General features: G+C 40.9%; 1 protein-coding gene, 2 long non-coding RNA genes and 1 pseudogene across 3 annotated transcripts in view, besides 3 other annotated features; 2 read left to right on the top strand and 2 right to left on the bottom strand.

The window, feature by feature from the left end:
* The window catches only part of HLMR1 (hepatic lncRNA metabolic regulator 1), a 15,862-nt gene extending 201 nt beyond the window's left edge, over positions 1–15,661 (bottom strand). Inside the window, exons 1-5 of the long non-coding RNA NR_038455.1 lie at positions 15,440–15,661; positions 9,068–9,131; positions 5,690–5,913; positions 3,683–3,861; positions 1–937 (exon numbers count right to left, since the gene is read on the bottom strand). The exon at positions 1–937 is cut by the window's left edge and continues 201 nt beyond it. This is a non-coding gene — a long non-coding RNA (hepatic lncRNA metabolic regulator 1). The remainder of the gene's footprint in view (positions 938–3,682; positions 3,862–5,689; positions 5,914–9,067; positions 9,132–15,439) is intronic.
* Positions 12,875–13,169: an enhancer, noted in NCBI's record as "tiled region #3462; K562 Activating DNase unmatched - State 12:CtcfO". NCBI's record gives its function as "activates a minimal TATA promoter and a strong SV40 promoter by Sharpr-MPRA in K562 cells {active_cell/tissue: K562}" and the evidence as "EXISTENCE:reporter gene assay evidence [ECO:0000049][PMID:27701403]".
* Positions 25,068–25,246: a silencer, noted in NCBI's record as "fragment chr3:142635932-142636110 (GRCh37/hg19 assembly coordinates)". NCBI's record gives its function as "represses an EF-1alpha promoter that drives an FKBP-Casp9 reporter gene in an ReSE screen in K562 erythroleukemia cells {active_cell/tissue: K562}" and the evidence as "EXISTENCE:reporter gene assay evidence [ECO:0000049][PMID:32094911]".
* LOC124909443 (uncharacterized) lies at positions 51,569–54,072 on the bottom strand. Its single transcript, XR_007096122.1, has 2 exons — positions 53,877–54,072; positions 51,569–52,745 (listed from the first exon to the last, which is right to left on the bottom strand). It is a non-coding gene; the product is annotated as an uncharacterized LOC124909443 (long non-coding RNA).
* On the top strand, positions 53,253–124,462 carry PCOLCE2 (procollagen C-endopeptidase enhancer 2). The gene is made up of 9 exons (NM_013363.4): positions 53,253–53,522; positions 54,559–54,667; positions 93,864–94,119; positions 99,288–99,412; positions 103,430–103,566; positions 112,490–112,644; positions 118,721–118,804; positions 121,291–121,458; positions 123,871–124,462. Exons 1-9 carry the CDS (start codon positions 53,440–53,442, stop codon positions 123,999–124,001), a joined length of 1,248 nt encoding a protein of 415 aa, NP_037495.1. The 5' UTR covers positions 53,253–53,439; the 3' UTR covers positions 124,002–124,462.
* Positions 53,261–53,310: a silencer, noted in NCBI's record as "silent region_14791". NCBI's record gives its function as "represses an Ori minimal core promoter by ATAC-STARR-seq in GM12878 lymphoblastoid cells {active_cell/tissue: GM12878}" and the evidence as "EXISTENCE:reporter gene assay evidence [ECO:0000049][PMID:35858748]".
* On the top strand, positions 114,608–115,275 carry RPL8P3 (ribosomal protein L8 pseudogene 3; annotated as a pseudogene).
* Positions 124,463–129,350: the final 4,888 nt, after the last annotated feature.

The following is a 129,350-nucleotide window of genomic DNA, read 5'->3' as shown; positions in this document are numbered from 1 at the left end:
TTAGTCTGTAGGTTAGAAGCAATGATTAGTGAGACAGATTGGTTTGTGGGATGACTCAGGATAGGATGATTATCAGTAAAAACCTTCCCAGGTAAAAATTACAAGAAAAAGAATAGAGGATAGTTGCAAAAGATTTATGGAATTAGTTTAACCACTAAGCATAAAATAGTACTGCTCTGGGTTGTGAAAAAGTATAGTAAAATGTTGCTAAAGTTATATTTCAAAGTGTAGCTCCCAGAGATGAAACCAGTTAAAGCAATTCTACAAACAAAGCTAAAAACATTTTAACAATAATGATGGGGTGTATTGGGCAAGAACTGTGACAGATCATCGAATTCCGACAGCAAAGCACATTAAAAATATTGATTTAGCTGTCTCTCTTGATAGAAGTATGACAGAAAGTTAGGCAGAGCTGTGAAGGTCACTCTGAAGGTCTGGGACCTCAGAGAGGCAGCAAGGAGCAAAGTCCATCGAAAGACAGTCAGTGTAGCACTGGGGTTGGTGGGAATGCTAACCGGTCATGTTCTGTAGCAGATTTCTCAATCAGGCAAACAGTAGGAGGAACGTTATATCCAAAAGACAAATCGATTAGGAAGTTTGGCCAGTGAACATATTATTAGGATTGGGAGGTCAATGATCAAGGCAGAAGCTCTTAGTCAGTTCACTTTGCAGCTCTCATCATAGGATTGTACAAAAGAGAAGAAAAGATCTTCCTTAACTGACTCAGGGCCAGGTACTTTGAAGATCCAAGTAGTCTGCTACTCCAGCTTCTGCTGGAATCTTGGCTGTTTGGAGGCAATTTGTTCTGTGCCTTTTGGAGAAATCCCCTGTGTTCCAAAGAACACCTGGGAATAATATCTCAACTGTAGTTCAACTTTTCCATTTTCACAAGAGAAGGGACTTGAGAGCTGGACGGTAAGAGAGTCGTTGAGTCCATCTGAAGGATGGCAGACAGAAGGGAAAGAGGAAGGACAGCATCATTTTCAAGCATCTACTATGAACTAGGCACTCTGCATATGTTACTTCATTATTTTCACATCTCCTCAATGTAATTATTATTGATTTCACTTAACATCTGGGGAAACAGGGAGCATAAGTTTCACGCTCACACTCATCCAGTCTCTGACTGAACTAGTGAACTACTGAACTACTGAATTCATGAATGTGAATGCTGAAATGTGAACGCACGTCTGTCTGGCTGCCTGGCCCCAAGTCCTTACTCCTTTCAACTTACCTGGTTGCTCCAGGCAGGCTCTCCAAGAAGACAGAGCAGCAGGAAGAAAAATATGGCATATAAATATGTTTTTCCACTTTCAAGGACCACCAAGACATTTCTTAAATTTATTGGAGTTATAAAAACAAAACTAAATACCCTTCATTAATGAATGATACTATCTCTAAGGTGGAAGGTCACATTACCTATCGCAGTCTTCCTTAAAGTGTCAAATTCGGAATGTAGGAAATGTCCTGTATTAGGTCCCTTTGAGACTTTACACAATTTACCCCAAACTCGCTGTAAAAAATGGTCTCTTTATACGTAGAGTTAAAGTTTCGCCAACTACAGGTTGCCCAGGAGAGGCAAGCAGCCCTCCTGGCCCCTAGTTTCAGCTATGACTAGTTTCTTTTTCACCACAGTCCAATTAGAAATGAGGTCATAGTTGTAAGTCTTCTCTTCCCTGAGGGTTTTTTTGTTTTGTTTTTGTTTTTTATGCAGGCCATTATAGTAACGAGTCACATGGTCTTCCCTTAGGTGATGGTCAGTGGTTAAAAACAGCCAGTAGATCTTCAAAGGAATTATTACAAGTTTAAAAAAAAATCATTTAAAGATCATATGCTACCATTTTGAGGTTCCCTAGTAAATTATTTGATCAATTTACCTTCTATTTCCTCCAAAACTGTGTACTCACATTTTTCAGAGCTTAAAATAGTCACTTTTTTATCCCTTAATCACAAACCACTCAGAAGAGGCTATAAGAAGAAAATACCATCAAGCAATGCTGCCTTAAAGAATTCTGTTTACTCTAAATTTAGTAGATTTCTTTTGCAAACCTAGGCCTAATCTCAGATTAAACAAAACAAATGGTAGCTAAATAGATGTCCTCTTCAAATCTGTTTGCTTTACCACAGACAAACAAGCCAAGGCCTTCCTAATTTGCAGTTCAGAAAGCTCTCTTCCCAATCTAGAAGAGGGAAAAAGAAGACCAAGCACCAATCTAAACAGACATTCCGTAATTATAGGATTTTAGGTTTGGAGTCACTTCACTTAATCTTTGCATGACCCAGAATTCAACTCAGAAGATTAAAAGAACAGCATTTTCAGTTCTATTCATGAAAATTAAGGACTTGACTGGAGTTAATAAAGCTGAGAAAAAAGTATAAGCTGTTAGTCAAAGTAACATAATCCTTACTGCAATGAAAAGTGGAAAAAAATGTAATTGTATGTTATTTCCACTACAATAAGTAATACATTTGTTTACATATTTGGAAAAGAGGACATAATATTCCGAAGGTGAATTATTCTATGTGAGAGAACCATATTAAGATTCCACTGTGGAGCAACCCCAGAAGCTTATCAGATCTAAATAAAAGATTGATGATGATTCTGAGTTTAAAATTTAATGTCTAAGCTACCTGCTAAATTTTACATTACAAGAATGTTGACTGTACTGTAAATCAATAAAATTAATTATGCTCTCTTATAGAATGGATGTTATAAGATAAAAATTATTTACATATTACTGTGCCTTTTCAGGGTGTGTTGTTTACTTCTTTAACTATCATTTGTCAAAATTTTCATTTTGAAGGATTTAATGGATAATATTTAATACACGGTATATTAAAAATGCTATTCTGCTAAAATACCTTTTTTCTATAAATTACACAAAGACATGACCATTTCTACCTATAAACATGGATTTACAAAAACAAAACAAGCTAATAATCTGATATACCCAAATTTAAGGAAATAATTTCCAACTTTTAATTATATTGAAACTGATCCTTTTTCTGTTGAAAGGAAATTCAAGGCAGCTATTATGTGTATGAATAAATGATCAATACAATAATCATAGTTATGAGATCTGTAAGTAAATTGTTAGAGTCTGTTTATCCAATACCTTAGTTACTGTGTAAGTCTTTTCCCAAAGCGAGGCTACCAATTCACAGGGGCTTTATCTTTGTCTAAGCCCATCTCTCAAGTGAATTAAAGGCTTGCGAGAGAAGGCAAATGACCTTTTATGGGTTTGGAATATACTGCGAGGTTAAGACTGAGAAATGCCACTCCAAGGCAAGAGTTGGCAGTGTGTGTTTTCCCCTGCACTCTGTCACCAGTGTTCCCATTAATCTCATTCCGCAGCCTCCAGCAGGGGAAAAAGCCCATCTTACTAAATAATGCAAATGTAAATATTGTACACCTATGTATCTAAATTATGTTTTCATGAAATTATGAGATCATTTAGGCAGTTCAGACACTTAGAGTTTTGCTCCTTTTGCCCAGGCTGGAGTGCAATGGCGCAGTCTCGGCTCACTGCAACCTCTGCCTCCTGGGTTCAAGCGATTCTCCTGCCTAGGCCTCCCGAGTAGCTGGCATTACAGGTGCCCACCACCACACTCGGCTAGTTTTGTATTTTTAGTAGAGACGGGGTTTCACCATATTGGACAGGCTGGTCTTAGTGATCCTTACCTCAGGTGATCCACTGGCCTCGGCCTTCCAAAGTGCCGGGATTACAGGCGTGAGCCACCACGCTTGGCCAATACTTTGTTTTCTTAATATGAATGGGGATATACTCGAATCATTCAGGAAAACCCCCTGTATCTTATTCCTAAGTCTATTGGATTAATGTCATATGTACATCAGGTTAGCTAGAAAAAAGGACATTTTAAAGGGCATTAATCATTTATATTCAAGGGTAAGATATTAAGAGCAATATAAATTATAGTTAATTTCTGAAATCAAGAATTTACTCAGAAAATATTTTCTAGTTTTTCATCAGCTAACAATTATGATTATTTTGTTCAAAATTTTTTCTAGTTTCAAATTTAAGCTCCCCCCATTGCCCCCGGGTCACTTACATCATTCTCTTCTTTATAGAATCTTATATTTGGAAAAACACAAAATATATTCAATACTCATTTAAAATTTTGAGGGATTTAAACAATTACAAAAGATACAAGCACTTGCAGGTCAAACATTGCATAGGTGACAAAGAAAAAGATTTTTTTCTTTTTTTTTGAGACGGAGTTTCACTCTTGTTGCCCAGGCTAGAGTGCAATGGCGCGATCTCAGCTCACTGCAACCTCCGCCTCCCAGGTTCAAGCGATTCTCCTGCCTCAGCCTCCCAAGTAGCTGGGATTACAGGCGCCTGCCACCGCACCCAGCTAATTTTTGTATGTTTTAATAGAGACGGGGTTTCTCCATGTTGGTCAGGCTGGTCTCGAACTCCCGACCTCAGGTGATCCGCCCACCTCCACCTTCCAAAATGCTGGGATTACAGGTGTGAGCCACCGTGCCCTGCCAGAAAAAGATATTAATGTCTCCTTCATTCCTTCCAACTCATCCTCCGCAGAAATCTAATGTTAACATTTCAGTGTACATCCTCCACCCCAAACAAATATTTACACACGCATTTATCCAAGCATAATGGATAATTGTAAAAGTTCTTTTTTATAAAGTCAGAATAAAAATCAGAATAAAAATAAAAATTCACATTATTCTATGTATTAATCAGGACTATTTTGGTTGTAAGTAATGGAAACAGAAAATAGTTTAAGTAAAAAAAGTAAGTATTATTGGTTTGTGTAACTGAGAAGGCTTCAAGAATAGCTGGATCTAGGGACTTAAATCAGCAGTTAGCCTTGGTTTGTCTTAGCTCTGTTTTTCTCTACGTTGGTTCATTCTTGGGCAAAACTTTTCTTGTAGTGGCAGGATGGGTGTTTTCGATATTGGACTTATATACAAAATACAAAATACTATGTTTAACAATTTTAGAGAAATATCAAACAACCTTGAAAATACAGGCAGGAAATGAGAAATTATCTTAAAATGTCAAAGAGATTTAAAGAACCAATTAAATGAAGAATTAAATAAGAATGAAAAATAAGAATGATGAAATTTAAAAATCAATAGAAGATTTCCATTTCTGACAATATGGCAACCAAGATATTTTGGACCATTCTCCCACTGAAAATAACAAAAAATGTGGCTAAATCAGAAAAAAAAACAACAATGGCTGGACGCAGTGGCTCACACCCATAATCCCAGCACTTTGGGAGGCCGAGGCAGGTGGATCACCTGAGGTCAGGAGTTTGAGACCAGCCTGGCCAACGTGATGAAACCCTGTCTCTACTAAAAATACAAAAATTAGCCTGGCATGGTTGTGGGCACCTGTAATCCCAGCTACTCGGGAGGCTGAGGCAAGAGAATCACTTGAACCCGGGAGGCGGAGGCTGCAGTGAGCTGAGATTGTGACACTGGCCTCCAGCCTGGGTGACAGAGCGAGACTCCATCTCAAAAAAAAAAGAAAAGAAAACAACAATATCAAAAATAAAAACAAAACTAGAGGCATCAAAGAGCTAACAAGATAGTAAGAAATAACCAAGCCAAAATCTGAGAGCAAGTAGAAACACAGAAATAAGCATAGTGATAAAGCCAGTATTATTTACTCAAGAGAATTTCTAAATGTACTCTTACCTTGTGTGGTGATTCTGCCTCATATCCTCCTGTCTTGATGACCCTATGAACAAAGCCGCAACCCCAAATGATTGTTCCTGTGCCCTGGGGATACTCAGCAAGTAAACTAGTCTGGACAAGGGCCAATTGGGAGCACACCTTCCTGAGCATCTCAGAATCAGATATGGTCCTTGCCAGTCTAGAACACAGACGGCTGGATTCGCACAAGGGTGGGTTTGTGAATCCTTAGGTGACAATGTTGAAGTAGGATTGGGTGGGGTATGGAGAGCACACAACAATTAGAAAGGGTAAGGCAATCCGTCATTCTTCCTACCTGCCTTATCCACAACAAAGAGGGAGATGGAGCAGGCATGATGCTCACCCTCAGCTCCCGGAGAAGCCAGGCTACTAAGCTTAGGTCAGCCCTGCAGTCGTCTCTGTTACTGAAGTCACCACATGCCTATTTCCTGCTACCACCTCCTTGCCAGTGGATGCACTGAGCTAAGTTCAACTTGCACACACCCTGCCCCAACAATCTTTAATCACTCAGTGCACTGAAAACACTTATTGCCCATACTCTTACATCAGTTAGGGCAGTTGTCCCAATCTTTCTGGCACCAGGGACTGGTTTCGTGGAAGACAATTTTTCCATGGACAGGATAAGGGTGGGGGATGGTTTGGGGATGATTCAAGCACATCACGTTTATTGTGCACTTTACTCTTATTATTATTACATCGTAATATATAATGAAATAGTTATACAACTCACCATAATGTAGAATCAGTGGGAACCCTGAACTTGTTTTCCTGCAACTAGACAGTCCCATCTGTGGGTGATGGGAGACAGTGACAGATCATCAGGCATTGATTCTCATAAGGAGCACACAACCTAGATCCTTCACAAGCACAGTTCACAATAGGGTTCCCACTCCTATGAGAATGTAATGCCACTGCTGATCTGAAGGAAGCAGAGCTCAGGCGGTGATGCGAGTGATGGGAAGCGGCTGTAAATACAGATGAAGCCTCCCCTGCTAGCCAGCCCACTGCTGACCTCCTGCTGTGTGGCCTGGGAGTTGAGGACCCCTGAGTTAGGGAGCTTCTGTCTTCAAGTTACAGAAAGTTCAGCTCAAATGGACTTAGACAATAAAAGCGGACATTGTGGCTAATAGTTCTACTGAGGGTTCTCAGTTTACACACTAAAAGTTGATTCTGACTGATTTAGGAAATAACAAATTTGTTGAAAGGATATTAGGTAGCCCAAAGTCTCGATAGGAAGAACCACTTCCAAAATTAGGTCCTAGTACCAGTCTGGTAAAGGCGGTGCTGCTGGTGGACCTACATTCTGTCTTTGGAGGCAGGATACCAACTGCTACTCCTGAAACTGTTGCCACAGGCACTACTGCTGCCACTACAGCTGCCCCGACCACTGAATTCTCCACTGCCTTGGTGACTTCATTTCTCCAACTTGGGATTCACAGGTCGGTCTGATGGCCAAATAGAGAAGGAATGCCCGTGCCTTAGCTGTGAAGCTGCCTGGGGCTGTGACTATATGGTCCTAGCTGTTTCTACACTGGAAGGCATCTCTGCCCCTCAGTGGTATGCATGTGGTGGGATATCCCCAAACCTAGGAAGGTGTTCAGATAAGGTCCTTGCTCATGTGGCATTTACAGTCTTACAGTGAGGGAGACAGACAATAAGCAAGTAAACCAATTAAAAAGATGATAATTTCAGGTAGTGATTAGCATTATGAAGACTATAAGGAACTCCACAAATTCCAACCCTGATGTTGCCTCAGAAGCAGGAGAGGAGTGTACTGATCTGCAAGTCGACGTAAATCTAGGTAAAAACCATAAGAAACCACTGGGCAGAGAGAAAGGGTGGCTGTGACCTGCTGTGGGTAAACCATAGGCTGAGCAGAGAAAGTCACTGTTAGGACATGGTGCAGGCAGAGTTGCAGGCTGTTTCCTCTCTCTAACCACTGTCCTTGGCAGATAATCGCCTGGCCTGGAACCACCTTGAGACAAAATATCTGCTACACGGAGGTGATGGGATAATATCAGGGCAGTGCCACAGCCTGGCCAGGGTGAGGAACAGATAATAATGGGAGCATCTGGACCCTGAGCAATTCTACCCCCTGTCAAAAGGAGGTTACTTACAAAGGAGTTGTTTATGGAATTTGGGAGCTGACTGTATCCAGAGCAGGGATGAATGCACACTACGGGATACCAAGGATCAGTTAGAAGCAATGAACCAAGTGTACCTACATATATAACAGATACAGATGGGTCTTTAGAACACACTGGTGAATACAAAACATAATAACTAGAGCAAGGTCTATTGCACAATACTATTTGTGAAACATATGATATACCAAATAATAACTTACATTTGACAATATTACATTTTTAGACAAGGATATATATGTAATGCCTTATAGTGAATGAATATGTGAAAGGAGAGGTAACGGAAATGGAAACCAGGGATGAATGGGGAAAATATCCACGAAAGAAATGTAATAATATTATACCATGAACTGAAGTATGTGATTGACTCGATACTTTTCACATGAGGCATAAAAATTAAAGAAACGATGGAGGAGTAGGAGGGAATTTATTAGCTGGTGTTTGGGCTGCAGGTGGAGTGATCAACATTAAATAAGGTGGTCAGAGAAGGCTTCTCTGAAGAGGTGACATCTAGGCTAAAGTCTGAGCAATGTGGCCAGTCATGTGATGGTTGGGGGATGCGCCCTCCAGGCAGAAGAAATAGCTTATGCTAAGACCCTGTAACAGAAACATGACACCATTGAGGAACAAGGAAAAAGACAGGTGTGGTTGGAGCACAGAGAGCACATCGAAGTTGAGGTTTAGTTTTAAAAGATGATCTGGCAAAGCCTTTCCTCATTGCTAAGTCTATACATACAGTTTGGAGTAATCAGTTTCACAGAATTGGTCATTGCTAGGGAGAAGTGAAGTCCTCTCTGGTATTAGGATGACCTGGCTTGACAGGGAAGTGAACTGTGAGCACCAGGCAATCAGACAGTGGCAGAACCAAATTTGCTCTTACAGGTGCGGAAGGAGCCGATTGTCACCACTGGGAAGACAGAAATTTTACTAGGTACAGGCCTGCCATGCTGAGTCCCCCATGCTAAAGGCTGGACAGCCCTTGTGAAGGACTGGCTTGGCAGGGCTTTTGACACTAGCTGTCTTCACTGTGGTCCTGCTTACAGCTTGTGCCCTCAACATTTCCTGGGCAACAGCTCCTAACTAGGACCACTTTCCACATCTATGCCCTCTGGTGCTTCGACTCTGGTCTCCTTCTGTCCTGTTTCCATACCTTGCCAGAAACTCGACATTTTTTGGTTTCCTCCAAAAGAGCACTTTGTGTATCAAAAATACAAACCTTAGGTTTTCACTCCGTCCTGGGGTGTTGACCTCTTATCTGCATGACAAGTGCTGAATTGCTCCTTTTGCAAAAGAAAACAAAAAAAGAACAATAATAAGCTGTTTTTCATGAACAGAAAATCCTTGAGGACAGGGACCTACTCTACCTTGACTCGCATCTAACCTTGTGCCTAGAAAAATTGTTGGGCCCAAGGTAGGTGCTCCATAAAATGGGTTGAATGAGTTCACACACACACACACACAAACACACACACACACACCACATTCTTAAAATGATGAAAAAATCACATCCTGTTTTCTGTTGCAAAAGTTCCAACTAGAATTGATCTTTCCCAAGATAACTAGCATTAATACAGCTTTGCTCAACACCAATTATTGCTCACAAAGAATTAGTTTTCCTCACTGGCACTATTATGGGTCATAATAATAATGTTTATTGAGCACTGGGGATCAGATACTAAATTATCTCATTTAAAACCTATAATAACCCTATGACTTATGTACTATCCCATCTTTATCTAAAAGAGGAGAAAAACTGAAGCCTAAAGAGACTTGGTAACTTCTACGTGATGGCTAGAGCTGGGCTTTTCATCCCAGGTCAGCCTGACTCCAGATCTCTTAACCGAACTTCTGAAACTCAAGCCAATTTTCTATAATGAAATACATTAAAGTTATATCTGAAACAACTACTACTCTTCTGAATATTACTTTTCTTTTGTAGACTAATCATTGGCATCCATATATTTAAGTATTTCTTAGGGAGCTCAATTTTTTCACAATATTGTACATTTAAAATATAATGTGTACAAGACAGCTTGCAAATAAGCAGCAGAGAAAGAATGGAAGTGAAATCTATTCTTTGCACTGAGTCTGTGTTTGCTTTAATTCTAGTTTCCGGTTTTGAAAGTACTTTTTTGTCTATTTTTTCTTCTTTTTCTTTGTACTGATAGTTTAATTACTTATTTTGTGATCATAAAACAATGAGCATTGTGACAATTTTACTGCAGTAAATATTCTTTGTCTGAGTCTAGGTTTCCTAGAAATTATAGTCTGAGGCAAAATTTACATTCTAAAGCTTCACTAGAGGGATGCAAACCCAAGGGAGCAGGAGTGAACAGGGGCAGGCCAATGAGACAGGAAGGCAGGAAAGTAAAGAGAAGATGTCTTATTATTGAGCTGGCCTTGCTTCATAGAAAGCACTATTGGTTGCTCTGTCACCTGGAAGTTTCCAGAGAGGCCCACATGGAAACATTTCTCAGAGGAATCCTTTGGGAGAGAAGAAGAGCAAGAATTTATCCATGGGTTATTGCCTATCATCTGCCTCTCAGTAGTTAAAATTTGCCTCACTGGGGCTGGGCGTGGTGGCTCACACCTGTAATCCCAGCACTTTGGGAGGCCGAGGTGGGCAGATCACTTGAGGCCAGGAGTTGGAGACCAGCCTGGCCAACACAGCGAAACCCCATCTCTACTAAAAATACAAAAATTAGCTGGGCGTGATGGTGGCGCCTGTAATCCCAGCTACTTGGGATGCTGAGGCACAAGAATCTGAACCTGGGAGGCAGAGGTTGCAGTGAGCCGAGATCCTGCCTCTGCACTCCAGCCTAGGTGACAGAGTGAGATTCTGTCTCAAAAAAACAAAAACAAAAACAAATTTTTTTTTTGTTTCACTGGGTATTAGCTTCTAGCATTGTTACCTGGCCCTTTGTATGAGTCTCAAAACACAAGGTGAGTCAGTGAGCATGCACAAGCCAGGGACATTTCCTTTCTGCCTGCAGCCTGACGTCTCGAGGCCCTATCAAGCCAGCGTGCCCCCAGTGGTCCTGTTGTGTCTTGCACCTGGTGACAAGGAGGGCCCAGGGTAGGAGGGAAGAAGCCAGCGGTGTAAGGCATGAGGTAGTGTGATCCTGAGCTGTGCCTTGGAAGACCTGGACACCTGGAGCAGCGGGCAATAGGCCCAGCTGGCTAAGCAGAAGGAACACGACAACAGCATGGTTTCTGCAGTGAGAAAGTTCCAAGAGCTTCTCCACAACAAAGACCAAAACCACCTCTCTGCACTCAAAAGAAGGTGATCTTTTTGGAGGGTCATTAGTAGCATTGAGCAGAAAACCATAGCTGAGGATCAATAACCTCAAACTGTCAGAACATTTTCATAACATGTCTCCTGGTGCACATGCAGGAGATTTTTCTTTGGTGAATATCTGTAAGTACAATCTCTATCAGTGAACACTTCTAAATAGTAGCTTTAAATGGTTGCTTGTCACTAAGTTTGGTTCTTTTCTTATAAATATGTCTAGAACTCATCTATTGATCCATACATTCATCCTGGGGGAAAGTACCATTGAGTATCCCTATCACAATTGCCTCATTGTTGAACTGGTAATAGACATCTCAGCAAACTCACAGGGAAACTAAAAGAAGAATTAAACGCTTTGAGGTATTTTAAACTTGGAGAGGCTATTTAAATCCATGTTACTTTTAAACCCAAAATTTCCCATTGTTTCCAGGAGAGGGCACAAATTCATCTTACGGTTATTCTTAGTGCTTTTCATCACCTTTCTTGACTTTACCCCACGTGTACACATGCACACACCCTCACATAAACATGCACACCCTACCTCTTATTTTATAAAATGACTGGTTATCTATTAACCAGCTTATGCAGCCATTTCAGAACCTATGCAAAGCAGCTTTGAACAGACTCTTCACTCTGCTGCAAGATCCAGAATGTCAACTGGGGCTTCATGAGGTTCCCATGTAGAGCTGGGCCTGCTAGTGTTAAATACATATGGCTTTAATTTACAGTCCAGTCCCTATATCGTTGTTTCCAATTGCCAATGGCATTGGTAAACCAACAGTAGTAATAGGAGTAGTCTCAGGCAATAAGGAGACACATTTTCTATAGAGAATTTTAAAACAATAATTAAATGGACTAAAAGCTGATTTGCTTTTACTATATTCACACATTGGCAATTCTACACAATGGTCAAATGCTCTCCCCGTCCCCGCTAAATCTTTTGTTGGTCTGCAGTCGAAAAAATTTCTGTGGTTATTATTCAATTTTGTAATACATAAAATCAGCAATGTTATTGCTTATCTCTTAAGAAACACATTTTCTCCTTTAGTAATAACTCCTGTGTGGGAGTTAACTCAGAGAAGACTTGACATAAATGGACTTATCTACACACTCTTGTTTGAGAGTTAAGTTCCAGATGGTTCAGAATCATTCATATTTGTGCTTGCTTTGGGTACACTTCATGCTCCAACCCATGTGGGACTATCTGCTTCTGCATTTAAACACTAGATCTGGAATAAGCAATGGCAGTAGAGTGATTGTGACAGAACTTGGGCTACCTCAATTCTCTCTCATTCAATTTAGTGCTCTCATGAAAACTCACTTGGAGTTTTTATTTATAATTAAAATTTAAAATAATAATGCAGCGTAAACCACAAGGTGTAATTTTTTTTGGTAACTGCAAGTTTATTTCACATGTGCAATATTTCACACCTTTGAATAATATCTTTAAAAATTGAAATTGATGTCTTTTTTATTGTTCTTTTTCTTATGTAATTACTATTGCACTGTAATGTTATTCATTTTTATGGCAGTCTAGTATGTAGGTATGTGTATTTTCTTTTTTGTTTGAAAAACATTAATGTAATTAAAAGTATTAGTCCACTACTTTCCCCTTTTTTGATACTATAAAATGTATTTTATTATTTTATTTTTCATTTTTATTGGAATGATTACATATACGAAGTTCAATAAAATAAAAATCTCTCTCAGTCCATTTTTCTTTTTATTCATTTCATTATTATTACCAAAAATAATGCTGTATGGAGTAGTGGGGTGTTAAAAAATGATCTGCTCGACAACACCAGTCACACAAGGCACGCCCTGCTTCCTTGCAGATCCTCAGGAGAGCTGCCCTGTCTGAGAACACTGCCCTCTGCTGCTCGGTGTGAATTCACCCATGAGGCTTATAAACAGAGAATTAACCCTCACTCTACCTTAAACTTACTCTTTTATTCAGAGAGGTATATCTAACTACAGTGTCAACTTTGTCTTGGTTCACACAGATCCCCAGGAACAGAGTGAGCAATCAACACATTTTTGTTGAATGAAAGAAGGAATGTGATGTTACTTTGCACATATTGGAGAGTGCATGCAAATGTGTTAATATGTCTGAGTATTGTGTGCAAGTGTGGGTGTTCACAGCACAAAATAGGCTGGTCAAGAGTGAACATCATATATTTTACTTTTCTTGCACCCACCCACCCCCCGCCCCCCACCACTTCCCAGCCGTGCCAGAGACACTACAGATGCAGACTAACAAATTGACTTAGAAGGTCAGGACTCAAAAGCCTATTCCAAAAATATTAAGAATGGCCAAGAAGTTAAAATCCAATCAAATAAAATCCCATTTTTTAATTCTTTTGTTAGCACACTAGTTTTTTGTGTGGTGGAGGAGAGGTTACTCATTAGAAAATAAAATTCTAAACTTATAACAAGATACTATAACTGATACTAATCTTTGCCAACTGTTAATAATTTCTTTCTCATTCTTGTAACTGATGCCCGAAATGCATCTAATATATAATTCCGAAACATTTTAATTACCATTATATTTAAAGTAAGAAAGGAGGGGGAAATGTAGCTTTTAAAGACTCTGAGCAGCTCACCTAAGATGGCCTTTCAAAGATAAGTGATATAAAACATTAAAGAGCCTAAAGCTTACATAGTCCAGCCTTGGTGTGTAAATAAAGGAGGCAGAGCCCAGAGAGTATAGGCTTGTTCAGAGTCTCACAGTGTGAGGGTATAGCCAGGACCAGAAGCCTGCAATCCCTACTTCCACCCCAGTCTCTCATCCTACACAGCACAGCTTCCAATGTAGAAGAAAATGGCTCTATCTTTGTTTGTTATATCAGATTGTTTAAAGTATTTAAGATATGTGCTTTAGATATCATTACACTGGCAGATAACAATATACAGAGTAATAAGAATTTGAAGATAACTTTGAGAATCACTTATTATAACACATACATTAACAAGAGAGAATGAATATTTACTAAGTATCTACCACATCCATGGCACATGGCTATTCCCTATAGAGACTACTGAATGAATAAATGATAGCATGAACTTATGTAACACTCGCCATAAGCCAGGTTGGTCTAAGTGCTTTACATTCATTAAGACGTTTAATCTTCACAACAACTCTGTGAATATCTGTTATTATCACCATCCCCAGTTTACAGATAAGGAAATTGAGGCACAGAGAACTTCACCAAGATCAGGCAGCCAGCAAACAGAACTTTACAACTTTGGTCATCTGACTCCATGGGCTATGCAAACTATGATCTACCTCCCATCTTAAGGAACAGAAACATAGGAAAAGGTGAATGGTAATGCGGATTTAAATAACAGTTAATGACAACTATAATGGACAAAAGGCAATATCCAAGAGGCAAGTGAATAGTATAAGTCAGAACTCTTTGCGTGCAAGCACCAGAAACTAAATTTAAAATCTCTTAAGTTATCTCAAAAGCTATTTATTTGCTGGCAATAGTAGAAGGCATTGTGGGCTGAATTTTGTCCCCCCACAATTCATGTGTTGAAGTCCTAACTCCCAGAACCTCCAAATATAACCATATTTGGCATAGGGCCTTTAAAGAGGTAATCAGGGTAAATTGAGGTCATTCGGATGGATCCCAATCTAATCTAACTGGTGTCCCTGTAAGAAAGTGAGATTAGGACAAAGACACACACAGAGGGAAGGCCAAGTGAAGGCACAGAGAGGAGGCCTATATGCAAGCAAGAAGAGAGTTTCCAGAGTGAAACCAACCTCCATGACACCTGGATCTCAGATTTCTAGTCTCCAAAGTCACAAGGAATTAAATTCCCATTTTTAGCCACCCAGTCTGTAATACTTTGTTAATGCAGCCTGAGCAGAATAAAATAGAAGAATACTGGGTGTTTCATAGAATTAAAGAGTTACAGGAAACAGTCGGAGCCAGGAATCTCAAGGACTAGAACAAGGACCTCAACACCTGCAGAATACACACACTATCCTCCCCACACTTCCAGCTTCAGAATTTAAAAATGCCAAGGATGGCCTCAACTGATCCAGTTGAGGTCGCATTCCCAACCCTAAGCCAATCATTTAATTCTCCTAGTTCAGTGATGCATCTCTACCATCCTTCGCCGGTCTGTGTCCCCAGATCCTCCTGTGGTTGAGTTTCCCAAGAGAGTAAACCTGGTTTCTGCCAGGACAAGAGAGAGGCTGCTGAAAGATGAGGAAGGAATCCAGAGGTCTGACTGCTTTCTCCAAGGACTTTCCATAAACCTCCTGTTTTCAGCTCCGCCTCTTACCTTTTCTTTCAGAAGAATCTGGTGCCTCCAATTCTGGGGACTTTACGGGTGCTGTGCCATGAACTAGCTTCCTTCTTAAGCTCCCCATCTGCTGGTACTGCAGTTTCAGCCCCTGTCCATGTCCATCTCCAAAAATGAGATGACATGGACTTTTCACCTATTCTTTCTGTCTTGTGGACTTGGGCCTTTTTGGCTTCTTTGCTGTCATTTTAGTAGCATTTTGAAAGAGATGAAAGAAAAACACAGGTTTTTAAACTGCAATGTTTAACCAGAAGTCTATTTTGGGAATTTTCAAATAATCCTCTGTGAAGGTGCCACAGTGGCTTACTTCTGGCTTGGGAAGGTGGCAGTAGCACAGAGGACAGACAGGAGAGCAGACTAGGAAAAGGGTAGGCAGGCTCTGGCCTCTGCCCCCGCATCAAGCAGAAAATCTTGCTTTTTATGTTTTATACATTGTCCTTCTAAGATTTCATTTGAAGAAAGAGACTTTAACTAAAAATAGAAAATCTTAAAACCACTGTGCAATACCAGCCTGCCTCCTACATATTTTAAAGAGTTTAAATTATGGTGTACATACATGTATTCTGGTTTTTTTTCATTAGATTGTGTTACAAACATGTTTCCATATTTATGTGGCTTTTTCATCATCAGTTTCTTAACCTAGTGCCTGGCACATGATAGGCTTTTAGTAAATAGTGATTGATTGAATGAATGAATTATATTTAACAGCTGCTTCTAATTTATTTGTAATTACAGAGAATAAGCTCTTCCATTCATTCATTTATTCACCCAACACATATTTATTCAATACCTATTATATGTCAGGCATTGATGGATGGTGCTGAGAATACAGGAATGAGTAAGGCAAACCGTCCTTTCCACACAGAGCCAACAGTCTAACGGGGGAATCTGACAAGTGAATTGACAATCACAATATGTATAAAAGCTATGGGAAACAAAAAGCATCTACAGGAGCACATCATAGGGGTCCCTAATGCAGACCTGAAAGTTGGGGAAGTCTCCCTGGAGGAAAAGACTTAAAGTGAATCCTAAAAAACTAACAAAACAGTTTCTGGTTCAGCATGTAAGAAATTTGGAAGTTGCCACTCTGTCCTAATGAGTAAAAAGCTGAACAAACTGAAAAACCAAATTAGCCAGGCATGGTGGTGCACACCTGTGGTCCCAGCTACTCGGGAGGCTGAGGCATGAGAATTGCTTGAGCCTGGGAGGTGGAGGTTGTAGAGAGCCGAGATTGCACCATTGCACTCCAGCCTGGGTGACAGAGCGATATTCTTGTCTCAAAAAAAAAAAAAAAAAAGCAGTGAAAAATCAACAACTCTTCTTAGCTCTATAAGAGAAGTGATGGCACAGGACAAATTGCTTCCCCCAAAATTGGGAAGACCAACAGGCAAATACAGAGAATCACAACTTCAAGAGCAGAAACCTCCATGGGAACCAGTGCTGGCACAGAAAAGTCTGAACTTGTAACTGTGAATTGCTGGAGCCAGTTCTCAGACAAGTGTGAACAAGTCTGAGAGATAAAAATCCAGGGGAACTGAATCATAGAGAGGTCCCCACACTTTTGTGGGTTTTACCTCCAGGAGCACTACCAGGTCTCACAGTGAATATTAGGGAAAAAAATCCCCTCCTGCTTCCAGCAGTGGGAGGGGAAAAGGAGCCATTTTGAAATATGCTAGAGCATTATGTTCTTAACAAGGTCTGTCCTCAGGAGAAACTATGTAACCAGAGCCTGACCTGCTGGGGTTAAATATCCAACTCAAGTCCATTCCAGCCATCCTGTCCCACCTAAGGTGAGGTGGGGGAAGGGACCTAGAGGCACATGAAGTTCACAATCCAGAGTAATGGGCTCACTGAAAGACTGAGGAGAACACTTCCTCTCCCCACAGATCTTACCACCACCTAACTAAAGGCCTGTTGACAGCAGTTCCTTTTACCCAGGACACGTATCATTCCTGCTATCCAAAAAAGAAAAACAAAAACAAAAACAAGACATACAAAAAAGAAAAAAAAACCCACAGTTTGAAGAGACAGAACAAGTATCAGAACCAGATTCAGATATGGCAAAGATGTTGAAATTATCAAACCAGAAATTTAAAACCACTATGATTAATGTGCTCAGCTTTAATGGATAAAGAGGACAGCATGCAAGAACAGATGGGCAAGGTAAGCAGAGAAATGGAAATTCTAAGAAAGAACCAAAAAGAAATGCTACAGATCAAAAACATTGCAATAGAATTGAAAAATGTAGGCTGGGCATGGTGGCTCATGCCTGTAATCCCAGCACTTTGGGAGGCCAAAGCGGGCAGATCATGAGTCCAGGAGTTCAAGACCAGTTTGGGCAACATGGCAAAACCCCATTTCTACAAAAAATACAAAAATTAGCAGGGCATGGTGGCATGCCTGTTGTCCGAGCTACTTGAGAGGCTAAGGCAGGAGGATCACTTGAAGCTGGGAGGTCGAGGTTGCAGTGAGCCATGTTTGCCCCACTGCACTCTAGCCTGGGTGACAAAGTGAGAACCTGACTCAAATAATAACAATAATAAAGAAATGAAAAATGCCTTTGATGGGCTTATTAGTAGAATGAGCATGGCTGAGAAAAGAATCTCTGAGCATAAGGATATCTCAGTAAAAACCTCCCAAACTGATAAGCACAGAGAAAAAACGACTTAAAAAAAACCCCAGAATCTCTAAGAACTCTGAAACAATTACAAATGGTATAACATATGTGTAATGGGACTATCAGAAGGAAAAGAAAGAGAGAAAGGAACAGAATAAATATTTGATATGATAAGGACTAAGAATTTCCCAAAATTAATGTCAGACACCAAACCACAAATCTAGGCATCTTAGAGAACACCAAGCATGATAAATGCCAGAAAAACTACACCTAGGTATGTCACTTTCAAAGTACAGAAACTCAACATAAAGAGAAAATTCTACAAGAAGCCAGAGAAAAAACACCCTTCCTATAGAAGAGCAAAGGTAAGAATTACATCTGACTTCTCCTCAGAAATCATGTAAGTAAGAAGAAAGTGGAATTAAATATATAAATTGTTGAAAGAAAAAAAATGCACCAACCTAGCATTCTGTACTATGCAAAATTATCCTCCAAAAATAAGGAGAAATAAACACTTTCTCAGACAAACAAACATTGAGGAAATTTGTTGCCAAAGAAGTTCTTTAGAAGGAAGGAAAATGATATAGTCAGAAACTCAAATCTACGTAAAGAAAGAAAGAACATTAAAGGAGGAATTAGTAAAGGTAAAATTAAAACTTTTATTTTCCTTATTTTTAATTGATCTAACAAATAACGGTTTACTCAAAATAATGATAGCCACACTGTATTAGACTATGTATGCTTACATATGCATATATTTTTTCATATATATTTTCTTATATATGTTTATACACAACTGAAATGAATGACAGCAATTTTACAAGGGATATGAGGGAAGAATTGGGATTATTTTGTTATAAGATATCATAGTATCTGTGCAGCAATATAGTACTGTTTGTAAGTAGACTTGCATTATTTATAAATGGATATTGCAAATTTAGGGCAACCACTAAAAGAGGTTTTTAAAAAGTACAACTAATTTGCTAAGAAGAAAAAAATGAAATCATAAAATTCTCAATTAAACCACAAGAGTCAGAATAAGAGTAGAAAACAAACATAGAAAGAAAGAACAAGGGCAACAAATAAAAAACAATAACAAACATCATAGATATTAATCTAACTATATCAACAATCTCTTTGAACATCAATGGCCTAAGAGCACCATTTAAAAGACAGAAAGGAAGGGCATAATGGCTCATGCCTGGAATCCAAGAACTTTGGGAGGCTGAGGCAGGAGGATTGCTTGAGGCCAAGAGTTTGAGATCAGCCTAAACAACATAGTGAGATCCCATCTGTACAAATTTTTTTTTTAAATTAGCCAAGCATCATGGTACATGCCTGTAGTCCTAGTTATTCAGAAGGCTGAGGCAGAAGAATAACTTGAGCTCAGGAGTTTGAGGCTACAGTGAGCTGTAATTGTGCCACTGCAACCCAGACTGAGCAACAGAATGAGGCCCTATCTCTTAACTACATACTTTAAAAAAAATTAAAAACAGACATTGTCAGAATGAACCAAAAAAACAAGAACAAACTGTATGTTATCTACAATAAACCCACTTTAAATAAAATACACATACAGGTTAAAAGTAAATAGATGGAGAATAATATATCATCTAATCAAAAGAAAGCAGAAGCAGCTATAATAATTTTAGACAAAGCAGACTTCTGAGCAAGGAAAGGTGTCAGGGATAAAGAGAGGCATTACAGACCAGGCATGGTGGCTCACACCTGTAATCCCAGCACTTTGGGAGGCTAAGGTGAGTGGATCACTTGAGCTCAGGAGTAAGAGACCAGCCTGGGCAACATGGTGAAACCCCATCTCTACTAAAAAATACAAAAAAATTAGCTGGGCATGGTGGTGTGCGCCTGTGGTCACAGTCACTCAGGAGGCTGGGGTGGGAGGATCACTTGAGCCTGAGGGGGCAGAGGTTGCAGTGAGCCGTGATCATGCCACTGCACTCCAGCCTGGGTGACAGAGCAAGACCCTGTCTCAAAAAAAAAAAAAGAGACATTACATTATGATAAAGGGGTCAATTCTCCAAGAAGATACAATAATCTTTAATGTACATGCACCTAACAACAGAGCATTAAAATCCATGAGGAAAAACTGATGGAACTGCAAGGAGTAATAGGTGAATCCACTATTATAATTGGAGACTTTAACACCCTTTTATAAGAAATGGGCAGATCCAGGAGGCAGCAAATCAGTACAGACATAATTGAACTCAACAACACTATCAATCAACTGGATATAATGAACACTTAGAGACTACTTCATCCAGCAATAGCAGAACACACAATCTTCTTAAGCTCCTATGGAACATTCACATGGATAGACCACATTCTGGGCCATAAAACACACCACAACAAATTTAAAAGAATAGAAATCATAAGGCTGGGCACGGTGGCTCACACCTGTAATTGCAACAGTTTGGGAGGCCGAGGCAAGCAGATCACTTGAGGTCAGGAGTTTGAGACCAGCCTGGCCAACATGTGAAACCCCGTCTCTACTAAAAATACAAAAGGAGCTGGGCGTGGTGGTGGGCGCCTATAGTCCCAGTTACTTGGGAGGCTGAGGCAGGAGAACCGCTTGAACTCGGGAGGTGGAGGTTGCAGTGAACCAAGATCGTGCCACTGTACTCCAGCCTGGGCGACAGAGTGAGACTCTGTCTCAAAAAAAAAAAAAGAATAGAAATCATACAATGTCTGTTCTCAGTATCACAACAGAATTAACCTGGAAAACAGAAAGATAGCTGTAAAGTCTCAAAATACTTGAGAGATTAAACAACATATTTGTAAATAACACATGGATCAAAAAAAGAAATCTTGGGCTGGGCGCCGTGGTTCATGCCTGTAATACCAGCACTTTGGGAGGCCAAGGTAGATAAATCAACTGAAGTCAGGAGTTCGAGAGCAGCATGGCCAACATGGCAAAACTCCATCTCTACTAAAAATACAAAAATTAGCCAGGCTTGGTAGTGCATGCCTGTAATCCCAACTACTTGGGAGGCTGAGGCAGGAGAACAACTTGAACCTAGGAGGCCATTGTGCCATTGCACCCCAGCCTGCGTCACAAGAGTGAAACTCTGTCTAAAAAAAAAAAAAAAAGAAAAAAAGAAAAAGAAATCTCATGGGACATTTTAAGATATTTTGAATTAAATGAAAATGAAAAATACAACTTATCAAATCAAAATTTGTGAGAAGTTGCAAAGGCAGCGCCTAAGAGAAATTTATTGCATTGGATGCTTATATTAGAAAAGAAGAAAGACTTGAAAGCAATCATCTTAGCTTCTACCTTAGGAAACTAAAAAGGGGGAATAAATAAAATCCAAAATAAGCAGAAGAAAAAGAATAATAAAAATTAGAGAAGAGCAGGGCTCAGTGGCTCACACCTGTAATCCCAGCACTTTGGGAGGCCTAGGCGTGCAGATCACAAGGTCAGGAGATTGAGACCATCCTGGCTAACATGGTGAAACCCCATCTCTACTAAAAATACAAAAAAATTGCCAGGCGTGGTGGCAGGTGCCTGTAGTCCCAGCTACTCAGGAGGCTGAGGCAGGAGAATGGCATGAACCTGGGAGGCAGAGCTTGCAGTGAGCCAAGATGCACTCCAGCCTTTGCGACAGAGCGAGACTCCATCTCAAAAAAAAAAAAAAAAAAAACCACAAATTAGAGAAGAAATCAATGAAATTGAAAGTAGGAAATCAGTAGAGAAAATCAATGAAACCAAAAGCCAGTTCTATGCAAAGATCAATAAAATTGATAAGTCTCTAGCCAGTCTAAGAGAAAGAGAAAGAGGACACAAATTACTAATATCAGGAATTAAAAGAGGGCATCACTACAGCTTCCATGGACATTAGAAGAATTTTAAAAATACTATGAACAACTCTATGTTTATAAATTTGATAACCTAGATGAGATGAACCAATTCCTTGAAAGACACAATATGCCAAAAATCACACAAGAAGAAATAGACAATCTGAATAGAACTATACCTGTTAAGAAATTAAAGCAAAAATTAGTAAACTTCCAAAACAGAAACCATCAGGCCTAGATGGGTTTACTGGTGAATTCTATCAAACACTTAAGGAACAAATCACACTAATTCTTTTAAAATTCTTTCAGGAGACAGAGCAGAGGGAATACTTCGGAACTTATTCCTTGAGGCCAACATTATCCTAATACCAAAACCAGACAAAGATATCATAAGAAATGAAAACTATAGGCCGGGCACAGTGGCTCATGCCTGTAATTCCAGCACTTTGGGAGGCTGAGGCTGGCGGATCACCTGAGGTCAGGAGTTCAAGACCAGCCTGGCCAACATGGAGAAACCCCTTCTCTACTAAAAAAACAAAAATTAGCTGGGCATCGTAGGGTGCACCTGTAATCCCAGCTACTCGGGAGGCTGAGACAGGAGAATTGCTTGAACCCGGGAGGCGGAGTTTGCAGTGAGCCGAGATCATGCCACTGCACTCCAGCCTGGGCGACAGAGCAAGACTCCATCTCAAAAAAAAAAAAAAAAAAAAAAAAAAAAAAAAAAAAAAAAGAAATGAAAACTGTAGACCAATATCTCTCATAAACACAGTTGCAAAAAATCCTCAACAAAATATTTGCAAATTGAATCCAACAAAGTATAAAAAGACTTACACACCACAACCAAGTAGAATTTATCCAGGCAGGCAAGGCTGGTTCAACATTTGAAAATCAATTAACCCATTTATACCTGAGGTTACAATTTTTTAAATTTTGCAATCAGACCTTGGAGATGACCTTGAGCAGTAAGATAAAAATAACTCCCACATGCTTAGCATTCCAATAATGGACTACTAGGCATAAATGGGATTGTAATCCATCACATCAACAGGCCAAATTTAAAAATTACAAAATCATATAAATTGATGCGTAAAAGCATTTAACAAAATCTAACACCCACTTATGGTAAAAGCTTCAGCAAACTAGGACTAGAAAGGGAATTTCCTTAACTTAATAAAGATTGTCTACAAAAAACACACAGCTAACATCATACTTAATTGTGAGGAACTTGATACATTCCTACTAAGTTCAGGAAGTAGGCAAGAATATCCCTTCTCATGTCTGTGCTTAACATCATACTGGAAGTCCTAGCTAATGCAGTAAGATAAGAATACGATATAAAATGTATACAGATTAGGAAGGAGGAAATAAAACTGTGACAGATAACATGATTGCCTGTGTAGAAAATTCAAAAGAACTGACAAAGAAAACCCTCCTAGAACTAGTAAGGGATTATAGAAAGGTTTAAGGATAAAAAGTTAATATACAAAAGTCAGTCACCTTCCTATGTAAACAATGAACAAGTAAAATTTGAAATTGAAAACACAATACCATTTACATTAGTGCCCCCAAATATGAAATACTTAGGTATAAATCTAACAAAATGAGAAAAACTACAAAACTCTGATTAAAGAAGTAAAACAATAACTAAATAAATGGAGAGATATTTCATGTTTATGAATAGAATGACTCAATATTGTCAAGATATCAGTTCTTCCCAATTTGATTTATAGATTTAATGCAATGACAATCAAAATTCTAGCAAAATATTCTGTGGATATCAACAAACTGATTCTAAAGGCAAAAGACACAAAATAGCCAACCCAGTATTAAAGGAAAAGAACAAAATTGGAGGACTGACTTTATTCAACTTTAAGACTTACTATAAAGCTACAGTAATCAAGAGAATGTGTGTTGGTGAAAGAACAGACAAATAGACCAGTGGAGTAGAATAGAGAGCCCACAAATCGACTCACATAAATATACTCAACTGATCTTTGACAAAGGAGCAAAGGCAATACAATAGAGAAAGATAGTCTTTTCAGGAAATGTTGCTGGAACAACTGGACATTGACATGCCAGAAAGTGAATTTAGACACAGAGCTTATACCCTTCATGAAAATAAACTCAAAATGGGTCACAGGCCTAAATGTAAAACACAAAGCTTTGAAACTCCTGGAATAAAATGTAAGAGAAAATTTGGATGACCTTGGGTTTAGCACTGACTTTTTAGATATGAAACAAAAGGCACCATCTATGAGAGAAACAATTGATAAGCTGGACTTCATTAAAATAAAATTTTCCTGCTCTCCAAAAGACAACGACAAGAGAATAAGACAAGTGACACACTGGAAGAAAATATTTCCAAAAGACGTCTCTGATAAAGGACTGTTATCCAAAATGTACAAAAAGCTCTTAAAACTCAACAATAAGAAAATTAAAAACCCAATTTAAAAAAATGAACCAAAGACCTTAACATATGCCTCACCAAAGAAGACATGTGGATGGCATGTTAGAATACAAAACGATACTCCACATCATATGTCATCAAGGAAATGAAAATCAAAACCATGAGACACCACCACTCACCTGTTAGAATAGCCAAAATCCAACCACTCACAACATCAAATGCTGGAAAGGATGTGAGGCAACATGAACTCTCACTCATTGCTGGTGGGAATATAATTGGAAGGCAATTTGTCAGTTTCTTACAAAACTAACCATACCCTTTGATCCAGCAATAACACTCCTTGGTTTTTACCCAAAGGAGTTGAAAACTTAGGTCCCCACGAAAACCTATACGTGAAGATTTATGGAAGCTTTATTCATAATAGGCAAAACTTGGAAGCTCCAAGAAGACCTTCAGTAAGTGAGTGGATAGGTAAACTGTGGTACTTCCAGATAACAAAACATTATTTAGTACCAAAAAGAAATGAGCAATCAAACCATGAAAATACACGAAGGAAACTTAAATGCATATTACTAAGTGATAAAAGCCAATCTGAAAAGGCTGCTCTGGCCGGGTGCGGTGGCTCACACCTGTAATCCCAGCACTTTGGAGGCTGAGGAGGGTGGATCACCTGAAGTCAGGAGTTTGAGACTAGCCTGGCCAACATGGCGAAACCCCATCTCTACTAAAACATACAAAAATTAGCTAGGCATGGTGGCAGGCGCCTGTAATCCCAGCTACTTGGGAGGCGAAGGCAGGAAAATCGCTTGAACCCAGGAGGCGGAGGTTGCGGTGACCCGAGATTGGGCCATTGCATTCCAGCCTGGGAGACAGAGCAAGATGCCATCTCAAAATAAATAAATAAATTAAATTAAATTAAATGTGTAAATAAACAGGACATATCAGTTGTAGAAGGGAAGACAAATGTCCCATACAGAGGGAGCAGAGGGGGTAGCATGTGCTTGGGCTGGGGACAGAGGAAGCTGTGTGGCACGTTCGAGGACCTGGAAGAGATTCAGGATGACTAGAGGGCAGAGTGCACATGGGTGAGAATCCAGATGTGAACTGGATAAGCATTCCAGGCAGAAGCCAGGGAATGAAAGGTCTTGTGAGCCCCTATGTTTGGCCTCCATCCTGAGGGAATAGGAAACCACTAAGCAATCTTAGGATAAAACTTCCTTGTCATTTCAGGGCTGGATCCTGTAAAGCCTGTAAGCCATCATGAGTCTGCAACTCACCCCTATGAGTAATGGGGACTACTGAAGGTTTTAAGTAAGGAGATGATATGATCATATTTGCATTTAAAAACAACAACAGTGGCTGGGTTACAGTGTAAAAATAGATGGAGAGGAAAAGGCAAGACTGCCTGTAAGGAAGACTACTTAGGGCTAGCAGAGAATATAAGACAACGACAATGAGGATGAAGAGAGGTAGATGATTTCAAGAAACAGGCACAGGCAATAAGCCTTGGTGGCTGGGAATGAAGGAGAGTAGAGGCTTGAATGACGTTTGATTTCTGGCTTAGACAATGGCTGGCAATTTATTAAGATAGAGACCACAGGATGGGGGCCCACAATGAGTTCAGTTGTACACACTGGGGTTCAGGTGCCTGGGGGACATCCAAGCAGAGGTGGAAATATGGCTCAGAAGCCCAGGAGAGAGGACAGGGCCGCAGATGAGGATCTGGGTGTCCTCAGCATGGAAGTAGTGATATAGAGCTGAAGAGGAACCACTAGATCCCTCAGGGAGAGATGAGGAAAAGGGAGGAGGAATGTGGTTAGATCCCCAAGGCATGTTGATAGTTAAGGATGGGCAGAGGAAGACAAGCCTGCCAAGGAATGAGAAAGAGCAGCCAGAGATGCTGGATGAAATAAGGAGAGAGGGTCAATGTGTCAACATGGTATGGACTGCAAAGTGGCAATAAGATCATCAATGGGCTTGATGAGCCAGATCCAAGTAGAATGATGGAATGGAAGCCAGGTTGCTGTGGATGTAGAAGCATCTGAATTTCAGAAAAAAACATTTAGGCAAGATTTTCAAGAAGTATAGCTGAAAGGAGAAGAGAAAGGTAGAAGCAGCTGCGGGGGCAGGCAGCAGGCAAAAGAGACATGAGCTCATTTGGATGCTACCAGTGGCTCCATAGCAACACGTATATAAAAACAAAGCAGACCAGGTGATGTGGTTTGGCTGTGTCCCCACCCAAATCTCATCTTGAATTGTAATCCCCATAATCCCTACGTGTTGTGGGAGGGACCTGGTGGGAGGTAATTGAATCATGGGGGTGGTTTCCCCCATGCTGGTCTTGTGATAGTGAGTGAGTTCTCATGAGATCTGATGGTTTGATAAGTGCCTGGCATTTCTCCTGCTGGCGCTCATTTTCTCTCAAGCCACCCTACGAAGAGGTGCCTTCCTCCAAGATTGTGAGTTTCTTGAGGCCTCCCCAACTATGTGTAACTGTAAGTTAATTAAACCTCTTTTCTTTATAAATTATCCAGTCTCGGGTATTTCTTCATAGCAGCGTGAGAATGGACTAATACACCAGGCATGGTGGCTCACACCTATAATATCAGCACTTTGGGAGGCCGAGGCAGGTGGATCATTTGAGCCCAGGAGTTTGAGACCAGCCTGGGCAACATGGCGAAACTGCATGTCTACAAAAAAATATGAAAAATTAGCCAGATGTAGTGGTGCCTGCCTGTAGTCCCAGCTAATCGGGAGGCTGAGGTGGAAGAATCACTTGAGACGAGGAGGTTGAGGCTGCAGTGAGCCATGATTCCACCACTGCCCTTCAGCCTGGGCAATAGAGTGAGACCTTGTCTCAAAAATAAAAATTAAAAACAAAACAAAAACACACAAAAAAACAAAAGCAAAGCCAACAAAACTCTCCAGTCTATTGCTATTCAAGGCCCTCCAAAGTTTAACTCTAACCAGCTTCATTTCTGCTATGGTCTGAATGTTTGTTGTTCCCCCAAAATTCCTATGTTGAAATCCTAATCTCCAAAATGGTGATATTAGGAGATAGGGTCTTTGGAAAGTAATTAGGTCATGAGGGTACAGCCCTCATGAATGGGATTAGTGCCCTTATAAAGGAAGTCCCTTTTGCCCCTTCTACCCGGTAAGGACACAGTGAGAAGACATCTGTGAACCAGTACGTAGGTCCTCACCAGACACTGAGCCTCCCAGCACTTTGTTGCTGAACTTCCCAGCCTCCAGAACTGGCAGAAATCAATTTCTGTTGTTTATAATCTATCCAGTCTGAAGTATTTTGTTACAGCAGTCCAAACGAACTAAGACAATTTCCTTCTATTCTCCACTCTCCTGGCCCCTTGCTTCAGCCAAACAGGTTAATCACTGTTCCCCACATAAACTACAGACTTCACTGTCTCCATTTCCGGGTTGATGCTGTTTCCTCCACCTGAAATGGCCATTGCTAAGCGCTGGTATAACCCTCCCACCTGCACTGACCTTCTCTGGCTTTAGGAACCTCACAACTCTCCATGCTGAGAATCTCTAGCACTCATTGTTTGTCCCACTCTAATGTCCCTCCTTATCTTCTGTATCTAAGTTATTTGGATCTTACTCACATGCCCTTATTTCACTTTTAGTTTCTTGGGGATGTGGGTTGTAGCTTACCTAACATTTTGTAAGCTCTTCTTATGCAGTAAGGGATCAATAAATGTGAATAAATAAGTGAATGAATAAAAGTGTCAATTTAAAAAGTCAATATTTAGGGTATAATAAAATCTATTTTTTAAAAAATTCAAATACCCAGAGATACAAGGGAGGGCTAAGGGCTGAGGGAGGAGGCAACGGGGGATTTCTATCCTTTGATATAGGTCAAAGGATAGAAAGTAGCAGATATGTAGGCTAAACAAGTCTGGGGATGTAATATGCAAGTGAGGACTATAGTTAATAATATTGTATTGTATTTAAAATTTTTGCTAAAAGAGCAAATGTAGGTGATCTTGCCACACACATAAAATATGGGTAGTTATGTGAGATGATGGATATGTTTATATTCTTGACTACAGTAACCATTTCATGATGTATATGTATAGCAAAACATCATGTTGTACACCTTAAACATATACAATAAAATTTCTAAAGTATCAATTATCATGGATCATGGGTGTGTTTCTTTATCATACACAGCTGATGCCTTAGCAAGAGGTAACCCTCACTCCAATCCTGTTCTGGGCCCCTGCATTCTTATTAAATAGTAACTCCCCCATGGAATGACACACACATACTGTGTGCCAAGTAGATAATTTGATTTACTCTTCAGTCCAATAAGGTGGCTACTTTCATTACCCCATTTTACAGATGAGGAAATTAAGGCTTGGAGAAGTTAAGTAATCTCCCCAAGGTCATGCAGCTAGTGAATGGTTGAACCAAGTCTCCAAACACAGGTATGTCGGCTATTGAAGAGTGTGATCTTATCCAGAACACCACACTGCCATGACTTTCATTGCTGACTGAAGAATGAAAAAAATAATAATCTTAGGAAATACTCTAACAGTGCTCTTAGTAATAGTCATGCAAAAGCTTATAAAATATGTTACTTTAGGAAGCTATCAGATGGGCAGAAAAATCAGTGGATTCTGTCGTTTTTCTTTCTTTACATTCAGTAATGAGTAAACAGCATAAAAAACAGGAACCTCCTAGAAATAGCCAGGTAGAATATAGTCGACGAAAACGTGAAATGTTGGAATAATAGAGAGAAGCAGCTAGATAGGGGAAATATTTACCTTTCTTGGCTTTTACTTGGCAACACTTAATATTTAATAAATTCTGAATGTTCAAGTCTCTGGCATTATTCTGAGAATCTATTTCTTACAAAAATTTTATTTATAAGTGATTTTCCTAGGGACATTCTTTCTTAGTAACACAAAATTAGGTGCCTTAGTTCTTCAAATTTATAAAAATGACTTTTTGGTTTACTTCATTCTGTTTTTCCCAGCAGAAAAATATCAAGCATTGCAACTTATCACAGCCTGGAATGAGAACTCTGCCCTCATTCCTAGGTAATGATCCAGGACTTGGACTGTATTTTCTGTTTTCATAAACAGAACGGCTTTTTCCATTTGTCTAATAACATTACTCATTCTTTCTTGACAATGATTATTTGACAACTCACTTGTTTTTCTTTGGGATACTATTTCTAATTAAGTTAAATTAAAATATAGATCAATTTCTGTTAATGGACTGTGGTGTTCTTCATATTAGAAAAAAATTATATCTGTATGGCTTTATAAAGACATTGAGTTCCAGGAATATTCCGAACAAAGTCAGAAACATCCATTAATAGTCCCTGCTTTGGCCAGATTCCCAGTAATGTCATTGTGCCTTTCCCCGACTAGTCTATTAGAACGCCGGCTTCTTGTCTTTAAAAGATGAGTAGTCCATCCTTGCTTGATACGAAAGATTTCTCTTCTGGCCTGACTCCCTTTCTTCTCTCTGACCACCTGCCTTCCATCAAAAAGTACTCCATGAAACTTCTTTTAAAATAAAAGTGAAGTCAAAATAGCACTGTTTTGAGGGTTTTTCTTCTCTTCACAGAATTCTGGGTCAGGCCTAGGGAATCTGTTTCTGTCAAGATAATTTTATAACCCTTAGTGAATCCTCTTAGATTCACTAGCATCTGAGAGTTTCATAACTGATTTACGATTTATTCCTTTTTACTTACTGAACATTTCAAAAGTTGGTTAGAATCATCTTCTTAAATACAGGATCTTAGAGAGGAAGCTAGCTTCAGAGGCAGCGGCATTTAATGCCACATTTTCAACCATGCCGCAGCTGTGCTTCATCCGTAGTTCCAGGCCCAGGGTAGAGGGTGGAGAACATCCTCACATATTGCACTGGGTGAGGCCAAAGAAGGAATGAAAAGGTGACAGTGTCCTGGAGTGAGAGCAACATGGCTTATCTCAGCTGTGTTCTAAATTACAAAAGGCACCAGTTCTGGCATCAGGTAGACCTCAGTTCAAATCCTAAAGAGCTACCTCCCAACTCTGTGGCCTTGGAGAGTTCATTAACCTACATGAGCCTTTGTTTTCTCATTCATAAAATAGAAAAACTATGTTGTATTCATCAGAGTCCAATCAGGAGACAGAAGCCACACCAGTTGTTCACTAGGTAACTGAAAAGATAATAAGAGAAACAGCTACCATTCCTGAAGATGGGGGGAGGGGGAACAAGCTGGAAGAGCAACATAGGACATTTGGGGCACCAACAGGTTTGTGTTGACATTTCTAGGGGTTGTGGTGGGGGCTGGGGGTGGTGTGCAATGAGACTGGTCCTGCAAGTGAGGGAAAAACTGCAAACTGGATCCAGAAGCTGCTGATGTGATACTCATGGGAACAGGAAGTAGCTACACGTCCATAGGGAAGAGCCAGTCCCCTTCCCTTCCTCCAGCCTCACAGACTCCCTCTGGTTTCCCTATTGACAAAGCCCGACAGGGAACAACTGGTAAAACAGCAATGGGATCTGCAGAGTCCCAGTTCACAAAGCACAGAAGGGTGGGTTTGGAGCTAAGAAACCAAAGTCTGGTAACTGGCACAAATGCCACTTATGGCACATTCACTCCATGCTGGGCACAATACCAAGTGCTTTGCATGCATTCCCTTACTGAATTATCTTAACAAAGTAATGAAGCATCCCCATATCATAGATGACGAAGTAAAGAAGCCAGGTTCATCAAGTTGATGAGAAGATGTTGTCTGAGTCTTGTCTCTGCAAACAGATCTTGTCTTCTCCTACACCTCTCCTCCTTCCTGGCTTCAACAAATTCAGTACTATTTGCAGAGCTTGGTGGTTCTTGGGGAGAGATAAGGGGAGTGGAGAGTCAGGAAAATTACAAAGGAGCAGAGGGGAGGAAGTAGACCCATTCTGTGGTTCAAAAGTATACAGAATGTGGCCTGACAACAGGCAGATGGGAAGAAAGAACAAGAGAGCTCTGAGGAAATTCACCTCACAGGTAGGCAAAGACTGAACCAATGGCCAGGGTGCCATTACTTCACTGGGGGAACACTGGTACTGGTCACTGAAGCCTTGGCCACTGGCATGGCCTGAGAGTGTTGCCGGGGGAGGGCATATAGAAGTGCCGCAAAGCAGGGGTGGAGCTCCTGAGAGAGTTCCATGGGAAAGAAGCATCATTGTTTGTGTCTTGACTTATTGCTGTGGCATAGGGCAGGGATCTGCACTGGGGCATGATGGCGAGAGCCATTCCCAGCTGCAGGGCTGAACAAGGAGTCCAGCTTTAGTGAGAACAGCAGGGTTAAGAGGTGGCATCTTCTTGAACTTCCTGGTTTCAGAGAGGACAGCATAGGTTTTCACAACACTGTATTTGGGAGCAAGCAGCTACCATGTTGCCTTAAATGGCTTCAGAGAAAGAGCCAGTCTATACAGAGTATTGTTGAGGTGGGAGCCACAAGGCTGTGTGAATAACACATTCCAACTGCCTTGGGTCAGTTTCCCTGGAAACAGACTTTGAGATGGAGACTCATGGGCAAGTGGTTCACGGAGGGGTGTAGTCAGTAATGACACCCATAAAGAAGTGAGGGAAGCAGGGCCAGGCAGAGGGAGAGGCTGAACTCCTATGCAGATGCAACAGATGCCTCTACTAATTCCATCCTCAGCTGGAACTGGGGTGGCCTTTTCAGAGTCCTCCAAAATTGGGACGTATCCTTTATCTCCAGCATAGACCAGTCATTGGGTGTTGTCCTTGGGAAAGGGTTGTAAACATGTTCTGTGGGAAATTCCTGGACAGATGCCAGCTAAGAGCCTTTAGCAGCTGAGGGAATGAGTGCCTTGGTCCTGAATGCAAGATCAGGGAGGCCCACCACAGGACCCACTCAACCTTCCATCAATTCAATAAACATTTACTGAATAACTGCTATAAGTTAGGCACTGAGGTCAGGTGCAGTGGTTCATGCCTGTAATCCCAGCACTCCGGGAGGCTGAGATGGAAGGATGGGTTGAGGCCAGGAGTTCAAGACCACCCTGGGCAACAGAGTGAGATCCTGTCTCTGTAAAATAAAGTAGAATAACATATAGAAAGTCAGGCACTGAGAGTTCCAGTGTTGAGCACTGGAAATATATCAGTGATTGACATAGACAAATATCTGACAAGGTAGGGTGACATTCACTAAACCTTTCTTTGCCTCAATGATCTCATCTCTAAACTATGGCTAATAATAGCTCCTAACTCACAATAAAGAGAGAATGAGACAATACATATATAGTCCTTAAAATTCTGCCTGCCACATAGCAAGATCTCAGTTGGTATTAGATGATGTTAGCATTTATAATGTCCATTCTTCAGTGTTTAAACACTGCCTGGAGGACCAGCAGGGTGGTCAGCTTCACTGCTACCATCCTTCCCAGGCATGTGTTTCCATGAAGAAGAAATGAGCCCCAGGGAAATACCCACCTAGGGGAGAAAGAGTTGGGACACTGGGCCTGGTCCAACGACAATAAAAGCTAGCACTGAAGGAGAGGCATGGTTCTCAGTAGTCTATCACGTTGACTCATGGCCAGCCCAGCCTCTGGAACTCACAGTGCAAGAGGGCAGCAAGAAAAAGTAGGTAACAACTCACAAGCCTGTTTTTAACTAAAATATCTGTGGCCAAGTCAATAAGCATAGCCCCTCTCGGAATTCTAGCCTACCCACCAGCAGCTCTGGGAGAGAAGCTATGTGATACTAATCAGGCAATTAACTCAAGCTCAAGTCCATCTCTCCACCTTGGTGCTCCTCAACCATCTACTCCCCTCATTCACTTCCTGTACTTGGGCTCTGAGCTGGGGTTTGAGCAGGGCACTACATCCAGGAATTGCCCTTGGCTGTACGGCTCCATACCCTTGATTTTACAATCACAAATAATGGTCTCCTAGCCCCATCTCTTGGCTTACCCATTGGCTGGGCACACAACTCCTGGCCTCCATCTATCAAGTAAGAGGGAGTGGGTGGCAGAAATGAGAGTGAGGGTACCGTCCTCAAGGCACTTGGAGAAGTGGGAAGAGACACCATTTTTTGAAGGGTTTATTCCTTTCAACAATATACACAGTGTCTCTGCTGCTTCTGGAACATTTGAGACAGTAGCAGCAGCACTGGTACTGTGAGCATCTTGGTCTTGGCAGCCACAGAAAATTCGCAGGAGACCATAGCAAAGGAAGAGAGGGGTTACAGGTGCTGAGTGTTATCCCAAAGAACTATTTTATAAGTGCACATGAAACTCCTCATTAGGAGAGCCTCTAGGAACACCCAGGACAATTTGGGAGGAAGCTGAGGGGCTGGGGTTTCCACACAGCAGGTGGGGATAAAGCCAGAAGAATTCTAGTTTGTATGCTTTTGTAAACCTGTTTGTCCCTCCCATCTGCCTCCTGCCACTACCACCCGCCTTGTGGCCTGAGGTATTAAGAGCTGCATCTGGGTAATGGGCATCTGTTGTCACTCAGCCTCCATTCGTCTACCTGGTAACTATGGCATGATTTTCCTCAGGAGGATCAGAAGCTCTACCTGTCTCAGTTCATAAAATTACGGTGCAGTTGACTCCACCCTTGACTTGATGTATGGCATGTTATACAAGCCTAGCCAATTAGAAAGAATATCTTTTCATTTGGTCACAATGATTTGTTCAGGGATGAGTACATGATTCAAACAAAGCCAATAAAACTCAATGTGGTTTTGCTGGGAATTCTAGGAAAAGGATAATTACTTCTTTGATAATAGATTCAAATGAGGTCTGCTGCTGCTGCAGGCATCTTGTAACCTTGTGGGACAGTAATGTTTGCAAATTGAGCTAGCATGGAGAACAGAGGTGAGAGAGAGAGTGGTTGGATTCCAGTGATACCATCTGAGTCTAGATCTGCCTTTAGATTTTTCAGTTATGAGAGCCAATGCATCTTGGTTTTGCTTAAGGGTGTTTGTGTTATTTTTCTCTGTCACTCTCAACGAAGAGTATCCTGACAGATGCAATCTATGAAACAAGCAGAAAAAGACTGGGAATGTGAAGGCATGCAAGCTAATTTTCATTTCCCTTTTCTCTTTTCATTTACTCCCATTATAACTATGAGATGTAAGTAGGGACGATGGTTTTATTGTCTCACTGAAGAGGTGCTAAAATTATAACCTTGTTATGTTGAATGACTTTGCCCAGTCTTCTAGCTAATAGATAATAGAGTTTGGAGTTGGCCACCTTCTAATTTGGGAAACAGGGAAAGCCAACAAGATCAGCGAGGCAGGAGAATAGGGTCTGGAGGCAGGTAACTAAGGCTGATTCACCCTGACTTCCTAGAACTAAATCGAAAGGAAAGCCCCAACTTTCCACATCTAAGTACCAAAAGGACCAGAGGCTACTCCCTTTGCAAAACCCCACCTTTCCTGGCAGCGGATGGAAAATTGAAAACGTTTGCATAGGAGTGTAACTTTTTTTTTTTTTGAGACAGAGTCTCGCTCTGTCACCCAGGCTGGAGTGCAATGGCGCCATAGCTCACTGCAACCTCCACCTCCCGGGTTCAAGTGATTCTCCTGCCTCAGCCTCCCCAGTAGCTGGGATTACAGGCATGCGCCACCACGCCTGGCCAATTTTTTTTTTGTATTTTTAGTAGAGGTGGGGTTTCTCCATGTCGGTCAGGCTGGTCTCGAACTCCCAACCTCAGATGATCTGCCCTCCTTGGCCTCCCAAAGTACTGGGATTACAGGCGTGAGCCACCGCGCCTGGCCAGGAGTGTAACTTTAGAACTTCACTTCAGCTTCTGATTGGTTACTGTCCAATCAGACTGATTGCGGGTCAAGCCTTGGTTTGCACAGAAGTGTAACTTTGTAACTTCACTTTAACCTCTGATTGGTTGCTTTCCAGACTGATTGCAGGCCACCACTTCATTTACATGGGGTGAACACCAAGTGGCCAGTGGAAAACCTCTAGGGGGTATTTGGACCCCAGAAGATTCTGTATCTGGGGCCCTTGAGCTGCTGCTCAGGCCCACTCCCACACTGTGGAGTGTACTTTCATTTGCAATAACTCTCTGCTTTCATTGCCTCATTGTTTCCTTGCTTTGCCGTGCATTTTGTCCAATTCTTTCTTCAAAATGCCAAGAACCTGGACAACTTTCAGTCAAGACCTCTTCCAGTAACATCAGTAAACGAAAACATGACAGTTAAGAAGGCCTATTTACTGCAATTGTCTTAAAGACAATTTTAGAAAATTATGTGGTGCTTCAAACATTTTCTGTTTACATGTATTAATCTAATTTTGTTCTGGCAGCGTATCCCTATCTGTACAGGTCTGCAGCAACCTCAATTCTCCTCAGAAGAAAGAATTCGACTGAGGGGCATATGGTGGAAGGAGAGACAGAGTCAAGTTTTAGAGCAGGAGTGAAAGTTTATTAAAAAGCTTTAGAGCAGGAATGAAAGGAAGAAGAGTACACTCGGAAGAGGGCCAAGCAGGCAACTTGAGAGATCAAGTGCACCGTTTGACTTCTTGATTTGGGGTTTTATATGTCGGCATACTTCCGGGGTCTTGCGTTACTTATCCCCTGAGTCTTCCCTTGGGGTGGGCAGCCTGCATGCTGCCCGCACGTGACACGCTTGGGAGGGGCCACACCCAGTATGTTTACTGGAGTTGTATGCATGCTCACTTGAGGAGCTCTCCCCTTACCAGTCTAGCATTCCTAGAAGAAGGTCATATGCCAGTTAGACTTTGCCATTTTGTCTCCTAATGAGCATGCCTGAGCCCCCTCACTCAACTCCTGAGATCTCATCGGGAAGCTGCTGATAACCAGTTTCAGGTGTTTTCTTTTAGGAGACTGCCTTCTCCTGGCACTGGCTGTGACCAATTATTATTTTAGAGAGACAGTTAACAAAACTGCCTGACTATCACCTGGTGGTCACCTGACATTCCTAGTGTGTGTGTGGGGAACCCTCTCGTGCCCTGCTCACGCCTGACCATGCTGTCTACTGAAACACTATTGGTCATATTTACAACCCTACACAGTTTCTCATATTAATGGAGAGAAAAAAATGCCTATAAGAAACAAATTCAAATGATCAAAAAGAATGTATTAAATGCTTAGAAACTGCTTCATCAGCTCCCATTTCATTTCCTCAGTTTTATGCCTCTGGTTGTCCAGAGCCAGCCACTGAGCTCCCTACCTGGGAGCAGTTCGGCAATAGTTGCTACAAAAATCAGTGCTGGGTACAGGTAGCATTTAAACAGCTCTGAACTTTCTGCTCCTAAGCATGAATCATTCTCCTGGCCTGGGAGTCCCAGTGTTGAGTGATGCCCAAGGACATTGAGACAGACCAACTGACAAGTAGATTGGTTCCTTCCATTATCCATTCCAAGTTCTTCAAGGCCTCACTGTGTTTACCTGCTGAGATGTGAATATCTTTTATTAACAAAACTTAGGGGCAGGCTCTTGCCTCATCCATTCATTCATTCATGCAACAAATACTAGTCATAAACCTACCATGTGTCAGACACTGGGCTAGACTCTGAAGACACAAAGCCCACAAATAGCCCCTACCTTCAACAGATTGATGATCTTATAGACAGAAACCCATACCCATAGAAACAAGGGGTTTCAAATAATTTAGGTGCTATGATAAAAGTGTGTACAGAGTACAATGGGGGAAAATAAAGGAGGAATCAGTGCCATGAGAGGCAGCGGGTAGGAAAGGCATACAGGTGGTCGGTGCTTAAAGTGAGTCTTGAAAGAGATGAAGGTCTTTGCCAGTAGATGGGGATGTGACCACATAGGGGAATTCCAGATAGAGGCAGTAACAGGAACTTGCCAACTTCAGCCTCATGTAACAGAAAATCCGACCCCAGTGGGTTTAAGCAAGAAGTAAACTTGTTGGGGAACTGAGTGAGAAAACAACAACAACAACAAAACGCCCAAGAGTAGACCTGTTAGGCATGGCTGGTTTCTCTCTGTCTCTTATCCATTTCCTCTGCGGTGGCCCCAGTGCTCTCAAGATGGCGACAGCAGATTTGACCCTGTATCGTCTCAAGTCTCGGCTTTAGAGGAAAGAATACTACCACATGCCACTGTTTCAGAAAATGTCTCACAGCATCCCAGTGGCTCTGGGGAGGTGGCAGTCATATGCCCCTGAAGAAATCCCTGTGGCTAGGCAGGGTGAAGCTCTGATTAACTGTGGCCTGAGTCATCGCTCCCACTTAGAGATGGGTGGAGCTGTCCTCACCAGGACAACTTGCTCTAAGAGTCCAAAAGGACAATCTGGGCACTGTTCTTACAAGAAGGGAGCGTTGACAACAAACCTTCGTCTCAGCACCAGTCTTGCTGTCACCAGGAATCTGGAGCAGCTCAACACCATAGGGCTCCAAGTGACCAGCACCAAGTCAGATTCTCCAGAAGGACCGATTTCTGTCATCTCACTTGTAAGCAGCCATCTTCTCTGGAGTCCACACTTTGGGAAAATTTTCACTTCCTTTCCACTGGAGAGCCTCAGCCTCTGAAGGAAGCCAGCAAGTGCTGCAGTCTTGAGAGGCTCCCCAACTCTCAGGGAGCCCTGGCTTACCCACAGACCCAGACATAGTCCCTGCCTCCTTCTCTCCTCTCCTGCTCTACCACCAACTCACCCCTCTGTCCCAGTGTTTACCAAGGCCAGGCCACAGGTAGGGCCACCTCAGTTATATATGTATATATATGTTTGTTTGTTGTTGGTTTTTTTTTTAAGTTGGGGATCTTGCTCTGTTGCCCAGGCTTGAGTGCAGTGGCACAATCTCAGCTCACTGCAACATCCGCCTCCTGGGTTCAAGCAATTCTCCTGCCTCAGCTTCCCAAGTAGCTAGGATGGGATTACAGGTGCAGCCACCATGCCTGGCTAATTTTTGTATTTTCTCTAGAGATGGGGTTTCACCATGTTGGCGAGGTTGGTCTCAAACTCCCAGCCTCAAGTGATCCACCAGCCTCGGCCTCCCAAAGTGCTGGGATTACAGGCATAAACCACCTAGCCCAGCCAGTATAATGTTTTCCATTGTATACATATACCACAGCTTGTTTATCTATTCTATTGATAAACACGAGGGCTATTTCAGCTTTTAGCTGTTATGAATAAAGCTACAATCAGCATTTGTGTACAAGTCTTTGTGTGGACATATGTTTTTATTTCTCTTGGGCAAATTACCTAGGAGTGGGATCTCCAAGTCAAAAGTATATGTTTAACTTTGTAAGAAAGTAGGCAGATGCATATTTACTAGAATAACAGAATATTCATGTATGTCAATACTCTGGGCCATGGCTTCCTCATTATTAAAATAGGAATATAGCCATATCTACCCTGTCTAATTCTTGCCACCTTTGTGATGATCAGAATGGATAATGTACATTAACACATCATAAGGTGCTAAATTGTGCAGTGTGAAGAAAGAGCTATAGAGATTCTGAGGGAAGAGAGATAAATGAGGGCTGAAGAAATCACAGAAGACTGACTGGAAGAGGAGCTCACCTTTGAACGTTCAATTAAATCTGCCCAACGGTGGATGAACGGACAGATGGACAAATGGAATGGATAGATGACACATCCTCAAGGAATAAAAACTTTTTAAAGAATATAAAGAATACATTAGTTCATTTATTTGTGACACGTTTTTAAAAATCACATTAACATAAAGGAGGTCCCAAACAACTCTGTGATATGTGTTGTCTTTTTGGGTGCTCAATTGAAAGACAATGTTCCCATCAAGAAAAAGGGTCCTCTTGTGTCTTCCTTCAAATTACGCTATTATCAAGCTCGATTTAGACTTTCCTACTACCCTTTTTATTTTCTACTAAACCCCAAAAATAAGAAAGGCAAGGAATGGAAAATAAAAGATAAGAAATGCACAAGCTTATCAAAGATTTTTTATTTTTGTATAACTCTAAGATAATGTTGAATTTTTTTTCCTAGAATTTTCTAGTTTCCCAGGTCCCTCTCTTATTGAGGCAGCCTTGTGCTTTGCTCAGGGTCAGGGAGGAGAGGCAGTGTCCCTTTTGCTGGTGGCTGGAGACCTTGCAAGCCTTCAGAAACTTTTTACAATCCAAGCTCTTTCTCACGGTCGACTTGAGTCTTTTTGCTTGCTGTTCCCTTCACCTGAAGGGCTCTTTTCCCTTTCTTATTCTTTTATTGTTCAGCTCTCAGTCTAAATACTACCACAGTAAGGACTCCCTGCTCACCCAGGCTTCTTTATCACACCACATTGTTTTAATTCTCTACAGAGTGTTTATCACTGAAGATATTTTTCATGTATTTGTTTGCTTCCTTATTGTTCATCTTCCCATTGGAACATATACTCCTCAAGAGCAAGAATTTTTCTTCTTTACTGCTATACCCCCACTACTATAGTTCCTGGTGCATAAGCGGAGCTCAATAAATATTTGATGAATGAATAAATGAGATCGCCCCTTGGAGAAAGAGAAGAGAAGGGAAGTGTACCAACCCAGGATATGACTGAATTGCCTGAGTTATTATCCAAAATAAACTGAGAAGAATCTGGAAATTATTCAGTTTAGAGTCATTTGGCAAGAATAGATTTTCTGCTATCTGGGGCTTGAGAGATGGTTTAGTTTCAGTTATAGAGGAATAAAGAAAGTCCCATTTCTGAGACATCTTGATCTATAACTGTAAGATTCACATATGCTGCACAATCGATAAAGTGAATGAATTTTTTTTTTTAGACGGAGTCTCTCTCTGTCGCCCAGGCTGGAGTGCAGTGGCGCGATCTCTGCTCACTGCAACCTCCGCCTTCCGGGTTGACGCCATTCTTCTGCCTCAGCCTCCCTAGTAGCTGGGACTACAGGCGCCCGCCACCACGCCCGGCTAGTTTTTTGTATTTTTAGTAGAGATGGGGTTTCACCATGTTAGCCAGTATGGTCTCGATCTCCTGACCTCGTGATCCGCCTGCCTTGGCCTCCCAAAGTGCTGGGATTACAGGCGTGAGCCACCGCACCCGGCTGTGAATGAATGTTTCTACTCACGTAAAGATTACTTGATTAAAATTAGTATCTGGTGTGATGGGTAAGATTCTATTACTATGCATCAGTGTCACTAGTAGACATGACATTTGATCATACTAAATATAAAATTATTTCTGAATCTTTAAAATGATCATATTTTTTACATATTGTAAAATTTTAGGAATATGTCTTTAGGAAAACGTAATTGATTTTTAAAATCTCCTCTGAAAATATAATTAAAGCTATTTTTCTTAACTTTCAAATATATTTTTCATGTTTTGTAGCTCTAAGGTCTTTTTTTTTTACTTGGATAAGTAAAACATAGAATTAAGATGATATGATCTTGTTTAATTCTAAAACATTGGATTTAACCTAGGTGAAAGCTCATTTCCAAGAGGAAGGGTATGGATCCCTAGCTGATTACTATTTCTTTTTTCTTTTTCTTTCTATTCTTTTCTTTTTTTTTGAGACAAATTCTCGCTCCGTTGCCCAGGCTGGAGTGCAGTGGCACATTCTTAGCTCACTACAACCTCCGCCTCCCGGGTTCAAGTGATTCTTGTGTCTCAGCCTCCCGAGTAGCTGGGATTACAGGTGCCTGCCACCATGCCCGGCTAATTTGTGTATTTTTATTAGAGACCAGGTTTCGCCGTGTTGGCCAGGCTGGTCTCGAACTCCTGGCCTCAAGCAATCCACCTGCCTCAGCCTCCCAAAGTGCTGGGACTACAGACATGAGCCAGCATGCCCGGCCACTGTCTTGAAACTCTAACTGATCTGTCTTTTCCTTTGGGCTTTAAACCCCAAATGTGAGAGGGGAAGGCTAATCCTGTTGTGAATGTTTAGGAGTTTTTTTGTTTTCTCACCAGAAAACAAAAGAATAAACCAAGAAAGGGAAGGAAGGACCAAGGGAAAAAGGAAAGGGGGAAAGGAGTTCTCATAGCAAAGAGAGAAGTTAAAAGCATTTGCTAAGGTCAAACTTATTGTTTAACCATTTATAAGTGAGAAGCTGTTTGACTCTCCAGTATACCAGCTAATTTAGCTTAGAAGTCCAATCCTTCCTCTGGATCAGCATTGTCCAGTACCTGTGGCTCTTGGGACATTTGAAATGTGACTAGCACAACTGAGGAACTAATTTTTTTAAAACCTTATTTTAATTAATGTAAGTTTAAATTGAATAGCCACTTGTAGCTAAGAAACAGTAAATTCCAACACTTAGTATAACACAGCTAATTATCTAGATGCTATAGCTACTGTATTGGACAGCATCTAGATAATTAGCTGTGTTATACTTAAGTGTTGGAATTTACTGTTTCTTAGAACAATATTAAGGTAATCATTATTATGTTTCAAAATGAACGTAATGGAGCTAGTATTTTGGATAAGTGGAGATTCAACTTCAAGAAAAAAACAATTTAGGAAGATCTGATCACTTTCTTGGCTACTTATTGTGTCTAATGTTCTCATAGTTCCTCTTTTGGAAGCCAAGAAAAAGTTTATTTTGTTACTGTAGTGCTTTTTTGCAGAGATTAAAAAAAAAAAGTCCAACTACCAGATCTTCATCTGAAATAACTACCCACTTGAACATTTAATGATTCCTTTATTTTCCTTATGCCCTGAAAAGTTCAGTTAATTGTTGGTTTTGCTATTACAAAATTTGTTTGGTAGTAATAATTTGGAAGATAGAGAGTTATTTACCTGGTATGTTTCTGGTTAAGATACTTTGAACTACTTAAGTTTTCAGATCTGCAAGAACTATCTTTGATGAGATGACAACTTGGAGGAAGGGTTCAGTCAAGTGCAGTTGGGTAATTACTCTGGAGATAATCACATGGTTTTGTAGTTTCTCTTTTTAAATTCATTTTTTCCTGCTTGGTGCTGCAGTCTGAATGTTTATGTCCCCCCAAAATTCACATGTGAAAATCCTAATCCTCAGGGTATCAGGAGGTGGGTCCTTTCGGTGATTAGGGAATGAGGGTGGAGCCCTCATGAATAGAATTCATGTCCTTATAAAAGAAGCCCCAGGCCAGGCACAGTGGCTCATGCCTGTAATTTCAGCAGTTTGGGAGGCCAAGGCAGGGGGATCACTTTAGCTCAGGAGTTTGAGACCACCCTGGGCAACATGGCAAAACCCTGTCTCTACAAAAAATACAAAAAAAAAAAAATTGCCAGGAGTAGTGGTGTGTGCCTGTATTCCTAGCTAACTACTTGTGGGGCTGTGGTGGGAGGATTGCATGGGCCTGGGAGGTTGAGGCTGCAGTGAGCAATGTTCACAACACTGTGCTCCTGGCTGGGTGACAAAGTGAGACCCTGTCTCAAAAACATAATAATAAATAGGGGCCCCAGAGAGCTGCCTTGCCTGTTCCACCATGTGAGGACTCGGTGAGAAGGGGCTGTCTGTGAGGAACAGGCCCTCACCAGGCACAGAATCTGCCAGCACCTTGATCTGGAACTTCCCAGCCTCTAGAACTGTGAGGGAGATGTGTATTGTCCCTAAGACACTCAATATATGGTATTTTTGTTATAGCAGCCCAAACAGACTAAGACACTTGATCTTTATTTTCCTCTGCTACAAGTCTTTTGTTGTTAATAATAGTGTAAGGGGTTTTGTTTTGTTTTGTTTTAAGAAAAGGAGAAATGCAGTCCAAAGATATCCCTATATTTGTGATACCAGGAAGGACCATAACATCCCACATACACTTTCAATATAGTATTGAAATAACACAATGTAGTGACCTCCCTCATAAAACCAGTAAGCACTCAAGCATAATCTTGTGTGAGTGTCACAAAGTTCAATTCTTGATAGCTGTAGTCTTTACATGCGGGCAGCCCTCCCACTCTACTTCCACCTATACCGAGAACTTGAAAATAAAGTTGCCTCTGAGAATAAAACCCTAAAATCCAACCATATGACAGCCAAGGGAGTGTACCACATAGATCTCCTCCAAGACAGAATCTGCCAAAGGACTGTCATTAGTTGGCAGCCTCCATCTGCCACACTCTTGGGATCTGCTGCATCACACATGCCAAGCCATACTCTAGCCAGGCTGCCCAGCCAATGACTGAACAAGGCAGGGGTACCAGAGCCAGGTGGCTCCTCCACAACACAGGTCTCCTCTAGCAGGCCATCTTTGCTAGAGCTCCTCATTGCCCTGGCCAATATTTTACTCAGGGCTGCACTATGATCTGAAGCACTTCCAGCCCAAACCCCCTTCTTTCCCTAACTCCTCTCACAGGTGTCAGACCTGCATTGCAGTTCCAGGCTCCACCTACTCACGGTTCTTCTTCCCTTTGTCCTCCATAGACCTTTCCCCTGATACGTCTCTTGCACATTGATCTCTTGCAGAATCAAATTCTGTACTGGTGTCTGCTTTTCAGAAGACCCAAATCAACACAATACAAAATGAATGAGACTAATTGAAGAAATAACCTTAAAGAGCATTCTCAACAGTAAGGGCAAGAACCAGGTCTCTTCTAACCAACACTGTTATCTACAGTGCCTAGTGCAGCACTTGGCATAGAGTAGGCTCTTGATAACTTGTGGAAGAAAGGGAGGGAGGGAGGAGCAGAGAGAGGGAGGGAAAAGGAATGATTTTTGGATTAGCTGGGACTTAAAAATCTAAAGAAGTCTCAGTGAATGTTAAAAAAAAAAAAAGCCATAGCATTAGAAGGAAATATGTAGGGAGAAAAGGGTGGTCAGTCTGGAATTTAGAGAAAGGAGTTTCAAAGAGTGAAAATTTGCGTGTGTCTCCAGCATTGTCTGGGAGAGGCACAGATGCACACACAGATGCATACACACATTTATACATGTATCCATATCTAATATGCATAAAAGCTAATACGTGGGAAGTAATGTGTATGTGTACATTATACATATATTTATATGCCTGTTATTTTGCTCAGAATACCCAGTACATATAAACAACACCTAAATATACCTCCAAGGTAAAAGGAAAATGAAACAAACAAAAAATTCTCTAGATACTGCCAATGGAAACATTACCAATTGAGAAAACAGAGACAACTGCCAGCTCCAGGCAGAGACAGTGCTTCTGTTGCTCCAACTTCCTATTTGTACAATTAGTCCTACACAGCGGGCCAGGATACTCCTGTCATTAGCATCTGGCAAATATGTCCCTGTTAAGAAGCATCAATTCCAGTGTCTCTGAGAAAAAGCTCTAGTCTCGATGATGAGCTATAATCCTATCAAATTCAATCAAATGGGTAAGTCTCTTGCTGTTTTTAAAAATTAATAACCATTTAATACCCAAAATAAATATACTTTGATATTCAAGCATTTTGGCTTCACTTAGAATTTACTTAGAATGATGCTTTCCCATATAGATCTTTTGCAACTATCTTAGCAGGAAAAAAAATACATATTCAGGGTTCTACTTATTTCTTAGGAAAATAAAGCTTATGTTGGGTTTATTTTAAAAGCGTTTATAGGACTTAAAATGTTTTCAGAATTTGAGGACAAGACTCAAGGCACATACATTAAACTAGTTTTATTAATATAATGGTTTTAGGACTGTGTTCATAGCCATGATCATGTGTATACATGTGTATATATACAAACATGTAAATATACACAGGTGTATGTGTATATATGTAAATTTTGCAGTTAGTTCTCTGTTACACTCAGAACTTTAAAGAATCTATAAATTACACAGTCTCATAGTTCTAAAGACTTTGTTTGCATGTAACATTTATTTGGATAATGCCTGTTAGGTAGTTAGCTTACTTTTTCAGAAGTACAACCCTTAAGCAATCTTGTAACACACAACAAACCAGTTCAGTTGTTTAGTGAGTAATGAATGTAAACCTTTTCCTTGAGGAACAAATAAACAGCAATTTGAATTGAGGTAGATTGTTATCTCTGCCTATGATTAGAATGGTATTCTCCAAATGGCACTTTAGAAGACCAATGAGTAAACAGGAAGTTATTTGTGAATGGAGCTAAGATAGAAAAAGATCCACTATCATTCCTCTCATTCTAAGCCAGTGTCTTATTACGGTAATGTTGACACTAAAATCATTATTATTGATTGTTTTAATTGGTGGCTTTTCCAAAAGCAAAGACCCAGAAGAACTTAGAACTAAAATAAACTCTTCAAATCCCTGGATAATACTTTTATCATAGAAGAGACATTGGAAAGAAAGGGGACTAAAGTGGCACTAGTACTGTCTTTGGGTGGCAAAGTTAAGGGTCATTTTCTTTTTTCTCTTTTTTAAATAGTTTCCAGATTTTATATAAGGAGCAGGTATTTCCTTTATACTTAAGGAAATTTTTACTTGAAAACAAAAAGAAGAGATGGTTTAATGATGACGGAAGACCATAGAGCAAAACTGGAGAGAGCGTCAGTTTCATTTCTTGGCGTGGGTTAGGGTTCAGGCGCTGATGCCAAGCTCTTGCCCCAAGCTTTGAGAATCAGTGAGTGAGGAGAGCACAGGGACCCCAAGGCAGTCTGGGATAAAAGGGATCTGGGCTGATATCCTCTGGTGTTTTTGATATTTCTTGCTCCAGACTCCTGGCCCCTTGTTAGGCAGCCACTCTTGGTGGCATTCTCCTCATTTTTAACATCCCAGCACTTCCCCGATGGCCCTATTTCATTGCCTGCCTTGCAGACAACTACCATCTTAGCATGACTCATGGTTATGAGTAACATTGAGTCCTGGTGAGAAAGCCAGATGAATTAGCTACAAAAGCATCCAACTGGCTAAAGGAGTCAATCTGTTGGATGAGGTTCTTTAAATATGATGAGCTGGGCATGGTGGCTCACGCCTGTAATCCCAGCGCTTTGGGAGGCCGAGGCGAGTGGATCACAAGGTCAGGAGATCAAGACCATCCTGGCTAACACGGTGAAACCCCGTCTCTACTAAAAATTCAAAAAATTAGCTGGGCGTGGTGGCAGGCACCTGTAGTCCCAGCTACTCAGGAGGCTGAGGCAGGAGAATAGTGTGAACCCGGGAGGTGGAACTTGCAGCGAGCCGAGATCGCGCCACTGCACTCCAGCCTGGGCGACAGAGAGACACTCGGTCTCAAAAAAAAAAAAAAAAAAAAAAAAAAAAAAAAGATGATTACACCTAACAAACAAAAAGATATCTATTACCTGCAGTTGATACAAATCACTTTTATAGGCAAAGGTTCATCCCCAAAAGTCAACATAATAAAACAATTCCAAGAAGTTTTGGTTTGATTTGGTATCTTTGTTAGTAGTACTTCTTCTTTTTTTTTTTTTTTTTTGATACGGAGTCTCAAGCTGGAGTGGCCCAAGCTGGAGTGCAGTGGCGCGATCTCGGCTCACTGCAACTCCGCCTCCCTGGTTCACGCCATTCTCTTGCCTCAGCCTCCCGAGTAGCTGGGACTACAGGCGCCCGCCATCATGCCCGGCTAGTTTTTTGTATCTTTTAGTAGAGATGGGGTTTCATCGTGTTAGCCAGGATGGTCTCGATTTCCTGACCTCGTGATCCACCCGCCTCGGCCTCCCAAAGTGCTGAGATTACAGGCTTGAGCCACCGCGCCCGGCCTGTTGTTAGTAGTGCTTTTACTCCATGGTCCTCATTACCATCAATGGCCCACACGTTGTTTTTTTTTTTGTTGTTTTTTTTTTTACTGTCAAGGAGATAGATAGATAGATAGATAGATATGGTCTTTCCTTCCTTCCTTCCTTTCTCTTTCTTTCTTTCCCTTTCTTTCCTTTCTTTCCTTTCTTTCTTTCCTTTCTTCTTTCCTTTCTTTCTTTCCTTTCTTTCTTTCAGACGGAGTTTCACTCTTGTTGCCCAGGCTGGAGTGCAATGGCACGATCTTGTCTCACCGCAACCTCTGCCTCCCAGGTTCAAGTGATTCTCCTGCCTCAGCCTCCCGAGTAGCTGGGATTACAGGCACGCACCGCCATGCCCGGCTAATTTTGTATTTTAGTAGACACGGAGTTTCTCCGTGTTCGGTCAGGCTGGTCTCGAACTCCTGACCTGCTGGCCTCGGCCTCCCAAAGTGCTGGATTACAGGCGTGAGCCACCGTGCCCGGCCAAGGTAATATTTTGTAGCACTTGTCCTTACAGCTCTTCTCACACCCAAGTTGTCTCTGTTTGACATGGTAGAACCCTGGGTTCTCTCAACAGTCTTTTCCAAATTCTTAAAGGCTTATTGCCATGTGGAAGTGGGGTGACCTGTTGTTCTGAAGCATTCACCTCAGGCTTGGTCCTCTTTCCCAGGAATATATTTGCTTACATGCTACTTCCAGAAGAAAGAAAAGCAAAGAACCTCTTAGGCAACATCTCCAGAGTAGTAGGGAGAGCTCGCTGATTGGACAGCCCCTGGTCACATGTCCCACTGGGGGCTGGAGAAGCAGTGAATGGAATCAGTGCTCACAGAAGCACACGGCATAGGGAAGGGTGGCTCCCCAAGGAAGGGATGCTGAGTAGATAAACAGCATATGTCTGTTCATGCCGTCTCCATGTGTACTGAGCATTCCTGAATTCCCAGAAAGGCTCTAATGGATTTTCATGCAGTACTGATGAAAACCCTGAGTTTTCCAGTTAGCCTGGGTTCAGATCCCAGCTTTTTTTTCTTTTTTCTTTTTTTGAGACAGGATCTCGCTCTGTCACTCAGGCTGAAGTGCAGTGGCAGGATTGTAACTCACTGCAGCCTCAACCTCCTGGGCTCAGGTGTTCTTCCCATCTCAGCCTCCCAAGTAGCTGGGACTGCAGGTGCACACCACCATGCCCTGCTAATTACAATTTTTTTTTTTTAGTAGAGACAGGGTGTCACTGTGTTGCCCAGGCTGGAATCCAACTCCTAGGCTCAAGTGATCCTTCCACCTCTGCCTCCCAAAGTGATGGGATAACAGGCATAAGCCACTGTGCCCAACCCCCGGCTTTTTTTTTTCCCCAGCTTTTTATTTATATATTGTAGGTCTTAGGGCCAGGCATGTTGACTCACACTTGTAATCCCAGCACTCTGAGAAGCCGAGTCAGGAGGATCAATTGAGCCCAGGAGTTCAAGACCAGCCTGGGCAAGATAGTGAGACTCTTGTCTCTACAAAAAAAAAAAAATAATAATAATAATAATAATAATAAAATTGGCCCGGGCTGGGCACCGTGGCTCACGCCCGTGATCCCAGCAGTTTGGGAGGCCAAGGCAGGTGGATCACTTGAGGTCACGAGTTTGGGACCAGCCTGGCCAACATGGTGAAACCCCATCTCTACTGAAAATTCAAAAATTAGCTGGGCGTGGTGGCAGGTGCCTGTAATCCCAGCTACTCGGGAGGCTGAGGCAGGAGAATCATTTGAACCTGGGAGGCGGAGGTTGCAGTGAGCTGAGATTGTGCCATTGCACTCCAGCCTGGGTGACAGAGTGAGACTTCCTCTCAAGAAAAAAAAAATTAGTCTGGTATGGTGGCACATGCCTGTAGTCCCAGCTACTCAGGAGGCTGAGGTGGGAGGATTGCTTGAGCCCAGGAGGTCCCAGCTGCAGCGAGCCATGATCACACCAGTGCACTCCAGCCTGGGCGATAGAGCAAGATCCTGTCTTAAAAGAAAAAAAAATTTTGGATTATAAATCTCAGAATCTTCACCTGTAAAATGATGATACTTGTTCTTACCCCGTAAGTTTGTTTAGAGAATTATACAAAATATTGTTTGTAAAGCACTTAGCACAGTTCCAGGTGTATAATAAATGCTCAGTAAAAGTCTGAGATGATGATGATAATGACGATTCATTATGGAGAGACTCCACTAAACAAAGTTTCATTCCACACCAAGAAGCAGCAGCTGATTTCCTTGTGTTCAGCTTGGCCCGCTTTCATGTGCTTGCCTTTGACTCAAACAAAATGCCTGACCCAGTCCAAGGTGGACAGGTGAGTGGAACTGGTTTCATTCAACACATCCTATTAACTCTGCAACTTCATATATCAAGACCTCCTTGGGGCTGCTTTCCTCAGCAAAGGGATGCAAGGAGACAGGCTAATTGAACTTTGTAGATCCTTATCATGGACATTAATCACACTTGTGCCTGCCCATTTTGTTTTAGTAGCCTTTTAATATTTGGAGATATTTCTATATTATGTAACCTCATCTTCTAATAGTGCTGAATTCCCAGCCTCCCTTGTGGCTGAGACACTGCAAGTCATGTGACATGGACACTACCAATCATATAGGCTTGCATGAGAGTTTGATCAAGAGATCACCGTGAGCAAAGAGGTTCTGTGATTCTCTTATTCTGTAGGAGGCAATAGGCTGTCTGGCCTTTGGGGCAGGAGTGTGGTAAGGTTGAATTTCCCAGGGCAGAAATGTATCTGAAGTGCTCACAACAGCGGTGACTGCATTAAGTTCAAGTACCTGCATTTAGTGCTTAGTCTTGGTGGCAATAATAGCAGTAGATTTCTCACTGGCCATTTCTGAGGCGAGGTTTTGGCTCTTATTCCAGGAAAATGAGCTTTGAGACTGTTTCTATGATTCTTTTGATGATAATGTGAACTTTCTGCTCTGCTTGAAATTCTGAGTGGACTCAGTTGTTTGTAGCTAAGAAACCTGACCAGTACAATTCCTAATATCTTATTCTTGGCAGAGAGGTGTGTTGAGGTGGGGCAGGGGAAAGAGGAAGGTCTACGTTTGTTCCTAATGTGTGTTTACAGACATCAAAAAACACTGAATTTTTTTTTTTTTTAGATGGAATCCCACTCTGTCGCCCAGGGTGGAGTGCAGTGCCGTGATCTCGGCTCGCTGCAACCTCTGCCTCCTGGGTTCAAGCGATTCTTGTGTCTCAGCCTCCCGAGTAGCTGGGATTACAGGCGCCCATCACCACGCCCAATTAACGTTTGTATTTTTGGTAGAGACAAGGTTTCACCATGTTGGCCAGGTTGATCTTGAACTCCTGGGCTCAAGTGACCTGCCCACCTCTGCCTCCCAAAGTGCTGGGATTACAGGCCTGAGCCACCGTGCCCAGTGTGAACTAACTTATGAACATTCCGGATTTTTTACAAGATGAGTACCGCACTATGGAATAAATGTGCAATGGATTTACACGACATTTTCAGACGTTTACAAGGTTGATGAGTGAATCAGAGATTAGCTGACAATGTTGACATATTGGGCCCAGCTAGATACTAGCATTGTGTAGCAAGGAATGTTTGAGTGGGGCCTAATTTTATAAGTGGTCAGTTCATTGGTGAATATTTTCATATTCCCATGATGCTGATTCTCTGTGCAACCTGGTAACAGCAGAGGCTGGATAATAAGGATCAGTTCACCCACCACTCCACTTTTTGTTTTAAAGAATCTACCCACAGGGCTTTTGTTCTTTTTCTCTCTCCACTTTTCTACTGCCTGTGGGGGTAGCTCCTTGTCCATTATACTAATTCTGTTATCACACAAGTCCAGAAACTGGTCTCACAGAGATGGACCTTACATATACCTTCAAAGTGCACTTGAGTCTTGATATGGTTTGGCTGTGTCTCCACCCAAATCTCACCTTGAATTGTAATAATCCCCAGGTGTCAAGGGTGGGACCAGGTGGAGGTAATTGAATCGTGGGAATGGTTTCCCCCATGCTGTTCTCCTGGTGGTGAGTGAATGCTCATGAGAGCTGATGGTTTTGTAAGGGGCTTTTCCCCTTCTCCTATCACCCTGTGAGGAGGTGCCTTCTGCCATGATTATAAGTTTCCTGAGGACTCCCCAGCCATGTGAAACTGTGAGTCAATTAAACTTCTTTTCTTTATAAATTACCCAGTCTCGGGTATTTCTTCATAGCGGCGTGAGAACAAACTAATAAAAGTCTCTCAATTTTAACACATCAACTTCTCAGGACATTTAAGGTTTATAATTTTGGTCAGAACTGTAGTTCCAAGTCAAATATGTGTTTTTAAGAGCCAATAATATGGGTTTTAGTAAATTCTAAAATCACATGGTAAAATCAATGTCTTATGAGTGTCAACAACAGAATGATTGGTGTTAAAATCCTAACTCTTTAGTGAGCATATGAACACAGTCATCAATCTATAAATTAAGAAATGGCTGTGTATTTTAGTTCAAATAGTTTCCTATTTAGGCACATTTAATACTTTGTTATTTATTTTAAATTTTGAAAACTTAGCTTAGTCCTGAATGAAGTATTTTCTGGTTTACGAGGACTGCAAATCATTACCAGAAAGTGAATTGAGCAATATTTCCCTTTATAATTTAAAACTATGACTTTCAAATAAACAATTATCTAAAAACACTTATGCTATTAGATAGCATATTCTTGAAATGCGTGCAAAATCAACAACCATTTATTCTCCTCTTCCCTGTTTTAAAGACATTTTTATTGGGTTGAGAGTGTTTCAGGATATAAAGCAGTTTGCCAAATTCTGTCACCCTTTTTTTTAATGTCATAAAGGGTGTGGTGCCTGTAGAGAAGTTTTGAAAGTTGTACTTTATGATGTTTTTGCCTTCACTTTTTAAAAAAATGGTAAGATAATCTAAGTCCTGTCCGTATATTCTGGTTCCTAGTATAGGCTTCAGGGTGCACTCACTATGAAAAGTCAGAATATTTCCTGTAGCCAGTTTTACTTACTTCCTTGCCAGGAGTGTTTAGGTTCTTTTTTTTTTTTTTTTCTTTTTTGAGATGGAGTCTCACTCTGTCGCCCGGGGCTGGAGTGCAATGGCGTGATCTCGGCTCACTGCAACCTCCGCCTCCCGGGTTCACGCGATACTTCTGCCTCAGCTTCCCGAGTACCCGGGATTACAGACGCACACCGCAACACCTGGCTAATTTTTTGTATTTTTAGTCGAGGCGGGGTTTCACCATCTTGGCCAGACTGGTTTCGAACTCCTGACCTCGTGATCCGCCCGCCTCGGCCTCCAAAAGTGCTGGGATTACAGGCGTGGGCCATCGCGCCCACCCGTGTTTAGATTCTTAACAGCTCATTATTAGAAATAAAGTCTCGATAAGAACTACTTTAATACTTAATTTTCTTGCTTAGAAAGGTGAAAACAATTTAGAAGGAACAACGTGAGGCATCAAAGTTAAGCTGTATCTCCCATAGCTGGTGATTATTAAAAATCTCTATGAATCTAGTCTGTTCCTGTCATTCTTTTATTAATCCCTGGTTATTGGGAAGCTCTTAACAAAATAAATGTTTAAAATTATATTTCTGTAATTAAGTAAAAGAGAGTATTGATTCCACAAGGCTAGAATTGTTCGTCTAAGAAAAACGAATTCTCCGTAAATTTTAACCCGTTAATACCACAGAAAGATGCTGTTGGAAAGGTCTAAGAACAGAGAGATGCAAGCAGAGAAACACCATTTTCAGAACATGACATGGGATGGTGAGATTTGCTGATTTGGTTCCGTCTTCATTATCTGACATTTAATGACAGTTCACACAGAAATCGCTCGCCTGAAAACCCGTGTTTAAATCCCGGCACAGAGACTGTCTTCCTTGTCATTGTCATACCAGTAAAAAAAAGAAAAGTATCTAGAGAGAGAGAGAGGAGAATAAGCACAGAAGTTAAAATACAATAAAATCCCTTTTCCCTTTCTTTCCTTGGATCTGGGTTTTGAAGGAGACAAAGAAGGACCCCCAGGCTTTCCAGCAGCCAGCAAGCGCTATTACTTTTTATTTAAAAGCAACTGGGAAAAACATTCCCCAAAGCAAAACCAGAAGCCCTCCCTGAGAATCGTCTCTGGGCGTCGGGGCCCGGGCCGCTGGGGTGCCACTCCGCAAGGGGTTCCTCTTCTCCCCGGGGTCCCTGAGGGCTGGACGAGAGAGGACCCGTCGGTCCCGGGGTGCCGGGAGGAGACGTTCGCCCGCCCCACGAGAGGGGGCGGCTCTGGCCTCGGAGCCGCCCCTCCTGCCGCCGGAGAACAAACGGGATATTCAGCAGTGGCCTGTGGCTGCCAGAGCAGCTCCTCAGGGGAAACTAAGCGTCGAGTCAGACGGCACCATAATCGCCTTTAAAAGTGCCTCCGCCCTGCCGGCCGCGTATCCCCCGGCTACCTGGGCCGCCCCGCGGCGGTGCGCGCGTGAGAGGGAGCGCGCGGGCAGCCGAGCGCCGGTGTGAGCCAGCGCTGCTGCCAGTGTGAGCGGCGGTGTGAGCGCGGTGGGTGCGGAGGGGCGTGTGTGCCGGCGCGCGCGCCGTGGGGTGCAAACCCCGAGCGTCTACGCTGCCATGAGGGGCGCGAACGCCTGGGCGCCACTCTGCCTGCTGCTGGCTGCCGCCACCCAGCTCTCGCGGCAGCAGTCCCCAGAGAGGTAACGCGACCCCTGCCCGGGCTCCCTTTCTCTCCTTTCCCTTCCTCCACCCCTGCAGCCTCGCCTGCTGCTTTACTCAACCCGCTTCGGCGCGCCTGGGTGACCCAGCGCTCGACCCTGCGCTCCCGCGCGGTGCAGGCGTCCGCCACCCTCGGGTAGGCTAAGCCCGGGACTTCGGGACCCATCCTTGCTCGCGGGGCTCCCTCCTGGGTCCCCAGCCCGGCCTGCCGGATGGCCCTGCAGCTGGCTTGGCCACCACGTGGCGGGGCTTAATCTGACTTGTGTCTCCCCTCTCCTCGTGTCTATGGGGCCAGAGGGAAGCACTGGGGCCCAAATATGTGGATTTTGGTTTACCGCTGTTTTTTTTCCTTCCCCGAGAGGCTTTGCCCAGAGACGTAAACTAGGGAACAACCCTAGCGGCGCGGCGCCTAGGGAGCCGCTCCGGAAAGTTAACTCTTCGCCAACCTCTGGAAGGCCCCAGGAGCTGGGCTGTGGGACCTGCCCGGTGGCCAACTTTGGCATCACCTCTTCAGCCTCCATCAACATCAGCCTCCCTTTCGATGGGAAGCTCTGCCAATGGCGAGTGATTTTCAGAAAGGGGGAGGAGAACTGGGCATCTCTCCAAATATGGGAACGACAAACTTTTTTTATATTAACCAATTGCTTGCCTGTCTTTCTTTAAAACCATGCTTCTCATTCAGCCTGGCTCTTACCTTCTCTCCCACTCCCCCAGTTAAATTGATGTATTTACCATTTTCCTACAAGACTTTGCCACAATGCCGAGGACTTGATTATACATATATATAATCTTGTGTTATTATGATGGAGACAGATGGCGCTGGACTGAATGCTTTGTCAGGCTATAATTTAAATATTCTAGGAGCTAGCAAATTTTCAGATCCCTTATATGGTGCAAGCATTGATTAATCAACATTAACTTTTATTTATATTAATAGGCTACACCTTTCTGAAGGTAACATCAGATTGTTAGACCATGTTTCAAATTACATTATCTTTTCTTCTTTTATGTTCCCAGACCTGTTTTCACATGTGGTGGCATTCTTACTGGAGAGTCTGGATTTATTGGCAGTGAAGGTTTTCCTGGAGTGTACCCTCCAAATAGCAAATGTACTTGGAAAATCACAGTAAGCATTTTTTAAAAAGGTATTCTCCTGGAAGTGGGTGTTGGCAACAGTGTGAGGCTGCTGCCTTTTTCCTCTGGTGTTAGGATTTGAGTAAGAGGCAAATGCCTGAAATAGTGAAATGTTGGATTTACCCCAACTATTGGGAAGATTTTTATTAATATAATAGATCTAGTCGTGTCCTGCATTAGTGATTACAAAGGGCACAAGATAATGCTTGAAGGAATAAATTCTCAGAGCAGATGTGTTTCTGAAAGCCCAGTGTGACTCAGTTGAGTTTTATAGATTCATAATTAAAGCTGTTTTCAGTCAAAGGCCTGTTGTAATGACCTTCATAAGTTTTTTGTTGCTCGTGCCTTCATAAATTCCCAGTGGGAAATGGAAGATCAAAGATAGTGCTTTGACTACTCTATGCTCATTAGGAAAGGAAAAAGAAAAAAAATAAAAAAAGCCCACTTAATGTTCCTGGGTTGAAACCACCTCTAAAGGCAGTCTAAGAATAGAGAATGGGGGGGTGGGAATCTAAATAGCAGCCAAGGGCCAATAAAAAGTCCATGCTGATTAGTAATAACATAGATTATGCTGAGTCAAGATAAGCTGGATTTAGAGACAGCCATATATTTTTTAACTGATTTAGAGTCAACTAGAGTGAGTCATCTTTCCAGTCAGCATAGCATTGACTGTTACCTTCTTCACTTTTTCGTTGTTGGGAAGTTGTTTAGTAATTGAATACGTTGGTTCACTGAGAGCTTCTTTCAGTCAGATTGTGCCACTGGAGGACTTAGATTTTTTAAAAAGTAGCCCCCACTGAATGTGTAAACTAGCAGTTACTGTGTGCCAGGCATTTACCATGCCAAGTAGTTAGCAAGTATAATCACCCAGAATCCTCAAAACAACTGTATGAGAAAGTATCTATTATCATCCCTATTTTATAGATGGGGAAGCTGAGGCCTGAAACAATTATAGAAATTGACTTGATCAGACAGTCGGGAAGCCCAACTTTATGTAAAAGTAAAACCTACTTTGCAATAAGGTATTCCCACTGAGGTCATTTTGCAGGCAGATATGAGAGGTCCCCTTCCATAATATAAAACTCAGCTCTTACATGCCTTGACGGCCTCTTGTAAAATGCCAACCATGTCACAAACTGGTACAGATTTCATTATGTTATTATAGCACATGTGGCCAGGAAAGAAGTCATAGAAAATAAGTTTGAAATACTATTAACATAAATGTCAAATAAGTCTCTGAAACAAAAATAAAAGCAGCTTGATTTTCATGTCGTGATTGTGTTTTAAATGTAATTAAATGGCCATAAGTTTTAAACGACCCTAGAAAATCAATGGCTCAGAGGCGTCATGTGCCCAAGTAGAAATTCATGGTTGGCCATGTGTTCTGAGTATTGCGGACAGGTTGATGTGACTTTACACTTTGACTGGGGTTGGGGGGCACGTCCAGTGAAAGCTTTCCTTGATAAAGGAACGGTTTGCCTCAGGAGAGGCATGATTTCCTGTGTGGGAGTGGGGAAGTTAAATGGATGCTCCATCTGGATGTCCTGTGAAGGGAAAGCCTGTGAGCTCAGCAGTCACTTCCCTGGATTCAAATTCCAGTTTCACCGCCATAAACTGTGTGTCCAGGATCTACCTCCTTTAAACCTTAGGATTACTGTGAAGACAAAATGAGATAGTGTAAAATGCTTCAACTCAGTGCCTGAGTGGGAAGAAGCTTGATTTGTCTGAAGAACAAATTAAGGAGGTTGGAGTGGCTGGAATGGAATGAGCAAGGGGACAGTGGGAAGAGAAGCGAAGAAGGTAAACAGGACTCTGTAGGCCACGGTGGAGAGTTTGAATTTTGTTTTGAGTAGGAGTCACTGGAAGATCTTAAGCAGAGGAATGAGCTTATCTGGTGTCTGCGTGGAAGATGAACTGTAGGGAGTTAAGAGTAGAGGCAGAGAGACCAATTAGGAAGCTGTTGTGGTATCCAGGAGAGGGAAGATGGTGGAGTAGACAAGGTGGTAGCAGAGAAGATGAAGAAATGCGGAGTCTTCTGCCCACAGTGTTTTCTCAGCAGCTCTGCCTGCGGTTAGGATATAGTGGCACCAGCTAGAAGGATACATGCACCAGGCTCTGTCTCCCTGCTTAGCCATTCCAGACAGGACTGTGCTCTACTATGGCCTTGTCCAAGGCCATCTATTAAAGGTTTTTCCCACGCTGGTTGGTCCAGCCCATTTTTCTGTTCCTGCAGTCAGTAAACCAAGAATAGTGTTCCCATTGAGTGATTCAGTATCACTTTTATTAAAATATCACAGAGGCCGCTGGAGATGGGAAAGCCTCAGAGTGGTCCTTAAACTGTAGTTCCTGTAGCTGGGGGGAAATATCTTGCTTTCACTCACTGGCCTCCCATTCTGTTCGTCCAAACTGGAGATGTGTCCCAGCATGGTAGCTTTCACCGCTAAATGGTTTTCATTAAACTCTATCATATCAATGCAAGAATGGGAAATGTCTGATTTTAACTTTTGCTTTAAGAAAGGTGAATCCTAGTTGTTACCACCAAACTTCCAGTCCTTCGTGTTGGACTTTCTGATGCGAAAGTACAGCCTGCAGATTGGAAATTTAGATGTGTCCTTACATTATAGTACTTTAAAATTTTTATAGCAATTTCTTAGACAGCTGCATTGTTCCAACACACTGTATTGGCTATTTAAATGTAAATTAAGTTAAACATTTAGTTTCTTAGTCATACTAGCCACATTCAAGTGCTCAATAGCCACATGTGGATAGTGGCTGCCTTACTGGACAATATGTAATATAGTATTTCTGTCATCACAATTTTTCTTGTGGACAGTGCTGTGCTATTAATAGAAAAATTTTATGCTTAATTTTACTCACGTAAAATGTTGAGGACAGAGGTGCTCTGTGCTGCTTAGTTGTACTTCTGCTTTGCAAATAGGGAAGCTGCTACTGGTTCTTTGTAGTTGTTGGAGCTGTAACTGGAACTCAAGACTCTTGACTCAGCTTTATCACCAAGAGTTGATGGCCTTAACAGGTCTTAGGTTTTTTACTTTTACTGTATGTGTTCTCAAAAATGTATGCTTAGAGACTAAATTAGAGAATTTGGGTGTTAAGAAATAGTTGAATATTTTGTAATCCATGATGGGGTTGAGAGTTTCTTAGTTTACTGTAGGAGTTGATTCTGGGGACTATAACCTAAAAGGCATCTGCATAAAATCCCCTAATTCTCAAATACGGGGACGTGGGTATGAGTTAAATGTGATTTGACAGCTAAGGTATATATAATCCTTTGGAAAGTAGTGACTGGTCTTCTAAGCAGGCTTGGAAGAACAATAGGGTTGGGGTGAGGCATAAGTCACCCTAATTTATTTAAGAACCAGAACCAATAACTCCCACCTGTATTAAGCCCTGCAGCAAGAAATGAAACTCCAAAAGTTGACATCCCACCACCTGGACCCCTCTATTACAGTGGTTCTTCTGCAGTTTGAGATTGTATGCAGGAGACAACAGTAAAAAATCTCTGAGATCCATAAAAGAAGTAGGGGAGAGTGGACCACTGTGAACAAAAACACAGCTGGTGTGATGTATTTCACTGCAACATAGGCAGGACACATTTAGAAGAGCCCATGAAGCATGGTGCTGGGTGCAGGAGACACATAGGCGAATTTAGAGGTGATAAACACATGGGGAGCTACCTGCTAGGATGTGTTCCCAAGGCCCTGAGTGGGAAGTGAGACAAAGCCCACCAGGCATCTTACGTTCTGTGCTCCACAGGCACCCCTGGCATAAAGATCACCATTCCGTTAATAGCTTCATTATAAATTCATTGCAAACTCGGCAAATCATCAATACCTCTGTTCCTTGATATTTTCATTCATAACTTGTTCATTTTATAATTCCCATAATGGAATTAGAGATACATATTGATGATTCGACACAAATATGTGTTTTTTTTTTTTTTAAAGAAAAGTAGACATACGTTGGGAGGCTGAGGCAGGTGGATCACCTGAGGTAAGGAGTTCAAGACCAGCCTGGCCAACGTGGTGAAACCCTGTCTCTACTAAAAACACAAAAATTAGCTGGGTGTGGTGGTGGGCGCCTGTAATCCCAGCTACTCGGAGGCTGAGGCAGAGGAATCACTTGAGCCTGGGAGGCAGAGGTTGCAGTGAGCCGAGATCATGCCATTGCACTCCAGCCTGGGCAACAAGAGCGAGACTCCATTTCAAAAAAAAAGAAAAAGACATTAATAGCAAAAATAAGACCTTGTGAAAGCAACTCTATTTAGAGTTTGACTTTGGCTGCATATGGTATGGGTGGCTGAGTGAAACCAGCTGAAGCTTTGTTTATAGTAACTGCAAACCAGAGGAAACTTAAAGCCTAGAATCTTCTGGGAACTCTCCTTGAACAGGTATATAGGAATTTTTGTTTAAAATTGGTTTCCTTTTTTTTTTTTTTTTTTTTTGAGACGGAGTCTCGCTCTGTTGCCTAGGCTGGAGTGCAGTGGCGCAATCTCGCTCACTGCAAGCTCCGCCTCCCAGGTTCATGCCATTCTCCTGCCTCAGCCTCCCAAGTAGCTGGGACTACAGGCGCCCACCACTATGCCCAGCTAATTTTTTGTATTTTTAGTAGAGATGGGGTTTCACCATCTTAGCCAGGATGGTCTCGATCTCCTGACCTCGTGATCCACCCGCCTCGGCCTCCCAAAGTGCTGGGATTACAGGCGTGAGCTACTGCGCCCTGCCTAAAATTGGTTTCCAAACTTAAAACCAAATATCACATCTGAATGTCTAATGCAACTGCTGTTATGTTATCTAACTGAAACAGCAATTGTTATGCAGAGATCGCTGGAATTGATTCTGTTCTTAGATTTAAAACTGGGCATAATTTACAAATCTGTTTTTAAAAGGCGATGATCTGGCCAGGTGCAGTGGCTCATGCCTGTAATCCCAGCACTTTGGAAGGCAGAGGCAGAAGGATCGCTTGAGCCTAGGAGTTCAAGGCTCCTGGAGTGAGCTGTGATTACACCGTTGCACTCCAGGCTGGGCGACAGAGTGAGACCTCTTCTCTAAAGTATAATAATAATGATAAACAAACATAAAATGAGGCAATCCATGTATGTGGTCCTATTGTTAAAAATCATTAGGTTTTTATTATTTATAATTTAAAAGTACTGAAATTAGCCAATTATTTAAGGTTTCAGTTATTCTCAGCATAAATCTAGCCTGAGAAAAATCAGCAAACATAGAGCAAAAATTTAGTCTTGGGGTCCACCTAGAATACAACTTTTTATCCCTTTATGAAGAAAATATGGGAGAGGCCAGGCCTGGTGGCTCACACCTGTAATCCCAATACTTTGGGAGGCCGAGGAGGAAGATCGCTTGCAGCAAGGTGTTCAAGATCAGAGTTCAAGATCAGCCTGAACAACGTAAAGAGACCCTGTCTCTGCAATTTTTTTTTTTTTAAATTAGCCAGGAGTGGTTGTATGCATCTGTAGTCCTCGCTACTTGGGTGGCTGAGATGAGAGGATCTCTTGAGCCCAGGAGTCAGAGGGTGCAGTGAGCTATGATTGTGCCACTGCACTCCAGCCTGGGTGACAGAGCAAGACCCTGTCTGATGATGATGATGATGACGACGATGATGATGATGTGGGAGGGCCAGAGAGTCACAGACCTTTGACAGAAATGGGAGGAGAATGTGGCAATGGGTAGAGGCAGTCCCATTAAAGTGAAAAGTATGTGGCAAAATTTTTCTTATTTAGCTACTCCATGAAGAAAAAAGCGTAAGTTGTCTTACATAGAAAGATCTTCAGATTCTCCAGGTAACTCAAGTATTACCATCTTTATAATTACATCTGTTTTTCTGTTCAGCTAGAGTGAAATACAGTCACATATCCCGTAACAATATTTCAGTCAATGACTACCACATATATGACAGTGGTGCCATAAGATTATATTACCATATTTTTATTGTACCTTTTCTGTGTTTAGATACACAAATATTTACCATTGTTTTACATTTGCCTACAGTGTTCAGTACAGGAACATGCTGTACAGTGTCGTAGCCTAGGAGCAATAGGCTATACTATATAGCCTAGGTGTGTGGTGGATTATACAATCTAGGTTTGTATAAATGCACTCTGTGATATTTGCACAACAGTCACCTAATGATGCATTTTTCAGAATATATCTCCATCATTAAACAATGCATGACTGTATACTTGTGATAGAAATCATGGAACTAAAAATAATAATAGTATATATAGTTTTTGGTATACCTTCAAATATATTGAATTATTTTATTTGCATCTGATTCTCTGGGGTTGGGGTGACAGACCTTAGTATGACCATTTCATAAATGGGGAAATTGAAGTCTAAAGAACTTGTGTCTTAACTAATGTCATACTTGTAAATGGTATACAAAGGGTAGCACACAACTTTCTGACTCAGGGATACCATTATACTCTCATGCACTTATTTATCAAATATTCACCAAGAGTTTTTGAGCACTTCCTGTGTAGTAGGCATTGCACTGGACTGTGGGGGTAGAAAGACAAGGCATAATTTCTGTCCTCAGGGAGTTTATAATCTTGTGGGGAGCAGTTAGACAAGAGAATTGGTAACAGTTATGTGTGTAAATTATTATAATGCCCACTGTAAGCAGTTTTAAGTGTTGATAATTTGGAGTAAAGCTTATTTTCACTTTTAAAAATTATTGAAGATCTTAAGATTAGTTAAGATAAAAATAATTATTGCTTCGTGCAAAGAGTATGACCCGTTTTACTTGTGTGCTACTCTAAGACTGGATAAGTTGTTACTGTATCCTTTGTAAGGATTTGTTTGACTTCCCAGGGTTATTTTACATGTGCCTTGATATTTCCAAAGATGCCTAATAAACAATTACGTGAAGCCATTCCTGTAACATTGCCTTGAGGGCAATTTTATAACTTACATATGTTAAAGTCATCATACTTAATCCATCCTCCAGATGCCTGATCAATTTTAAATGGCATTCCTATTTAGTTGAAGGAACTAGTAGATTAAAAATGTGATTGGGATTTATGTCTTCCCGATAACTTTTATATGGCTTCATGAGAAGAAAGTCAGCAGTGGTGAGCAAAGGGTTTGTGAAAATTGAGACATAGTGATAGTCTAGTAAGATCAGTGCTGGGTGTATAATTTGAGAAAACAAATAGTGAATTTAGGCAGGAACTCAACTTTGAAGTCACTTAATTATACCTAAGGGTATGGCAAGGGGTTCTAAAATTACTGTAACTATTATTTGCCTGGTATAACCACAGCAGGACAGATAGGGGAATGGAATTTTGACTTTAAACACATATTTCTTGGCTTTAAACTGCACGTAGGATTTAGAATTATATAGAGACTTAAATTTCAATCTTAACTGTGGGCTTTTTTTTTTTTTAATGTATATGTATACATTGGTTGCACTAGGCTCATTATTTCAGTTGCCTGAATAGTAATTTAACCCAATGCTTGAGTTAGTATTATTTTTATGTAAGAATAGTAAAAATGAGTATAACTAACAGAAAATGTTTGCATATCCAAGGCTATATGAATGGGATAAGAGCACCATAGCTTGGTTTTTTTTGGGGGGGTGGGGTTGTTTATTTTTTAATCCAGAAAGTATAATTTGGAAACTTTACAATTCCTTTTTTTTTTTTTTTTTTTTTGAGATGGAGTCTCGCTCTGTCGCCCAGGCTGGAGTGCAGTGGCATGATCTCGGCTCACTGCAAGCTCTGCCTCCTGGGTTCACACTATTCTCTTGCCTCAGCCTCCCCAGTAGCTGGGACTACAGGCGCCCCCCCACCACGCCTGCCTAATTTTTTGTATTTTTTAGTAGAGGCGGGGTTTCACCGTGTTAGCCAGGATGGTCTCGATCTCCTGACCTCGTGATCCGCCCTCCTCGGCCTCCCAAAGTGCCGGGATTATAGGCGTGAGCCACCGTGCCCGGCCAAAACTTTACAATTCTTATGGCACATAAGCTGTTCAATTAGATGTCAGTTATTAAGATAGCAGAAAAATTAAAAAGTTTTCATTATTGCCTTAAATTTTTCTGGGAAGCAGGGCAAATATAAATCCTAAATAAATAAGCAAGCACTGTAGGTGACATTTTCCCACTGGGGCCTCAGTCCAGTTTTTCTAAATTTGTTTAGCTTTCTGCCTGCTTTTGAAGGCTTCTGTTGCTTGTTTTTGTTTTCTTTTTCTTTGCTCTTTCACACGGAAATCAAGTGTTTTTATTGATTGAAAACTTTATGTTTTATAAATATACTTATTTGTACTGCTTGTATTTTTAGTGCTGTGTTCAAGCAGATGTCTTAGAAGAGGTTTAATGAGTAGAAAAGAAAATGAGCAAACATGAAAATGAAGTCTTCATGTATTTTTTTTTTCTGAAAGGGATTCTCTTTAATAACATATTCATACCAAACAAAAATCATTCTTTCCTGAAACATCACTATAAAAATAGAACATAAAGATAACACTTTTTTTAAAGTAGTGTAAATCAAGAAGGCATTTAGTATAATTAAAACACTCAGAAAGGATTTTTAAGATTATTTAAAAGACAGATTAAATTACTTTTATATCCCTTGACCACCTCCAGAGTTAAATTTATGATGTGAAATTATGGCAAATAAGAATTGTACCATAAATTTGAAAATGCCTTAAAATCTCTCAGGTTTTGACAGTAAAAAAGGGAACAGTCTCATTTATTGGTTGCTTAATGCTGAAGACCAGAGAAACATTTAAAGGGCTCCTAATTCTAAGAAGTTCTTTCGGGTTTTTTTTTTTTGAGACAAAGTCTCACTTTTCACCCAGTCTGGAGTGCAGTGGCGTGATCTCAGCTCACTGCAGCCTCCGCTTCCTGGATTCAAGAGATTCTCCTGCCTCAGCCACCCAGTAGCTGGGACTAGAGGCACCCACCATCACGCCTGGATAATTTTTGTATTTTTAGTAGAGATAGGGTTTTGTCATGTTGACTGATCTCAAACTCCTGACCTCAAGTCAGTCGGCCCGCCTTGGTCTCCCAAAGTGGGATTTCTTTTCCCACATTGCTCTGCTTAGAGTCAGGAGAGTGCTTTTGTGTGCTGTCGCTTTCCCATGTTTCTTGTACGTAGAAATGTTAGTGTATGGATTGTTCTTCAATCTTACGAAAACTGTAATCCCCACTCTCAACTTAGACAGTTGCACCTTATGAGTTAACAGCTTTATCAACGGTGGCAATAGCACTTTGAGGGACTCTTGAGTTTCTTAGTCTAGGAACTTTGGAGAAAATAAGTGTTTTTCTCAGATACATTATTTGGTCGATCACGAGAGTCAGTATGGCAAGTCTTTAAGAAACAAATATAAACATCCCGAAATAAATGGAACACCCACAGAGAAGTGGGGAGTTGGAATTATAACTGCCCAAAGCACAAGCCCTGCCACTAAATATCACCTCTCTTTTACCACCTCACCCCCAAGCTGCTCCTGAGTACTGCATATAATAAAATAGTGTTTTCAAAAATGTGAAGGGAGGGAGAGACCATTTAATCAAAGATGGGCTGTTACATGGACCAGACTGTCAAGAAGAAAAGCACAGGGAACCCAGGGGCAATTTTACTCCTGCTAAATGCTCCTGGAAATGAATGATAAGGGTTTGATTGCTAGACACAGACCTTCTGAAATCCCTGGGCTACAGTTGAGCTCCTCCAAATAAATTGTCATTCATTCATTCATTAAAACTGTAAAGTACCTACCAGAGATCAGGTGCTGGATTGGGCACAGAAACAGCAATAATTGAAAAATCACATTCCTGAATGGGGCTGGGCGAGGTAAGGAGGCTCTTACTCATTGGGGAGATGTCCCAGAAACAATGAACAGTGGCACAGGGTGACAGGGACCATGGTTCAGGGTAGTACGTGTGATACTGCTCAGTTACTAGAAGAATGGGCATTGGAGAGTCAGACTGACATAGTTCAAATCCCTGTTCAGCCATTTAATTTACTAGGTATGTGATTAAGTTTCTGGGACTTTCTAAAGTTAGTATCCTGGATATAATGGTCAAACATGCCTTGTAAGGTTAATCTGAAGACTGAAGGAGGCAGTAGATGAAAGTCCCTTAGCACAGTGCTTGGCACAAGCAGGCACTCAATAAATGGTAGTGTTGCTTTATTTATTTATTTTTTAACCTCCCTTCCAGGTCTGTAATAAGGAATAGAAGTGTGGTGTTTGTGCAGAACTTGTCTACAAGCCAACTTGTTTCAAGCTGGTTGGTAATCCATTTGGAGCATGGGGAGTTCCCATTGGAAATACCCATTCCTACTCACTATGTCCTTTCTTCATTTAAAATATGATCTTTCATAAGATCATGGACTTTGTCCACAGAATTGCTTCCAAACCCTCCCTACTTCAACCAGCCACTGCCTACCCCATCATCAACCAAGGGCATTCCATAACCGTTAAGACTTTTCAAAGTAGAGAAAAGATTGTCAGTTAAAAATTGCAAATAATTTTCTCTGTTTATAGATGGAGACTTTAATTTACCTTTGGAGTCCCAAATCATCAGAATAGGCCCCACTAATTACATAAATTAAGTAAAGACTGTATTCATTTATTCCTAATAGAGACACAACATGATATGGTGGTTAAGAGTGTATTTTCTAAGAGTGTAATTTCTGGAGCCAGACAGCCTGGTTCAAATGCTAGTTCCACTGTTGTGCTGGTGAGTCTCCAAAGATGACCTCCCCAATCACCACACCTCCTGGTATTCATGCCTTTTTCTGGCATCCCCCAGCATTGAATCTGGGCTTGCTTTTGGAACAAATTGGATGGAGCAGAGGTGACATTGCATGACTTCTGGGGCAAGAACATAAGAAGCTGCCATATAAGGCCCACCATGCTGTGAGGATGCCCAACATAGCCATGTAGAGAGGCTTTGTGGAGAGAGAGAGGCCCAGAAAGCTCCTAGTAGTTCCAGTCTTCTCAGCTGAGGTGCCAACCATGTGAGTGAAGTCATGTTGAAGGGCTAGCCCAGTGAGCCTTCAGATGACTCAAGCCCAAGCTCCTAACTGGTAGTAAATGCATGAGAGAATTCAAGCTAGAACCATCCAGCTGAGACCAGTGACCCACAGAACCATAACAAATAAGAGTACATTATTATTTTAAGCCACTAAATTTGGGGGTGGTTTGTTGTGCAGCAGGAGATTACTGTAACAATTACGAGCTGTATGACTTTGGGCTTGCTACTTAACCTCCCTGTGCCTCAGTTTCCTCATCTATAAAATGTGGATAATGATACTCCCTACCTCATAGGATTGCTTTGGGACTGAAATTACTGTGTGTACAGCATTAAGAACAGTGCCTAGCAAATGGTAAATACTCAAAAAATATTATTTCTTCATGAAATATTATACTTATTGAACACTTATGTGCCATGGCCTGTTTCACATCCTGGGCACACAGTGAGAAGGTCCCTGCACTAATGGTGCTTACATTCTAGAAGCAGGAGAGAAACCACAAAATAGGATGGTGATGTAAGAATGACACTGATGAGGTGACATTTGAGTGGAAACCTAGATGATGCAAAGAGTCTACCCACTGATGGTTCTTGGAGAAACTGAGGTCACCACTCCTTTGGGTGCAATGATTTATTATGTGGCAGCAGACAGTATCTCTGAGGCTTCTTGCCCATCATAAGTAAAGCACAAAATGTCTCCTGGATGTTTATGAATGGAAAGGCCTTGCTCATGGATTAAGGTTAGTTCCTGTGGTGAGGGTGGTAGGTTTGGTTTGCTTCTTTATGTTTGGTTTCTTTGGTTTTTGACTTTTGAGAGATGCTTTGGGGATGTGAAGCGGGGAGGAGGGAGCTGAAGGGTCTGTTTTTATGAGTAATGTTGCCTTGGGTTCTGGGTGCCAGAACTCTGCACTGTGGTGCAGAGTTGGGAGGAAACTGTTTTCATCATCTCCATTCACAACTCTCTGCAACCTTTGTTGTGGGGAATCTTAAGAACATCAAGAAGGAGCACCCTTGGAATAGACAGAGATTTCCTCTTCATCGGTCTGTTCAGAGTACTTCCATCAGCAAGGACATTTCATTTATACATTCATCTGTTGATTGACACTTGGGTGTGCTTCTACCTTTTGGCTATTTTGAGTATTTTGAACCATGCAGTGCTTTCACTTCCTTTGCATTTTGTAGTCAGGAGTGGAACTGCTGGATCATGTGATAATTTAGGTTTTGAGGAATCGCCAAACTGTTTTCCAGAAGTAAAAGAGAAAAAACCTGGTGAACACTGTTACCAGGAAGCCAGACTGCTTTCTAGGCCAATGTAGATGTCGCCTGGAGTTGCTCCCAAACAACTGGCATTTTGAAGAGGATGCTGGCACAGTCATCAGCTGCTGGGAGCTTGAGCCATTGCGCTTTAGTGGTTACAACTTACGCCTTGTTTAAAGATACGTGTATTTGTGGTTAAAATATTTTTTAAACAAGGGGATCATTAGGAGCCAGGCAGCTACTCCAGGAGATGCCCAATATGCTTGTTTTTGTTATGATATTATAATTTTAATGAACTTATTTTATGCCCCATAAATCTTAGATATATGAAAATTTGTTCCTATAAATCTTAGCAATGCATATATCATTTTATTATTCCCTATCAATCTCAACTACATACATCTGCAAATAAAACTGTATTTCTTAGAAGTAACAGAATTATGAAGTCAGAAGGGAATTATCAGACAGTCTTCCTAACTACCTCTGTGTACCCTAGTACACACCTGATGTCCACTTCCTCTGTGTTCCCATAGCATTCGGGGACATCTTTATTATAGCACTTATCACCCTGTATTATAATCATGTTTATTAATCTGCCTTCCCTACTAAACTATAAATCTCTTAAGGCCAAGGCCTTTTTCCTGGTAGCTAACATAGTGGTTGACACATACAGTAGTAGGTGAGTGAAAGAATGAATTGATTAATCAATTCATAGCTCCATCCACCTGCTTCTGGGCAGAACAGCATAGAAATGATAAATCTCCGAAGAAAAGTATCAACTTGTTTCCAAAGATTTCTGGTAAAAGGAGATGTATTAGTTCATTTTCACACTGCTATAAAAAACTACCTGAGACTGGGTAATTTATAAAGAAAAGAGTTTTAATTGACTCACGGTTTTTCATGGCTGGGAAGGTGTCAGGAAACTTACAATCATGGTGGAAGGTGAAGGGGAAACAAGGCACGTCTTACATCGTGCAGAGAGTGAGGGGGGTGTGCCACATTTAAAACCATCAGCTCGGCCAGGTGCGGTGGCTCACGCCTTTAATCCCAACACTTTGGGAGGCCAAGGCAGGCGGATCACAAAGTCGGAAGATCAAGACCATCCTGGCTAACATGGTGAAACCCCATCTCTACTAAAAATACAAAAATTAGCTGGGTGTGGTGGCGTGTGCCTGTAGTCCCAACTACTCAAGAGGCTGAGGCAGGAGAATTGCTTGAACCCGGGAGGTGGAGGTTGCAGTGAGCCAAGATTGCGCCACTGCACTCCAGCCTGGCAACAGAGTGAGACTCTGTCTCAAATAAAATAAAATAAAACCAAACTATCAGCTCTCATGAGAACTCATTCACTTTCATGAGAACAGCATGGGGGAACCGCCCCCATGATCCAGTCACCTCCCACCAGGCTCCTCCTGCAACATGTAAGGATTACAATTTGAGATGAGATTTGGGTGGGGACCCAGAGCCAGACCATATTAGGAGACTTCTAAGTTTTTGTACTCTGTAGAATTCTACATTTGAAAAAGATGTTCTCTTCCTGTGTCCTCCCCTGCTATGTCTCTAGTTGCGTTCCACCCCCCGAGTGTGTCATTATCTCTCACCATATGATTCTCTTGAGTGACTATCAGTCAGTCAGTGTACCAACATCGGTGACATGAACAAAGCAGCAGGCTGTTTGGGTTTATTGTTGGTTTCTGAATACTCACTTTCCAGTATAGGTGAACATTCCAGATACATCATTAACTGAAGCTCCTATGTGCTTTCTCTGTTTACATTCCGCTAGTCAGTTGAAATATAAATATGTATTATGCTTCTTGTAGATGAAAGAGTATAATGCTGCAATTTTAGTGTTAACTTTGTTAATTATATGTGTAAAATCATTTTGGGTTGAACTTGCAAATCATCAAATAAGGAAATAGATTAACAGTTAATGTGAATTAAGAGAGTATATTATATAGGTAGTTAACTTTAAAAAATTTTTTTCTTTTTTTTTTTTTTTTGAGATGGAGTTTCACTCTAGTTGCCCGGGCTGGAGTGCAATGGTGCGATCTTGTCTCACTGCAACCTCTGCCTCCCGGGTTCAAGTGATTTTCCTGCCTCAGCCTCCTGAATAGCTGGGATTACAGGCACCTGCCACCACACTTGGCTAATTTTTTATTTTTAGTAGAGACGGGGTTTCACCATGTTGGCCGAGCTGGTCTTGAACTCCTGACCTCAGGGTGATCCCGCTGCCTCAGCCTCCCAAAGTGCTTGGATAACAGGTGTGAGCCACTGCGCCCAGCCAACATTTTCTTTTAGAGTCAACATGTGCTTATGAAAATGTAAGTAATATAAGGTTGAATGATAGAGATGAGATTATATCATAATTCTAACATTTATAGAATTGAATATTGAACTAACATTTATAACATTAAATAAAATCACCTTTGGTATGTATTTAAGTTTTCAGTATTTCTTTCCGTTTAGACCATAAATCTTTTGGGGGAAAATAAAAGCACTTTTTTTGGGGAAATTCTTTATATATTCTGAGGATGAATTAATAGTAAATCTTATCCTTTTGATGATGATACTTGGCTCTGGCTAAATTGTGATTTTCACACTTGCCCAAGATATGTATTCAGTCACCCTGGAGTAAATATGAGGGAAACGGGCATTGTCACTTTGTGATGTGGAGCCATGTAACAGGAGGCAAGATTTTTTTTCCCTTAGGGGTTATTTGGTGAGCTATATGAGGACAGAAGGTGGAACACCTGTTATGGATGCAACAAGGAAGGATGTTGGAATGGGGATCAATGAGATTATTTTATTCGATTTATACAACAAATATTTACTTATCATGGACTGTTCTAGGCACGTGGGATATTATCAGTGAGCCAAACAGAGACTCTTGCCCTTGAGAAGCTTTACATGCCTGGGATGTTCTAGGAGCAGCAAAGAGGCCTATGGGATGAACAAGCAGGAGGTTGTAGAAGCTGAGGTTGTTGAGGAGGAAGTGGGGTAGATCCTGAAGAGCCCAGTGGGCCATTGTGAGTGAAATGGAAAGCCTATCAGTAAGGGCCCCCGTAGAAAATAGCGCAGTCAAAATACAGTGATTCAAGGGGGGTTATTTACAAAGGGACTATCCAGGAAGAGTAGGCAAGCTACAAAGGATAGTACAGTAACACAGAGAAAGTGGCAGACAGGCTGTCACTGCTTCTAGTCCCCAAAGGAGGTGTGGAGGGTGTTGGTACTAGAAGCCAGGAGTCAGCACAAGGTGACCTCACAGAGAAAGAGACAGGAAAGTAAATGCCCTGACTGGACTCTCCTCCCTGTTTTCAGTATCCTGTAGGGGCTTCCCGTGGCCAAAAGCAACTGGAAGACAATTGTTGATGCATTCATTTAGGTCAACCACCCAAGAAGAGTAGGGTGAAGATGGGAGGAGAGTGGATCTGGAGGGGCAAATGGACAATGTTTGGCACAGGGAGGCTGTATCAGGGTTCTCCAGAAGTAGAACCAATAGGAGATGTAGATATATAAATGTTTATGTATATGTATATAAAAATATGTATGTATATATTAATACAAGTACATATGTGTATTGAATATCTATACACACAGCTATATACACATATAAAGAGCTTTATTTCAAGGAATTCGTTTATGTGATTGTGGGATTAGGGAGCAGCCAGTCTGAAATTTGTAGTGCAAGTCAGCAGGCTGAAAACTTCCAGTGAGAAGATACCGCTGTAGTCTTGAGACAGAATTTCTTCTTCCTCAGGGAAACCTCAGTTTTGTTCTTAAGGCCTTCCAACTGATTGGATGAGGGCCACCCACATTATCGAGGATAATCTCTTAAGGTGAACTGATTGTACATGTTAACCACATCTACAAAACACCTTCACAGCAACACCTAGATTACTGTTGATTGAATAAGCACTTCCTATAGTCTAGCCAAGTTGACCCATAAAATGAAACCATCTAAGAGCCACAGCCACTCAAACACACTGCAGGATTTTAAGCAGAGGAGTGCCATAAGGTGTCTGTGATTTAAAAGGATCACCCTGAATACTGTGCTGAGAACAGATCATAGGGTGCAAGAATGGAAGAAGGGAGAGCAGCTGGGAGCCTTTTGTTGTAATTCAGATGAGAGATAATGAGGGCTTGGGCCAGCATGGGAACCATGGAGGTGGTAAGGGAATGGGCCGTTTTCTGGATATATTTTAAAATAGAGCCAATAAAAATTATTAATGGACAAGACGAGGGGTGTAAGAGAAAAAAGAGGAGTCAAGAATGACCTCAGAGCAAACTGGAAGGATGAAGATGCAATCAACTGTACAGGGAAGACAGAGGTGGAGCGGCTTTGGCAGCGGAGGCCAGGGGTCTGTCTTTGACATGTTAAGCTCAGCTATACATTAGACCCCAGGTGATGATGTCACAGCAGATTGCTGTTCCAAATATGACTTTACCATCAGGGAGAACAGGGAGCAGGTAACAGTTTGCTTCTTGGACCAGTACTTTAGGATGTAACAAAAATTGGAAACATCAAATGGCAGCTGGTGTGAGTCCATGTCTTTAAAGCATGCAGTTCAAGGAGCTGGGTAGCTGTATCCAACTATGTGTAGGTGTGCTCGCTGCTGAAGATAAAGCTGCTCATGACTTAGGTTTTGAGAAGAAGAACAGTATATAGTAAAAAAAAAAAAAAAAAAAATTGCCTCATTCACTGATAATGGCAATAAAGACACTTACTCTGTTTCAAATGGCTTGCTCTGGTGTATCACAGGAATAAATCCTGTTTCTTTCCTAGCCTGAGCCTATTATTCCGAACCAAAATGCCACAATTTTACATTGAAAATAAGGCGTCAGAATCTGTTGAGGTTGAACTGTGGTCAAAGGGCTTGGTTGCTGAGAGTTTGGAGTCTTCCTAACGCTTGATGTTTTTCTTCACTCTTCAGAGAAATCAGTAATTTATTATTGCACAAAACCCTACCCAGATGCTGCAGCAAAACATGAAAAATACTTTCTAGAGCTAAGTGCTGTCCGAGATAGAATCAGGGACACGTTCATTGCTTTTGCCCAAATTTAAACAGTCCACTTTTTAGATCTCGAGTGTGATCTATCCGTCAACCTAACATTTTACATAATAGTGGAGTTTGTAATGAAGAATCACTCTGTTGCTTCTGGGTCCTAATTTGATTTGACTATCCAGAACCATCTGATGAAGCTAGCAAGCACTTGCTGCCACCGTTGACAGCCTGTTATTTTGAGTTAGGATCTTCTAACTTATAGAGACAGAGAACGAAAAAGTGACTGCCTTTGTGATAATTACCTAACAGATTGACATATGTTAAAATTATCCCTCATTCATGTGAAAGTAGTATTAATTTTAAGATAGCATGGTAAATTTTAATTTTTTAAAAACAGGCCTACTATTGATGGTGTTGACAAAAAGAGTAAATCTCTGTAAAATATTTGAAGAGATTTATTCTGAACCAAATAGGACTATGACCCATGCCACAGGCCCAGGAGGCCCTGAGAACATGTGCCCCAGTTGGTTGGGCCACAGCTTGGTTTTATGCATTTTAGGGAGACATAAGGCATCAATCATTACATGTAAGGTGTACATTGGTTCGGTCCAGAAAGGCGGGAAAACTTGAAGTGTGGGGGCTTCTAGGCCATATGTGGATTCAAAGATTTTTCTGTTTGGCAGTTGGCTGAAAGAGTTAAATTAGTATCTAAAGACCTGGAATCAATAGAAAGAAGTGTCTGATTAAGATAAAGGGTTGTGGAGACCAAGGTTTTTATTATGCAGTTGAAGTCTCCAGATAACAGGCTTCAGAGAGGATAGACTGTGTTTTTTATCAGATTTCAAAAGGTGCCAGACTCTTAATTCTCTCCTGGATCAGGGAGAAGATCTGGAAAGGGAAGGAGATTTTCTACAGAATGTAGATTTTCCCCCAACAGACAGCTTTGCAAGGCCATTTCAAAATATATGAAAGAAATATATTTTGGGGTAAAATACTTTGATTTCTTTCCGGACCTGTTATCTGTCATGTTGATATCTTATTGCTACAAAGAGTCTGTTTTGTCAGTCTTAAGGTCTCTGTTTTTTTTGGTTTTTTTTTTTGAGACAGAGTCTCACTCTGTCGCCCAGGCTGGAGCGTAGTGGCGCGATCTCGGCTCACTGCAAGCTCCACCTCCCGGGTTCACACCGTTCTCCTGCCTCAGCCTCCCGAGTAGCTGGGACTACAGGCGCCCGCCACCACGCCCGGCTAATTTTTTGTATTTTTAGTAGAGATGGGGTTTCACCGTGTTAGCCAGTATGGTCTCGATCTCCTGACCTCGTGATCCACCTGCCTCAGCCTCCCAAAGTGCTGGGATTACAGGCGTGAGCCACCGCACCCGGCCAAGGTCTCTGTTTTAATATTAATGCTGGTCACCTGTGCCTGGATTCCAAAGGGAGGAGGGTATAATGAGGCATGTCTGACCCCCATTATATATAAAGTTTTGGTGCCGCAAAAGAAATAGCATTCGAATATAAAATTTTCATTTAATTCTCAGCAAGGCAAGTTACTTCTATTGAATAGTGCGCCCTTACAGATGGAGCAATGGTGAGCACACACTTGACAAGGGAGGGGAAGGGGTTCTTATCCCTGACGCACGTGGCCCCTGCTGCTGTGTCGTTCGTTCCCTTGTTGGCTAGGGTTAGACCGCACAGGCTAAACTAATTCTGATCTGCTAATTTAAAGAGAGTGACGGTGTGAGTGCTTTGGCAGGGGAAAAAAATGGTTATGCAAGGTGGAGAATGAGTCAGGGCGGAGCAGGTAGCAGGTAATCTGAATGAGTTAGGGTGAAGCAGGTGATCAGAATGAGTCAGGGTGGAGCAGGTGATCAGAATGAGTCAGGGTGGAGCAGGTAATCCCAAAAGGTTGCTTTACGAGGAAGTTAAGTTTAAAAGTAGAAGGTAAAGAATTGAACATACTGATATATTGATTCTTTGAAGAGAAATTTAGAATTTATATCTAACACCCCTTGCCATCATGGCTGAACTAGTTTTTCAGGTTAGCTTTGGAATGCCCTTGGCCAAGACGAGGGGTCCATTCAGTTGGTTGGGGGGCTTAGAATTTTGTTTTTGGTTTACAATGGACTGTGTATATTACTATTAAGTGGTCCTTGGAGGCCAAAAGTTTGAGAAACACTGTCCTAGACAGTGCTCTCCTTGAGAGCAGAAGCCACAGTTACCTTTATCCTTTCCTTAGAGCCCTGCACGTCGTGACCTGACACATAGTAGGTATTTAACAAATATTTGATTATTTTAAAAATTGAATGGCCTTTATGGGAGAAACAAAAGAATTATCATTGTTTCCTCCTGTTCCTTGCCTTATCCTCAAGTAACATGTTTATTTGGGAAGAGTTTATAACCATTTCATTTCTGAGTTTTACATTCTGCTTCAGTTTTCTCAGACATCTCAGATACTTTTCTGAGCTGAAACCAAGACGAAGTCACAGTCCTCCACAATTCTGCCCTAGCTCCTTTGGAAAGCTACCAAACTAATCACTGATATTTCTAATTTATTTATATATATAGGTATCTGCTTTACTATATGAGAAACTGCCAGACCAGTTTCCAAAGGGGTTAACCATTTTGCACTCCCATTGGCAGTGGTTAGAAGTTCTGTTTGCCCCACCTTCTGATATTTGGTATCATCAGTCTTTCTAGTTTTAGCTGTTCTGGTGGGCAAAATTCTAGTCATATCACGTTGTGATTTTAGTTGTCATTTCCCTGATGGCTAATAAGATTGAACTCTTTTTTCATGTGCATATTGGTCTTTGTGAAGTGTACATTAAGTCTTATGTCCATGTTTTTTATTGGATTGTCTTTTATCATGAAGTTGTAATTCTTTATTCCGAATACAAGGTTGTCAGGTACATGTATTGCAAATTTTTTTTCCATCTGTGGTTTATCTACTCATTAACAGTTACTTTTGATGAGCAGAAATTAAAACACTTGAAATCCAATTTAGTAGTTTTTAACTCTTGCAGTTACTACTTTCTTGCTACCCAAGATTGCAAAGATATTCTTCTGATATGGCTGTCTTGTCTGGGGAAACACCCAGGGTCCTTTATCTCGCACCAAGAAAATTAGCAACATGGACACACTCGTGGAGTGGATTAAGGAGCAGAGAGTTTAATAGGCAAGAAAGAAGAGAACAGCTCCCTCTACAGAGGGAGGTCTAACTGCCACATATGGTGGAAAACAGTCAGTTATACTGGGAGGCTCGAGGAGGCGGTGTCTGATTTGCATAGGGCCCAGGGGATTGGTTTGACCAGGCGTGTCATTCACATAGCCCTTGAAAAAACTGGCCCTCCCACCCTAACCTTTTATTATGCAAATGTGGCTTCTACCTGGCTGGTTGCCATGATACCTGTACACATGGCTTCTACCTGTCTGGCCACAATGTTACCTGCACACGCGGCAACAAAGAAAAGGGAGTGGGAACTGCCCTGTTGCGTGGACCTGGTTCTTAGCTGCCTGCATTTACATATGCAAGCCTGCTTGCTTGTCAATGCTTGCAGGTCTGGTTTTTCAGGCCATTTTCTGTTAGAAAAGAAATGTTTTGGGGGCTGCTTTTTTATTAAAAGAAAAAGCCTTACTGAAGACTCTTTTACCCATTCTAGCTGCCTAAAATAATTTCTTAATAACTCCTGTAATATATCTGTGTTTTTTGTAGAAGCTTATAATTTTAGCTTTTACATTTATGTCTGTGATTCATCTCAAGTTAATTTATGTATGGTGTGAGATGGGGTTATGATTCATATTTTTCAACATTTTTTGTTGAAAAGACTGTTCTTGTACCCATTATATTAGTCAAGATACTCCAGAGAAACAGTCAAAATATTTTATTTATTTATTATTGATTGATTGATTATGGGAATTGGCTCATGCAATTATAGAGGCTGAGAAGTCCCACCATCTGCTTTCTGCAAGCTGGTGAACCAGGAAAACTGGTGGTGTAAATCAGTCCAAGTTCAGAGACCTGAGAACCAGGAGGGCCTCTGCGTAAGTCCTGGAGTCCTAAGGCCTGAGAGCCAGGAGTTCTGATATCCGAGGGCAGGAGAAAATGGATGTCCCAGCTCAAGGAAGAAGAGAGAGAGAATTTGCCCTTCCTCCACCTTTTTGTTCTACTTGGGCCCTCAACAGATTGGAGGACGTGCACCCACACTGTTGAGAATGGATCTGCTTTACTCAGTCTACTGATTCAAATGCTAGTCTCTTCCAGGCAAACCCTCATACACACTCCCAGAAATCATGTTTTATCAGCTACCTTGACATTCCTTAGCCCAGTAAGTTGACACATACAAATCAACCATCACACTTATTGAAGAGCATTGACACCTTTGCCAAAGATTATATGTGTGGGTCTATTTCTGGACTCTCTTCTGTTCCATTGATCTGTTTGCCTATCCGGACTATTTTTCTCTTGCTTACAGGGAGTCTTTTAGACATCGTTATTATGGTGATACTTAACAACATATTAAGTGAACTACTTTTTTAAAAAGAGAAAAATAAGCCTTAGATTAAAAGACTATATCCACATTTCCTTGCTTCCTATCCAGTCACACAAATTATTCCAAGTTCTCCATACATTGATTTTGTTGACATATTTATATAATGAGCCTGCTGACTACATAATATCTGTATTTGTAGTTATTTCTAAAACTTCTTGTGTTTTAATTTTTACTCTTTTATATTATCCTCTAAAAAGCAGTGAGAGGCCCTCCATCCTTCACAGGATGTTGTTTCTTTTTATATTCTGTAGAAATTATGGCTGATCCAGAAATTAAAGTGAGAAACCAGTGTTCCTAGCCAATGCATTCTTCAAGAGATGTTGTTGTCAACTCACTTATTTTGTATGGGGTAACTTCATTAAACAAGCTTGTAAGGGGTTCCTTGCCTCTCACTCTTGGCGTAAAATGGATGTATGAAACCAGATTTTGCAGTGTGACTCAGATGTTCATCTTTATTACAAGTTAAGTTTTGATGCTTTTCTGTTTGTATTTTAAAAGTACTTTAGGGTTGACAATTTAAAAAAAAAACAGGCAAAAGATTTGAATAGACATTTCACTAGAGAAGATGTATAAATGGTCAATAAGCACATGAAGAGATGCTCAACATCATTGGTCATTAGAGAAATGCAATCAAAACCACAATAAGCTACTACTTCATACCCATTAGGATGACTTTAACAAAAAAAAAAAACACAGAGAATAGCAAGTGTTGTTGAGGATGTAAAGAAGTTGAAACTCTCATACACTGCTGGTAGGAATGTAAAATGGTACAGCCACTTTGGAAAACAGTTTCTTTTAAAGTTAAACATTTACCATATGACCAAGCAGTTGTACTTTTAGATGCAGGAGAAATGAAAATACATCCACATAAAGACTTGTACAAAGATGTTTATGGAAGCATTGTTAATAATAGCCAAAAGTAGATACATTTCAAATACCCATCAACAGGGTAAATGGATAAATATGTGGCATATTCATACAATGGAATATTATTCAGCCATAAAAGGTATGCAGTACTAATTCATGCTACATGGACCTCAGAGACACTATGCTAAGTGAAAGAAGCCAGATGCAATAGACCACATACTGTTTGATTCCATTCATATGAATGTCCAGAAAAGGCAAGTCTATAGAGACAGGAAGTAGATCAGTGCTTGCTTGAGGCTGTGGGTGGGAATGAGCAGTGACTGCAGATGGGCATGAGAAATCTTTTTGGAGTGATGGAAATATTCTGAAATTGGATTGTAGTGATGGTTGCACAACTCCATACATTTTCTAAGAATCGTTGAAATGTACACTTTAAAATGAGTGGGTTATTATGGTTTGTAAATCATACCTTGATAAGTTGTGTTGTTTTGTTTTTTTAAGGAAAAAAGTGTTTTATGATTGAAAAACTCTGACCTGAACTGGGTCTGAAATATCAAGGAACTACCAGGACCCTGGCCTGAAACTTGTGGCCAAGTGAGAAATGATAAAAGCAGAACTGCTCTATATGGCATTCGAAGACTCTCAATTTTAAGAATCAGCTTCTCCTTGAATTGAAAAACCACAGCATAAGTGCTTCTCATCAACATCAGCCATCTCTTCAGACAGCTGAGGGCTTTGAGGAAAAGGTGCTTGGTGAAACTTGGGTATTCTCATTTTATGAATAACCCTAAGCTTTGCAGTATACCAGGTCGCCATGCAGGAAGTACCAGGCATGTTTGAACGTAATTACCCCCACCCTGCTATAACTTTCAAGCCATCTGTGCCAGTTTCACGCAGTCTGGACTAGTAAGTTCTTTCTGAGACGCTCCCCAGTCTTCTTTTCCTTGTCTACTAGTGTCTTGTTTTTATGATTTTTTTTTTCTTAAATGTGTCGTCGTCACAGAACATTTAATTTAAATGCCACACCATCTGAGCAAAATGATTCACTGTCTTTTCTTCTGCTGACTAAACTCTTCTCCAGGAATCATGAGGTTTTTCTTAAATAGCATGCTAGTTTATCCACTTTTGTTTTGTTTTTAATTTAATTTACATTTTTTAAAAAGCTTTGTGTTTGGTGGAGTCTAAGTGGAAAAGAATTTAGTTTGAAAAGAATTTATAAGCAAAGTTAGCTAGGTTGTTGGGAGGCTTGGGCACACGGTGTGGAAATAATGAAAGTGCCTCCTCTGTTGATGCACCTAACCACCATCCCAAGGATGTGCCCTCGGGTTGTTGCTTCTGGCACCTCTGAGCCCTTCCCACACCCTCTTCCTCTCTTACGCGCTATTTGAGGCTACACATTTGTGAGCCATCTGGCTAGAGTAAGACAGTCGTCTGTGGCCTCAGACGTTGTTTTCTCTTGTAAAAGTTTTTCCATGTCCCATCTATCTGATCAAATGTCCTCTTTCCTGAGAGAACTGGACCTTTTGAAATGTTTTTCCCCTGAAACCATCATTCTAACTGCCTTATGATATTGCAACATTCAGCTCAAATATCTTAACCTGACATGTTCAAAAGCAAACTTATGACACCCTCTGTCCCTCTGCCCTACTTCTTTCTAAAGCAAAACAACATCAAACCTTTCTCTCCTTACTGCCTTTGTATTGTGGATGGTACCTGCAGGGCTTGAAACCCTGAAGCTATCTTCAATGTTTTTTGTTTTTTTGTTTTTTACCTGCTGTCAGACATCTGGCCTCTGCCACATTAAGTGAACCAAGCTTTCCCATGCAAATGCCTGCTGTGAAATTAAAACAACAATGGTGTCTTTTTTTTTTTTTTTTTTTTTTTGCCTGCCAGACTGATAAGTATTGATAGGCATCCAGCGTAGGAGAAGGTGTGAAAAATGGGAACTAATACAACTTTTCTTGGGGTATATTCTGTAATCATCTAAAATGCCCAACTCCTTGATTTAGCAGGTCCATTTCTAGGAATTTGTCCTATAAAAATATTCCCTTAAGCACAAGAATATTTTTATAATTATGTTTATAATAGCATTATTTATATTAATGAAAATTTGGAAACATGCTAAATTTAGAAAAATTTGAGATTTCTTGTATAAATGATGGTGCAAGTGTACATTAGAATAGTATAAAGCCATTACAGATGGTAGTATAGCTGTCTTTCAGTCCTTTGGAGTTCTCTGGATATTTGATAGGTGCTTAACAGATCTGGGTTCCATTTTAAAAATATACTCTTATACATTATTTTATAATGTTATACATGACATTGTCTTCTAGATAACCTACAAATACAGCATCTATCATTCTTATTATGTCCTAATAAAGATCACCTCAGTGGCTTCTCGTGAAACCTGATGAATTAAGCATTTATTTATGTATTTAAGCATTTATTTCAGTATTTCTCTTCCCACCAAAATTACAGTAAGGGAATTGAAAAGTTTAAACTCACAGGAAAAATGGAATTGGAACAGAATTAATAGTACATGAGAGATACCAACAAGATTTTGGAAGATAAGAAAGCAGATGGTCAGTGGTGACTGAATTAACAGAAGAGAGAGAACGAACACTCCCCTGCCAGAGGAGAAGGGAGGTGTCAGTAGGAAACAAGCCGATTTGTGCCACAGAATTCTAGAAAGGCTCTGGAGCTGGAGGCACCTGGTTTCTTGGAAGGCAGGAGGGCAGATGAGGTTAGAAGTTGGAGTTCTGTTTGAAGGCCTCTGTAAGAGCGGTTAACCCTACAGGTTCCCTCCTCCACCTCCAGCAGCAAGGGTGCTGTCTCTCTTCTACCTCCCCACCTTCTCCCTCCAGCCTGGCAGGGAGTATGCTCTGGGAACCACAGGGGTTCTGGGCTTCAGAACTGCAAGCCTAGCAGAAGAGGTCAGGCCCAGGTGTGGCACTGAAAACAGGGTAATTACAGTCTGTGTACTAGAATGGTGAGACCCCGGCCCCACCTCTTTCCCTGCTCCTCCGATGAAAGCTGCAGCAAGGTCTTTACACCTCAGGCGAGGCATGGAACAATCTTAGAGAAAATGAACAGCCCTTGAGAAAGGACCTCTATCCAGATACTGACATTTGGGAGGCCCAAGGCAAAAGCCAGCTCGTCCCCATCACACTGGTGACAAGCCCTGCCACAGAGCTTCCAGTCAGCCTCACCTCAGTTCTGAATGTGAACAGCCAGTTGGGGATTACTAGACATTTGAGGAAAGCCTCTTACATGAAAAGGCAGAGCCCAAACCGAGGGAAACAAAAACTCCAAGGCAACAGAAACAGTGCAGAGCAGAAGAAAATGTCAAAATAATAATCATTATCGTCCTCAGGGAGATGTGAAAAGACACTGTGCACATAAAATCAAAGCAGGATACTAAAAACAAAGGAAACAACAAGAAAAACACTGTTGGAAATTTAAAACTTGATAATAGAGATAAAAAAATTAGTATCAGGGCTAAACTTGACACTCAGCAGGTAGAACAAAATAAGAGGTAGAGTATTGAAGAGAAAAGATAAGAAAATTAGAGAATCCTGTCAGGGAAGTCCAAGTCTGACTAACGAGAGTTCTAAAAAGAAAGAACAGGGAATTTGGAGAGGAGGGAGTTATCAAAGAAATAACACTCAGCACAAATGAATGAAGAAAGATAAACACCAAGGTGCATCTTTGTTAAATTTACTCACAAAAATCCTACAACTCTCTGCAGAGGAGGACAGTCACATAGAAGGGGAAAGAACAGCATCAGCCTATTGCTGGAAGCTAGAAGGCAGTGGAGCAAAGCCTTTAGCGTTCTGAGAAAACCATTTAAAGCTACAATTCTGTACCTTGCCAAACTGGCAGACAAGTGTTGAGTACAGAATAATAAAGACATTTTCAGAGGTGTACTATCTGAAACTTTTAATCTCTGTACACCTTTGGTAAGAAAACTAAAGGAGGATGATCTCCAGAAAAATGAGGGAATAAAACAAGCAAGGAAAATGACCTAGAAGCCCTGGGAATGGGGGTTCCTGAATTGGTGAAGAAGTGAAGTCCCAGCCCACAGCTGTGCTGCAGGCCTTGAGAGTGACCAGTCCAGACTGGATAGAGGGTGGGCAGGAGGAAGGAGAGCTCCAGAATGGGTGTTTCCAAGAAGAGAATGGAGCTTGATAGAATACTGGTGCCTGGCCGGTATTGAGAGGGGTTTTAGTGATAGGCACATAGAAAACTAAGCTAACTTAAAGAACAAGGCATGGGCCGGGAGTGGTGGCTCACACCTATAATCCTAGCACTTTGGGAGGCCGAGACAGGCGGATCAGTTGAGGTCAGGAGTTTGAGACCAGCCTGACCAACATGGTGAAACCTTGTCTCTAGTAAAAGTACAAAATTAGCTGGGCGTGGTGGTGGGCGCCTGTAATCCCAGCTACTTGGGGGGCTGAGGCAGGAGAATAGCTTGAGCTTGGGAGGCAGAGGTTGCAGTGAGCCGAGATCGCGACATTGCAATCAAACAAAACAACAACAACAACAACAACAACAAAAAGGCAATTATTAGCTTTAGGAAAAATGAAAAAAAATATTAGCCCAGCAGTGAAAAATTTAATATTCATGTGGCTGTAGTCATGAAAATCTTGAATATGGATTTAACCAGAATTTTTGACAGAGGAATAGGGGGAATAACAGGAAGCAAAGAGGTGAAGTTTAAAAGGGCTAAGTCAAGAAGTAGCAGCATAAGCATATAATATATTAAGCAACAAGGAAATAAATTTCACGCAAACTGTCTGAAAGAATTACACTGGTTGCTTCTGAGGAGTGGCTGTCAGGGGCAGGAAGAGGGCAAGGACTTATTTCCCATTGCTGTTAAAAACTATGGACATACTTTTATATTGTAAACTATGCACATACTTTTTAATATAATAATTGGATTTAAAAACAATTTGTTCTCTTTTGTAGCAATTTAATGCTACCATGTAAAGCCTGTCTTTTACTCATTTAAGAGAACATTGGATGCTCACATATACATCTGTTCTGTTTTAAATGTGCTTTCTTCTTTACTCTGATTTCTCTTATCCCAGAAGGGAAGGGCTTTTTGTTTCATTCCTAATAAAATATCAGTATAGCTGGGCGCAGTGGCTCATGCCTGTAATCCCAGCACTTTGGGAGGCCAAGACAGGTGGATCAGAGCACCCTGGCCAACATGGTGAAACCCTGTTTCTACTAAAAATACAAAAAATTAGCCAGGTGTGGTGGCGTGTGCCTGTAGTCCCAGCTACTCAGGAGGCTGAGGCAGGGGAATCGCTTGAACCTGGGAGGCAGAGGTTGCAGTGAGCCGATATCACGCCACTGTACTCCACACTCCAGCCTGAATGACACAGAGAGACTTCGTCTCAAAAAAAAAAAACAAGAAAGAAAAGAAAAAATTAGTGTAATTTTGTGTTCCTGACCCATAAAAGACTTATCAGATGAAATTCCAGATTATGGAGATATTTTCTTGAAAATATTTCAGATTTGTTTCTTAGATTATTGCATAGAAGTCAGTTCTGTCCTATAAATGTTTTTGAAAATATATATATATATTCATGTGTCATTGAGAAGAAAACATGGGCCAGGTGTGCTGGCTCATGCCTGTAATCTCAGCACTTTGTGAAGCTGAGGTGGGTGGATCACCTGAGGTCAGGAGTTCGAGACCAGCCTGACCAATATGGTGAAACCCCGTCTCCACTAAAAATACAAAAATTAGCTGGTCATGATAGTGGGCACCTGTAGTCCCACCTACTTGGGAGGCTGAGGCAGGAGAATCATTTGAACCCAGGAGGAGGAGGTTGCAATGAGCTGAGATCATGCCACTGCACTCTAGCCTGGGCGACAGAGTCAGACTCTGTCTCTAAAAAAAAAAAAAGAAGAAAACATGGGTGTTGTATGACAAAAAGGCTCCTAGCTATAATGGGAAAGGTCTCCCTCAGCTTTTATCTCTGTTACCTTTAAGAATATCTGCCAGACAATATGTACTAGTGGTTTAGCCTGGGGATGCTTTTTCTCCAGGAATCTCCACCTATCATGTCTATCTTCTGGATTAATTTATGTTGACAACTTCCGGAGAATTGAAAGAATGCCCTAAAATGACTTAAGTACTTTGTTTCAGTTTTCAAAGGTGTAAAGAAATTGGCTGGGTGACAGGGCAAGACCCTATCTCTCGCTCTGTCTCTCTCTTACACACACACACACACACATACACACACACACAAAATCCTGTATACATGGACTGAGGGAATATAACAAAGCAGACTGCTTGGGACGGGCATATGAACAAACTGTTGGTGCCATCTCTCACATGTCTTAGTGGGACCCCCCCACTTACCCCAGGGAGGCACTGCCAGCTTCTGGGTCACATGAACCCTTGGAGTTTATGTTTTATCCTAGTTTGATATACACACGCACACACACGCACGCACATATATGTGTGCGCATGTGTGTGTGTATGTTGCTGTGCCAGCAGCTGGTAGTTGATTAATACTTGTTGATTTGCAAAACAAATAAATAGCAAAGAAAATCCCGAAACTATTCACAGATCTGAGACCAAAATATATGAAGATAGGAAACTTTTTTTCCATCTCCATCTTCACCTGCATTGTGCTTTTTGGATGCCTGGCTGCCAGGTGCATGTGGGTTCAATTACTCAGACAAAGATGACTAGAACACTCCTGTCTGTGCAAGGTTCACAGTCAGCTGCAAGGCCAGGTGCACACTGCAGACACCTGTGAGACCTGTGGATGCCGAGGAGGCACCAAAGGGGAGAGGGAACAGTGGGCTCTGGCTCTGGGAGGTGAAAGAGGGAAGATAACATCCCCCCAGGTCTAGGAATTGGATGGGAGAGGATGAGTTCCTCGAGAAGGTGTATTTGGCCCCAACTTTGAAATTGGAGTGGAAGTCAATAGTCTGGGAAGGGAAGAAAGAATATTCCAGGCAGGGAATTTACATACGACCTCACAGAGGTGGGAAAGGAAAGGGGCCAGGTGTGTTTGAGGATGGACAGAATGATACCCAAGACACAAATGGCTGGGGGGTAGATGAGGCCAGAATGTTAGCCTGGGGTGGGCCCAGTACCCTATGATTCTGAGGAGTTTGGACTTCATTCTGCAGGTAATAGGAAGCTCCTCTGTTATTCTTTCATTCTTTTATTCCTTCAACAGCTGTTCATTCATTCAACCTGTGGTTGTTGGGATTCAGCAAGGCAGCTTCAAACATTAGAGGAGAGGCCTAGATGTTCTAAGGCCAGGGTGGCCCTGTGTCCACATTTGTCCTGGACAGTTCTGATGTGTACCTGTCATCCAGGGCATCACATATGATTTACAGTTTGTCATGGATTTTTTCATTGTTTTAAAAGAAATATTACCTTTTTTCCCTTTTTTATAGTCATTTTAAGGACTTTAGAAATATTACTCTTAATAGTTGCTTTAAAATAATCTAGGATGGGCTTGGTAGAGCTTCACTTAGTACTTCCATCTTTTGCCGTGGTCTTGTCTAGAAGTGTATCATGCATGTATGCAGTGCCCGGAGTTCTCCTTGAACACATGGCTAAATGTGAAAGACAACCAGTGATAACCTGTCTCTCCTTTCCAAACCCTTTCCTGACACAACTAACAGCTTTCAAGGACAGCAGGCAGGACACACACTGATCACATGAAACAGCTTGGGCTTCAGCCACTAGGTGCTATTTACTCCTTCCAGTCTCCAAGCATTTGCTGCTGCTGCTCCTCGCAGCCACAGGAGGTGCCAGTGCTGTGGTTGATGCCAGACCTGGTAAGGCACCCGAAGCACCAGGCTCGCACCAGCTGGTTCAGTAGGAAGCATGGGAAAGTACAGGTTCATTGCACACATACGATAGATTGGGAAATGGAGACTCTTACTTACTATAGAGTATATAGAATATCCTGGATGCTCTTGCCTAGAGTGTTTCTGAAATTTATTGCTCCGTGTGTATCCACAGCTCTTTATCTTATTATTTGGTAATGCTTTTTAAAAATTTTTGCTGTAAACCCTTTCAGGAGCAAATGGCTAAAAAAAAAAAAAAAAGCTCCTGTTTAGAGAAAAACTGAGTAGTGAATTTCCAGTTTTCTCAAGAACATGGATGAGGAATGTATAACTTGCTCAGAAGATTTGCCACCACTTATGTCCACAGTAGGATCTCAGGGTATCACTGGCCAAAGGAAAACTGCAAGACAAATGTCTGTGAAAAGGAATACTCTTCGTTTTCAACGTTATCTCTTTCCCCAGCCAAAACCTAATGCGACAGCTCTTGGCACGATTGCCTGTCTCCTCATCCTGCTGCATCTACCTTAGCCTTCCTGCTTCTGTGGGTTCGGCTTTGTTGTCCCTTCACGTTTTTCCCATTTGCCTTTCCACTTGGCAGACTTCAGTCTGAACACCCTCCCAATGCCGAAGGGCCTGTTCGCAGCTGGGATCTTTCGAACATCTTCATGCTTAGGCAGCATTTGCACAAGAGGCATAACCTGAAGTCCTGTCTTGTTCGTTTTGTAGCCAAGTCTTCATTCAGCTTAAGAAGTACTAGTGGCTGCTGGTTGCCTCTCACCCCAACTGACCAGCCACAGGTAAAGGACTCAGCGGTGATAACTCAGAGGTGATAACAGGGGCTCGAGGGCCTAGTTACACTTTTGCAGAGGCCATGGAAATTACAGTATGTGCCTCGATGATTCTGAATTTTCTCCCCTTTGTGGTTGCTCCAAATCATCTACGTCTACTCGAAAGTGAGGTGCTTTGACCTGAATTCAGCCCATGGTACTCCAAGCAGTATACAGTTAGGCAAAGCTGATGTCTCCCTTACTATTCACACAGCCTGTGTTGGCTTGCTTGGTGGCCACGTCACACTGTTGATTCCTAGAGAGCCTGTAGGAACCCCAAACAACAAAGGTGTCTATACAGTTACCTGCCACAGAGGTGCTGGGTAAGGACACCTGGTGAATGTCACTATCCATTTGTTAATCAGGGTAATTAACACAAAGTGCAAAACTGCTCTAACAAACAACTTCCCCAGTCTCAGTGGCCTAACCCAATAAATGGCTGTTTCTTGTTCCCTTCACCGTCCAGTGCAGTGGGAGGGCTGTTCTGGGCAGCTCTCTCTTCTCCTGTGTGGCTCTGCTGTCTTCCAACACCTCCACTTTTCTTCTACTGAATCCCCTCCTTAGAGCAAAAAGAGAACTCCAAAAGGATTGCACTGGGTGTCTTATGGCTAGGCCTGGAGGTAATGGGTGCATCACTTTCATCTACATTCCATTGACCAGGACCCAGACTCATGGCCCCAACTTAACTGCAAGAGAGGCTGGGAAATGTCGACTCCATGTGTGACCTGAGAAGAAACAAGGTTTGGGAGCATCTCCTCAGCCTCTGCCACAGTCAGGTCATGGAAAAACACAGCAAGGTGGAAGTCTGGTGACCTGAGTTCTGCCATTGTCTTTCTGGGTGGCCTTAGGCAAGTCATCATAACCGCTGTCAGCCATTTCTTCCTCCCCGTAAGGATCTTAATAATACTTGCCCTGTACTTGTGAGTTTACATTTTTATATAAAAGTATGTGCTAGTAATAGGAGTCATGGCCTGCACTATTATTTTAAGATTATAAGGATCGCAGTCATTTATTCAATGAATATTTTCTGAGTACTCATAGTAGCCAAAGCATTGGACAAACTGTAGACCCACAGACCAACTGTTCTCTGTAGCTTACATTCTGATAGTGAGACAGATGATAAATAATCTGTGAAGAAATAAGAGGGCTGTGTGATCTAAGTGACCAGGGGTGCTCAGGATAGGCTTCTCTGAAACAGTGACTCTTGAGCTGACCTAGATGATGAGGTGGAGTGAGACCCGTGTATATCAGGGAGAAGGCTGTGCCAGGCAGAGGACCAGGCTGTGCAAAGGCCCTTAGGTGGGAACCAGCTCGGAGGGCTCCTTGAACAGAAAAGTGGCATGACAGCCAAGTTGTTGCTTGAAGGAGAAAGATGAGAGATAAGGGGATATATCATGCAGTGTCTTAACCTCTCTGTGCCTCAGTTTCTTCATCTGTAAACTATAAAGTTGGGCCAATAATAATATCAACTTCATAGGGTTGCTGTAAGGGATTAAATGAAATGATACGTATATAGTGCATAGAAAAATACCTGGCACCTGATGTTCACTAAGTGTGTGAACTATAATTAAGGTGAAGATTTTATTCTAAGTGCAGTGGGAAAGTTTTGGGTGGTTTTCGGGGGTTATCTCCACTGGTGTCTTCAGGCTGGGCCCAAGGTGGATGGGAGTTTCCACGCCCCTTCTAGACATCCAGGGGTAAAGTTTTTTTAGTGAAATCCCCAAAAACAAAAGAAAATGTTCAAAACATCTCGTTATTTCTACAATCAAAATATGTTTTATTTTTTAAACATGTATAAGATTTACCTTTACAAGAGTAGTATTGAAATATACCCAGAATATAGATGAATAAGATCTTGTAAGCTTCTGATTTATCCCCCTCTAGAAAGACTGCCAAATATTTTTACATAATTTGTCTATAGATCTTTCTGGACTACCTTTGGAGGTCCATGGGAGAGGTGACACTGAGTGGTCACCTCGAGCTTTACGTAGATCAACTGTGCCTCGAGCTTTACGTAGATCAACTGTGGTCTGCATTTTAGAATGCACGTTCCCAAAGGTTTGTTTGTGGAAGAGGGAAATCGTAGAAGATTAGAATGATGGCTTAAAAAAAAATCACGTGCTGCAAAAACAGTTCTTTTTGATCAAAGTAGTAAATGATGTGTTTAGGGAGGAAAAGCTGCAGACACAAAGGAGCATTCCCATTTCTGCAGAAATGCACTCCTCCACACAGAAGAAGCTGGCCTCCTGTTTGCATTTTGCTCATAGTATCCTAAAAATGCAAACCATCAGCTTAAAATGCAGTTCCTCTGTCCTCTGGCAGGAGCCCCGGCATCGAGAGCTTTGGCACGTTTGCTTGTGACAGTGAGGACATCCCAGGAGCTGTGGGGTGAGTTGAGGTCACTGTGGAAGCTCTACGCTTTGGCCCACACGGGACTTTGCTGTTGATAGGAAAAAACACAAACGTCGAATTGTTTTTCTGCAGGCAGATAATGAATCCCCAAATCAATATAATCTCACAAAACAGTAGCTTCATCTATTTGCCACCAAAAAAGCACCTTGAGTTTCTGCATTAAGTGTTAGCATTTACAGGAGATTTGAAATATAAAGTTTCCAAAAAGATATGCATCTGCTTTTTGCAAAGAATGGCTTAGAAAAGAGAGTGGCCTTTTGGAGCTCTGCTGCCAGGCAAGGTAGGAAATATTAGAATGAAAAAGGTGGAGCCAGCAGTAGGTATATTGTCTGTGATTTGTGCAAGGAGGCCGGTGATTCATTGAGTACCTAATGGATTATTCATTTAACAAATATTTTTGATGTTAAGCTTTAACTTGGGGCCATGCCAGATCCTGGGGATGCAACAGTGAACAAGGCAGGAAGGATCCTTGCCCCCTCGAGGTTGAGCTTTATAACATGCAGTGAGTGGGCTGAGCCATCCCATGCTCACAGACCTGAGGGGAGCACTGCTAATTGGACAGAGCCCACCTTCGGGTTTGGGGGTGTTTAGGCATGTCTCCAGGAGGGAGTGACCTTGAAACTGAGACCCTAAGCATGAGTGAGAGAAGGGCAGAAGTGGGAACATGTTCCAGGTAGAAGGAATAGCTTGTGAAGGTCCTATGTATTTTTATTTTTCCTTCTTCTCTTCTTCCTCAGCCAGAAAATTCAAGGATGCCCAGGTTGTGGAGTGATATGTAAACATTATCCCATTTTCCCTTTTTTTTTTTTTTTTAAACAGGGTCTCTCTCTATTCTCCAGGCTAGAGTACAGTGTGATCATGGCTCATTGGAGCTTTGATGTCCCAGGCTCAAGTAATCCTCACACGTCAGCCTCCTAAGTAGCTGGGACTACAGGCATGCACCACCACATCCAGCTAATTTTTAAAATTTTTTGTAGAGACACGATCTCCCTATGTTGCCCAGGCTGGTCTTTAACTCCTGGACTCAAGCAATCCTCCTGCCTCGGCCTCCCAAAGTATTAAGATTACAAGCATGAGCCTGGCACCATTTTTGTTAATTTTTAAAACAACACAAAAAGTCACTGTGCATTTTGCATGGTTACATATATATAATATATATTAAAATATATATTATATACACATATACATAAATACTTATGTGTGTATATGTATATACACACATACATAAATATATATAAATACACACACACACACACACACACACACATTTTGATCAGCATGGAAGGAAACCCACTAAATTTGTAACAGTGGTTGCTTCTGAGGAAGGAGGAGGAAATGGGGCCTGGGATGAAGACAAAGGAAATCTCATTTTTATCTGAAATGTTTTATTTACTTCATTAAAGGAGACTTTAAAAATCTATTAACAAAATGTTAACAAAAGTCAATTTCGTGGTTGGTATCCAGGTGTTATATTATTCTGTGTATCTTTCTGTATTTTTTATTTTTTTATTTTTTTTCTATTCTTAACAAAGAAAATTCAAGGATACAGACTAGATTCTCCAAGTGGAAAGGCCATCTTCGGAGAATATGCTCTCTAAAGTCCTTTATAATGACAATCAGGAGCTCTTATCAAAGCTTGCATCAGAGGGCATCAGACAATCTTGATCACTCATATAAAAAATGAAGAACGGATGTTGTGTCATACTGAAAAGGCTCACAGCAGTATGCTTCTCATTTGCAATAGAATTTCTCTCTGGCCTTCAGTGCAAGATGACATTTGTCTCTGGTTATAGGAGACTTACACTGGTACAGATCACCTCTGCATCCTTCTTTCAAAAGAAGCTTTGTCGGGGTTGTTCGGGTCAGCATGTGTTCAAAATTGCAATGATGTAACCCAGTTTCTATTGCTGATCATATTTGTGTCTCATTCTCAAATTTTCATTGCCATGGGAACAGGTACAAAACTTTTGGGAACAAATGATTTATTTTATTGGGAATGAGCATCCAAGTCCTGTAGTTAATTTCAACACCTCTCTACAGGAGAGAGTCAACAGAATTGTCTACGTAGTGTCAGAGAACCAAGAACCTGCCAATGAAACATGATTATACCTCCCTATTCCTCTCCTTGATGAAATAATCTAAAAGCCTCCTGGACAGTCTTCCTCGCTTCTTGCAAATTTTAACTCCTGGTTCACTGTCACTGTCTTCAACACTCTTCCTTGTCCTAATCAACTGTAATTTCAATATCTATATGGGTGATCTTCTCAGGTCTTTAACCTCTTCTCCGCCAAATAACTTATCCTCCATAGTTCCTCAGCCTCCCACTTCCACTGTTATTTTGTCCTTACTCCACCACAGTCTTGGTTGTTACTGTCCTCACCCCACAGCGTCCTGATTTCCATCCTAACCCAGTTTGGATTCCACAGCACATCATCATGGTCACTCCCTTGCCTATGTCTTCAACTCTCTTGTCCTTCTCTCCTGCCATATCCTCCCTTGGCAAACCTCACCACTCTCCCCTACTGCTTATATCCAACTCTCCACCTGCCCTGTACCTTTGCCCACGGAGCTGAATGTGGCTGGGGAAGAAGACCACGAACAAACAAAAACAAATATCGCCACCATGCAGAGAGGTCTTAATTTTAATTCATTTACTTCAAGTGGACCCCAGCAGTCCTGGTACTCCTGCTGCATTTCATTAATCCATTTCCTCACTTTCTCTTCTGTTATCAGATTCCCAGTAGTGCCTCTCTCTTCCACATTTGCTGCTGATGACCTTGTTTTCTATTTTACTAAGAAAAGCAATCCAGAAAAAAAATTCTATATATGCTTTCACCACCTCATTTACTGACCTACCTACATCTGTCTTCCCTTCTGTCATTGGGCAAAACTGTCCCTGCTCCTACTAAGGCCAACTCCACCAGCTGTTCCTTCTGTAGATCAGATCCCCCTTTGCCTGCTCAAGGACATCTGTTAAGCAATCCTCCCTCTCTCTTGCTTCATCAGTTTTGCCCTCTCTACAGAATCCTTCCCATCAGCATGCAAACATGCCTTAGGAAACACCCATTGCAAAAACTCTGCTTAGACCCCATATCCCCTTCCTTACCCCCATATTATTCTGTTCATCTTCACAGCAAAACTCCTTGAAAAGCTTGTTTATATTTATTGTCACCATTTCCTCTCACCCCATTTTCTCATGATCCTTTTATCCAGTTTTCTCCCCATGGTGCCACCAGAACAGCTTTGTCAGCATTACCAGTGACTTCTGGTTGCTAAACTTCTGTGTTGCTAAATCCACTGGTCTTTCTCAGCAGCAGCACTTAACTCAGTTGCCCATTCATTCCTCCTTGACATACTCTCTTCGCCTGGCTTCCAGACGCCACACACTTTGGTTGCCTCCTACTTGTTGACTCAGTCTCTATTGTGGTTTGACCTCTTCACAGACTTGATGACATTGGAGTGTTCCAGGCCTCTATACTTAGACCTCTTCCTTTTTCTATCCACATTCACTCTGGGAGTGACTTCATCAAGTTTCGTAGCTTTGAATTACCCTCTATACATTTATACAAATAGTCACTATTCATGCAGGAAAAAAACAAATTAGTTTGAGATTCTTTTCATGGCTAGGACTTTTTCGGTGATTCATAGAGAGCCTGCTTATATTTAAGATTACAGATGTGGCATCATATTTTGATAACTTTCTGATTATTGTACAAATAGAGGTTGTGTGCAAAACAAAAAACAAAGCAAAAGACAGGAAGTTTTACAACAGACATCTTGGTGATAATGTTTAAAATTTAAATTGTTCTTTCTGTTATTAGCTTCTTAAGCTGTTCTAAGTTCTTTGGAACTCTGATATTCACACCACTGAGACAAGCTTCTAGGAATTAGAATGCAACGATGGCAAATCCAAACATGTCCCTTTTGGGAACTACGCCATTATAATTTCTACGATGAAGTGTAGATGTGTTTGACACAAAAAGCAAATAGCACTGAAAACACTTCATCTTACCATAGGAAAATAAAACGTATGGCACTGTACTTACCAACATGGGGAAGCCGTATTAATGTCAAAGCATCTATTGACCCTTGAGTCTGAAATAGTTAATTAAGATGAATATAAACCAACCACTTTTGATTGTGTGTGTTTGATTTTTTTAATCACTGAGTTTTGTTATATGTAAGTTTTTACAGAATGGAATTCTCCACTATTCAGTGGAGACCTCATCTGATTAAAGGAGTAAAACAATTATGATCAAGACTTTATGACTGAACAACTTGAATGAAGAAATTAAAAGGTGGTATGAACTGGGAAAGAAATGGGGCTTTGGTAACCTGAGAATCCTACCAAATGCTTTTATAGCCATTTTTTCTACCTACTCAGGGAATAAGGAAGGAACCATCATTAAGAATTTTATGGGGAAATTATGATGAATAAAATATTATGATAAAATGAAAGCTTATCTTTTTCTTCATTAGCGCATTGTGTCTCAAGGCTTCCTGACATATAAAGTCTTCACCTGGAAAACAAATGAGCAAAAAACTTAGTGACATTCAGAAGAGATGATTCAGCAATTACTCAGTTCATTTAGTCAGTATCGGTAGTTCATCTGGATGTTTCAGGACCCAAAATGAATTATCTGTAAATTAACTACACAATTGCCAAATAAATCCTCTATTTTGAACTTCATAGAAACATTCTATACACAGGCATTGAATGCGTCCTACTGTATTATTTGTAAGAAATGATTTTTTTTTTTTTGAGGTGGAGTCTCGCTCTGTCACCCAGGCTGGAGTGCAGTGGCGCGATCTCGGCTCACTGCAAGCTCCGCCTCCCGGGTTCACGCCATTCTCCTGCCTCAGCCTCCCGAGTAGCTGGGACTACAGGCGCCCCCCACCACACCCGGCTAATCTTTTGTATTTTTAGTAGAGACGGGGTTTCACTGTGTTAGCCAGGATGGTCTCGATCTCCTGACCTTGTGATCCGCCCACCTCGGCCTCCCAAAGTGCTGGGATTACAGATGTGAGCCACTGTGCCTGGCCAAGAAATGATATTTTTAAATGTTTCTTTGCTAAGCAATATCTCTAGGTATTAGAATATGCAAATATATGCTAAGGTCCAATCAGGACTGGTATTCATTCTAAGCAATGACTCATCTATTAATAATACTGACCTAATATTTTGCAGCTTTGTTGAGGTAAGTTCTTAAGGAATAAGATTGTGAATCCTGGAGAATTGCAGAATTTGTCAAAAGAAAATAAGTACTTAAATTTTTTAGGAATGCAATATGCTAGAAAACTTCCCTTGGGTTAGTTCAGATATGAGAGAGGAAAAAGCATTATCTTGGATATTATACTTTACACACTTAAGTAAGTGACTAGATGTCAAAGCCTCAGATATTGTTTTCATGACAGTTTTCTAATTGGCGCTTTTCTTGGCAGGTTCCCGAAGGAAAAGTAGTCGTTCTCAATTTCCGATTCATAGACCTCGAGAGTGACAACCTGTGCCGCTATGACTTTGTGGATGTGTACAATGGCCATGCCAATGGCCAGCGCATTGGCCGCTTCTGTGGCACTTTCCGGCCTGGAGCCCTTGTGTCCAGTGGCAACAAGATGATGGTGCAGATGATTTCTGATGCCAACACAGCTGGCAATGGCTTCATGGCCATGTTCTCCGCTGCTGAACCAAACGAAAGAGGTACTGTTTCCACATAATGGCAATAACAACAGTAATGTTGGTTCACTGTTCTTGGCACTTGATGTTTATTTACTCCTTTAAAGCTTAAGAGTGGTTCTCAAAGAGCTAGTGAATGCCATCAAACCATGATGAGACCAATACAAAAAATCAGCCTTTTAATTTAAGTCCACATGCATTCTTGTAAATCAAGTATAGAAATTCATAGAGTAAAAATGTGGAGCTTACATACATAAGCACACATGCAAATATGCAAACACACCCCTTCACCACTCCATAGTCCATTCTCCAGAAATAGCCATGGCCAGTGGTTCCCATACCTTTCTATGTGTGCTTGCTTTTATTTGAGTACTTATACAATAGCTTTTAAAAAATAAAAGTGGAGCCCAGGCATGGTGGCTCATGCCTGTAATCCCAACACTGGGGGACCAAGGGCAGGTGGATCTCTTGAGCTCAGAAATTCAAGACCAGCCTGGGCAAAATGGTGAAACCCCATCTCTACAAAAAATACAAAAATTATCTGGGTGTGGTGGCACACACCTGTTGTCCCAGCTACTTGGGAGGCTGAGGTAGGAGAATCACCTGAGCCCAGGGAGGTCACTGCTGCAGTGACCGTGATCATGCCACTGTGCTGCAGCCTGGGTGTTGTTGAGACCCTGTCTCAAACAACAACAAATATATATATACACACACACAGATATATGAGATATAGTGAGCTCCCAAGCGTAGAAATCTCTACTTTTGAAAGATCACTGCAGTGGGCAATATTTGTATGTTTTCAGCCTTTTACCCAAGAGCAGTCCATAATCTGCTTTTGGATTGGACTGTAGTGCAACATTTTTACTTGAAAGGTCAGAGGACAGAATCTGGGGCTGAAAGAGCAGCCAGAATGTTGGGGAGGAAATCCAGGCAGGGAGTTACAGAATTGAGGCACAAAATATTCGTATAAAATCTACTGAAATCTTTGTCTGACAGCTAAACTCTACATATGTGGAGGAGAGCCCAGTTGGCCTGGCACAAAAGCATCAGCTGAAAAATGAAAGAACTGAAAAGAGATTACAGCTGCTGCCTGCTGCCAGGGAAACAGACTTTAAGTTTGAGTCTAGCCAAGTTAAATGCCTGCTAGAACAAAATTATTTTTATCAGAACACAACAGAATCTAGAGTATAATGTATCATGCATAATGTCCAGTCTGTAGTTATGTAATGAAACAGGAAAAGTGTGTCCCTATTCAAGGACAAAAGCAGTCAATAAGAACTGATCTCAAGGTAACTCACATGTTGCAATTAGCAAACAAGTACTTTAAAGCTGCTATTACATGTTTGTTTCAGGATTTATAAAGGGAAATATGTGCATAATAAATAAACAAATTGAGAATCTCAGAAGAGAAACAGGAACTATTAAAAAATAAATTAATAATTCTAGAGATAAAAGAAACAGGATCTGAAATTTTAAAATTTACCTATTGTACTCACAGGTAGATGGGAGATGGCAGAAAAAAAGAGTCAGTGAACTTAAATAGAAATTACTCAATCTGAAGAAAAAGGAGGAAAAAGATTGAAGAAAAAGAGCTCGAGAAACCAGTGAGACAATATCAAGTGGTCTAACATCTGTAATTTTTGTCCCAGAAAGTGATAATAAAGTGAAAAAATATTTAAAGATATTATGACTTGACTCTGCTCAAATACAGTGAAAAATATCAACTCACAGAGTCAAGAGGGGCTGAGCGTAGTGGCTCATGCCTGTAATCCCAGCACTTTGGGAGGCCAAGGCAGGCAGATCACCTGAGATCAGGAGTTCAAGACCAGCCTGGCCAACATGGTGACACCCCGTCTCTGCTAAAAATACAAAAAAATTAGCCAGGCATGGTGGTGCACTCATGTAATCCCAGCTACTCGGGAGGCCGAGGCAGGAGAATCGCTTGAACCTGCAGGCAGAGGTTGCAGGGAGCCGAGATTGCGCCACTGCCCTCCAACCTGGGCAACAGAGCGAGATTCCATCTAAAAAATAAATAATGAAAATAAGAAAAATAGAGTCAAGAGGGTCAACAAACTCCACAGGACAAATAAAAATGAAGCACCCCCATGCACATTATAATTAAATTACAGAAATTTAAAGACAGAGAAAATCTTGAAATCAATCAGATGAAACTAAATTCCATACAGAAGAAGAGTGATAAGAATGATGGCTTCCATTTCCTCAGAAACACTGGAAGCCAGAAGGCAGTGTCATAGTATTTTTTTTGAGACTGAGTTTCACTCTTGTTGACCAGGCTGGAGTGCAGTGGTGCTATCTCGGCCCACTGCAACCTCCACCTCCCAGGTTCAAGCGATTTTTGTGCCTCAACCTCTCAAGCAGCTGGGATTACAGGCATGCGCCACCATGCCTGGCTAATTTTTCTATTTTTAGTAGAGACGGTGTTTCACCATGTTGGCCAGGCTGGTTTCGAACTCCTGACCTCAGGTTGATCTGCCCACCTCGGCCTCCCAAAGTGTTAGGATTACAGGTGTGAGCCACCGCCCCTGGCCTGTCACAGTATTTTTAAAGCGCTGGAATAAAACTGTCAACCTCTATTCTATAGCCAGCCTTCAAGAATGTAAGTAAAATGAAGACATTTTCAGATAAACACTAAAAATCTCTGAAAGGCATTTTTATACTTACACTGGTAGAAATATTGAAGAGAATTCCTCAGGTTGAGGTAAATGACCTTGTAAAATGAAAGTAACAGAAGGAATGAAGGTCATTGGAAATAGTAAATATAAAAGGGTATATGTTATTTTCTTTTCTTCTCTTAATTTCTTTACATGTATCTGTTCAAAACAAAAAAACCTTAGCACTGTGTTGTGGAATATATAGTGTATGATGTAATATGTTTGACAACCAAAGGATGGACACATAAATGTAATTACACTGTTGCACATACATATACAACACGTGAAGTACAATATTAACTCTAAGTAAATTTTGATAACTTAAACATGCATATTATAATCCCTAGAGAACCCATTAAAAATGCAGGAGTTATCACTAAAAGCCAAAAGATTAAAATAGAATACTAAAATTATCCAACTAACCCAAAGAAGGCTATAAGGAAAAACAGATGGAATAAAAGAAAGGTAAAGCAAATAGAAAAAAGTAGTAAATGGCACATTAAATCCAAGAAGATCAATAAATATATTAAATGTAAATTATTAAATACTCTGATTAGAAGACAGTTATTGTTAGAATGGATTGAAAAGCCAGACCCAACTATATGTTGTCTACAAGAAAGCACTTGAAATACAAAGACCAAGTTGGTTGAAAGTAAAAGGAAAAATACAAAACTTCATTAAAATTAAAACTAATACTTATAAAAAGACATGGTTACAAATACAAATAGCCTACAGAAGGGGAGAAAATATTCACAAAAATGTCTGGTGAAGAACTTGTATTCAGAATATACAAAGAACTCATACAACTCAACGATAAAAAGGTAAAGATTCCAGTAAGTATAAAAATTGGCAAAACACTTGGACACTTCACAGAGGAAAATATGAATGGCCAATAAGTGCATGAAAAACTACTCAGTATCTCTCATTAGTCATCAGGGAAATGCAAATTAAAATTACAGTGAGATGCCATTACTTACCCACCATGTTGGCTAGAAAAACTGACACCACCAAGTGGTAGCAAAGATGTAAAGCAACCGAAGTGTTCATACTCGAGAGAGGTGTAAAACCACTTGGAGAAAAGTTCCAGTAGTTTTTTATGAAGTTAAATATTTACATCGACTCTTGGCCCAGCAGTTGCAGTCCTGGGTATTTATATAAGAGAAATGAAGATACATGTACAAACAAATGTGTACAAAACTGTTCATAGCAGCTTCATTCACAATAGTCCAGACTAGAAACCACCCATCAGCAGGAGAATGGGTAAACAAATTTATATGGAGCTCTAAAATTAAACTCATCTAATGGGAAGTTTTTCAGAAAAGTAGTGTAGAGAACTGGCAGGATGGGAAGAGATGCACAAATTTAGTGGGAAATGGATTCTATATCATCATAGGAGTGTGGTTTACACAGGTATATCCATTTTTCAGATTTGTACAGCTAAGATTTGTGCATTTCAGAGTATGTGAATTTCTCTCCCCAAAACCTGTAAAATAATAATAATAAAAACAATGAAGCAGGTCGTGGGGATTGGGTGGCAATATAGATAGAATAATAGAATGATGACTATTATTGTAACTGGGTAATGGATATGTAGGAGGTCATTATATTATTCTACTTACTTTGTATATACTTGAAATTTTTCATTAAATGGAGATTTAGAAATTATTCCAACCTCCATTTTTATAATACATTATCTTAAATTTAGAAGTTTGATTTAAGAATGGTTGGATATATTCTGTGTCAAAGAAATATTCCATTGAAGTATAATTATTTTAGTTTCAGTTCAGTTTTTATTTGTTATTTACATTCAAGTAAAATTAAATTTAGAACTTCGTATTAAAATAATTCTTACATTATTTCTGCCAACCTACAGGTACATATGCAACTTATGAGTACAGATGCCTGAAATGATATTTGTCACCTATTAATTTTGATGAGTTTTTGGTGGCTAAAACTGGGGATTTGGGGGTATATTTTTGCTTCCTTCCTTGTGCCTTTCTGTATTGCTGAAAATTTGTAAATATTATTTTTACAAACAAAATTTATTCTTAAAACATATATATATTATATACATATTATATATATATCATGGGAAGTTTTCTAGTAATGAGAGCTGTCTATATCAACTAATTCAAATTTTGTCCCTGGGTGTTTACTAAATACCAATGCCTTGAGGAGCCTTAACATCTCTATGATTTTTTGAGCCTGCAAGCTTTCTGAGTGAGTGCATATTCAAATGTTTTGTCTTCCTTGTCTAAGGAAAAAAAAAGAAAAGAGGCCCTGAGTCCACTTCTCCCCTCTCTCGTGTTGCTATGCTATGTCAGGTAACAAAGATCATTCATTGTGTGTGTTGGGGGGTTATGTATGTAACCATATGTTTAAGAGAAAATGTAAGCGCTTCTGCTGTTGCCTTTATTTACTGTACTCTCACCAAAGATCCCACATTCCTAATCTCCACATGGTTGTATTGCTGTAACCTACATAAACTTGTGGGCTTTTTTCCTTGTTTAATACTTGAAGGGGATCAGTATTGTGGAGGACTCCTTGACAGACCTTCCGGCTCTTTTAAAACCCCCAACTGGCCAGACCGGGATTACCCTGCAGGAGTCACTTGTGTGTGGCACATTGTAGCCCCAAAGAATCAGGTGAGATTCCCTGGAAGTGTGAAGAAAGCATGCATGTGTGAATTGCCCAGTGTGGGGGGCCCACCAACTCTCAAGAGCCTCCTGTTGTGGGGGCTATTCGAGAGCTAAGGGATACAAGAAGAGGAAGGTTCCTGGACACAGGTATTTCTTCATGCGAAGACCCCAGATATTTTTTTTTTTTTTTGAGACAGAGTTTCGCTCTTGTCGCCCTGTCTGGAGTGCAATGGTGCGATCTCAGCTCACCGCAACCTCCACCTCCTGGGTTCAAGCGATTCTCCTGCCTCAGCCTCACGAGTAGCTGAGATTACAGGCACGCGCCACCACGCCCGGCTAATTTTGTATTTTTTTAGTAGAGACAGAGTTTCTCCATGTTGGTCAGGCTGGTCTCAAACTCCCGGCCTCAGGAGATCCGTCTGCCTTAGCCTCCCAAAATGCTGGGATTACAGATGTGAGCCACCGTGCCCGGCCTAGCCTTTGCATTTTTTTGAGTTGCAAATTCATGGATTTAATTTCCTGCTATATAATGACAATTTTCAAAACAGTTTTAAAAATACAAATGGTAAGCAGATCTCACATAGGATTGTTTAACCCTGCAGTGGATGTTATAAGCAGCAGCGACTAACTGTGGGAGGATAAAAATCCCCAGGTCCATGGACATTTCAGGTTACCATTTGCTCCCATCACAAACCCATCATGTCCTGATAATAGTTATTCTAGTGACTAAATAAAAAAGTGTGGATGCTTTGCCTCAACAAAGCCAACAAAAGCAAGCCACATTATCTCTTCAAAGAACAAGCTGGTCTGCTTTAGGGTGTTTTTGGTTGTCATTTAAAATAAAATATGTGCAGGTTCCCCACAAAAAGCTTCATTCATTGTTCTGAAATAATCAACAGAGAAGGTCGACTTTTCCAGTATTTATTAATTTGTGGTTACATATACAACTTTTTACCCTTTCTGGGAACCAGTTTCACATATTAATTGCAGGAAAGAACTTAGCATAGAAACACATGAAATCTACTTTGTGGACCTTTAAAGATAACTTTATAAAAATTATTACTATTAGAAACACTATAGACTTTAACCCAAACACTATGAGGTAAACATTATGATACTGTTTTTAAAAAAACTTTTCTAAATTAACCTTTCATATAGCTTGAACAGATACCATTTGTCATGTATTTCTTTTTTTATAGAAAATTATTTAAGCTAATATACCATGCAAGTTAGTGATTTGAACATATACACATATATACAGACATAAACAGTGATCATAATTCCAAAACTTGGTTTTATTTTTAAGAAGAAATATATGGCCATTTATTTAATAATGGAAGATTTTATAAGTCTGTTGAATGTTTTATAAAGTAATTTTAAAAATTGTGTTTCTGAAACATTTAAACCATTATGTAATTCTTGAAATTATATTGATCATTTTCTCTGTGACATTTGTAAATATATTTGACCAAATAATTCCAACTTAATTATACTTGCAGATTACAGTTAAGCATCTCTTTTCCATTGTTCTTCCCTTTGATCATTTAAATGTTAAGTTTGATTTTTATTTGATTTTAATGTGATTTTTGGCTTCTGTCAATTGAGTTCTTAATCACTGTGTTTGAAATCACTGGCAGTTTCTCAAAGGAGAAAAATATAATGGGAAAATTAAGTCCTAAATAGTTTCTATGCAAGGGAATTATTGTATTGAAGGAATTTCATTGGAATTTTCTTCTATTAAAGAATTACCTTACCATCATTTGTTACCACAGTTCTTTTCCTTTATCTTCTTCTTTACTTTTTTTAATCTTCTCTGCAAAAGTTTTTGTGACTAATTTCTTTTTTTTTTTTTTTTGAGACGGAGTCTTGCTCTGTCACCTAGGCTGGAGTGCAGTGGTGCGATTTCGGCTCACTGCAACTTCCACCTCCCGGGTTCGGTCCATTCTCCTGCCTCAGCCTCCTGAGTAGTTGGGACTACAGGAACCCGCCACCATGCCTGGCTAATTTTTTGTATTTTTAGTGGAGATGGGGTTTCACCGTGTTGGCCAGAATGGTCTCGATCTCCTGACCTCATGATCTGCCTGCCTCGGCCTCCCAAAGTGCTGGGATTACAGGCGTGAGCCACCACGCCCAGCCTTTGTGACTAATTTCTAAGTAGAAAAAGTTCGCCAATTTTTTTAATAACCTGGAAAGCATTTTATTAGTAAGTGGTAAGAAGTCACTGGACCCAAAGAGGAAATATTTTAATACAATTTAAAGCCATCTTAAGTATGAATAAGCATTATTCACCTATCACTGGCACTGACTTTTTAAAAGGTAGTTCAGTCCAAAGATGTGTGGAAATTATGGTCAAAGCCAAAATTACCTTTGTGTCCATCTGTGATGCTGTTGCTATTATCATCTTCACCTGGATTACTGTGTTTGAGTCTTCTCTAGCTAATAGGAATTAATGTCCTTTATCTTCCCTGAAGTAGCAAGGAGGGTTCTTGCCCACTTGCTGCTCGGCAAGATTGGGTACCAGCTGTCATAGGTAATAATAAATCCAGTGAGGTTTCCTTTGATTCACATGTTGGAAATGTTCTTTTAAACATTTGCTTGTATGGGGAATGATTGATTGCCTATTTAATCAAAATTTTCTATTCACGTGAATAATTTAGGACACTATTATTGGTACTAGTGCAAAAAATTGAGAAATACTAAAAACCTAACACTGACTTTGTAGATCAGTGCTTCTGTGCAACCTCTTCAAAAATAACCACACCCTGATTAGGCCGTGCACGGTATCACACATTTCAAACATACTTCAAGAAGACACTGCCATCAATTCCACTTCCCTGAATAACTGGTCCTGAAAATTTGACTTCTTTACATCTGATAGAAATGTCAGTCTCCTTCCCTCAAAAGGGGAACAACTCTATCCACTCAGCTCACCCTCCTACACATATATTCACACACACTACTACTCCCTGACATACAGTAGTATAAGGAGCATCTTAGATAATACTTTTTATTTCTATTAGCTTCTATTAAGGTATGTAGCCCCTTTTCCCACTATAACACACATCCAGTTATCCAATTACAATCTTGTTTTTCTCTTTCTTTTTCTTTTTCTCTGCAGCTTTATTGAGGTATAGTTGACAAGTGAAAATTATATTTATATGTGCAACATATATATTTATCATGTGCAACATTATATTTTGATATATGTATACATTGTGAAATGATTACCACAATCAAAGTAATTAACATATCCACCTCACATAGTTATTATTTTGTTTGTGTGTGGAATGTGGTGTTAACATTTAGGATTTACTCTCGGCTGGGCATGGTGGCTCATGCCTGTAATCCCAGCACTTTGGGAGGCCAAGGCAGGTGGATTACTTGAGGTCAGGAGTTTGAGAGCAGACTGGCCAACATGGTGAAATCCCGTCTGTACTAAAAATACAAAAATTAGCTGAGTGTGGTGGCGGGCACCTGAAACTCCAGCTACTCAGGAGGCTGAGGCAGGATAATTGCTTGAACCCGGGAGGCAGAGGTTGCAGTGAGCTGACATTGCACCACTGCACTCCAGCCTGGGCAACAAGAGTGAAACTCTGTCTCAAAAAAAAAAAAAATTTACTCTCAGCAATTTTGAAGTTTATTATATGTTATTATTAACTATAGTTACCATGCTGTACAATAGATCTCCAAAACCAATTATAGTCTTAAAGTAGGTTGCTAGTGTTACATAATGTTCCCATACTTTTGTAGCTGTAAGTGAACAGAGTTCTTAAGTTGAATATCCTAACTAGAGTTGATCTGAGTTTGAGATGATCTTTTGGAAAGATTACAATTAAAAGCAAAAGAATACCACAGTTTTTTTTTTAACTAAATAAGAAATATGCAACAAAAAGCACTTAATGCATACTTTTTTTACAAAGGAAAATCGTAGTATCCTCCAAATCTGGGGAGAGGAAGAATTCCATTTGAGGTTATTCAACAATGCTATTAATATTTGACACTTCTATTGTGCTTTCTCTAAAGCTTATAGAATTAAAGTTTGAGAAGTTTGATGTGGAGCGAGATAACTACTGCCGATATGATTATGTGGCTGTGTTTAATGGCGGGGAAGTCAACGATGCTAGAAGAATTGGAAAGTATTGTGGTGATAGTCCACCTGCGTAAGTAGCACCTATTTATGTCTTTAATAGTTTTATGGCTCTAAACTTGTTTCTTGTTCAGTTTCCCAATCACATTTGTTTTCTGGAAGATTTTATGTTGTTGTTGTTTTGTTAAATTATTGGGTCCTCTATTAGTTCTCGCACTGCTGTAAAGAAATACCTGAGACTGGGTAATTTATTTAAAAAAAGAGGTTTAATTGGCTCAGGGTTCTGCATGTTGTACAGGAAGCATGAGGCTTCTGCTTCTGGGGAGGACTCAGGAAATGTACAATCATGGTGGAAAGGAAAGAGGGAGCACACACATCACATGGCCAGAGTAGAAGCAAGGTCGAGGGGAGGTGCCACATGCTTTTAAATGACCAGAGAGCAGAGAGCTCACTGTCGCCAAGGTGGATGGTGTTTAAACCATGAGAAACCGCCCTGATGATCCAGTCATCTCCCACCACGCTTCTCCTCAACATTGGGGATTATATTACATTTGGGCAGGGACACAGATCCAAACCACTACAAGTCCCATAACCATGGAGTCAGCACCACCAAAAAAGAATAGCCAACCCAGGCCCTGAGGCAACATTAACAGGAGTGTCAATAGCCAAACAGAAACAAGTAGAGCTGGTGATACCCCAGGGTCAGATGCAGAGCCGGGTACCTGGATACATCACTGCCCTGTAAGAATGAGATCAAGCATCAGAGTGGAATGGGAAAATTCTGAAAACAAAACAAAACAAAAACAACCAGGGGGCTTAATACTGGGGATCCAGACAAGGAGACCCAGAAGTTTACGACAAACCCAAATGATTTTACCTTATCAGAGATCTGTCCTGGACTGTTTGAGGCCTTATGCCTCCCCCTCACATTGCTATCCAAATTTTTGCTAAGTGGACCTTGAAGGCACCATGTATTTATTCAACAAACATTTATGGAGCCAAGAGTTCTGCCACTTAATAACTGTGTGACATTGAGCAAGTTACTTAACTCTGCTGCAATATATAACTGTATTTCTGGTGTAATTATGTAACTGCATTTATATAACTGCAATATATAACTATTTCTGGTGTAATTCTGGTGCAATATATAACTGTATTTTGGTGCAAGATATTTCATAACTTCACTTACAATATTAGTAAAAGCAACAGCTGAAATTACTGCAGCTTGCCTTCAAGTCACCATTATGCCAATTTAAATACCCTTTTCTACTCTGTTGCTTAAACGTAATTAGATTATATGCATCACTTGATTTTATATGCATTATTATGGTTTTTCATTGACATATTTGAGTTAAAGGAGGGTATTTTCTATTACATTTACATTGATAAGAATGTTTTAATACATACAAGATAGTAGTTATAATTTAAGCATAACCATACCCAAATTTGGTTTACAGATGAATATATTGGAGAAGGGCCTATTTCTAAGTTCCTAGATAATTCTTTTCCCATTGCTGCTGTAACAAATTGCCACACGTGCAGCGACTTAAAACAGCACAAATGTATTCTCTTACAGTTCTGGAAGCCAGACACTGGACTAAAGTCAAGGTGTCGGCAGGGCTGTTTCCTTCTGAAAGCTCTGAAAGGGAATCTGTTTCCTTGGCTTTTCCTGCTTCTAGAGTCTGCCTGCATGCCTTGGCTTGTAGCCCTCTTCCTTCATCGGCAAAGTGTGTCACTTCAGTCGCTGCTTCTGTCTCCTCTTCTTAGTCAAATCTCCCTCTTATAAGGGCACTTGTGGTTACATTTAGGGCCTACCTAGGTAATAAAGGACACTCTCCTCTTCTGAAGAGTCTTACTCACATCTGCAAAGCCCCTTTGCCTTATAAAGAAACATACTTACAGTGTCCAGGGATTAGGATGTGGACATTGTTGGGGACTACACACCCTATTGAAAGCCAACACATTAATCTATGTCTTCCTTTGGACCTCCTCCTTTTTTCCCTTGAAACTTTCCTCCATTTATTAACCCTCCTCTTTTTCTTCATGTTTATCCTCTACCTCCCTTTTTATTCCTTCCCCATAGCCTATAAACCTAAGTTCTCCCAAATTAAAAAAAAAAGTTTTAAACTCTATTGACTCTGTCCTGGTCTAACTTTTCTTCCATGTCTCTCCTCTTCATATCCAAATACCTTTAAAAAGTAATTTCAAGCTTCATTTTCTAGCAATATGCAAGATAAGATATCCTTGAAAACTTTATAGAATAAACACTAAACAACATTCCTAAAGATTAAGAAAAAATTTTGAAAGCATCGCTGAGTTGTCAAAAAATAAGAGAAGTCATCAGAGGTCAAAAGTAGTAAGAAGCCCAAAGCCAGAGAGAGAAGCACATGCTGAAGATGGCAGCTCCCCCGGGGCATGTGCCAGTTCCTGGAAGCCTAGCACTTCATTCTAACAGACTGTGCTTGCAGACAAGAGACAAAGCTCAGGGTCCAGGCCAGGGGGGTTTGGAGCAAAGACCACAGCATGTATAGAAAAGGGACCCAGAGAAGCTGACACCAATATAAGTAAGCTAACTTTCTCCCTTCCCTAAGGGAGATAGTAAGGAAAACTGGCTGGTTTTGCCTTGGCTTTTGGTGAAGGAACGGATAGTCTCCGATGAGAATTTCTGACCAAAAACCAGCCAACATTTGGGGTTAGAATTTACACTACCTGACTGTCCCCAAAAAAACAGGTCAAGAATTTAGTTTAAAGCTTCCAAGTTGATAATGCCTGCATTAGAAACAGTAGAAATACAGTTTTTAACTTGCAAAACAGTGGAAGGAAACATGAAGTGACAAAAAATTCAGTGCAAAAGAAAGTAAGAAAAGAAAAAATGAGAAATATTTTCAAAAGCATGACAAAGCAGGTGTGATGGCTCAAGCCTATAATCCCAGCACTCTGAGAACCTGAGGTTGGAGGATCAGTTGAGCCCAGGAATTTGACACCAGCCTGGGCAACATGGTAAGATACCATCTGTAAAATTTTTTTAAAAAAATTAACTGGGAATGGTGGCATGCACCTGTAGTCCCAGCTACTCAGGAGGCTGAGGCGGAGGATCACTTGAGCCCAGGAGATCGATGCCACACTGAGCTATAATCGTGCCACTGCACTCCAGCCTGGGTGACAGAGCAAGACCCTGTCTCAAAAGACAAACAAAAAGTACAAGATAAGATGGTAGAAATGTATCTATCATCTAGATATATATAGGTATATCTATAAATATAACTGTAATCAATATAAATACAAATGGACCAAATAATTAATAGAAAAGTGTTATACTAAATAATTAAACAAAATCCAGTTATATGTTGTTTACAAGACACATCCCCCCAAAATAAAAACAGAGTTTGAAAATAAAAGGATATAAAAATGATTAGAAGCAAACACTAATTGAAGGAAAATTGGCATAGCTTCATTGATATTAGGAAAAAATCAATTTTAGGCAGAAAGCATTACCAGAAATAGTTGCTATATAAATGATAAATGATGCAATTTATCAGGCAGATGTAATAATTGTAAAATTTTAAACTTGTAAACTTGTACATAAGATTATTTGAAGCAAAAAAATTAAAAAATTAAGAAAGGCAGATCTACAAAGTTCATTATTGTAGTAGAGATTTTTAACACATCTCTTTCAATAATTAACAGATTAACTAACTGTTAATGAGAGAAAGATGGGAAATTAGGAGGTAGAAGATTTGAAAAACAATGAACAGGCTTGGTCTAATAGACAAATAGAGAACACTACATCCAGCAACTGGAGAAACTCTATTTTTTTCAAGCAAAAATGGACACAGGAGAAAGAAAAAGCCATATTTGCCAAATGATCACTAAAGAAATTTAATCAGTAATTAAAGGTTTTCCTGTCAAGGAAGGAAAAGTTCTGACAGATATTTGAGGTACAGACATTTCTAATACTGCACAGAATCTTCCAGAGAAAAATAGGGATTGTTCCACAACTAATTTTATAAAGCTAGTATGAACCTGACACAAAAACAAGGTAAGGACAGTACAAGAAAATAATATTAGAGACCAATCTCATTTATCAGTATGATAAAAAAGAAACGCTGAAACAAAAAACTTGGCAAGCCAAATTTAGCAATGTATAAAAAAAATTCTATGACCAGGAATCCAAGGTTGGTTTGAATTTAGAAACTTTATTAATTTAACCTTATACCTCACCAGATTAAAGTGTGACTTGTGGACTTATGTTATTTAATGGAAAAATCATTTTATTCACAAATGTCTTTTCTTAGATAGTTTGAACTTAAAAGTTTACATTTTGAAAAAAATTTATTTTAAAAGCAATAAAAATCCTGCTCAGGAATAAGTATAAAAATGTGCTTAATAGGGAAAATTATAAAACCTTGCTAAAATATATTTTAAAAGAGCTAAATAAATGGAGCTATATACAATGCTCATGAATAGGAAGACTCAATATCATTTAAAAATATTAAAACTGGTTTTCCATTAAGCCTAGCAGTCTAATTCTAAAATGTGCATGGGATTGCAAGGGGATAGGAAGAAGGGGGCAAAAGTAAGACAGTTCTGAAGGAGAAGAACCTGGCAGGAAGACTTGCTTTACCATGTATGGAACCTTATCAGAAAGCTGTTGTAATTAAGACAGTGTGGTTTTAAAAGAGTGATGGGTAGATGGCTAATTAAACAACAAGGAGAGGCCAGAAACATATCCACATGTATCTGCAGATTGGGCCCGTCACAGAGAACCATCAGTCAGCAGGAAAAGGATGGCCTCATTGAAAAATGGGGCCTAGACTATTTTTATTCATATGGAAAAATGAAATTATATTCATAGCTAATATCACACAAAAAATCAATGACAGATGGATTAGAAACTTAAATGAGAAACTTAGATGAGAATTTCTGTTCATCAGAATATACCCTGAAAGAGAGGGAAAAGAAAAGCCACAAATGGAAACATATTTATAACATATATTTGACAAAGGCTTAGGTTCCAGAACGTATTAAGAAATCCTAAAAATTAACAAGGAACAGATAACCACCCAGTAGGAAAAAAAAGGGGGTAAAAGACATGAAAAGGCATTCCCAAAAGAAGAAAGCTGCATAGTGAATAAACCTTTGAAAGGTGTGTGAATTGGTACGACCACTTTTGCACTGCAAGACATATACAAGAATGTTCTCAGCAATATGGTTTGTAATGAGGGTGGGAGAGAGTAAATAGCCCAATGTTTATCAACAAGAGAATTCTTAAATTGTGTTATAGTGCACACTATAAAGCAATGAAAACAGTGGATGAATCTCATAGTTATAATGTTGAGGGTTTAAAAAAAAAAAAAAAAAGGCTGAGCGTGGTGGCTCATGCCTGTAATCCCAGCACTTTGGGAGCCCAAGGCAGGTGGATCATTTGAGTTCAGGAGTTCGAGACCAGCCTGGGCAATGTGGAAATCCTATCTCTAAAAATACAAAACAATTAATGTCGCCTGGTAGTGCATGTAATCCCCGCTACTTGGGAGGCTGAGGTGGGAGGTTCCCTTGAACCCAGAAGATGGAAGTTGCAGTGAGCCAAGACCATGCCACTGCACTCCAGCCTGGGCGACAGAGTGAGACCTTGTCTCAAAAACACAAAACAAAAAAGAAAAAAAAAATGCACACTGTACCCTTTCATTTATGACGTTTAAAAACATGTAGACCTACACAATATATCGCATAGTGATGCATATGTGTGTGATAAACCTATAGCTAAAAACAAGAAAATGATAAGCACAAAATTCAGGGTAGTGGCTGCCTCCATGAGGGTGGAGGAGGGGCAGCCCTGGCGGCGGCTATTGAGCATCACTCATTTACCAGGGGTTTGACTGGAAGAGCTTGGCTGCCAGCTCACCAACTAACACTTTTATCCAGAGGAATAGTTTTCATAGTCAGAATACGTCTGGGTTAGAGCAGTGCAGAAAATGAGAAAACCTGTTTGGGGAGCTTTTCCCTGTTAAAAAATGAACAGGAGGAGCACTGGGGATAGGTAGACAGCACCCCATCATACTTGGTTTGATTCAGTGTAGATCAATGCCATTGAATTCTGTTCAGAAACATTGATTCCTCCCCGGCTGTGTGCTGGGCACCTGGAATACAAAGATAAATTAAAACTGCAAAGAAAAGTACTGGGAGGGAACAGAATAAGGCAGATAAGTAAATTGGCTAATGAATGTCCTGGGTGGGTTTTTGAGTTCTTTGGCCCAGTCTGGACAAGTGATCAGGGAAAGCTTTTGAAAGGAGATTGTGCCTCTCGAAGATGAGTCTTGAAGGAAGAGTTGGAGTTAGAGACAGCAGGGAGGACAAGCTCATCCCAAGCAGAGGTAACTCCATTAATAAAGATACGCGGGAGAGATGTGTGTTATTTCTGCAGCCAAAACCTTGAGTTGGGGCCTCTATACAGATGAGGCAGGAGGGTTGAGTTGGCTTCCGTGTGCTGCAGAGATGGTAACGCTCAACTGAATTTAGGCCAGGCGTGACAGGACCAGAGGCTCTAGAACCCCCGTCCTAGAGAAGGTGAGCAGGGAGCCTAGTTCAGAGACTGTTGCAATGGTCCAGGTAAAGTCGAGGAGGTGGAGAAGGGTGGTAGAAATGAAGAGGAGGGTGTGGATCAAGAAATACTTAGGAGGCAAAAATGGCAGGACATGGTGTTTGGTTGGCTGTAGTGACTGAAGGACAGGAAGACTATGGAATGATAACTAGAGACAGCTAACAGTAACTGGCTCTATACCACATGAAACAGCATCTCAGTCCGTTCTTGGGATTTGCCAATGCAGAGTGGATCTAAGTGAAATTTCCTCTTGTCTGCCTAGTGATTTATAACAATTTGCAGATGTAACATGGCCCCCAGTACATTTGTGGCACTGTGATTCTGTCACATTTATCCTAAAGCTCAGTTGCAGCAGAACAAAAATATGTCTTTGTTCCTAAAATACTCTTCCTTGAGAAAATTCAGTTTCCAATATACTACCCCCAAGGTTAATTCATAGAAAAGGCAGTGAATGATCATATAATTATAACATCATGTCTAGAAGGCTGACCTGATTGAGTCTTTCCTTTCCTTTGCTGCTTATAAGTGCTTTTTTTGTAATTTTATCATTTAAACAAAATTAACATGTTTTATTTGTAATTGTAGGTTAGAATTGTGTGTAGTGCATTGTTTTTATTTATTTAATGGGAGTGTTTTTCAAAAGCATGATAGAATATTTTCGTGAAAGGCTCGAATCTCAGAAGCATTATTTAAATAACTTCATCACTTTTGTGGCTGGAAGTGTCTTAGTCCGTTTTGTGTTGCCTATAACAGAATACCTGAAACTGAGTAATTTATAAAGAAAAAGAATTTCTTATAGTTACGGAGGCTGAAAAGTCCAAGGTCAAGGGACCACATCTGGGGAGAGCCTTCTTGCTGGTGGGGACTCTCTGCAAAGTCCCCACGCAGCACAGGGCATCACATGGCAAGGGGGGCAGAGCATGCTAACTCAGGTCTCTCGTCTTATAAAGCCATCAGTCCCACTCCCGTGATTGCCCATTAATCCATTAACCCACTTATCCATTAATCTGTGAATGGATGAATCCATTCCTGAGGGCAGAGCCCTCATGACCCAATCACCTCTTAAAGGTTCCATTTCTCAATACTGCCCCACTGGGCATTAAATTTCAACATGAGTTTTGGAGGGGATAAATATTCAACCCATAGTAAACTGTAAATGTAGATCACAAAGCTCACTTTTTGATTCATCTCATCCCCTGGCTCAGAAGGTTATATTCAGGACGGAAAAGATCACGCAGTTTTTCTAACTGGTTGGGTCAGGTAGATCTACCCTCTCTGCCACCCAACCCCACTCAGCACAGCTGACAGTAGGGGGAAAAAAATGCTGCTTCATTATTTGGTGTCCATGATGTGTAAGAAGTGATTGGCTGAGAAGATGTCTCAAAAAGGTGTTCAGTCAGACCACTGGTTAATTCATTTAAATAACTTGTTAAATTTTTTCTACTTCTGAATTAGTTTTTAAACAGAATTAATCAGACAGCATTTTTTTAACCATTGTGTAAATAACAATAGCAAAACTTAAATGAAACTATCTTGTGTAATATAGTAATCCCCTAAGATTTTAGAGAGCTTTTGAGCCTCACTTACCATCTCCACTAAATCTTTAGTGCCAGCTAACCAGGAAGCTCCTAAAATTAGAGCTCTTAATCAATGATGCCATTCATGAACACCAAAACAGATTCATCACTTTCTTTTTTTTCCTTTACAGCATTTTGCTAATGGAGATTATAATAGAAATGTTTCCATTTCAGACATACCGAAGAACTGCCATTGAAAATGAAATGGAAGTCCTTTGCATGGCTTTCTTAGCCCGGAGTGGATAGAAAAGATAATCAGTCCACTGAGATAATCCCTCTGGCTGCATCTTTACAGGGCGTGGGAATTTGTTCACCAGATTTGTCCATTTTATGCTCTGTAGCCAACATGGCAAACCCAGGCCAGCTTGAACGCAAGTCTTAGTTCAGAGAATCTGCCTTTTCCCAATCAGGCAAATCATGAGGTGCTTTTTGAAAACCAGCCATGTCCCAACGTCTGCCACAGTCTCTAGAGTTATCTGGTCCTGGGTTCAAGTTCTGACTCTCCCAACATACTAGCTATAGGGCCTTGAGTAAATCACTTGAACTCTCTGAACTTCAATTGCCTTTTCCATAAAAAAAGAGATAAAAATAGGGTTGTTGTGAAGGTGGAATGTGACAATTCACATAAAGCACAGTGCCTAGCTGAGCAAACACTCGGTAAATGTTAGCTATTAGAATTGGTATTTTTAAACGTTTTAACTTTTAAGTTTAAACAACTGGTAATCTATTGTCGGAAGTTAATGGAAAACTAGAAAATTTTACATTTTCAGAGAGGCACCACTTTTAAGTATTTATAAAAAAACACATTTTTCTTTTTTTAGGCCAATTGTGTCTGAGAGAAATGAACTTCTTATTCAGTTTTTATCAGACTTAAGTTTAACTGCAGATGGGTTTATTGGTCACTACATATTCAGGCCAAAAAAACTGCCTACAACTACAGAACAGCCTGTCACCACCACATTCCCTGTAACCACGGGTAAGTTTTCCTGTTTGGAAGTTTGTGCAAAAACTTTAGGAGTATAAGAAGAATTCTTTTAAAGTAGAAAAAAAATAAGAGGAAGATACTTGAAATTAAAGTTAAATAGGATGAAAGCTTTGGTAAGAGAATAATATGACTGCATTAATGAAAGAAAGGTATGGGGTGTAAGAATGCTTGTAAGCTAATAGTTTTTAAATATCAGGTAAGAAAATTATGACCATTGAACAATGACTAGGAAGCCTATTAGAAGCACAGATCATTCTAAGACTAAGTTTCTGTTTCTGGAACTGACAAACTTGTCGTTTGCTTTTTATTACATAGAATTGTGATATTTTAGGTTGAAGTTCTAGGGCCTTGCTATCTGTGTTTTCATATTCTGCCAATGTTTGTTTTTGGTTTTTTTTTTTGCTTCTCAGCGAAATGTCATATAAAATGTTATTTATTTATTTATTTATTTATTTTCAAATCGGAGTAAATTAAACAACAATATTCAACGAAGTACAGAGGCTGGTTGGGAAACTGGCCTGGGGGGCTGAGGCATGTATGTAGGGAGTGGAGAGGCAGGGTCTCTGTAGGTAGTACCTGGCCTATCAGCTCCACCCCCTGGGATTTCAGGCCTCAGATCTAAAAATCCAAACCCAGGGAGGAGGGGGAAAAGCGGGAAGGAAAGACTGAAGGTTAAGATGTAAAATAGGCTGAAATAAGCCCAGCTTTATTGCCCACATTTTCCATGTACACCTAGGCTGGGGCTGAGTACAGGCAGGCGCCTCTGGGTCTAACGTTTCCTTGCACTCTGCAAGTGCGCCACTGTGTGGTGTGGACGTGTACTGCCTCATGTAACTGCTGTATTTCTCCAGCTCAGCTCAGTAAGCCTTGGTGTCCATGTTCTTTCCAGTGAATTATCTGGTCACACCCATTGAGCTAGTGGTTCCCTTGCTTTTATCTCCATCCTCAACTTTCTCTGAAATCGCAAGCATGGATTTGTAATTCTTTCCTGGACACAATGTGACTGTAGCTATTTAAATGAAAGCATATACAAACTTGTTTTTATCACACTATTTTCTGCCTCAGACCTACTTCTCCACCTATTTTCCCAAGCACGTCCACAGCATCGGTAGCCGCACTCATAGGGTCATCTTTGATATCCTCTATCTTTTCTCCTGACCTCATGCCCTACCCCGCTCCCACCACACCGAGTAGACTGTGTTGTTCTCCCATTAAATTTATAGTCTACAGCTATGCTATCCAATATGGCAGCCACTGTGAGCACTTAAAATGTGGCTAATGATATTGAGGAACTGAACTTTTAATTTAATGTTAATGAATTTAAAATTGAAAAGCTTCATGTGACTAGTGACTACCAGATTGGACCACATGGGAGCCCAAACCCCTTCCCGTGGTGTGTCAGACCCTTCACACTTTGTCCCCAGCCTCTCTTTCTAGTTTCGTCTTCAGGCCTTGCAAACTCTCTCCTATGCTCTAAGTATTTTTGTGTTTATCCTATGTGTGGGGGAAGCTGTTGATGGGTTTAAGCAAAGTTCAGGATTAGTTTCACATTTTACAAAGATCACTGTGGCCACTGTCAGGTGAATGAATTGTAGAAATCCAGGGGGTCACCAGAGTCTCGTGCTGGTCCAGGCGAACTGTGCTATGGCACAAATTCAGAGAGAGTCAAGAGATGAGAGGGAAACAGTGACAGGCCTTGGTGATTCATTGGACTAGGGAGGTCAGGGAGGTAGGTGTCAGGAATGCCTCCCAGGTCCCGGGCTTGCACAGCTAGGGGGATACTGCCACTGTTCACAGAGGTAGAGAACTGGATTCGGAGGTGGATTTATAAATTAGGCTGTCGCCTTGTTGGGTTTGAGGTGTCCGTGAGATTTTCCAGTGGATATGCCATGCGTAGGGGTACACGGGTCCCCAGACTAAAAGATTTAAGCCAGATTTAAATTTAAGAGTCACCCATCATCCACAACTCGGGTCACAGCGCGCCCCTCCCCAAGGTGGTCTTCCGCGACCCGTACTGGTTTAAGAAGCGGACGGAGCTTTTCATTGCTGCCGAGGGCATTCACACGGGCCAGTTTGTGTATTGCGGCAAGAAGGCCCAGCTCAACATTGGCAGTGTGCTCCCTGTGGGCACCATGCCTGAGGGTATGATCGTGTGCTGCCTGGAGGAGAAGCCTGGAGGCCGTAGCAAGCTGTCCTGGGCATCAGGGAACTATGCCACTGCTATCTCCCACAACCCTGAGACCAAGAAGACCCGTGTGAAGCTGCCCTCTGGCTCCAAGAAGGTTGTCTCCTCAGCCAACAGAGCTGTGGTTGGTGTGGTGGCTGGAGGTGGCCGAACTGACAAACCCATCTTGAAGGCTTGCCAAGCCTACCACAAATATAAGGCAAAGAGGAACTGGTGGCCACGAGTATGGGATGTGGCCATGAACCCTATGGAGCATCCTTTTGGAGGTGGCAACCACCAGCACATCGGCATCCCCTCCGCCATCTCAGAGATGACCCTGCTGGCTGCAAAATGGGTCTCATTGCTGCCCGCCAGACTGGACGTCTCTGGGGAACCAAGACTGTGCAGGAGAAAGAGAACTAGTGCTAAGGGGCTCAATAAAGTTTGTCTTTATGCCAAAAAAAAGTAAGAGTCATCAATATATAGATAGTTGAAACAATGATCAAGAACGAGATGACCTAGGCAGAGATTGAGGGCAGGAGGAGGAGAGGCGCGGAGATTAACCCTCTAGAAACTTCCGTCTTTTTGAAGAGAAGGTTACACTGGCAAAGGTGACTGAAAAGCAGTGGCGAGGGAGGAGGGAGGAGAACTGGGAGGATGTGTGGTGAAAGCCGTGGAAGGGAATGTTACAAAAGGGAGTGGTAAGTGAGTCAAGCGTTGATGAGACTTCCAATAAGGGAGGACTACAGTGTTTCCGTTTGGTTTCATGACATGGAGTCTACTGGAGACGCCAGCACAATCTATGTAAGTGGCTTTGTGCCGCCAGCAGAACCCGGACAGTGTGTGCTGAGGGGAGTGTGGAGCATGGCAAATTGAGATAATAAGTTCAGTAGCTCATTCCCCAAGTTTGGCCTTAAAGAAGAAGGAGAGGCTTTGAGAGTCTTGAACCTGCTTATGTTGATGGGAGTAACTAGCAAAGAAGAAGGCAATGGCAGACAGAAGGAATAAACTGAGAAGGAAAGTTTCTATAAAGGTGAGAGGGGCTGGCTCCAGAGGACTCACAGAAGGCATGACTTCAGGTCGGAGGGGGGTGACCCCTCTCTCAGAGGAGGAAAAGAAGAGAGATGGTATAAAGATGACTTGGAGGTTTGGTGGGGATCTTGAGAACATTTTCTGCTATGCTTCTCTTCTTCCTAGAAAATAGGCAGGGTCGGCTAGGTGCGGTGGCTTACACCTGTAATCCCAGAACTTTGGGAGGCCGAGGCGGGTGGATCATGAGGTCAGGAGATCGAGACCATCTTGGCTAACACGGTGAAACCCCGCCTCTACTAAAAAAATACAAAAAAATTAGCCGGGCGTGGTGGTGGGCACCTGTAGTCCCAGCTACTCGGGAGGCTGAGGCAGGAGAATGGCGTGGACCCAGGATGCGGAGTTTGCAGTGAGCCGACATCGCGCCACTGCACTCCAGCCTGGGCGACAGAGTGAGACTCTGTCTCAAAAAGAAAAAAAAAAAGGCAAGGTCACCTCTGAGAGGGAGAAGGGAGTGGCAGCACGGGAGGTTAGGAGAATGAGAAAGAATTTGAAAAACAGCTGTAGAAATTGGAGAGTAGGCTGAACTCCAGCCTGTCACTCTGCTGAAGGCCCATTTGTGTACTCAGTTGTCTGAGGGCAGGCACAGGAAAAACAGATTTCTCTGAAGATTCATACAGGGCTGAAGGGCAGAGGGGAAGGGACCTTAAGGCATTGTGTAGAAAATGATTGAAATAATGGACCATGGAAATGAAATAGAATTGCTAAGGAAGTAAAGACAGGCCAGGGCTGACGGGTTGGGAAAAATGAGAGCAGCCAATATATTGAACCATCAAAGATGGAAGAAAACATAGTCATAGAGTGATTAAATAAATAAGCTTGGAGGGGAGAACGCTGTCCTGGTTGCCAGCAGGTCTAAATTTGATAGACTGGCAATGAACAGCCATAGCATGAAGACATCCGAGCCTGGAACTGAGTGTCTAGGAAAGTCCCTGGTGAAGATGAGGCCACGGGGACTGCGGGATCAGACATGGGAGGGTGGACCCATAGAAACGATCGCGGGAACACAGCCAGGGAGGGCTGAGAACCGGGACCAGCTTTGTGAGTGAAGGGCAAGGAGACAGATGACAGTTAAGATGAGGAGGGGAAGGAGAGAGCCAGTGACTTGCAGGCCAGACAGCAGGCCCCACCAAAGCAGGAGAAGGGCATGTTGGACACCCACCCCACTTCCAGACTGACCTTCGGAGGCTGAGAAGCAGCCGGTTCCCAATGGGCCCGGGAAAGGGCGCTCACCATCAGACACACCACAACTTTTTGACTCAGTTAACTGAGTAAATTTAATTCCATAAATTTACAGCTGAAGTGAGGTTCCCAACTTCTGGAACAATGGTATGTCTCTCCCTTCCAAACATCTTCTGAGCTCTTTCTCTCCCTTTTTTAAAAATGCATATTTAAGCTATTATATGTATTTTAACATTAAATTACATATGTTTTAATATTGCCATCTGCTTCAGATTCTTTCTGGAGTTAACTAGGGGGTACAGATTAAGAGTATATAAATAGGCTGGGCGCGGTGGCTTACACCTGTAATCCCAGCACTTTCAGAGGCCGAGACAGGCAAATCACCTGAGGTCAGGAGTTTGAGACCAGCCTGGCCAACATGGCGAAATGAAATCTCTACTAAAAATACAAAAATTGGCCAGGCATCTGTAGTCCCAGCTACTCAGGAGGCTGAGGCAGGAGAATTGCTTGAACCCGGGAGGTGGAGCTTGCAGTGAGCCAAGATCACACCATTGTACTCCAGCCTGGGCGACAGAGCGAGAGACTCCATGTCAAAAATAAATAAATAGATAAATAATAAATTAACAGAGGAGTTGGTGGGGCCTGTTGGAAGAGCAATATTACAACTGTGGATATTCACCCAACAAGGGCAATTCTGTTACCGTGGTTCTGTTTAGTTCTTCCTAGCATATTGTCACACAGAAACAAATAATTAGCAAGTATTTCTGAAACATTCTTAAGATGATTATGAGGATGAACTATTTTCACGTTGTTAACCCGGGGTTTCTCTACCTCAGCACTATTTATATTTTGGGCCAGATCCTTCTGTGTTGCGGGGACTGTCCTTTTTTCTGTGGGATGTCAGCAGCGTCTCGGCATCTACCCACTAGATGCTAGCAATACCCTCTAGTTGTGATAACCAGAAATGTTTCTAGATATTGCCAAATGCCTGCTGGGGGCAACGTCACCCGTACTTAAGAACTGCTGTGTTTTGTCTATTTGGTATACTTTTAAATTTGTCTACTTCTTAGTTCTTAAGATTCTTATAGCCAGTGCCAGGCTCAAAATAAATATTTAGTGATGGGTTGCATCTAATTACAGATGTAACACACTTTACACATGAACAGTATTTCTAAAAACCTATGCTACTCATGTTTAGGCAATTGCATATTTTAAGGATGTCCTCAGGGGAACACCCTATGATTCCTTTTGTAAAGTGAGGGATTAACCTACATTCTGTGAGTTCCAATTTGTTGTTCTGGGTTTTTCTAAACAGGGCACACACTCAGAGTACGCCTGTATTTTCTTATAGTGTTTGTTTTATATAAAGGAAGAAGAGAACAGGGCTACATTTGTGCTATCTTTGAACTCAGGTTTAAAATTCAATAGAGGGTATTGAGTTGTCCTGGTGAAATTAGAGCAGTAGTTGGTAGCATGGAGAATTTATTTTGCGTGGTTTTAAATTTTTTCTTTGTAGTGATAGATTGGTGGCTCAGGGAAATAAATGATAATTTTAAATGGGTAGATTCAGAACTAAAGACCAATTATGCTTGAATTCATTTTTCGTGAAACTTATGTCTTCTTTGAATTAAGGTTTAAAACCCACCGTGGCCTTGTGTCAACAAAAGTGTAGACGGACGGGGACTCTGGAGGGCAATTATTGTTCAAGTGACTTTGGTAAGAAATAAAAGCCAGTCTTTTTCTCTTTAACCAGAAACTTGAGGCTGCATGCTTAATCTCAAAGGAATTCCTATGAATTTATGGTGAAGGGTCAATAACGCTGCTCATTTATCCAAGAAAATACTTGCCTATACACCAGAATGGTCAAATTGTTAGATTTCACCACTGAGAAAAATATGGATTTAGAAAATATACTTTTTTCATATAAGCTTAATAATTTGACTCTTGGTACATGATACTGCCACATTGTGTGTTCTGGCTGACTATTCCTGCAAAAAACCTATGTACTTTTTTCCTTATATATTTTTCATATACAGAGTATTTTTTCACACATCTATAACTCAACTTAAGTAAATTAGAAACATACCCGAGCTTATATTCAGAAGCTGGTCTCTCTCAGAAGAAATTCAAGTATTTCCCCTGTACTGCCTTTCTGAGGTACTGAAGTAAAAGTTGGAAATCTGGAGTCCATTTGGAAACTCTCACAAACTGGAACCTGAGGAGGTGTTCTTTAATGATTTAGAATTTTTAAGAGCTTTTTCCAGTGGAAAGATTGCACCATCTATGATAGCTACTTAAGAGCAAAAGATACAACATTTTATCTTGGTTATTTTTTCAGTGGCTTTAAAGGAACATTTAAGACAAATCTGATCAGGAAGAGCAAGTTGCTATGGCCTAAATACATTTCCCCAAACAAAACTTCCCCAGAGAGGCTCTGCTTGCTTTTTCTGTGCCTTGAAGTGACTTCTGTAGTCCAGACGAGCTGTATCATAGTGAAGGTGTGAAGACACTGAAGACTCTGGGACCCTAAACCTTACTAGAGTTCACATGCTGAAATTCAAATAACTGGCATAAATGTGAAAACAACGCCACATGTAATTGCTACCACATCCAGTTTACTCTTCTGTAGGAGGTGCTTCAGGAAGTCTCCCTCCCTGTGTCTTGGGAGCCACTGATTTCACTTGACTATAGACTGAATTTTGGAGTGAACACTTATCACGCAGGATCAAAGTAAAGCATCATAGGAATTCTGATTTTATGAACATTGCACACTGCCTAAGCAGTGAGTGTTCACTTTATTCTGAAGGAGTCAGATTAACCAAGTCCAAAACTTGATTTATTCCATTAATGTGACCGCTTACATGGCAAAATGACCAAAACTATCATCAGTCACTGGTTCTCAACCAGGGCTGATAATGCTCCCCTGGGGAGTGGTAGAGATGTTAGATTACTGCATTTTTTTGGTTGTCACAATAACTAGGAACTGCTACTGATTTTTCTAGGAAGGACAAGGCTGGTAAAAAATGTATTCAGGCCAGGTTCAGTGGCTCACACCTGTAATCCCAGTACTTTGGAGGCCGAGGCAGGTGGATCACCTGAGGTTGGGAGTTCGAGACCAGCCTGACAAACATGGAGAAACCCCATCTCTACTAAAAATACAAAATTAGCTGGGTGTGGTGGTGCATGCCTGTAATCCCAGCTACTTGGGAGGCTGAGGCAGGAGAATTGCTTGAACCTGGGAGGTGGAGGTTGCAGTGAGCTGAGATTGTGCCACTGCAGTCCAGCCTGGGCAACAAGAGCGAAACTCCATCTCATGAAAAAACAACAACAACAAAAAAAAACTGTATTCAGTGCAAGTCCTACACCACAAGGAACTGTCCTTGCTCAAGCCCCCAGAATGCCAGGCGCACCCCCGTGAGAAAGACAACATCTTTCCTTCTGTGGCTTCAAAGAGAGACTCTTTTCTCGGAGTGTCATGATGGAAAAAACAGGGGTTTACATAATGAAAAAATCAACTGAATTTTACTAGAGGTTTTTTTTTAAGAAAAAAAAAAGTTTAAGTTAATACCTCAGTTCTATACTTCAGCTTGTTAAATGAAATAAACGGAGTGGATAAGAAAGAGAATATGAAAGACCGTAGAAGACAGAGCTTTCCTGATAATTAGACAGAGGTGAGGACCCAGGGAATGAACAAAAGTTCAGGAAGAAAGGACAGCTACAGAGAAGGGTGAGGAGAGACACAGAAAGGTGGCTACACACCCACACCGACACAAAGACTCACATCTTAGTGGCCCAAACCCCCATCGCGCAATCTTTTAGCGTGGTACTGCCTCTAAAGATACAAGATCTTTTTGAGTATTCACAGGTAGAGCCTCATAAGCCAGACTATCCCCTATGTGACAATCAAGCCACAAGTTGGATAAAACGTTTTAAAGAGTTTCAACCTTGGCAATGGACCGCAGTGTGGCAAGTATTTAGGCTTCTCTTCTAGTTATCAATCCCCAACAACCAGCGTAACATCACAGCTCCAACCTGAATTTTGGTGACAAATGTACAGAAGCAAATGTGAAACCTCTATGAGGGCCTTTTCTTTAACATTAAAATGTTTCGTATCTGAAACTTAGAAGAATGTAAACTTGTTTTTCAGTTCTGCTTGCATTTGCCTTCACTGTCACATCACTTCAAAATGTTTTCTTCTGCAGTATTAGCCGGCACTGTTATCACAACCATCACTCGCGATGGGAGTTTGCACGCCACAGTCTCGATCATCAACATCTACAAAGAGGGAAATTTGGCGATTCAGCAGGCGGGCAAGAACATGAGTGCCAGGCTGACTGTCGTCTGCAAGCAGTGCCCTCTCCTCAGAAGAGGTGAGTAGGGAGAAAACTGGGTGTCTCTGAGCAAGCCATGGATTTTCCATGCCATGGTTGGTCTAGGGAAGTAAAATCAGGGCTAATATGTTGCCCACTTCTTGCAGAGCAGGAAGGCCTTTGGAGTCAGGCAGAATTGGGCTCTCATCCAAGTCCTTGTAACTTGTGGCAGAAGAAGGGGTAGTGGACATGATGAACAAGTGAAAGAAGCGTTTGAAGTTGAGTCAATAGGCAACAGACACACAGAGCAGTGCAGGGTGGAGAGATTTTAGACTATTGCACTTAAGATGCCAGTACTGTCTAGGTTTAAAGAAAAATATCCAGCAGCCAACAGGAAATGCAGACCCGAAGTTCAGAAGAGGGAGGTATATCCGGGCTAGAATCAAGATCTGGGAATCATTTGCAGAGATAGGACTATTAAGTCCATGGATGGGAGTGAGTTTATTGAAAGAAATTACGAAAAACGGAAAGTTACTCCAGAGCTAGAGGCACATGACTTTTTAAGAATATGTATTTAACAACTTATAAAAGTAACATATGTTTCATGGTTTTTAAAAAGTTGAAATAAGTAGGTAAGAGTATGTTTAAAAGTGAAACCCTTTTCCTTTCCTTAGAAGTACTCTAAAAAGTTCCTTCCAGCCAGACACAGTAGCTCATGCCTGTAATCCCAGCACTTTGGGAGGCCGAGGTGGGAGGATTGCTTGAGCCCAGAAGTTCGAGATCAGGCTGGGTGATGTAGTGAGACCCTATTTCTATAAAAAAAAAAAAAATTTAAGTTCCTTCCAGAAAGTTTCTATCCACATAAAGCATGGGCATATACACTTATGGAATCATATCACACACAAGTTCTGCAATTTTTCCCCTACATAAGCTCTAACATCTTTCCACACATACACACAGAGAGAGAGAGAGAGAAAGAGAGAGAAAGATACAGAATATCCACTTCAAGAAAGCTTTACTGTCCCAGCACTTTAGGAGGCTGAGATGGGAGGATTGCTTCAGCCTGAGTTCGAGACCAGCCTGGGCAACATAGTGAGACCTCTGCTCTACTAAAAATAAAAAAATTTAGCCGGGTGTGGTGGTGCGCACCTGTGGTCCCAGCTACTCGTGAGGCTGAAGCAAGAGGATGCCTTGAACCTAAGAGGTCGAGTCTGCAGTGAGTCATGATCACACTGCTGCACTCCAGCCTGGGTGGCAGAGCAAGACTGTCTAAAAAAAGAAAAAAATTTAAAAATAAAGCAAGCTTTACTGTGAATTCAGATTGTTCAGAAAAGTCAGGAGGCTAGTAGCCTCATGTTGAGTCTCTGGAGAGAATCACAAAGGCTCTGTAAAAGAGAAACATTTCTTTCCAGAACTGCCAGGAGCAGCAGATACTGCACCTCAAGATTCTATAAGGTCTCATAATGCTGCTAGCACTTCAGCCTTGAGGCAGCATTACCTGCCCAGACTCTCAGGCTCTCACAGACCACTGTGATGACAAGGTCCACCCACACAGGAAAATGCAAGAGAAAAAGGACACATTTTCTCTATGACACACCAGGGGAAAGGGGAACTAAAGGAGGAATTAACCCATACCTTTTTTTCTGATTTATTTCTGAGGTAATATAAATATTCAGAGTTACCCAACACCTCAGGCCCCAGTCTAGGCCTAACTTAGCCAGTCACACCAATGTATAAAAACATAGTATAACCAATATAAGTACTCTTGACACCGATGTTTTGCAAGAAACTGTACAAATGCAAGTAGTATATGATCCATCTATGCCCTCAAGAAGCTTGCGTAGCATACATGTTTGAGATGTTGATTAAAGTTCAAGACAACAGCAACATAAGAGAGTGGATCATTGGTTGCCAAATGCCAGGAAAATCCAGACACATGATGGGACTGAGAAGCCATCTGAGGATGGCCCATCATGGAGCCCTGGAGGCCCCTCGAGGAAGGAGAGTCTTTCACGTTAACGCGGTGCATTCTTCATAGCAGGCATTTGAAACCACAACAGACCTACAGCACTGCAGAGCGGGACATGGCTGATCTAACCACTCAGTCCAGCTTCCTGGTGTTAGCGTAGCTGAAATACCTTACTAGTTGAATTTGGCTTTTTGCCGATGAGAGTCTTAAAACAGATTTTATCATCCAGGCACAATGGCGTGTGCCTGTAGTCCCAGCTACTTTGGAGTCTGAGGCAGGAGAATCGCTTAAGTTCAGTAGTTTAAGACCAGCCTGGGGAACATGGCAAGACCCCCATCTCTAAAAAGCAAAAACAAGAAACCCAGATTTTATCGTGGATGGAATACATGTATAATCTTACCATTTGCAGAAGAGAACATTTATCTAGAGGTAACTTACAGTCTAAGTTGTTTCACACATGATACATAGAGAAAAAGATTAATTTCTGTATTCTCTTTCTTTAGGTCTAAATTACATTATTATGGGCCAAGTAGGTGAAGATGGGCGAGGCAAAATCATGCCAAACAGCTTTATCATGATGTTCAAGACCAAGAATCAGAAGCTCCTGGATGCCTTAAAAAATAAGCAATGTTAACAGTGAACTGTGTCCATTTAAGCTGTATTCTGCCATTGCCTTTGAAAGATCTATGTTCTCTCAGTAGAAAAAAAAATACTTATAAAATTACATATTCTGAAAGAGGATTCCGAAAGATGGGACTGGTTGACTCTTCACATGATGGAGGTATGAGGCCTCCGAGATAGCTGAGGGAAGTTCTTTGCCTGCTGTCAGAGGAGCAGCTATCTGATTGGAAACCTGCCGACTTAGTGCGGTGATAGGAAGCTAAAAGTGTCAAGCGTTGACAGCTTGGAAGCGTTTATTTATACATCTCTGTAAAAGGATATTTTAGAATTGAGTTGTGTGAAGATGTCAAAAAAAGATTTTAGAAGTGCAATATTTATAGTGTTATTTGTTTCACCTTCAAGCCTTTGCCCTGAGGTGTTACAATCTTGTCTTGCGTTTTCTAAATCAATGCTTAATAAAATATTTTTAAAGGATTACAGAACAACCACTAAACTTCTTTTTATAGATAGTGGGACATTGTAGAAGGAATATTCCCTTTTAGCAATAAGAATAGTGTGATTTATGCATAAGATTGCCTTTGTATCAATTTACACTTTGCTAAAAGAGCATTCCAAGAATTTCAGGGACTAAATGGATCCAGTAATGTCAATAGACTATAATTCTTCTCTCTGCAGAAACAGAGAATGTTAGTGCTAGAATAACATCTCTCAGGGATCTAGTCCACACTGTTTCATTTTGTAATTGAAACGGAAGCTCAGGTATGTTTAGTGACTTGCCAGAGCACATGTCTCCTAAGAGACAAAACAATCAAGCTAAAGAGTCCTAATTCCAAACCCTTTGCCCTCACTGCCACTAGAAGAGCCTTCCCTACCCCCAGAGGAAAGCCCTCTTATCCTGATTTGAAGAGTGAAGTACTAAATATTAGTACTTAGGCTAGTATTTACTAGCCTATATAATTGGTCATTTTACAGAACTTGAAATTAGAAGTGAGCTTGACACTGCTGCCCTGTTTATCCCCAGTTAACTGGATCAGGCTGTATCAGCTAAGAGCCTTTGAGAAATCTATTTTCACTCATTAGTGGAAGAACAGCAAAAGGACCTTCATTCACATAGAGCTGCTTAAGGCACAACTATATGAGTGCAGCAACCAGCCCTGTAGGAGGTTACCAGCCAGGGGCTGTGGGAGAGCGGATAACCATCCCTATCCAAAGAAGGCTGAAAGAACATTAGGGATGAACAAAGACGTGGGTCACAAACTCTTCCACGGTAGAAGCAAAGTTTTGGAAATAAGGGAAAATACTCTTTTAGATGAAAACAATAATTCCCAGCCCTAGGATGACCAGACATTTAAAGGGTGGCAAAATAGAAGTTCAGAAGGAACTCTGTTCCCTCTGTTACGGCAGCTGGGTGAGCCTAAGGAAACGACAAAATTGGGCTGACAGGCAGGTCAGAAACTGCTCCTATACTTTCCCACTGAGGAGCCGTCAGCAGGAAGTAGATGAACTAGAAGACCCTGATGACAGTGGGTGACTGGCTTCCCTGGCCAGTGTCAGCTTTTAGAAAGTTCTCTTAGCCAGCTGAACTTCGCAGACCAGCTGCGCCCAGCACAGGATGTAACTGTGGACTCCTCATTGATTCCAGCCTTCTCAAAGCAAGTTGCTTCCCTTTAAGAATACATGTTCCGGGACTTAGGAGGGAATCCTAAAGATTTCAGTATTTCTTCTTTCTGAATAGAATCTCCTATTGGTGAATTACAAGCAGCATGCTGGCGGGTATCAAGCTTCTGCATGACCAGCGGAAAGACTTCTTCAGGTGAGTGGGGGCTTGAGTCACAGTGGGGTAAAAACTGAGAAGAGTAATCTAAACTATTCATACTATTGACATCTCTGACACAGTATTTTACAACTGCTTAGGGGATTCACGGTTAAAAGTGTGTGGCACTGGTTTGTCTTTTACTTCAGTTATTCAAAACATAGAGATAAGATGAATCGTGAAGCTGCTCTTTCTGGAATAACAACCACTTTGTAATTTCTTTCCTTTTTAAACAATCATTTTTCTATGGTTTGACTGTATCCTCCAAATTATGTGTTGGAAAGTAAATCCTCAATGCAACAGTGTTGAGAGGTGGGCTCTTTTATGAGGCAGAGCCCTCACGAATGGATTAATGCCATTATCATGGGAGTGAGTGAGTTATCGTGAGAATGGGTCCTTGGTAAAAGGATGAATTTGGCCCCCTGCGTCCCCACTCCATCCTTGTCTTTCTCTTTTGGGCATGCACATGTGTTGATGTGTTCATGTGCTCTCTTGCGTTTCCACCTTCTGCCATGGGATGATGCTGTGAGAAGGCCGTCACCAGATGTGGGCCCTTGACTTTGGACTTCCCAGCCTCCAGAACTGTAAGAAATAAATATCTGTTCTTTATGAATTACCCAGTCTCAGATATTCTGTTATAGCAGCACAGAACGGACTAAGACACCTTTATTTTGACTGAGGTTTAGTTTCCTTAGTTATAATTTGAGGGAGTTAGACTACATAACTTCTGGGATCCCATACTATTTTCTCTTTTAGGAATTGTTTATTTTTCAAGAATAGTTGATAAGGTTTTGTTTTTGTTTTTAAGTATTTATACTTGGGGAATCAAATACACATGAAGAATGAATAGGTGACCATACTAACATATCACAAAACATTTCAAAATTATAAATAAATCTCACTGTTTCAGAGCATCTTGCTAGCTTGATTTTCATCCTTTGAATTCCTGTAAATGAACATTTAAGATTTTTCCCAAGTTCCCAAGTCTTAAATTCTGTAATTTACTTCCAAGTTAACCTTAATTGGAAGACATTTACCTTCTTTTCTTTCATGTATTAATAGACTACTGCTACCAGGCTCCCATTTACTTCTGGACTATTTAAATGGTATCAACTAATGACAAAAAAAACTCCCTTAAAGAAAAGCCCTGTAATTAAACAGGCACTAATGAGAAAGTTCTAACGTGAGTTAAGTAATATTAATCAGAAACACCTTTTGCTTGAGTTCATGGATTCAAGCAAACAAATTTATATTTTTTATATAAATGGAAACAAAAAATTTGCAATTAAATTCAATTAGCAAGCAAATGTTTTTTAAAAAGATTTGACCTAAGTATTCTAAAGACCTCGTATTGAGAGAGAGAAAGATAAAAATATTAACTTAGGACTTTGATAATTTAAGTATTTACATTAATTTTTCTAGGGTAATATAATAAAATAATAATATAAATAGAGCATAAATAATATAAATAGAGCATCAACATTTAAAACCAGCAGAGGAAAAAAAAGAAGAAATTAAAGAAAGTGAAACCAGGAAAAATACAACAAAATAAGGTAAAAATACAAACATATCAATAATTTCAGTAAACACCTAAACTAAGTCCTGAAAGTTATACGTCAAAATGGTCAGACTGGCTTAGAAAAAGAAATACAGCTATGTGCTATTTGAAAGAGACATCTAAAACATGAGGACACGGAAAAGTTGAGAGGAAAGGGATAGAAAAAGATAAATACAGTATACCAGGCAAACATTAACCAAAATAAAAATGGTATGGTTTTATTAATACCAGAAAAAAAATACTTCAAGGCATTACTCAAGATGAAGAGAGTTACAAGGAGATATAACAATTCTAAATTTGCACACAGCTAATAACATCCTTCAAAATATATAACTAAATCTGATATAGTATAAATAGAAATGGACAAGTTTACCATCATAAGGGGAGGTTTTAACATGTTTCTCTCAGTATTGACAGATTTAAAAGAGAAAACATTAAAAATATAGAAGTGTTGAACCGCACAATTAGCTAGATTTACCTAACACACATATGTAGAACAGAACCAAGGGCACATTATTTTGAGCTCGTATGGAACAATTTCAGAACTTGCCATGCACCATGAAGCAAATTCCAACAAATTTCAAACAACTGGTATCGAACAGCCTTCTCTAACAGTAAATGACTAGAAATTAATAACAAAAAGTAAACAACAAAAAACAAGAAAAAAATTGGAAATTAAGAAATGTACTTTCAACTCATGATAAAAAGGAAACCATAATGGAAAACAAAATATTAAAAACTGAACAATAGAAAAACTGCATTTTAAAATGTGTGAAATGCAGCTTAAATAACACTTTAAAATTTATAATCTTACATGTTTACATTATAAAAGAAAGGATGGAAATTATTAATTTGTGAATGATACAAATTGGGAACTTAGTAAAAGGAAAACACCATAAACTTTTAAAAGGTAGGATAAAATAGCATAGAGCAGAAATTGAATAAAATTGTCATCTTAAATAATAGAAAAAAGGAAAGCCAAATGTTGGTTCTTTAAAATGACTAATATAATTGACAAAACTCTGACCAAATTAAGAAAAGCTAATTTTTGTATTTTTAGTAGAGATGGGGTTTTGCCATGTTGTTCAGGCTGATCTTGAACTCCTGATCTCAGGTGATCCATCTGCCTTGGCCTCCCAAAGTGCTGGGATTATAGGCGTGAGCCACAGCACTGGGCCACGAATAGCCTCTTTTTGACAAAGGCTCTCTGGATGTACAAGTGTGGGATTGCCCATGGATGCATGGAATCGGGTGTTCTGGGTGAGTAGCTCTGGGATATACATAAAAATTTGTTCTGAAGTATTCTAAAGTTATTATTAAAAATCCTGGTTTTGATTTTTTTGTCATTTGCTTCTCCCTTTTAAAAACAAAATCAACAATTGAGTTTAAAAGGCTAAAATTTGATTAGATATAAATGAAACATCTTTGCCTGAATGATGTCCCTGTAGCATTCTAATACTAAGATTGGGTTAGATTTCAACGAGATGAAGCTTTTAAGTATAGAAACCTATGAAGAAAATTTACAAGCTGAAAGTAAGACTTCATATATCTGATTAATTCATCTCACAAAAAAACTGATATTAATAGTAACATAATGCAGGTAAGAGCCTCCCAGCTGAAAAGGAAAAAGACTTGGATTCTCATTCACAGTGTGGCAATGGGAGAACTTTAGTTTCCTTATCTGTAACATGAAGTTGAATTGGATACTTTCTGAGATCCCTTATGGTCTTAAGTGGTTTCTGGATCCTTGAATATGTACTTTTTTTTTTTTTTTGAGATGGAGTTTCACTCTGTTGACCAGGCTGGAGTGCAGTGACGTGATTTTGGCTCACTACAACCTCTGCCTCCCAGGTTCAAACTATTCTCCTGCCTCAGCTTCCTGAGTAGCTGGGATTACAGCCGCACACCACCATGCCCAGCTAATGTTTCACTATGTTGGCCAGGCTGGTCTCAAACTCCTGACCTCAGGTGATCCACCTGCCTTGGCCTCC

Source organism: Homo sapiens, chromosome 3 (assembly GCF_000001405.40).
Source record: "Homo sapiens chromosome 3, GRCh38.p14 Primary Assembly".
In the NCBI taxonomy this organism is placed as follows: domain Eukaryota; kingdom Metazoa; phylum Chordata; class Mammalia; order Primates; family Hominidae; genus Homo; species Homo sapiens.
Note: the sequence above shows the minus strand (reverse complement) of the source record. Positions and strands in the feature narration are given on the sequence as shown.

Coding starts and splice junctions, on each gene's coding strand:
- PCOLCE2 (NM_013363.4), top strand. CDS start 53,440: ATGAGGGGCGCGAACGCCTGGGCGCCACTCTGCCTGCTGCTGGCTGCC. Junction 99,413..103,429: donor TTGTAGCCCCAAAGAATCAG/GTGAGATTCCCT, acceptor CTTTCTCTAAAG/CTTATAGAATTAAAGTTTGA. Junction 112,645..118,720: donor CACATTCCCTGTAACCACGG/GTAAGTTTTCCT, acceptor CTTTGAATTAAG/GTTTAAAACCCACCGTGGCC.